The following is a 107,741-nucleotide window of genomic DNA, read 5'->3' as shown; positions in this document are numbered from 1 at the left end:
ATCGTTGCCTGTGAGGTTGGTGAGCCCCTGGGGCAGGTTGCCCCGAGAAGCTGTGGCTGCCCCATCCCTGGAGGTGGTCAAGGCCAGGTTGGACGGGGCTTGGAGCAACCTGGGCTGGGGGGAGGTGGCCCTGCCCAGGGCAGGGGGTGGAACGAGGTGATCTTTAAGGCCCCTTCCAACCCAAACCATTCTATGATTCTGCTTACCAGGCCACATGTCAATGTGAGAAAAACACCATGTAACTCTCTGGGCCCTGTATTTGCTGCCAGCAGGCTCCAGGTGGAATTCAAGATGTTTGGTTTCCATCCATAAAGCACTGAGTTCGTTAGCAGCAGTGAGTGCCCTTTCCCTGTGCCAAAATGCTGCAGCTGAGACCAGAGAGAGAAATGAGTTTGTGGTATTGTTCCTGTGAGGAGGAGTGAACTGATGGCAGAGAATTTTTTATGGCGCTGCCGCAGCCCTCAAATTCTTAGCAAAGTTGGCTAAAGCCAAAAGTTAATAGTCTCTTTGTGTGCTGAAATACTCATCAATATTTCATCGGCTGTAGGAAAATAGGGCCTAAGGAGAAAAAAGGGAAGTATTTCAACATCAACAGCTCTGTTGCATGTTTTAGTGTATGGCATTGGCCTTTCAACACTTTCAGAACTTATGCTGTCACCAGTTAAATTACAGCTACATTTGCATTGTTGTTGAAGTTGGGCCAGAACCCCACCTCCGAGTCTTAAATTGTCTCCCATCCAAACTCTTCTGGGTGTAAACATGGTCTAGAGCGCTTCCAGCCTCAAGATTTCGCGCACGGAACAGGCCCTGTGGTGGCTGGCACATTGGGAAGCTGCCTGGATGCAGAGCGAACAGGTATGTAACGATGTTCCTCAGCTCCAAACGTCTATTTAAAGACTCCATCCTCCTGTCCCTGTTCTAGAGTTTTTTGGCTCTCTTTTCACTTTCTCCCCTTCCACCCATTTCTCCCTGTATAACCATCCCCTGTCTCTAAAGGCAAGAAATTTTCTCTGCTGTCGAAGTCCCTTTGTCCTTGTGCTAAGCCTTCATTACTGCATTCTCCTCTGCCAACGCACTTGTGTCCAGACCCACAGCTCTGCCCATGTGCACATCACCCCGGTGCTGATCCACACCGGTCCTGATTCGCCCTCCTGCTCGTTATTGCGCTCTGGGCGCCCACTGCAAGCCGCACGGTGCCATTCAAACCCCCAAGACTCCTCACCTCGGGCTCCCGCTGGCCCATCAGCTCTCACTATGCGGTGTTCCAGTTGGGTGGGATGTCCCCTGTGTCACAGGTCAAGCGTGATGCGGAGCCTTGGCATTTTGACGTGGGGCCGGTGCAGGTATCCGTGTGGTCTCAGAGGAGTGGGAGGTGTTGGGGAACTGCAGAGCACACCCGGGTGTAGCGGCTCCCACAGCATTACTCTCCCAGCTGGCAGGAGGGGAAGCAGGAGGCATCTAGAGGGACTTTGGGAGGATGGAAAGGAGGGAAGAACAAGGCAATGAGACGGCAGGAACTGAACCCAGTGAAAGGCAGAACCTTCCCTGTTGTCTAAGACTCGGCTATTTAAAAAAAAAAAAAGGAGGGGGGAGGGTGGACAGGGAGTCATGACATCACCTAATGCCCAAACTCCTTCCCAAACAGCACGACACCCACTTTGGAGGGACACCACCCCGGGATGCATCCAGTGAGACAACTCCTGCCTACACTAGCTATGATCAAAAGTATATTTTTAAACAAATTGCAGGAAACTGTTGTTCACTCACAGTTGTCTTTTTTTTGTTGTTGTTGTTGTCATTAACAGGCAGGAGAAAATAAGCAGTCGTCTGTCTAAGGGGGAAGAAAAGCTGGTAATAAACTGTCCTGTTAAAACAAATTACGTGTATCTCCTCTCTAAAGCCAGCAGCCCAGCAGTGTTAAGTCTCGTATCTGCCCATGCTTGGCTTATTATTTAATCATGACAGAGATAGGGATGACAATTTAATTACATTGAAATGTGAATGTGGGCTTGGAACAGCACATCCCATATATGACCCAGGAGATACTGAGGAAAGAAAGAGTTTCTAGGCTGGAAAGAGACACTACTTTCATTTATTAGTTTTTCAAACAAGGGCTGTGTCGGGACCTGATGAAGAGAGGCCCCAGCAGAGATCCACCCTAACCATCAGGACTGTGCCTCGGGCAGTTTGATGGGGTGTGTGTAAACCACTCGACTGACCATGGGCCAAGGATGGAACTAAAGGTTTGACCTTCAGTCCGGCCGCCTGCCCAGACCATGAGCAGATGGAGAGGAAGACACAATGACTCCTACCTACCTTGTGACTGGGAAAAGGTGCTTTTTTTTTTTCCTCTCACTCTCATTATCCATCAATGCCTCAAAACCAGTAAAGCCTGAAAGAAAATGTGTAGCTAAAGTACCATCCCGTTGTTATTGCAGCAGGGGCAGACACAGCACTGACCAGTCAGTGGGTACAGCAGCAGTGCTCTATCCACCCTTCTCTCCCCCCGCCCTCCTTTCCACATTTAGGGCGCAGTTAATTCTGTTAGCAGGATAAGAACAATGAAAGTCTACAGGGAGCCTCCTGCATAGTCCAATTAAATGCTACTGCTCCAAAATATCAGTCCATCTTACGGCTATGGTGTTACCTCCCCCACCTCGCAGCATCCCTGCTGCTTGCGGAGAACAGGGCGCAGAAGATCTCCTCTCTCCCGGCTCACACTGCCCGAGCGCCACCTCCCCCTCGGAAGCCTGCTGCTTACCTCCTGTCCTCTCCTTGTTATCCCTCTCCTCTATTGGAGTACTGCACAAGTTTTCTTCTGCGCTTGACTGCAGGTTAGTTAAGGGGAGACAGCAGCTACTTCAGACGAGCGCTGGCGCTGCCGAGAGCTGAAAAGAATAAACACGATCTGTGCACTCCTGGACTGAAGTGAGACACAGGCAGCGAAGGCTCAGGATACTGGAAGTTACATTTAAAAATAAGAAATAAAAGCAAAGCCTTTCCCGTCAGCTCTTACAGTGCTTCCGGAGAACAAAATGTTTCCTTGGGCAATAGGAGATAAACAGGTATTTCTTACAGCAGTACTCGCACGTCGGCATGAGGCAGCGCCGTAACTGGCTCTGGGTGTTATCTTGGGGTATGTCAAGGACTGAGGGACTTGAACAGCTTAAAAGTCACTTTCTGATTCTTCGCACTGTCAGATTTCTCTCCAGCTCGGGGCTGAGGTGCACTGAGAAGAGGTCACAGAAAAAAGTTTGATTTCCTGAAGCTATTGGTGGAGCTGCCCTGTTGATTAACGGAGCTGCAATATCCCAAACTGCAAAGTTGGTTCATTTTCCAGCATTAAATTCCACCCCCCTCCTTTTTTTAAAAAGAGGAAAAAACTAAGCTGAACGCTACTCCAGCACCATTTCAAGTCTGTCCATCGCAGACTGACAATCCTCTTAGCATTTACTGTCACCCCAGGAAAAGGACTTGACACATTCTATATAGGAAATGTATTTTTATGGCCAGGTAATGAGCTGATAGCTGTTTGTCCCCTCCAACAGCCAGGTGAGTGTTTGTGGCTCTGAGAAACCTTCTTCTCCATTCCAGTCACAGGCACGCCAGACTGGAGCCCGCGGATGAAATGGAAACACTATTTTCATCTGCGTCGAAACATGTTTTCAGTTTGTGATGGAGACAGAAAGGGTTGTATTCAGCTGGATGGATGACTGAGGAGCCGCGATGGAAAGGCATTAGGAGGGAGGACTGGAACCAAATTAATCTTTCCAAGAAATTAGCTTACCATCTTGTAATCGCAACTGGATTCAAGCCTTCGGGTTCGGAAAGGATCACACTAACATGTTTCTCACCACTCTACTTTGGAATGATTTCTAACTTACGGATGAGGTGAAGGGTTTCAGCCCGTACGGAACCAGCGATCTGCCAGAACAGGAGCGCGGTGTCACACAAGTGACCTGCACGCGGTGATCGGACCTTCTCCCATTGCAGCAGATCCAGCCTATTTGCAGGCAGTGGAGCAGAAAGAGGAAAAATAAGTAGGTGAAAAGCTACGTGAGAACCATCGCAGGTCAGGTACAGATTCAAAAAGCAGGTGGGATTCAAGTCAGATATATCGCTGTTTGGGGCAGGACTCAGACTGGCTTTAGCAAAGCCCTGAGTATGCTGCTACTTTGAACAGGAGACTTAAGACATCATTTTTTTTTAATGTTCAGATACAAAAATCTGCATGAAAGACGCATGCGCTATCACCGCAAATGCACAGCCAATTAGCCAAATGGTATATATTAACCCACCTATCCCATGCAGCACCGAGTACATGTTATCCTGTAAAAGTCTCATCCTTCAGTCCTCTATACTCTTCTCCCATGTGGAAAAAAAGATTGTGCAGAGGGTGTCACCATCTCAGAGGTGTGCTTTGAGCTGTCACTGCTGCTTAAATACTCTGGAAGCAGGGGATAGAGGGTGCCGCCCAAGCCCAGGGAGGATGAGCTGGCCTGGCTCCGCTCCGCGATGGGAGTACCTGGATGGAGAGAGGGAAGCCTCATTATTTTCCTTCATCATCCTGAGATCCTCTGCTGATCCAGCTCTGAGGCTTGCATGGCCTCTGCTTTTTTTTTTTTTTTTTTTTTTTTCAGGGGTGGAAAGGGAGGGCTGGGTTTCAACGAAATGCATGATGCAAAAGGAGTTCTGTTATTCCAGGACTGTACTGGAATAATTTCCAATGATCTTTAACCTTTTTGGACCGATGGATTTACACCGGCTTACACTAACAATAAATTGTGCTGTTGGTCTCCAGTTTGGCCAATTAGGGATCTGAAATCAGAATCAATCTAATGAAAACCAAAATGTTTGTGGATCCAGTTTGCTGTTACAGCCTCGCCATTTCAGCAAGTGGAGCCTCACTGCTCCGTGTAAAGGACCTTCCACGGTAGAGTAGAAGTGAAATAAGGGGAGGCAGTTTCCATCTCGGCTAAGGAGAGCAAATGACCAAAATGCCTGTTCTGAGTACATAAAAGCTGCAATTACAAGCTCATTATTTAAGCAGTGTATTTCCGATGCTTAATCTTCCTGGATTCGTTCAGACACTTGGAAATCTTTCTGAAAGGATCCTCAAAAACTCAGCGGGTCTGACTAATTTTAAGTATTTTAGTCTACATTCCTCAGAACAGATTTAAATAAATTACATTATAACCTCTCTATTTTAATAATTGTAAAACCTGCAGGGGAAGAAGTAAAACCACTTTCTGCTTAATAAGAGTTTACCAACATCATCCATAACGTTTAAAAAAACCCACCACCAAGAAAACCACACCAACGCTCTCCCACTGGATTTGAAGAACAATTTACATTTTTTAACATAATGTGGTGGGTTTTTTTTTCTGATTTAGCAAAGCGATGATACAGAGATGAAATTAGCAGAAATACTACAATAACAACATTATTTTCTGTGTTCTTTATGAGCTAATGGCTTGAGGCTCTGAAACAATTTTTATGTCGGGGAAGGTGGAGCCTGAGTTCCAAGCGGACAAAAGCAGACGAAGGAGCTCGTACCTGCTAGCGATAGATTAAGCTCCTTATTTATTGCTCTTATAGGAACTTTGTTTCATTGTATATTAGTTAGTAGTCTTGTGGTCAATGAAATGCGCCATACTGAACCCTCCTGCTCGGTTTTCACTTCTCTCCGTTATCCTGCCAAGCAATTTAGTTCTTTCTTAGTCAATAAATTAGAATCGCTGTAGAAATTAGTCATAGAGTACAGACAATATTACATGGGGCCCGATTAAAATATTCTCCTGAACAGAGCACGACAGCTGTATTCAACTCAATAAAAGTGATACAGCAGTTCTTTTCGGTCTCTTTGGGCCAAATTCTATTACCTGAGTGTAAAACTAGAATGAGTCTTCTGGGCCCGGAGATGCTGGGAGGGCTGGAGCCCCTCTGCTGGGAGGACAGGCTGGGAGAGGTGGGGGGGTTCAGCCTGGAGAAGAGAAGGCGAAAAAGGGGAGAGCTCAGAGCCCCTTCCAGTGCCTAAAGGGGCTCCAGGAGAGCTGGGGAGGGACTCTGGATCAGGGAGGGGAGCCGTGGGACGAGGGGGACCAGTTTGACACTGACAGAGGGGAGACTGAGATGAGACCTGAGGAATAAATTGTTCCCTGTGTGGGTGGTGATCCCCTGGGGCAGGTTGCCCCGAGAAGCTGTGGCTGCCCCATCCCTGGAGGTGTTCAAGGCCAGGTTGGACGGGGCTTGGAGCAACCTGGGCTGGGGGAAGGTGTCCCTGCCCAGGGCAGGGGGTGGCACTGGATGGTCTTCAAGGTCCTTTCCAACCTAAACCATTCTATGAGTCTATGATTACACTGCAATCCCTCCGTGTTTCACTCTAATGAAGCACGGAGCAGAATCTGGCCATTTGCCTTCATTGAAGAATTTGCATTGACATTATTCTCTTACTGTTAATTCTGAGATTCAGGAGGGATTGTCCAGCCCTTGCTAGCTGGGTCGCAAAAGGTCTCAAGAACATCACAAAATAAACCGGCCATGGCGTTTCTAGGAACTGCACGTCTTTTTCTTCTTCACTAGTAGAATAGCACTGACCTGATGGCCGGTACTTCAGAGTTTTATCGTTAACACCCTGGAGCCTGAAAGCCGGCTAACAATCACTGAAGGCGTCTTATTAAACAACCAGCAGTAACAAAACGAATGCGTCTGTCTCCCTTTAGCCTGTTCCGGGAAGATGCTGGGTTTGAAACGAAGGCGGTGGGAGAGGAAGGGGCACAAAAAGCAAAAACTCTTTTATCAACAGGGGTGAATTCTGCAGGTTTACGATTACTAGCGGGACTCAGAGGCACGGCCAAAAGGAATTACTGCACTTTTGCCGTTTTCATGGCGCTGTAACAAGGGGAACACAGAGTTAAGATTTAACCGGGTGAAAACAGACCTCTCATATCTCAGTGGTTTACTCACCAAAGAGTGACCACGCTGTAACCTGCCCCCACGGCCACCTCGCACCAGGATCTCCAATCTAGCAGTTCTTGGGCGGTCCCAAAATGGAGATTCACTTGTTTAACATGTGCAAACTGTGATAAATTTATACAGTCTGTCAGCTTTGTTCTCCGGGAAAGCAAAACCTCTAATTGTTTCACAGGGTGATGAAAATCAGCACCGAACAAGACACAAATGAGGAATTGAGGAATGTAATAGAACTGCAGATTTAATTGTCCGGGGAACTGCTTGAAGCGTAATGGGAAGCAGTTTCCCAGGTAAGCGTTCTGAGCACGCTGGGATACTCGCTCGCTTCTGTTAAACAATGATGCCCTGTATATCTCACACCTTACCCTCACACAACTGCCATCGCATATGGCCACAGTGAGTAACTTAGAAAAAAAAGGGTTTGGAGCATATTTTTTTTCTCTCTTTTTGCTTGTTTTCATTCTGTTTCTCAACAATGGCCAGATAATAATGGTAAAATGTTTGCGACTGTGTCTGAAAGGAAAGAAAAAAAGAGGAGTCTGTGATGTATTTCCCCATTTTTCCTAAAAGGGGATGTCTGTGTCTGTTCTTAACCCTTGTGAGCGACCCTAAAATATTTTTAGACAGAAGCAAGTAAAAGCGAAGCCTATAAATAGTTTCAGTTTCAAACATATGAAATGATAAACTGGAAAAAAAATAACGATTTGCCAAAAGATAATTAAGATATATAACCCTCTGTCAGAAGAAAAAAAAAAAAGATGAGTAGGATGTAGTAAAAATATCATGAGACGGTTCCAGTACTGTATTCTTTCTGTTCCCTCCTAATATGGGGACAAAGACTCCCTGAGAGAAATCAGCACTGTATTCAAATTAAAAACAACAGCTGCCGCCTTCTATAAGGTAACCATTAAATTAATAACTATGCAGGGGGCGGGGGTGCAAAAAAAAACCCCCTAAGCACACGCCGGGACTTGACTTGCTAACAGTGTTCCAGTGGAAAATAGTAAAGCTGAGTCAGACGTTAAATGGATCCGCACAACCAACAAAGGACAGCAAAGAGCCCAGAGACAAACCCCGCGGTGCTTCTTGCTGCTGGTTCTGCTCGGCCGGCAAAGGGCTTGGCCAAGGTCCGCAAAGGAACAGCCGTCTTTGGGGGTCCTCGGCAAGGAAAGAGCGCCATTGTTATGGTTTGAGAAACCCACAATAATTTATTGGCATTTCGACAATTATTCTCTCACCCGATGACCCCTCCCCACCCGGGAGAGGGAATTGGGGAAAAACAAGGAAACCTGAGGGTTGAAATGTAAAGAGATTTAATAGAATAAGACTAAATAATTAATATTAATAACACTAAAGAACGAGTATTGATCCCGATACCAATGTAAAACCCAGAGGGATTCCCCTCAGCCCACTCCGTCGGTAGGAGCCGTGCGCTCCCCGCAGTGACAGCCCATGTGGGACCCTGCGAGCGCTGCGGCTTCGGGAGGAAGGGACGGGCTGAGGGCTGCGGCACCGGGGCGAGGAGTTCTCGGGATGGCAGCCGTCACGGGGGAGAGAGCTCCTCAGCAAACTTCCGAATTGATATGGGATGTGCCGCTCATGGCATGAACGAACCCTGTTGGGCAGCGTGGGCCAAGTGCCCGGGTCTCGCTCCTCCTCACCCCCGCACCCGGCGAGCTCGAAAACACCGAGACCTCGAAACCCACACCCCATCGCTGGCTGTAAAGTCAATATTTTCACCAATTCAGACACCAGAGCCTTCTAAAAGTGCAGTTTTCCTAAGCGTTAGAAGAGAAATTAGTCCTGTGTCACTCAAACCAGGACAGTCATGTTTCACCGGTGGCTTTAATAATAGTACATACCTAGAATGTGCTGAGGAATATCTCTGCTTCTTCACTTTTTTTGTCGCTAAACAGTAAAACAGGAGTCCAGATCGACTTAAGCTGTCCCACATAAAACCTACAGGGGGAGAAAAATGAAATCAGTTACCTGATTCTTCTGCCCATCACTAATAGTGGTTAATCTGCATTTTATGGTCATTCATCATCTTGAAGTACAGGCACAGAGCTGAAAATGAACACATTGCCGCACATTGCCACCCGTCTGCTAACTTGTGTAACGAAGCGCATATTCACTCTTAGCCCGTCGCATGTGTGAATCGGATGTTATCTCACCACGGGTGTGGACTGAAAACCCGCAGATGGACTGTTACTGCAGCCTGGCTGACAGGGAACAATTCGCTAAGCCTCTTTTTTCTTTTGATCGCATCCTAATATATTGGGTTACTTTCCCTTCATATTTATAGTTTGCCTCACTTCTTGGCTTTTCCGGTACTGGTCCAGTGCAACCTTGTTCGGTTCATGTTTTCCACGTAAATAAGGGAGTATTTTAACCTTTCCATTCCCTTTCAACCCATTTTTGTCTATCAAAAGTTTATCAAAATGGACTTCAGCCTGGCCCACTTCCAGTATGATCTTTAATCACGGAATTGAACTGTCTCCCGCAGAAAAAAAACCCCAAGCTATACACGATAGGTACGTTAAGTACAACCTTCAGGACAAAACTTACAATTTAAGGTTATTTCATGGCACATTTTCTCAGCTTCAGAAGAGCTAGATCTACCTGGACCACTTTAACCTTCCACCTAAGTGAAGAATGAACTGAAGTGTTTTCCTCTGGTTTGATTTATCGGGTGGTTTTCAGTCTAGTATATTGTAAGATACGGGATTTTCTGAGTGCAAAGTAGCTTCCGGACAGGAGATCACGCGTCCCGACACCAGCAGAATTCTCAGTGGTAAACAGACATTTAAATAAGGTGTTCGAGACCAATTTGTTTGCAGTTCTGCTGAGCAAGAGCACCAAGAGAGCTGCAAATGGTTTACGTTTCCAGAGGACTTTATACCCCTAGAAACAATCTTCTCCGGTATCCTTTAGTCACTCTTTCACTGTGCAGACAGACCAGCTTGAACTCTTCTGGTTTAATTCTTGCCATCAGTGATACATATAATGATGTACAGTTTAAAATAAAGATACTGGAATATTTAGGTCTTTGGAAAATAAGCTTAAATCTAAAGAAGCTTTTCAGAATGTGCCACGGACAGTGGTTTCGGAAACCTTTTAAAAACATGAGTGCTGCCCAGAGTGAAGGGAATCCCAGAAGGCTGAATTAGAAAAACCAACCCCAGAGACGGAAGCGGCTAAAAGCAGCGAGGAAAATAAACAACTAGCATTTCACCTTCCAATCCAAGAGATGGCGATAAAATAGGATACACACAAATATGACCTTTAAACCGCGATGTAGTTGCTTCGGTTCGGCTCAGCGAGTTCGCCAAAGAAGAAAACCTGCACAGAAGGGAAAGTTTTGGCCGTCTCTACTTTTAGGCTGAAGGGTTTATCAATGCCAGTTACTCCTGATCCTAAATGTGATGGAAACAGACCAAAATCTGTTGGTTTGAACTGGCAGTCTTGTCCTCTGGTATACATATTCAACAAATTAACATTTCTGAGAAATGGTAATTCTACTGTCTCCTAATTTCTGAGTTCTTGGCCTCAAAATACTGGCATTTCTTTTAAATTCCTTGCACAGACCTTGCTAGTGACCTGGAAATAACTTTAACCTGATAGGTCATTTTGCTGGATGGTAATCAGCTAAACTCATTCTTAGGTTTATTCACTTCAAGCAAATAAAATCTGGTCTGTACCTGGTTTTATTTGTTTCCAGAAACAAAAGCAAACCAGTGGTGCCTTATGCTTTTGTGACTTTTGCTCCCATCCAACGCGTTCCCCGGCCACCGAATGACAAAAAATAACACTAATCCGGGCAACATTTGCTGCAATGATAAAACTGTCCCATCCTCCCAGCACTGCTAAGGCAGGCAATACTTCTTCCACCACAACAACTATACAGAGCGCTTTGGCTCTCTAAAACACTGACACGCTCTCCAATATGCTAAATGTGTTCTAAATAACACCGGTGTGTTATAGTATGTCATCCTTAATTGTTGCCAGTTTTGATTCCCTTAAGAAATGGTACTTAATCCCTCTGCCATTTGTACCGTTTCTTGGTGCTAACTTTCACAGCTCCTGAATAATTTTACTGATGTTTAGCTTACATTTTTGCTGCCTTAGCTTCAGGTCATCATTCTCTGTCCTATCGCCACATGAAATGGATTATACTGTCCCACAGGAAAGGAACTAACGAAGGAAGGGATATATGCTAGGTTACCTTGAAGACAGTTACAGCCTCTGGTTATGTCTCCTCAGAGAAATCTCGTTCCTAAATTATATAAATGTAGTTGTCTCTGTCATTTTGTTGCCAAAGTCTTTATTCCAATGCCCTCAAAGACAGAAGCAGTCCACCAAACAGCAAGGTTTATCATTGATCACCAGTGATTAAGTTACTTCGAATAGTACAAGAGAGCGCTAATTTTCTCTCAAGAGTTTCGCATTCTCTAACCTAAACAGTCACATCCTTGGGCTTCAAAAGAAAGTTCGGGCTGCTTACGCTGTTCAAGAGAAAATTCTCCTAAGGATTGAAGCTGAGACTCTCCTACCCATCCCCACAAACACCAGCTTCTAAGTAGCACGCTCAGAGCAGCACGACAGAGAAGAGGATGTCTTTTACAAGACAGATGATCCCATCAAGAAAAGCTAATCTGGGCCTGATGCTACAAGTCCTTGTATAAAGGACAGAGAGCAACTAATCCGAGCAGAGACGCTGCAGAGAAGGCAACTGATTTATTTGTCTCAGAGCTCATATTGTGCAGATACGTACTTCAGAGCTGTATCTTCCAGTAGAGAAAGGGAAGTATGAAAGCCAGAGCTAATCAAATTGGCAACAAAAATAAATGCAGAGTAAACAACCTCACAGAATGTATAAGGCTTCTGAAAAGAGTTACAAATTAAGTGGCCTCATTGCTGTTCTCCAGAAAATCAACTGGTTTTAGCAGAAGGATGGCAAGAAGAAGAAGCCCTAATCCTGAGAAAATGAATCGACAGATAAACTGGCTGCAAATCAATGAGAGAGAAGTTACAGACTCTTCACTTGTATCAGATGATAAGGGAATTTCATGCATTTTTTTACCCTAAGGAAAAATCAGTCACCTCATTTGAACATAGCAACAAACTCATCTGTTACAGATAGGGGGAGATCTACCTTATCGGGGTTTCAAGAAATCGAAAAACTCCTCCTAATTGTTTTAGGATGAGATCAAGAGTATATAAATACCCCTCAGTTTGTATTTGATGCAATAGTGGCAGTTAAGTCCCACAGAGGATTCAGAAAACGGATGCTCTGCGCAGCTCTTCCTGTATTGGGAAGGACTTGACAGTCGGTCAGTCATCCCTGGATCTTGTGCGGATGCGGATTCCTGGCGTGCAGCCCGTATCCGGCACAGAAGGTCCAGAGAGAGACACCGCAGACACTGCTGATGGGCTGCACAGCCCATCTCACGTTGGTGAACAAGACTAAAGCAAGAACTCCCAAATTACCTTCTGAGGCCACTTAGAGCCCCTCTGCAGCCAGTGGGGAGAGGACGGTGCCTCCCTTCGATGCTCCCTTGGTGGTGGGCACTGATTCTGCTCACAGACTGGAGAGGAAATTCCTTCTTCAAGCGGTTCTGATGCCTAAATCAAGTGCCTCAATCAAGTTGTCTGAATCTTGGCATATGAGGACAGGAGATGAGATTCCTGTACTTTCACGGACTGAAAACTGAACAAGAGCGAGCAAGGAGAGTGGGTTTCAGAAACCGGCTGTTGCAGAGAGAGCAGAGCAGGCTCTCCGAGGGAATCATTGTCACAGCCACTGCAGCGATGACAACTGACTGACAATTTGCCTCAGAGAGAACATCTATAGTCATATGAAAGGGATAAAAGAGATGTGTAAATGTGGCCTGTGTCAGACACTCGCCCACAACTGGAAGCGTTCTCTTCAGACAGGTACCTCCGTGATTGTTCTCTACAAGAGTCCTCAAAGAGCAGGTGGCCACTCTTCGAGACGGGAGAAAGGATGAGATGAGGCTCTTGCTATAACCCCCTGCAGCAATTCCGATCTTCCTACAGCCGAAACTATCTGAAGAAAGCAGAACGGTAGGATTTCACACTCCGTACGTAGCTTCTGGTGCTGCCTGCCAGTCCCACTGTTCGCAGGAATGTGCAAAACTGGCCAGCAGATTCCTCTTCTGGCCAGCAGACAGGCTACGCTTTTGCCACTGCTATCCCTCTTTTAATTCTGTGAGTGGAATAGGAAAATATGAAATTCCTTTCTAAAACCGTGAAATCAAAAGAAAACCACTCCCATCAATTCCAGCAGAACCAAGATTTACCCTCAGAAGGGCTTAAAAAGCACGCAAGGTCTTTGTCCTTACGCTGGATTTGATTTTCAGTTACCTAATGTAAAGTCTCTTATTAAGAAGGCAGGACATCCTTCGATAGCATGTTTATGAAAGATTCCATTTATGACACAAAACTAACAAAGATCGGTAATGGTTCATGTGAGAACCATGACAGACAGTGATTACTATTAAAATCAGTACTATCATTACTAAGACTAATAAACGAATACTGATTAGAATCAAAAGAAACCAATGAATTTTCTTAAGATGCTGTTTAAGGGAATATAGGGAATTTCTACATGTGCCTTCTACGCATGATGGCAGGTCCTCTTGTCCCATATGCCTGTGGATTGGTAACATTTATATTATTATTTTGTGTATCTGTAGCTATCCTGCCACGTCCAAAATGGATCCATTCCTGTTTTGGTTTGGTTTTTTTTAACCCTGATGTGAGCTTACAATCTCCTTCTTCCCAGTTAAAATGAAACGTAACTCTCTTATGTTCTTTGACGTGAGGCCCCAAACCGAGCTACAACACAGACAGGTTTGCGTGATAAAACAAAAAACCATGGAACAATAAGAAACAGGAGAGACAGTTACCAACACTGGTGTCTTTGGTCACGAAGGCGCCAAAGCTACCGATTTCCCCGACTGCAGCTCAGCTGATCCCGAAGGTCTTTTCAGCCAAGAACTCTTCTACGTGGTACAACCTGTATTGCTCAAAGGTATATATTAATTAGAGAAACGCCTTTCTTTTGCAAAACCTACCTCCAGCAGTGGCACAGGACGGCGTCCAGGCGGGTTTGGGATGGCTCCAGAGGGGGAGACTCCCCCACCTCTCTGGGCAGCCTCTGCCACTGCTCTGCCGCCCTCACAGCAGAGAAGGCCCTCCTCAGGTGGAGATGGAACTGCCGATGGTCACCTTTGTGCCCGTTCCCTCTTGTCCTGTCACTGGGCACCACTGGAAACAGACTGTTCCCATCCCCCGGGCACCTCCCTTTAACTATTTATAAGCGTTGATAAGATCCCCCAATAAGAGGGGGATTGTTTGTCAGGGCTTTACTAACGCTACCAACAGCTCCTATCCCCAAGCTCCTCTCACTCCCGCAGACACCAGTTCACAACAGTGCCCAGATGAAATAACCATTTTTTTACAGTATTTTTTTTGTACCTCTTTGCCTTGATATTGCATCTAAGGAAAAGCTCCACGCAATTGTCTTATGTGTATTACTCTCTGCGCTTCAGCCCTTTTGTGGCAGCTCTGAAGGAGGTATCACCAAGGCGGTATTTCTCAGCTCCTGAGGAAAGAACAAATAGTCACAGAGATGCTCGTAGAAATAGGTCTCCCAAAACCAACAAGCATAAAGAACAAACTGAAATTTGGCTCTAGACAGACATATACTGAAACAAGGACTGGTGAGATGACAGGATAAAGTGATGAGTGAAACGGAATCTCCAGGGCCTTGTCCTCCTTTTATTGATGCCATCCCAAGACATTCCAGACAACAAAGTTACACTGATACACAAAAGCCAAGTTTTTGTTTTTCTTTGTGATTACACGTGTCGAGCAAAGGGGTGAGTTCTATACAAGAAATGTACGATTCTGTCTGAAATACCCCATTTTCTTCCCTTTGAACCAGACTGCAAGGTATTAATTTAAGGCAAAAAAAAATCACCAACTTCTCTTTATTAAAACAAAAAACGTTCAGCATCTTGGGACTGTAATGAGAACAAGAGGTTTATTAGCAAGTCTATTTTCTACTCAACAGTCTAACTAGTTTCCTGCTGTGCTGTTTCCCTAATAGGCCTGTGGATTAAATGCAAAGTTTCCTCTACTAAATGAGGCTTCAGACTAATGCTGGGAAAGACCGTGTATTTCGATGAACATAAAGTGCTTTTTTTAAAAAAAAAAAGTTGTTGTTTAAGCCCTTTGCTGCCCTCTGGTCCCCCTGGAGAATTCAGAGCCAGAAGCAAAGACACAGAGAAACAGACTGAATCACTGGAGGCTGAGCTGGAACTTTCTCTGTGTATTTTGAAGACTGACATGGCCAAAGCGGTGGTACGAGCGGCATACGAGAGGCCAACAGCAGAGTAAGTGCTGTAGCAAGTGCTATTAACTCCTTCTTGCTCCTCTTACCCATCTAGCTCTGCCAGCCTTTTCCGGCTTTTAGCAGACCCAATATTTCATTTGCTTCCGCAGATGCTTGGCTGCTGCTTTTCCTCTTCCTCTCTTCTGTTGCCTCTACAAATCCACGGTTCCCTCTCAGGTTTTCTTCCTGCTGTTCTGCAGTTTTTCCCCCCTCCGTGCTCTGCCACCTTCCTTCTGTTCTCCCTTCGCGCAGCGCCACGCTGTGCCCGAACCTGTCTAGAGAAGTTTTGCACTCTCGATTTTTGTCTTGTGCACCCAGATTGGATTGTGCCTTAGTTTGGCAATGCCAAACCTCAGACCCACAAATAGTCCCTGGTATGATAATACCTATTGATAAAAAAAATGTATGCCACAAAACTATTAAGTGATTTTCAGGACATCTGAATCCATAACTGCTGACTGTTACCTGCAGGATCTACGTGGATAAGGTGGGTGAAATATTAAGGTAAGTTTTAAAGAAAAGCTGTTGTGAACTATGCAGACTGTGGACTTTTCTATGCGGTGTCACAGTTAAGGGAGTTCCTCTCCGATTTTTCCCATTTTGCTTTCTTACTGGTCCACGGCACTGCTTGGCCGGGGTCGGGGGGCACCAACATCCGATTCGGCTTTCTCCAAAGGGGCAGAACATGAACCGTTGACTCTGCAGTTCCAGAAGACCGTTCCACACACTCCTCCCCTCTGAACAGCCACTGCAGGGAAAACAGTTTACATCAATATACTCTGGAAAATACTTGGTGCGATTACTGCTGGTGTTAGCAACAAATTAACTGGGGCTCACCTCCCGGAATCGAGACGCAGCTCCCCCTTTCTCTCTGTGCTTACACTCCTTTTTACGCCCTTATCCTAAAAACTTTTCTTGTCACCATGCACCAAAAGCGGGTCTTAAAGTTGCTTTCCATGATGGTCTTTAAATCCACCTGTGAAGCACTGCTGCCCGCAGCAGCCGCTCCCACCCTGCCAACAAAACCTCCCTTTCTCCGACGGAGCTAGACGCTCGGCTGCAGCTGCAGTATGAACCCCCTCCGATGCCACATCAGCACCAAACGCAGTGACAAATTGGGGAATAAAGGGCGTTCTTCCCCTCTCCTACCTCTACCGCAGCGATCTCTGTACGGCCACTGCAATGTCACACCCAACAGTTCTGTCATCACAAAGACGAAGGGCTTTTGCTTCCAGCCAGTAGGAAAGATCTGCTTTTTTTTCTCTCCCGCTTCCGAGACGCGTTTTCAGTCTGCGTAATGTGTCTTCTTAATTCAATACAATGCAAACCACGGGATGAAAATGATATTACGACAAACGCTATGGGGAAACGAAGATGATGAGGGGATTGGAACATCTCTCCTATGGAGAAAGGCTGAGGGACGTGGGTCTCTTTAGTCTAGAGAAAAGAAGATTGAGGGGGGATCTTATTAATACATACAAATACTTAATGGGAGGATGCCAGGGGGATGGGAGCAGTCTTTTTTCAGTGGTGCCCAGTGATAGGACGAGGGGTGATGGGCATAAACTTGAACATAGGAAGTTCCATCTTAACATGAGGAGGAACTTTACTTTGAGGGTAGTGGAGCAGTGGCACAGGCTGCCCAGAGAGGTGGGGGAGTCTCCCCCTCTGGAGCCATCCCAACCCCGCCTGGACGCCGTCCTGTGCCACTGCTGGAGGTGCCCCTGCTCTGGCAGGAGGGGTGGACTAGATGATCTCCAGAGGTCCCTTCCAACCCTCACCAGTCTGTGATTCTGTGAAATCCCAAACCAGCCTATGCACTAGTGCCGGCCTGCGCTGCACGTGTAGCAAAAGGACCATTATAAACTTCTGTATTACTATTTCTGACATATTTGGGGAAAATGTTCATTGCATCTGAAGTTCCTGGAAGGTTTCACTGCTTTCAGTGATCCCAGTTTCAGCCCAGCAAGAGCCGACCTAAATCTAGAGTAAGGTGTACAGAAGGAAACAGATCAAGATTCTAATCTCAACTCCATCACGGATTTTCTTCATGAGTTCTGAGTAATCACTTTCACTTTTATTACTTCTACTTCCCATTCTCAACCTGTGAGATAAGCATCAGCTTTTTTTCACAGGGCACCGCAAGGCTTTTTTTTTTTTAATGTAAAATACAGTGACACCTTCTGAGGGAAGATGGATAGACAATTGAATATATTTTCTTCGAGGAAAACAGCTTTAAAAAGCCTAAAAATCTCTCTTTATGCCCCCATGAAAAGTGTCCTTTAGCCAAAAACCTAAGTAGACTTTAGCATAGGCTGCAACATGTGCTTAGATCTGCCAATAAAGTCCTGGACAAATGAGAGTTTCTGTTTCTAGCGCTAATTTTCAAAGATTTTGCTTTTAAAGATGAAGTCCATATTAATGTTTTGGTGCTGCCGTTATCTGGTCTTGAAAGACGGTTGGGACCTCAGACGTCCTGCCAGCTCAGCCGACTCATTACAGGGCCCTCACTCGCATCACGGATAACACAAAGAAAGGCTGAAAGACTAATTATCTGCAGAGTTGTTTTTTCTAAAAACTTATTCAAAACTTCTAGAGGAAGAATAATTCAGTGTATGCTGAGAGTCTGAATCCAGTGGCAAGGAAAGCAAGAGTTCCTTTGAATCTGTTCTTTTCCCAGGGCCAGCAGTAGAGATTTCACATGTTTTGGAGAAAGGGGAGGAACTCAAGGTCACCGTCCATAGTCAGGAATTTGGATGTGGGAATAAGAGCTGGTTTCCCTGCAGTTATTTCACCTGGTCTCTGTCAAACTATTAATCAACTTAGAAAAGTTGATTAATCAATGTAGAGACTGTTGAGAGAAGGATACATAAGAACTTATAAATTATTTTGAGGCTCGAAGCTGGTGCGAATAATCAGGCGATTCCAGGAATGGTGAAGATGAACCAAATCTGTCTTCACAGCCCTTGAAAAAAGAGAGAAGTACGAGACGTACTTACAGCCACCATCACAAAACACTAAGAGCTCGCTGTAAATTTAATTTCTCTTGGGAAGTGTCACAACTTCATGAAGCTCAAGTTCAAGATGATTGTCAGAAGGCTGAGCGGGGTAGAAAATAAGGCTTTACCTCATCCTTTACCTAGGTCTTGATATATCCAGGCTTGGACGACAAGTTGCATCGGTGCTGTGTAAGTGTAGTGGTACCTTTCCCACATCCTTTCTTTTCCCACCAAGAGAGCACAGTAAAGTCACCCGTTGTCCTTTATTCTCCCTCAGACATGTCCACACACACTGCAGTCAACACGCACTCCTTCACGGCACCAACTCCAACCTTTAATTCCTTTCTCTCGCCTGCACGTAGACAGAACCCTTCAGCAAAGGGAAGGAAAGGATTTCTTAAGCCCTGCGCTCTCTTCGCCTCCTCTCTGCTAACAGCTGCTCTCTGAGAACAGTCACACTGGACACACGCACCAGATTCCCTCCGGCAGCCGGGCCCCTGTTTTGGGGAGTACTGGCTACAGCCACCACACTCCCCAATCTAACCACTACTCTCCTGGGAACCGAGCTATATTTGGGTGACATATTTAGATTCTTCTCAGTTTCGGAAGAGACTTGGAGGGGTTGAGAATCTTTTCTTAAGTCCTGATTGAGGAATACAGCAGCACAGTAATGAGGGCTCAGTTTTCCACTGGAGTAGGCTTCTTATAAATTTACCAACAAAGTTATTAAGTGGCTAAATCTAGTGTGCATGGAAAAGCTGACATATTTTCATTACACAGGTTTGTCAGTAGTTCGCCATTTCAGAATCATTTCCTTCCAACTTCTATGATTCTATGATTCCAACTCTCCTTTATGATCTTGGATATGGAGAGCTCCTTACAAAACACAGCTCTGCCAACACATTTTGTCCAACTTTACATTAGCTATGCTGTAATCCCTTGTCCAAACACTCACTTCCATCCACACCCACTCCTGTCTTCGCGTGTGCGCCACTTGAGCCATCCCAGAGCTCAGCAGTTTCATTTTAGTTTCATTTTCATAGAATCACAGAATGGTTTGGGTTGGAAAGGACCTTAAAGACCACCCAGTCCCACCCCCTGCCCTGGGCAGGGACACCTCCCCCCAGCCCAGGTTGCTCCAAGCCCCGTCCAACCTGGCCTTGAACACCTCCAGGGATGGGGCAGCCACAGCTTCTCGGGGCAACCTGCCCCAGGGGATCACCACCCGCACAGGGAAAAAATTATTCCCAATATCTCATCTAAATCTACATTCTTCCAGTTTGAAGCCATTCCCCCTCATCCTGTCATTCCATGCCCTTGTAAAAAGTCCCTCCCCAGCTCTCCTGGAGCCCCTTTAGGCACTGGAAGGTGGCAATAATATCTCCCTGGAGCCTTCTCTTCTCCAGGCTGCACTCCCTGAACTCTCCCAGCCTGTCCTCCCAGCAGAGGGGTTCCATCCTTCTGATCATTTTTGTGGCCCTCCTCTGGCCCCACTCCAACAGGTCCTTCTGATGTTGGGGGCTCCAGAGCTGGAGGCAGTACTCCAGGTGGGGTCTCCCCAGAGCAGAGCAGAGGGGCAGAATCCCCCCCCTCACCCTGTGGCCACACTTGTGATGCAGCCCAGGGTACGGTTGCACTTCTGGGCTGCAATTGTGCATTTTGCACTGTGCAATTTATTCCAGCACCACAGGCCTTGCACGCAGAAAGCCATGTGAGATTCAGGAATTGATGTGGATTGAAGCTAGAATGGGATTTCCCAAACAAGCCAGACCTTGAACTCACACCCCCAACACTGAAAAGTTGGTGTTGTCCCTAAAAAACAGGGGTTTTCACCCCGTGTGCGAAAGCCAGCGAGTCAAGATATTTGTCTTTATGTCACCTCTGCAGAATCAGGTGCTGGCCTCTAACAGAGCCATCACACCTGTCAAGAAACCCCTCGGGTCTCTTATACAAAAAGGTAACGAAGGCAAATCACATCAAAATAGCCAATCACTCACTTGTAATTTTATAGCAAAAAAAAAAATAATAATCATTTGCACATGCCCCAATTTCTGGCAGGCTCATTATACTAAGGTGGTCTTACATTTACATATAAAATCTCCTCCTCGAGGTGTGATTTTTAGTATTAAAATTATCTAAGGTAACTAGAGCTTATACCTTCATCCTACCACTAGGGTACTGTTTAACTTCCTATTCTGTTGGGGCTCCGCTTGGAACAACGGCTAACTTCAGGCCTGGATTATTTATGTTTATGGGCTTTTTGTTTTAGGGACTTTCTATTCCTGTTGCTATGGTTTCAGAGTAGGCCATCACGGTCACTCCGTTTTGTGGATTTTTAACCCTTTTCCACATCACTAGGGCTCTAGCACGCTGCCCATGAGCTGCTCTGCGTCTGCTCACGCTGTCACACGCGGTAGAGACGCTGACTATCAACCCCTGCTTCACGAGGACGTGTCCTCCTGGATCCAGCCTTCAAAGAAGCCCCAGCACTCAAGGAGGTTGTTGCTTCCATCCTACAGTGGAATAAGCGTTTCTCCCTGCACAAGCTATTGCAGCGGAAATCCCTCTGCACCCCAGTGCCGAGGCTGGCACCCAGCGCGGTTGGCCCTGCGGGATTACATCTAACCTGTCAGAGCTCATCTTCAATCTCGTTATTCCGGGGGCCTGTGCCCCGCCAACCCATCTCCCACGGCTGGGCAGCACCAGCTCCCCCGGGGTGCGCTTTGTTTTCAAATGTCTCTCTCCAGCCTTACACAACACAAAGCTCTGTCATAAAGCCTGCGCGGGGAGCAAGATTTCTGTGCCTACTAGACGCAAACGAGTGGCGTGCATGTCTGGGTCTGAAAGGCGACGCCAGCGTTGTCTGCCGGCCCTCCTAAGCATCTCAGCTTGGTCTGACAGTCCCCCTACCTTGGCACGCAGAACGAATCACAAAATAGCCTTCCTATAGAGGGAAAATCCTTTGTGGAAACACACGCTTCTATTTTCACTCTCCCCGTGTTGAACAGCAAGTAAATATGCAGCAGGTCAAATCAGCTGGAGCTGTTTTTAAATGTGTTTTCCCTCTCCTTTCCACCCCCTACCTCCTTCTCACCGGATCTTTTTCTTGTAGCCTATATTAATAGTACTGTAAGAAATACTGTACGTTTGTTACCGGTCCTGCCTGCCCCACTCTCTGCATAACGGGCAGACGTGCCACGCTGTACGGATCGGCACGCACCAAGCAGAAAGGATTTCAGCTTCAGGGACCTTAAAGAGGAAAGAAGACGGAATTTAGGGAAGTCAAGTCTGGAAGCACACCGAGTCCCCTTAAAACAGTCCAAAAAATATAATGATTCATCAAATGTGTAGACAGGGAATAAGGCTTGAAGTTGGAAAGTGAAGTAACAAGTTTCCAATCTTCCAAAAAGAAAGGAAAAAAAAAAAAGAAGTCACAAAAAATTTAAAATACATACAGTGTTTCCTTGTCTTGCTAGAAGCTTATGGCAGATTCCTGTAAAGGACATGTTATCATTCCACCCGTGATAAGAAACGTGCTCTTTTCTTGACATGCAGTAGGAAGACCTACTTTCCCCGAGTTAAGATGTGAAAGTTCTGAGAAACTAAAGGAGCAGTTACACATCCCACTGGCAGGGTATGCTCCGGGCTTCCTTACATACCGAGTACAAATGCAAACTATGCAATATAGAATTTAAAAGGATATCTCTTTAATATAATGGGATCCCTCCTTTATCAGATCCTCTGCTGTGTTTCAGGCCTTGAATGGTCACAGCGTGGTGCCTCTCGGCGTTGGTTTGATGTCGTTTGACAACAGATGGATTTAAATGCCAAATCTGGGACTAGACATAAAGTTTCCTAGATTTTTAAGATCTGAAACACTTGACCTGGATTTTCTGAAGAGCACCTCAGATGGGCTCTTTATCTTGAAAAATCAAGATAAGAGAGACCAAAAGAATGACCAGCAGGCTGAGACTCCTGATTACAACCCTGTAATCAATTGTATCCATAGCCCTAGGCAAGCTGCTTCAGTGCTTTGCAGGGTCTGACAGTTAAGGAGGAGGAAGGAACAACGAGCAGCGGTACCGAAGCTTTTTAATGTGCATTATAACTTGCCATTTCATGTGGATAAAATACTTACCAAACCCTGACGGACTGGTTGAGTTTAAAGTGCTACAGAAATCTCAATATCCACTCTAAATCCCCTGCAGTCCCTTGCCTGCCTGATCCCTATCCTTAAGCAGCATGATCAAGAGCCGAACTTCTTCTGCGGTTCCGTTTTCCTCCTCCTATATATTAAACAAGAAAATGCATGCCAAAGGAACAGGGGTGGAAAAAAAAAAACCAAACCCCAAACCCATACAAGAGGACGCTATCAGCATCACTAAGCCCAGCCAAATTGCTAAAGACCTTCCAGAAGCAGTCAAAACTAAACCTGTGCTTTGAGACAAGAATAAAATCGTTTGCTTAACCAGTTATCGATCCAGTCTCTTTAAACTAATGAATTAAACTATTCACCCTGATCCTGGCAGCAATAAACAAAACCGAAATCGTATGTCATCATAAATGGTAACAGACATCCTTAAACGTACTCATCCCCATTCCTGTCCTCAGGAAAGGTTGGAGATGAGTCCCGAGTCCCGTTTTCCTCCCTCTCCCTTTGCTCTCCCCTCCTTTCTGCTTCCCTGGGCGAGCCCCATCCCGTTCCCTTAGCTCTGGCTCCAGTGCCGCTGAGCAGCACATCACCCTCCGTCTGCGCCTTTACTCCCTTTGTAGCAAACTACATTTCTTGCATAATTTATGGCTTAAACATCTTTAAAAGCAGACAACTAGCGCTGAGCAGCCTAGCTTCACTTGGTTGTATTTTGTAACGTTTTTAGCGGAACAAGACACGCAAATAATTTTGACAAGCTTTCTTCTACTGTGGGTTATAGCCTACAAAAAGGCATTGCACTGTCAGATTTGGATATTCTTGACAACACATTTGGCTCCGGTACAGTAACGCCAGCAGTCCTGGGATTTATCTTAGCACCACCCCACGGTGCTGAAAGCCTCCGGGCTCAGCCCTGCTCACGATCCCGCAGAGACTATAGGGTAAGCTTCAAATACGGGAAAGACCTCAGAGCTTCTGAACACAAATCCCTCTCAAGTATCTCAGTACTTGACTCACCGCTTGCGCAGACGGCACTGCAGTGTCTGGAGTATACAGAACAACCTTACCGCTGCAGAAAAAGTAAGCCCTACTGAAAACTTCACGTGCTCACCTACTTTTCAGTGGCGGGAATACACTTCTGTCCTGAAATTGGCAAGTCTCCTTCTCTCCCCGAAATCAGTTTGTATTGAGATTGCTGTGAACAGGATTAACGCGGTCATTTGAAGAACCAGGAACGAAGAAAATCCTGCAGCTCAAAGACAGGCTTTGGTTTTCAGATGGCAGCATGGATAGTCTCACCCACATGGGCTCTGCTCAGACACACACATCTGTCAGACTGTTGGAGAACACTTAACTGCTTGACGTGGTGAGGCTGCAAATGCTAACTTTTTAACGAAACCCTCGGGGGAACACACAGTTCAGATAAGAGTCCGGCTGTTCACACAAAACATTAATCACAAGGTACTGACTTTTCGAGCTGGGACCTTGGAGATCATTCTTGGAGTGCGCAAACCATCTCAGAAACAACTGAAAGATTCAGTCTGGTATTTTCAGATTCCTCGATTGCCTCTGCTTATACCTAAGCATGAGCTCATCCTCCCGTTACGAGACTCAGATGCGATGAATTACTATCACAAACCTGCCCCTGGATGTCTGACACGGTGGTACCCGTGGTGCAAAACACACCGACGCATCAGACCCTGGGGCAGAAGTCATCTGGCTCTGTAGTGCCGGCATTTGAGTTACAGGATAGTATTACTTTGGATTGGTTTTGTGAACTACAGTTTTGAACCCTATCCAAATATGAAATCATTAGATATTTAGTATTTTGACATATCTGTGACCACCTTTGACTACTCTACAGTGACCAGAAAGATTGTGAATCTGCCTACTGCCAAAAATACCACTTACTTTGCTTGGCCTTGCGCAGAATCTCTCCTAGCACATTGCTGGCCCCATTTAAGACACCTTAAACAACACGTCAATCCTACAGAGACCTGCTGCAAACACGACCTTCGCCACTTCTGTACCAGCCTGCCCACCTTAGAAAATCCAGCTTCAAGAGAGAACGGTGCCCGTTTGACAGTCAGACAGACAGGTGACATGCAACTGCTGATTTTAGCCCATAAAAATCATTCTCTCCCGGAAAGTCCGTAGCAACATTTTCAAGCAGTCAGTTAACCTTACCAGGGCTCTGGGATATTCTTTGAGGCTTTTTTTTGAATGCTCATTGATAACTAGAATGGCTTGTACAACGCACGTACTCCGGCTTTCCTTCTCTGTCTTGGTCTCTAAACGCTTATTTCTCGAAAGCAGGGGGATGCCAGCGAGGCAGAGTTCAACAGTGGTGTACATTGTGCGCTGAAACACAAGTCTGAGAGGAAGGGGAAACAAATGTCCTGCCCTTCTCCAAGCTTTACCAAGAGTCTTGGCAAGTGAACAGGAAAGGATTCTTATTTCATTGCATATCACAAGATTATTCTCTTCCGTGGTAACATCAGGCGCACTAACCATTGCTTTCCAGGATCAGCAGCTCATCAGGGAGATGATCCCCGTGAAATGGATCTCACGCATCTGCATTTTCACCTTGTATTTAACTTTCAACCTTTATTGACCTACTACTCCTTGCTATGACCCCAGCTATGTAATAGCAACAAGAGCTGTACTCTGATATTTAGCAGCATACATCTAGACACACAGTGTGCTACGATACCTTGTGTTTGCCATGTATGACACAATCTCAGACTGTAACTTTAAATATTCCAGTCATTTTAAAACAGGATGCTAGCATGCACAAATACTTTTTTATCCACAGAACTCAAAGCATCCCACAGATGTATTATCACCATAACTATTTTTTCAGTAGAGAAGGTAATATTTAATGTACAGAGAAAAGACTCTTAATGAAATTCTTATATCAGAATTGAAGGAGATGACGCAGCAGCAACCATCCGTCTGTATGTTCTTGGCGAACACTGTGGCTTCAGGACTCCACCGAAAAATTGTTCAGCAGCAACAAGAAATCAAGTTTCCAGCACTGTGCAAGGGAAGTGACGGCCAAATAAAATAAGTAACTTGTTCAGGATCATTCCAGAAATCAGTTTCAGTGCTGGGAACAGAACATACTTTGTCTGCTTTCCTGCTGTTTACTTCATTCGCTGACCCTAGCGGCTCCTCCACGGCTCCCACCAACAGCCTCTCCCTCCTTTGCCTTCATATCCTCCCAGTTCTTTATTTCCTTGCCATACCCTCCCAGCTTGCCCTTAAGGCAAATGATGCATGTTGAGCAATTTTAACCACCTCCCCAAGTCAGTCCTTCCAATTCCTTAACCATTTTTTGCTGATCCCTTTGACATGGAGGCAACAGAATTGGATGTAAATACTGTGACTCCAAGTTTTCTGCAATTTAGAGGGACAGAGCCCTGCCGCCAGCCTGTCTTCCCCCCCCGGCTCTGGTGCAGACAGCCCCCAGGGCAGGGACAGGCTGCCTTCCCCCGGTGATGGCTCCTCCACCCCGTGCTCCCTGCGGGGCTGGCAGCCTGTTCCCTCTGTCCCTCACCGCCTGACACAGCTCCCGTACTACCGAGATTACCAGTTCCTAGTTTCTGCGTAGTTCTGTCCTCCTGTACACTGATCCCTCTGTCGCAGGAACAAGTAACCCCAAATCAAAGCCAAAATCTCCCATATGAAGTATAAAAGACAGTCGTGGCGATCAGCACGATTCCCTGCAGCTCTGTTGATGGTATTAAAAATTCGTTCATCTCAATGTATCAGCAAAGCTTGCCACAGAAACTGAGAAATGCATTCTGCGCCCTCCCATACCGGTTTTATTTTAGACTTCTACTTGAGAACAGAGCTGACCGACAGCAGACAATTCCAATTCCCTTTCTATACGGACAGATTTTTTTTGGTTGTCATCTACAAGCCAGTCCAGCTGCGGATCCCCGAAACGACCTATTCACAGATGCTTCATTACGACACTTGGGAAGAAATCAGCAAGAAGTTTACAAAATAGCTCAGCTAGAAGCTGCCCTTGCCTGTCAGGCTCATGATAAGAGCAGACCTAGGAAGTTCAAATGCCAAAAAAAATCGGCTTCGGAGACTCAGCAGCTTGCTGTGTCCTGCAATATATCCAGAGGCAACAAACCACGTCAGGATGAGTTCAAAGCGTGCAAGAGCTGAAGTGATCTGCAGAAGAAAATCAATACAGGCAAACCTGTGTTAAGTAGCCCCATGAGAGATTAGCGAAGAGCAGTACCTCAATAAAGAGAATTTTTTGAGAAACAGGAGAATGAATTGTATTTATTATGCTTCATGCGGCCTTTGGAGGCAGGGCTTGCCTAGCAGGGGTGCTCTATTTCCATAGATTTCCCCATAACGTCCGTGATTTGTGAAACATCGAGTATCTGCATTGATAAATTCTTTGACAGAGCGAGACTGGAAAGTCAGTTTGCAAAAGTAAACGCACGTATCTTGCGTAACGCAGAAGAAAAAAATGTAACAGTCCACGATAGGGCAAGAAAACCAGCTCAGAGTAAGATGCAAAGCCTAGGAGAGCAGGTTGTGTTAACAACCACCATGCTGAAGAGGTTATGATAATGTCTGCAAAGAATTTTTGCTGCCTGCGCAACCCGTCAAGCTCACCGTATGTCTGCGCAGAGCAGAGAGAGGGCCACTTCATGGACGCTTGTGTGGTCACGGCAAAAGGGGAAGAGAGGAAGGAAACATCTTCCAGCTTCAGGAAGTTACGTTGGAAAGGGACTCCTGTATTCCTGTAATCAAAACCAAAAAAAAAAAGCTGGGTTTACTCAGCTGCTCAAATCCTGTCTTAAATTTCAATGCCAGAGCACGATGTTATTTGTGGAGACAGAAGCCCATTATCCCGTGTGCACACCTGCCAGCACCCACCATCTCTGGAGTGAAGCGTTCCAGTTGGGTCCCCAAAGGATCATCAGTCACCACTGCTGAAGTTTAGACTGCGCAACAGATATTACAGCCTGGCCTACTGCCGCTTACAAGCCTCCTTCTTTGGGATAGTCTTTCTTTCTCCCCGATGCAAACCACATTTCCATTAGAGCCGGGATTTTAACTGTGATTTCAGACATACTAAGAGTGACAAAGTTTTCCCCAAAACACATATGCACATGATCCGTTTTCAGTGGTTTCCAACTGGCAGACGTTTGGCTAATTTTATTCAGTCAAAATGGTTTTTCTCCTAAGTGCCTTGATGGCCACTTTCAGTGGAAGAAATAACCCGGACTGAAGTCACTGATGCAAAACTACTGGAAGCCCTGTCTGAGCCTTCCTTTCTTTTACCACCAGTACAGAAACTTTCTGTATAACAGCACCTGGGTTTCCAGCTCTGCTGCATCCAGCCGGTGCCCGGCACCCCTGTGGCGAATCGCCTAGCTTGAGTTAAAAACAAAACAGAACAAAACTATCCCACCTTTTGCTTAGCTTCTAATCCCCTTCCACTCTGTAAAATGGTTAGGGTGTGCCAGTTATAAAAAAAGTATACAAAAATCCTAATAACCAGCAGCTTTTCTTCTCCAGAAGGGAATTCATTGTACTCTCCCAGCTTACTCTGTACCATTAGCCTTGTGACAGCATCCATCGAGCAGCTGGGCAAGCTCTAAGCTACGTGATAAAAACCAGACAACGCTGTTCACTACCCCGTTCACCACCCAGGACCTGAGCGTGACAAGGTTCATTTTTTCTTCTCGGCTCCTTTGGTCCTCTGCACACTCAGGTGTGTCCTGGCTTCACAGCTACTCCTTCAGCTGATGGATGAGGCGGCCGCACTGCAGCACCGGTACCCAGCCGGTCTCTGCAGCACCGGTACCCAGCCGGTCTCTGCAGCACTGGTACCCAGCCGGTCTCTGCAGCACCGGCACGGAGTCCCCTGTGATCCGCTGCAGCACCGGTCCCCAGCCGGTCTCTGCAAGATGCAGAAGGAGTGCCTGGAGTGGCGGCAGGAGGTGCTGGGGGTACTTCACTGACACATGTGCTCCAAGAAAGCATTCCTACAGCCTTTTTTTCTTTGCAAGGCTCTCCCCGTGAAGTGCCTTTTATTTACTTCATTCAGAGCAGTTCAAGACAGGGTGTTAGAAAGCACCATTTCCCTTCTTTCACCTGGGCGCCTTGCAGAAGCTGCTTGCAGTGTACCAAACCCACAGAGCATTTCTAATGTGGCCATATTCTCCCTTAATGTACAGCAAAGACTACACGAGTCCATACTCCCAATGTAGAAAGCACAAGAAATTCTGCATCACCTTGTTTTGAACTGGACAGCAAGAAGCGCGATGCTTTCCTTTCCTCAGCTGTTTGCAAGACGAAATACCGACACTTTCCCATAGGACATAATCCCTCCTGAAATCCTGCTAAGGATTCTGGACTGACAGACATTAAGCCTTGGAGGAATTTCCACAGAGGCTACATCTAAATGTTACACCACTAAAAAAGCCTATTAACGCTGTAATAATGTGGCATACTAGTACCAGGGCAGTCACATGCAAGAGCCCTGCACAGCGGCAAGCGTGAGACACCGCGCTGATGCATGCGACTGGAGAAGAGTGAAGAAGGACAAACGTTTACACCACTTTTGTGACCGTGAAGACCAAACCTGTAACCGAATTCCTGCGAGATGGCTGTTCAAAGGAGACCGATTTCAACAAGCAACTGAGACGAAAGGATTTTCCAGCAGCAGCTTTCTCCCGCTGTATCTACTGCCCTTCCTAAGTGAGCTGTGCTACGCTCAGCCCTGTGCGGCTGCGGCCGCCCCACCGTCAGTTCCCGTGCTAGCGAGTTTAAAGCAAATTCAGGTTTAGCTCCATCTTTGCCTCCCCAGTAGATATACCTTGCTGCCTGAGGCAAAAACATCTCAGCCCACATCTCTCTCGGCAGCAACAGCCCAAGATGAACTATCACCTCTCGGTTGGCGTCCTTTGTCACCTTCACGCGTACTCGCAGCGGAGAGCCACCCTGGGCTCGTGGGGGGCTGTTCGGGAGCGCAGCCTCCCTGCCGTAGCTCACACTGAGCTGGAATGAGCCATTGCTTACCCAGCCCCCTCATACATTTCTTTTCCTGCCAGCATTAAAATTGTCGGATTGGCATTTTCAGCATGAGCCTGCCAAGATGAACTTGAACTACACACGCATCTGTCTTCTTCACATCAGCGTGAATCTTCTTTCGTTGCTTCCAGGGTTGTTAATCCTTCTCCTCTGGGACTGCACCAGGACAGTCCTTTCTTCTTGAGGATAATCGGACTGTCAAACAGGATTCTAGAAAGGACAGAACAGTTCCTTTAATTTTTCCTTACTTCTTTGTAATTAGGTATTCAGTCCCATCAGAGCAGAAAAAGGACAGACGAGAGTTCAAGGACGATTCTGGCATTTTTTTAATGGCATTCATAGGTGATGGTTAATCAGAAGCCCATTTCAGAACTTACAGTTAAGAGGAATCCTAAAGATAAAGCTAGCAAACATGAAAAGAAGGATCCAGAAGGGGTAGGAGAGAGAAAGAAGTATCCCTTCGCAGTAAGCAGCTAACACAGAACTGTTCAGACACCCGAAAATGGGGCACCCATAATGCATAAGGCAGAGCCACAGGACAAACTTCAGAGGGCCAAAGGCTTAGGGAAGGAACCCTTCAGCGTCCCTTCAGCCGTAAGACCTGTGTAAATCGTAAATCACAGAAGAACAAGACTGGAGTATAAAACCCAGGCGTGTACGTAAATCACTGCAATGCCTCGCAATGTCTCGACACGAGTGTAGCACAATGCCCGGCACACCAGTGGCACGCATGTTCCGCTTGCCTTTGGAACAAGAAGAGAAGGAGGAAGGTATTTCCTGCTATGCCCGTCTTTTTTCCCCCGTCTACACTGCGCATACAAATTCTAATGAAATGCACGCACTTCTGTGAAACACAGAACACAAAGCAACTGGTTTTTTTGACATGAGGGAGGGAAAACATGGGGGACTTCCAGTTTGACTACATGAGACACAAAAGCTACATCTATCAAACAGCTATGTCTGCAGAAAGTGAAAGACTGTAATTTGCCATCCCACCTAACAAAAACACTTTCAGCAGTATAAGGCTGCTAGCAGCAAAGTGTCTCGCTGGTTTATTGGTAAATCACAAGAGAGAGCATCTTCAGCTGAAGCATCAATGCCAGGCAATGATTTCTACATAATCCTGTGCTCACAGCCTTGGAAAATTGCCTGGGTGTCCCAGCAGAATCAAACAAGATAAAGAGAGAGTGATTCAAGTAATGAGTAATAACAAGGCCTGGAAAAGACTGCCTGCTTAGAGACAAACGTGATATTTGCAGTAATTAATAAATGTGACAAGACAGAAAGGAGCTAATAGTAAAGTAAGCACGAACAGGTTACAGTTTGGACTCGATACAGTTTAAAGTTTCCACTCCCAATTTGGAAAGTCTGAATTTTATTGTTTTAATATTTTTTAAAGGTGAACTCAGATCTGCAGCAAATCGGAGTAGTCTAAAACTAGTTTTCTATTTTCATTGTCAGGGCAGTTTCGCAAGACCTGTGTTCATTAGCAGTCCCTAATAATCCCTGCAGGACCTGTAACCAGACATATGTGGGAGAGTGAAATGTAGTACTGGCCCCCAGGAGCATTCCTGAACTTCATTTTTTATTATTACAATTCACGTAGAAACTTTAACCATGACAAAGCCATCCCTGGGACAGACAGCATAGAAGCTATCCTCAGAAAGGAATTCCCTGCTCCAAAGGTGTTATAACCTGAAGTAAAGCATAAGAGAGGAATGAGAAACGATCTTTCAAGATCGCACAGCAGCTCAGCAACGCGACTGGGATCCAAACCTGAGTTTTTCTGGCTCCCAGGCTACAATTCCATCAGCCAGCTCAAAGGAAAGCAGTACGGATATTTTCACTCGTGTAATCTAAACGTACATCGCCCAGCGGATGCTCGTCAGCATCAGTCAGTGAAACTACACATACCCCGAGATAAATGCCATCCCTACCGCATCCGGGCACTACGGCAGGGATGGAAGATGCACCCAACGTGCTGGTTTCTCGATAGGTAGCTGCAGCGAAGAACAGCCCATGGTTGGAACTCGCTCATCCATCCCCGTGGGGATGCCGAGGCTGCACAAAGCCGGCAGCGCCAGCGCTGGGTGACATCGCCGTGGTTCTGGGTGACACAGAGAAGGGGAGGGCGCCGGGGGCCCTCCCGTCCTCTTTGTGTACCTACACAATCAGGCGGCGATTCCCCCCTCTGTTTTTATCCTGGTGACAGAAGGTGAAAGCTTGCTATTCCCAGCCACATTTATTTATCACTTTACGCCGGTCTCCATGGAAACAAGCCATGATATTACCGGCTGCAACTGGGAGGTCGGGAGGTCTGCAGAAGCTGCTGGGAGCCAGTGGCACAGAGCAGAACAAATGCTAAAACTAGAAAAGTGTAATTTCTCTGCAAAGAGCAATGAAATAAGTGGCAGGAGGGTTGAAAAGCACTAAATGTGAGAGGCTTGAACTTAATACCACTTCAATTATTTAACAAGATTGTCTCGTCTATGTATTTGGATGAGTATGATCAAACCTCAGGACTGTCGAGGTCGTCTCATCACCGCTTACAGACAGCACCGGCGTATTGTATCTCTGCGCCCACTGGGCACCTTGGAATTGCTTTTTATCAGCCTTCTCTAGAAAAGATGAACAAGATAAAAAAAAAAACAAACCAAAGCCAGACGCTCAGAGCCGAGCTTGATCCTGCAGAAAGCAACGACATCGGGTCAGTCCAGACTTGGCTCTAAACAAACAAAGGCAGATGACAGCAGTAACAGAGGAATATAGGTAGCAGGGGCACGCCGTGCAAGCCTGCACCTGGAGGCGGGGGTAGTTTTGCGAAGGACCACAGACAGATCATGCGATTCGTTCAGTACCGTCAAACTCTCCTGAGCTACTTAAATGTCTACATTGTGAAGAATGTGAAATGCCTTCCCTTATCCATTTTGTAAGCTAGAGAAGTATTAAGTTAAAACATATCTTTCTGACAAGGACCATCCGAGCCGGCAGGAGACACTGATCTGTCCCACCTCCAGTATTTTATGTTTCACTTACAGAATGTCCATCATCCGCTCCCCAGGATAAACGCATACAACAGTTACCCTCTTCAGAAGGAGACGATGGGAATACCCCAACAGCTCTTCTGCCTCTACACCCACCTGATATGCCTCACTTGTACCTCATGGTAACCACAAATGCAGCAATCTCCTAACCAAATTTCATGACACAGCCTGCGTACATCACAGACCGTAACCCAACTTCCCGCGGAAGCCCGGGAGAACCCTCCAGGCAGGACGGCACGATGCAGCCTGTTACAATTTATAAGAATCACAGGCTCTGTTTTCATGGCCAGAAAGAACCATTTGAATCTTTTCATCCGATCTATAACAAAGAGCATCAACTCTCTCTTGTCTGAGCTACAGAATCAAGTCTGGAAGGTACGCCCAACCAAAAACTCTGGTTATAAGAAGTAACTGCAATGCCTGGACAAGGTTTCCTGCAATTCACCACTGGCGTAATTAAAAATGAGAACGCTATCTCCAATCTTGCTTCAACCCAGGTTATGTTACGCATCTGCCACACTGAAGAGCAAAACAAGTTTTGTTCCCTGTGCATAGACTGTCGTGAAGTCACTCGGAATCTCTGCTTGCTGAATTCCGGACATTCGGTTTCTGCAGTCTTTTGGTAGAAGACCAAAAACTAATTGATGGAAAAATTTGCTGTTGTAATTCACAGAATAAATATATGATAATAGTGGGTATCTTAAATATGCGTTTGTTCATTTTGCCTTTGCTTCGGACAGGCCATTCCCACTGCACTAAATTGCAAAGGTTTTTCCACAAGTACCCAGCAAACATCGGAATTCTCTGAGACGGAAAATTGTTAGTGATCTCACAGTAGACTGAAAAGACTCTGATTCTTTAATAACCAGGTCTTTAAGAAAGAACAGATTATTTCCGAGTACCGAAGTGCCAAGTTGTTCAAAGTTTTCAGCTGCTACAAAGTCAGCATTGGTCCCAGAAGCTCACAGAAGCTGCCAGAGCACCTTCCTAGAGGCTGCCTATGAGCCATGAATTGTATTTTATTTTTTTTATTTAATTTGGAATAACACGTAAGACTTGCAGGATGCATGTGTAGCATCAGTGCAAAGTGGCTTGTTTATTTGTTTTCCGGCCAAAAAGCAACAGGTGCCATTACCGAGTATGTCATGAATACAAAGAATTGAAAACGAAGTCTACTTCACTAAGAGTTTGGGGACAGATTTCCAAAAAGCAGCTCTGATATATTTGCAAATTACGTGTAGGCATGCCGGTGAGCATCACCAGCGCTTCCAACACGTCCACGTGCAAACTGCCATAACTCTCGACATAAGGGGCTCTGCAGGTCTGGGTATCATCCTGCCAGCAGCAGTTCTACTGCGGCACTGCCAGCAGCAGAAGTATATTTAGAGTTGTTTAAGCAGAAGTCACACACTTGCTTTTGAAATTTTGGTCCAAAATGTAAATTGAAAAAATCAATATCCATCAGCTTATCTTTAAGAATCTAAAATCTAGAATGCTCGTAAGAACAACTGATTTGTTCTTCAGTTTACACAGAAGATGCTGTAGTGAGTATATATATGGAAGAGCAGAATCATAGAATCATAGAATGGTTTAGGTTGGAAGGGACCTTGAAGAACATCTCATTCCACCCCCCCTGCCCTGGGCAGGGCCACCTCCCCCCAGCCCAGGTTGCTCCAAGCCCCGTCCAACCTGGCCTTGAACACCTCCAGGGACGGGGCAGCCACAGCTTCTCGGGGCAACCTGCCCCAGGGGCTCACCACCCGCACAGGGATACCTTTCTTCCTCATCTCTCATCTAAATCTCCCCTCTTCCAGTTTGAAGCCATTCCCCCTCGTCCTATCACTACATGCCCTTGTAAAAAGTCCCTCCCCAGCTCTCCTGGAGCCCCTTTAGGCACTGGAAGGGGCTCTGAGGTCTCCCCTTTTTTGCCTTCTCTTCTCCAGGCTGAACCCCCCCAACTCTCCCAGCCTGTCCTCCCAGCAGAGGGGCTCCAGCCCTCCCAGCATCTTTGTGGCCCTCCTCTGGCCCCGCTCCAACAGGTCCATGTCCTTCTGCTGTTGGGGGCCGCAGAGCTGGAGGCAGCACTGCAGGGGGGGTCTCAGAGTACATTATATTATGCGTATGTGATCAAATGTACATTCAAAGGACATCATCCCTATGGGAAAATCCTGCAGAGTTTAGCAAGAAATACAAACCTACTGACCGTTTCAAATTACGCTCACGAGTCCTGTGCCAGATGAGATTTACATCAGCTTTGTACCTCGTCTGTCTCACACCAAACTGTACGCTCGCGGTGGAGGCAAGCCAATGAGGCTGCAACATAAAGATGCCCAGAGGCAGCACATCCATATTGCCCTACTGAACAGAAAGAACAAAGAAAGAAATGGGAACTAATTAGTACTGTAATGTGTCTGAGGCTAGATTTAGCGTCATCCAACAACCACAGGCAGCAGAAGAATGAAGAAAAATGGAGCCAATTTGTGGCTCGGTATTTATTAGCATTTAGATAATATGCCCCATCCATCATATTCGAGGCATGTTGCAAAAGTACCAGTGCTCCTGCGTCCTGAGCGCCCAGAACCCTTGTAAATCGCCTTCCTCGGATCTCGTCGAGAATAAAACACATTCATCTGGACGCAACCGCCGGGGGAAGACATTTTTTTCCTTGTGATGGAAATAAAGACTGATGATACAAAGGACTCATAAAAGTAAGAGGCTGCAGATTAAGACAGAAGGAATCCACTCCTTCCCACTGACGTGCATCTGTGATTTACAAGCCGCCAAGCACAGCCCTGGGATTACGGGAATAAAATCCTGGTTGACAGTGACAGAGAATATTTGAAAACATCTGAAAATCTTTAGTCAAGTCGGTTGCTCCGTTGCCCAGCTGTTGTTTAGCAGGGCAGAGACAGGGAACCCCGAGACTACAGTAGAGGGCCTGCAGGGGGTTCCAGAAAGGACAACATTAAACACGACAGTAAAAAAGTTTGACTCCTCTCTTTATCCAGAAGATAACTAACTGCGGACAGCACCAGATTTAGACAGGTCTGAACAACAGATCCGTTTCCAGATGTTGCAACCACCCACCCCTGCAAGCACGGCAGACAAGCAGTCTGGAATGAACCTCCTATGTGCCATTTAAAACACAGTTTAATTTCTACAGGGCCATCGCTTTGCAATGAATGGATTCTTACCATCATTTACTGCTTAGTGTAGAGAAGGAGACAGCGGCAGAGGCTCATGGCTTCACTGCAACCGTGGAAAGCATGTTGTTTTTCTCTGTTTTTCAAGTTTATTCCCCAGGCACTCCAAGACCAGACTCCCAGAAATCGCATCAATTTTTGACTCAATAAAACCCTAAGTAAGTGCCTGAAATTAAAGATACAGAAAATTAAACATACACTTAGGCACTTTGACAAATCAAGGCCTATAAAAATTAAACACCAAATGAATCTTTTCATGTAGATTTCTGCTTTGCTAAAGTTTTAATGAGTTTTGACCTTTCATCCCATTTCAGCATGGGAGACACATTAAAAAATCTTACATAATTTCCAGGAAAAATAATTTCTTGCCTATCTTTATTTAAGATAATAAATTGTTCTGGGTCCTAAGCAGTTATCAGCTTGAAAACCGTCAGGCTGTTCAGTATTTGAGCAGCTGTTAACTAAACAAAACCAAAAGAAAACAAAGCGACCCATTTCGTAATGAACATCTATCTATAACAATTATAAATCATTAACGTTGGTTAATTTATTAACAGTGACATCAGAGTTGGTATTCCTAGCACAAACACATAATGTCTCAAGTTATTTGTTTATTTATTTGCATAATTTTTGACAGCACAGTCAGGTTAGATGATCCGTTTCTGACTAAAATGGCAATTCCTGAGCTGTTACCAGTGGATACGAAGACCCAGTAACGGTGACAGAAGAATTAACTCACAAACCATCTTTGACAAACAGATGAGCTTCAAACTCTCCAGCGTATCAGGACTATAATGAGGAAGGAGGTTAGTAAATTGGAACATTTTAATTCAGGAACACTGACACACAATTAATATCAGTGCAATACAGCCTCGTATCCTGAAAACAATTAGGATATGCTGAACGAGCAGTTATGGTTACTGAGACTTCTGTGCCAGCAAACACTGGGGAGAAAGTATGCTTAAAACAGCAGGGAACTGCAGTTCCGTAGAACTGTTCCTTTCAAGTTCAGCATCTCCCTTTTTTCTCCCCACCGCGCACACGCGCACTCATACCAATATCATTTAAAGGCGGTAGTACAGCCGTGGTGCACCGCACCTTCAGGGGTTTCATTCTTTTGCACATCTACCCCACAAATCACCTCACCACCACATCCTGAGCTCTTTAAAGGGGTTTTAAATTCAAAAATGTATCTAGGATAAACACTTCTGCATTCCTAGGCCCAGCGGGTCATTCAGGAAAGTGTTCATTCCCTTCCAGTTCCCGCATCCCTAGAGGGAAGAGGCAGCATTCCCAGACCCCAGCCCTACCAGGCACCGGCGCGCAGCTCCCGTTGGAGGCTCAGGCTGTCCTTCCAGCTTGGCTCTGGCTTTGACTCCCGTCAGCTCCTCCTGCCTGTCCCCAAGCCCACATCACGCTCTGCTGGTTCTTAGCAGCACAGCGGCACGTAGCCGGCCAGATGCCAGCCTGCCTCCTCTGCCTCCTGCCCGCACCGCGACACCTCAGCCCTCCCTGGCACGGGGCTGCTTCAAGGGGAGAGGCTCCTTCAAGGAGAGATGGTGGTACCCACACCATCTAACTGCTCCAGCCCAAACTGCCTTCAGAGAGGCTGCACTTCCCCGTCTCGCCGCTGACCCGAGAAATGAAGGCTGCAGAAGCCTTACAGTTGACAAAGGTCTCGCCTCTGGGGTGGAAAGTGCCCGTTGTTTAGCATATAACAGCGTCAAAGAGGAAATAAAGGAGAATCCCATTCCCCAAAGGAATCTGAGTCTTGGGATTTTGCAATGTAGTAACTCACCCTGGAATACGGCCAAGACCCCGGACTTAAAATACCCTTCCAAAACGTGCCACCTCATCTTTTAAAAAGTGCACGTGATCGCTACCTTGATTGCCAGCATTATCTGAGCAACACCAGTTCCTCCCAGTACAGACAGCTATTGCGTGGAATAAAGGTTGCTACCAAGTCAATCGCCAACGTTCATACCAGAAGCCCACACTCATTGGTCTGGTATGAACTGGTTCCAGTCTGTTTTTCTAAACCTGTCATAAATAATGTACAACCGGTAACGGTGTGGCAGGGATCCTCTCTTTCTCTGGCCAACGTCCTGTACAGTTCTGTTCTTGCCTGTTGGATTATCCAAAACACCCAGCCAAACTCATGGCTGAGCTTTTCTATCTCAAATTCGCCTCCTGGATAAAATGCTGTTTGACACTTGACAGCCTTGGATCTTGCAACTTCCCAAGTATGAGAGCGTGAGTCTCCTGCGAGAACAAAACCAGAGCCTGACAGTAAAGGGCTTTCTCAGGGATAAACAGCTCTCCCATTGCTCAGCTGCTGCACCTCGCGTCAGCCGACTGTAACGAAACCACAACAAAGACGGAATAGGGAGGAGAAGGCTGGCAGATTTCTTCGGCTCACAACCAGATACAGATGCAGTCACACCAAAAATAGGAAGTATACTCGAAGAAATATGAGAAATTAAACACACGCAGGTATATACGGTGTCCAGGAATAATGAGGGGTATGCAGGTAAGGATATAGCCATACATAAAGCTAACGTATGACCCTCTTCCCCAACCTTAGCCACCCCACATTATGGCACACCACAGGGTTAAAATAAAATGGGCAGATGGCACTTCATGCGCTGGACTGGAACCCCACCTCTGCCCTGTCATCAAACCAACAGCTGGACTTTTTTAAAGCCAGAAAGCCTCTATGGAACCCAAGCAGCAGGTAAAACAGCGGAACCAAACAAACGGCTAATGGCATGCCCTCCGATATTGGAGGGGGTATGTGGGAATGAGAGATGAGGGCTCTTTTCCATTCTAAATACCCCCAAAAGCTCAATAAATTAGTAATGTTACCCGTGGCAGCAGCGAGGTGTCACACGTTCGTGGTGACTGGTATAGGCAGGTAAAAGCGTGTCCAGTGCCAGCTCTGACAGCACGCAGGGAGGAGAGATGACTGCTGCCGCCTTCACTGTTTCAGCTGATGCCTCTTCTTCCTGCCTTCCCCTTTGCTTTTGCTCTTTCTGAATAGATTTCTGCATTGTTGCTGCTTCTGGCTCAGCGTCTGCCTTCTGCTAACGTTTCCACTTTGGCGATTACACAGCCTTCATGTCTGCACCTGCGGCTCCACAGTCTCTCCACCGGCCCCTGGCTCCACACTGGCAGCCACCCACACCGCTGTGAGCGAAGAATATGCGACGAGTCCTACAAGACGGGTGAAGCGCAAGAAGCAGGCGAAACTTTCAGGGTATCTGTTCCCGGGGAGTTTGATTTCTGCAAGCCAGAACATGAAAAAGGGCACGTAAATCTAAAGGGGTCGGCATTTTGTTTGAAAATGCTAACACCCATCGTGGTCCCCACACTTGCTCACCCACAAGCTGCTTAGCTCGTAGGTGCAGGCAAGGGGAGGCAGGGTGAGCTGAAGGATCCCATTTGCTCTTTGATCCAATGCGGTGCCCTTCCTGAAAGACCCAACGCCTCGGGCCCAGCCTGGGCTATGTGAAAATGCCGTCAGGGCAGGCGGAATCCATCGCGCTCAGCCTGGTCCATCCGCGCTGAGAGCAGGTCCCAGCTTTAAACATGCCAATCAGCAGCACGCGCCCAAAGGCTCTCCCTTGGCACACCCCAAAGTGTACCAAAACCCATGCTTGAGTGCAAACAGTGTGATACAAAGGCACTTTGGACTCAGGCACTGATGCAAGCTCACACGCAAAATATCGTATAGATTTACCTGTTGTCTCTGATGGGAACCCAAGCCTAAATACATGAAAATCTTCTTTTTCCTTTATGACGAATATGCATAAATTTGTGTCTTCCCATGTAAAAAGTCACGTCATGGACACGTAAGTACGAAAAACACCATATATCTTTACTGTAGACCTGCGGAAATCTCACATGATGAATCAGTTTTTTCTAAAATTTAAGTAGTGCACATTGAAGAAATGTCTTGTCTAAATTACCAGCCGGCACTGTCCTGTAAACCTCCTGCACTGCTGAGCCAACATCAGGTTCATAATATGCATCTTACTTCTCTCTTTCTCTTTCTCTTTCTCTTTCTCTTTCTCTTTCTCCTTCTCCTTCTCCTTCTCCTTCTCCTTCTCCTTCTCCTTCTCCTTCTCCTTCTCCTTCTCCTTCTCTTCAACAGCAGTTACAGGTTATTATTTCACAAAGGTTCATGGTTCTTCCTGAATTATTGTATCTTTACTGGCGCACAAGCAAAAGCACGCTCATAGGAACAAGGCTGTGAAAAGAGCACGAAAGGCTCCATTAGGGAAGGCAGGAGTCATTCAAGGTCTTCTCAAGATTAACGGCATTTTTATGGAGATTAAGTTGCCCGCCTTTCTGCTGACACTTTCAATAGGAAGCTGCAGTCACTTGACTTAAAATGAAATGAAGCTACTTATATGCATAAAGTTAACCAACCACTTAATTAGTTTCCTAGTCAGTCTTTTTTTTTTTGTAAAGTGAAAGAGGAGGAGGCATTCATGTTCATTTGTCTCACAATTAAAACCTGTTTTTTCAAAGGAAAGATTGATATTTTGCTGTCTACTCACAGGGAAGAGATCTGGTGTCTCTGTATGGAAGCATGCTGTCCTCTAAAAGAAATTTAACGTTCATCAAAATCACACCGTATTTTAAAATGCCTCTCCGAGCATCTCGTTTCTTCCTAACAGCTGCTCGCACTGTGGGTAGACACAGCACACTCTTGCACCTCAGCACATTCCTTCCAGTGATGCAGTGACGAAAAAGCGAGGAGAGAGACATCAAGGGGAAAATGGAGGAAGACAACCCCTGTGCAGGGTCTTGCTTAAGTGGAAATCAGTTGTCTCATATGCTTTGTTAAGAGATGGCATCCCTACCGTTTTACACCTCTTCCTTTCCTGAGTTAACTTGTCCCTTGTGATACGTTTCACAGCTAAACCCGGTACCTCCCCTGTCCCAGGCACAACACCCCGAGGCTGCTCACCCAGGGCATCGATATCTGCTTACGTTCCTCAGACCTGTCAAATCTCCCAGGCTGGCTTCACTCTTTGCTGTTTTTCTGGACTGAATCATCCTGAGAAATAACGATACCCAGGAGATGTTGTCTGGGCACGGGTTTAGCTTTTGATGGAAGGGGGAAAAAAAGCCCTGGAAAGCAGGGTCTGCCAAGGAGCCATCGGAGTGTCGTGGTTTAAGCCGAATTGACCACTGGGGACGTGGGGCACCCCAGATGGGGCCAAAAGATGCTCCCCCCAACCTCTCTTCAAAGAAAGAGGCAGAGGAGGGAAAAAGAGACTTATGAGTTTAGAAGGAACTAAACTACTTTAATGAAAGATTAATAATAAAATAAAAAGAAAATAATGAAATATATACAAAACCGTATCAAGCTCCCAGGATGATAATCACATCACCGGCTGGCACTGGGGCAGTCCCAGGCTGGACTCGGTGACGGATGGGAACTGCATTCAGGATCTGCACTCAGAATCAGGATCAAAGGCAGATGACCAGAGTCCTCCTCAGACATCGGCCATTGAAGAAAGAGAGAGCCGACCCTTTGATCCCTCAGCTTTTATACTGAGCATGAGGCAGATGGGATGGAATACCCCATTGGTCAGTTTGGGGTCCCCTGTCCTGTCCGCTCCTCCCTGCACGTGGGACCCCTCTAGGCTTTTCCTCTTCCGACCCTCCAACAGAGCAAATAACAAAGTTATCTGGCTCTTGGGTGCTACAGCAATAGGTATAAGCAGAGCCTCTCTGCATACCATGCCTGGGCATCAGCTATAAACATCGGTCTTACCGCTCTGAGAGTGAACAGTGTCTGCACAATCTGCTGCTGACTGCAGTAGTTAGAAGAGGCCCAGCTAAGAAGCAAAGTTACTGAACAAAATTGGTCCTGTGTCCCCTCAAACCAGGACACAGAGCACAACTAGATTTGGGCTGCTTACCAGGTTGGGTTTAGACTTGTTAGAGCTCAGTGCAATGTTACCCCTTCTGTATCAGGGTACGAGCATTCTGCTCATCATGCCACAATCTTGTCTCATGAAATCAAATGACGTTACTGTATCACGTCATCAGCCAGTCTTGACCGGGCAGATGAGTGACCACCAGCCTGATGACGGGTTGAGGATGAACTGCCTCATTGTAAGGACCTGTCCTAACGCTTTGTCAGGGCTCACTGGCTGTTGAGAAACAAATACCTCAAGAGGCTGAAAGGCTGCAGTCGTGATTCTCATCAAGGAGAAGGAGACAAACGTGAGGCGATGCTTTGAACTCATTTCCCTCCTGAGGTCTCAGCTGTAGCTCCGGCAGGATGACAGCGGAGAGACACTCACAATGTGTGCAGACATTTCAATAGCTGTGGCTGCTGCCTTGCATCAGGACAACATGTCCAGGCACAGTTAGGTTATTTCTATTCTCAGAGGCAAAAGAAAGGGGGTTTTCAGAACCTCTATGACTATTTATCTTCAATGCTTTCGTGACGTGTTTCAGCACAGAGTGAAAAAACACTGATTTTCTCCATTTCCCCCCTCCCACCGCAAATATCCATAGTCATAGCAGGGAATTGCATGAAAATCAGTGTTTTTTCCATGGACTGTGGTAAGGACAGTATGACCCAGGCTGGTTGCGTCCTGAGAAAGTACCAGCAATTCATTACGTGCTTATGAAGCTCCAAGCCGCACAAATTCTGTCTTTACTATTTTTAACTGCCTTCTGATAAAACTTTATCTTTAAGATATTCATGACTATCATTAATTTCCAGATTCCCCCACAGATATCTGGGAATGTATCTCAGTTCTGAGATTGCCCTAACACAGTCAGAGGGAAACATTCTTTTAAGATTTTTAAAGAGGAGCCTGGGGCAGCCCGGGAGCGTGGAAGTCTCCCATAACATTACATGAAGCAGGCAGAGGAATAAGCAACCTAAGAGGTCCTTGCCCACAGATTCCCAACATTTGTTCTTAATCTTTATCTTCCTTCATCATCCTGCTACATTCTTGTATCTCCACTGGATCGTGAAAACTTCCAAACACATGGATGGGAGGTGAGAAGCAAGGGATATCTCATCTTGCAGGCAAAGTGATGGGTAAGCAGACTCTTAAGCCCAGATCCTAACGCTGAAAGCTCTTACACGCTTCAAAATTAAGACCAGTGGTCTTGGATTTCTTTGAAAAAAGCAGATTTTTTTTAAAAAAGCAACCAAGCAGAGGCTTCGGCTGGGATCCCATTACTTGCCTCAACTAGACAGCCTAATCCTTCTGCTGAGCTTAACGGAAGTACTTCCTATGGTGCAGCCAGAAGAGAATAATCAGACACTAGTTGGGCTGAAATCTGGGTTACAGGTATGGAGAAATGCAGATAAGATGAGGTAGTAACACTTACCCTGTAATTAAGGTTAAATGCTAACGGTGTTCTCACGTACATCGTGACTGCAGCAAGCAGTGCTCCGTCCACGCCGGGCTACGACAGACCGCGATGGAGCAGCAGGTGGATTTTACATCAGCAGCTGCCTGAAAGAAGAAACCTTTAATTGCAAGTCAAATCCAAAATCCTTTCCTCTTTCTACTATTTTAGAGCATTGCCTAAGTTCTGCAAGAAGTACGTATGGAAAAAGTTTAACACACCTTTTGTGGCATGACTTGAGCTAGCTAAAGATAATAGACAGAGATGCCACATCCTTCTGTTCCCATGTTTCCGTGTGGTGGCAGACGCGGTCAGGCAGAGGGCTGATGCAGACGTCCGCGTCGCTCTTCTGATAAGATCTGACAATATTAACGAGATTCAGGAACCGCTCCTCATGGTGAAAGATCAGAAATTGCTTTGTCTCACTCTTGAATCCTGACAGGAAAAATTGTGTAAGTAGCAAGAGTGGCATAACAGAACGGGAGGAGGAAAGAGGGGGAAAAAAAAAAGGCAGGGGAAAAAGCTAATTACGATCTGCAGCCAAGCTGAAACGCTGCTCTTGGATGGACTCGTTATCAGCACTGCAATCAGGCATTTCACCTATCACATCGTGCGTGATAAACGCTGATATTGTGTTATTAACATATCGCCACCTGGTATCTATTAATGCTTGTTAACGCTCCCTCACAGGTTAGGAGAACCCTCCCCGCGGTAGTATTTCCCCCTCTATCTGCATCTTCCTTTCTGCCTTTTATTTGCTTCTGTGGTCAGACGGGAATCAAATGGTGAGAGCTTCTTGCTAACTCCTTTCGACATCCCTGATAAGGTTATCTGGGACCTTAATGGCACATCCTAAACTTAGATTCAAAAGCAGAAAAATCACTAATGGGCTCCTGTGAGCAGTGGAGATTCTGCTCTTTTTAAGGCTTTAAAGCTCCCTGCCGTGGATTGAGCCAGTTTGGTCTTCTGACACGGAAAAGCTGTCAATCATCTCAGCCAGTGCCCTCACTAAGCAAGGCATTTCATAAGCCACATGACCCAACCAGTCAAGACATGGCAACAAGTGGCTTAGATCTGTACGGCGTTATTAGGGATAGAGATGGGAGCCTACACGCTCTCAGACATCGGCTGGTTTTTTTCCCTTACTCTTCACCTTTACCTGAAAGGGAATGTATCAACAAAGGGAACTTCAGCAAGAGTTTAATCAAAGCTTCAGACAGAAAGGCTGGAAGTCTGTCCGTGTTTGTTAAAAGGCTGAGAAAACTTTAAGGTCTGTTGTCTGGCAGTGGTAGCACTCATTATACTATATTCTGGACCCATTATTAGGCTAAAATGAAGGGCCCATTTCTACACAGTGCAGAGCTGGGAAGAGAAGAGAATCAGTCCCAACAACTCTTCCATAAATCAGACGTCCTTGCTTGCCGCTTGCTTTGTTACTCCACACACACGGCCTTGCCTTACATGTACACACATTGCTCTCGTTGCATTTGGCTCTTTGCACAGCAAGGACACCGTCCATTTCCCTTGTTTGTCAGGAGCGATGATCATCAAAGGAAAGGCCAAGTTGCTTCTGAAGGAGTACCTGTAAGGATCAAAGGGCGATGGTTGGTTTTCTCAAGTTGGTATTGAAGTAGAGAAAAAGAAGACAATCCTCGGAAGCAAAGCTGCTTTGACTTCTATTCCTGCCCTTCAGCGGGGAGCGGTACTGGCCAACACCACTGAAGAAGGAAGAGGTCAGGCTTCCATTGCCGTGAAGGCTACTGTCCTGAACAGTGGGGATTTACCACTTCAACTCGGGACTAGTATATATGACACAAGAAGTAGAACAGAACTGCAGCTATTCTGAAGGACGTACTGGACCTTCTTAGTGGCAAAATGAAGTATGTGACCAGTCTCAGACCAGCGTGTGGTGACCAAAGTTCTGAATCGCATCTCACACTGTGTGGGTCAATCTTCAGCACGGTCCCGTTCACCTGCCCATCGAGTAGCACGTACAGTGGATAAGGAGGATTTTTACAGAGGGTATTTTTAAAAGCCTGTTCTTGTTTGTCCTGATGGGGAGGAGAGCAAGAGAGGAAAGTAGAAGATGAAGAGGCACCTAACTTGAGAAATACTAAAATTGCAAGCAAATAACTGTGAGGAAATAAAAGCAGTAACAAAAAAAATAAAATTGTATCTTTCAGGGTTTGATGAATTCCTGCCTGTGAATCTGACTGAATCGATTTAAAGGATCAAATTTCATCCGGGCTTTCCAAAGTTTGTTGGAGCTACTTCAGCTTACCCCATTTGTAAACATGGCTATTGTGTCTGAAAGACTGGAAACACCCAACACCACAGAAGTAATCATAGAATCATAGAATGGGTTGGGTTGGAACGGACCTTGAAGATCATCCAGTTCCAACCCCCTGCCCTGGGCAGGGACACCTCCCCCCAGCCCAGGTTGCTCCAAGCCCCGTCCAACCTGGCCTTGAACACCTCCAGGGACGCACAGCAAATTTCCTTATTGTGAGCAAAGCTGGTTAATTGAGGAGACCGATATCTCTGAGCTCACTTACACAATGCAACCTTGCTAGTAAATAAAAGAAAGTCATACCTCTTCTGGTGCAAATCTGTAGGACAGGTTGCACCCTATATGTCATGCGCTCTGGTATTCCGTGCAGCCTTCTTCTGTAAGAGCAGCTCCCTGTAATGGAAAAACGAGTGGAAAGCAATTGCCACATTCAGTTTGTGTGCTCTATTAAAAAAGTAAATTAACGACACGTAAAGCTGGCAACAATATCTAACCTCAAGACAGAAGTCCTCTGGAAAAAGATCTGATCATGTAATTAAGAGGTATACGATAATGTAAATGGGCAAAGGGGCTAATTAAATTCATAAAATCAACCTCCTTTCTGCTATTTTCTGACTGCGGAGTTCTTCAATTTGCAGCCTTTATAATATTAATTTAATGTAACTTTTTGTGTGCGATAAGGAGCTTTCTTATTAGCTGTGACTCGTCTATTCTCTCACTTGCACGCCTGCCTGGATTGAGTCACAGCACAATGAGTCTCTTGCCTCCTGAAGTCATGTAATTATCTCAGGATCTTAAATTAAAAAATAGGACTCTTGTAAACCACTCTGTTCTGAAGAAAAGTGTGAGTAGGCGAATCCAGTGTAGCCAGTGTGTTTGTGTCTGTGGAGAGCCTGAAACAATAGTTTTGAGAGATACCAAATGTCATGTGTATCCTAATAGAAAACTAATTATTCCAGCAACTCTTTCAACACCATCCCATTAGGGAACTCTGTCACCCCAGTGGATATTTATGGGAGTAAGTACTTGGAGAAATCTTGCTGATGACCCTCGCTGTTATTACTTCTGTTTCTTCTAAAGATAAATCTCCTTGATCTTTCTGGGAGAATAAACGAGCCCAATGCTCCGAAGCGCACAGGTCCCTGCCGTAATCCCCAGGCCCGCTCTTCTCAGTCTGAATTTCCAGATGTCGTCTGCTGATCTACGCCGGGGCTCTTTTGTCTTTGCCTCACGCTCTGGGGATATGAAAGGGCTGAGAAACTCCTCCAACTCCAACATGTGAAGCGTGCCTATTAGCAAACGAGGACGCAACTAATGGCAGTGTGCTTTGGTAGCTCCTACCTCCTGGATGGTCCTCGGGAGCGTCAGAGTACACAGCAGCACCCAGAGCAAAGAACTCATAGAGAGACAGGCTGCAGATCGGAGACGTGCGGTTATTTTTAAGCCATCTCTCACATATAGGCAGTTCATGTTTATGGAATATGGCGCAGGAGGTATCTTAAAACCAAAGCGATGCATATCCAGGAGAAACCTGAGGTGACTGATACCCTCTAACTTCCTTCCAGAGCCATTTTAGTGGCAATCAGAGGAAACATTTCCTAGACAAACAGTTCATATCAAATTTATAAGCCTTTTCTTGGGGAGGAAACATCCATTTCCCCTTCTACCTGTCATTCTTCTTCGTTTATTGAATCAATAAGGCATGAAATTTGGCAGGCTTTAAGTGAAAAATAAGCTGTTCATATCAAAGAGAGCCTGGATGGATGAAAAAATCCAACTGTTAGAATCAAGATTCAGTTAATAGGGAGTAAAAATAAATAGAGTCTAAATGTAAATGAACATTACATCACCACTGGCATTTAAGCTCATTTTCAAATCCAGAATTAGAGACGGATTTAATTTGCTGGGACTTGCTGTGTTCATAGAGATATAGCTGCTTTGGGGGACGCAGGTCTGAACGTTTTGTCTGCAGCTTCTGCTCCCCAAACAAGGCACAGCTGGAGACTCTTGCTCGAGAAGAAAGGAGGAAGAGGGATTATGCAGAGGGGGTAAATCCCTACTTTTTGGTCAAAAGGACAGCTAAGAGGTTAGGAGGAATATGACTAAGTTCCCACTTCCCTGTCCTTTGTAAACTGCTGCAGTACACCAGCCGGTATGGCTGAGTTACCTCGTCCCTTCTGGCTGGCATCTGAATTTACCTACAGAGTTGCAGCTTCTGCGCTTCCAGTCTTTAATACAGGTCCTCCACCAGCTCAGGCGAGAGAGACCCAGTACTGCCATGCATTTACATCCTGAAGCCCCATCTGTCCGTGGATCTGTGGAGTGTCACTTCCCTGAAACTGTTACCGGGAGGGCTCTACTCTCTCCATGGGACAACCCTTGGTTAATCAAAGGCAGCCAGGAGGTCTGCTGCTGAGCGAAAAAGTCCCAAATAGGTGGTGCGATACGCTTCTGTCTGACGAGGCAGTTGAGTACCACACCACCATGCCCTCCCTTCAGGGCTCAGAGCTGATTTCTTGTTTGGCTTGCCTCTCTACAGCCTGAAAGTTCTTCCTCTCTTACCTCTGGAGATCATTGTTCACATATCTGTGTCTTCCTCTTACATAAGGAAAGAAATTGCTGGTGGTTACTCTAAGCTAACATTATCAGTAGGTCACAGCAGCTTTTCTGGGTGTCTTCAACCTTCAAGGGTATTTTTCAAAGCTACCGGTCTCTATTCTGTGCTCTGACTTCCAACCTGATGAGTATAATTTTCCTCTACGCGAAGATGAGCGACTGTTCACCTACAAGCATGGAGTCCATCATTTAGATGAAGATGCAGTGATTATATTTGAGTCTGGTTCTTTCGAGTGTGACTGTGTCCCACACTGCCTATTAAAGAGCAAAGTTTAACGCTACTCTCACTCCCACTTATCCTTTTGTGTAATGTCACATTATGCATTCGCTTCTAAACTATTTTTGTAGCTCAAGGTCTTAACTTGCATCTTCCAGCTTCAACTGCCTTTGAAACCGCATTACATTCAACAGTGAAGATTTGTTCTTATTTCCTCACACACACACGCACAGAATTAATTTTCTATCCCACTGGAATTACAATACTTACCCATTTTTTCTCTTGAGGACACACCTTTGCTGAAGGATTTTTCAAGTTTAGGGGGACATGGCATGAGGAGGGGGAGAATTTCTCCCTCCAGTCACCGCTACCATCATAAGCCTGCAGACCAACCCCACACAGATCCTACAAGTCGGTCAAATCCTTTTACCAGCCTTTATCCTGCCTGGATGGTTTTATTAGCGTATTAGGAAGGTTTTTTTTATTGCTAGCTTGTTTGAAGACAAGCAGAGCATACAGTCCCAATGAGGTGGGATCTAATTATTAAGGTTTTAATGAAAAAACACGACGATGAGTTGTTGTATGGAAACCACACGTGAGAAATTGAGGCCTTGCTGGCTCCACTGTTATTCATGTAGAATCCACACACTTTGTTGAAATACAAGACTAATTTTAATCAATCTCATATTCTGACCAATAATCTTTGAAATTGTGCAGCTCACTGTGATGACTGGGGAATACCTGTGTGTAAGTTGCTCATCTCTACTGATACAGAGACTTGTTCCCAGCACCCCACAGCCGGTAACAGCAGTCTTCAAGCTCATTCTTCAGGACCAGGAGGCGTATTCCATTGTCGGGTTCACCTCAAATGGCAGATGCACATCAAGAGGTTTCCCACATTTACTGTTCTAAATGGATGTGTTTCCTCTGGAGCAGTGATCTGGTTTGTGTTCGCCAGCTTCAGCTGAATTCACTCAACGTCAAGCAGATTAAAGGTGAAAGCATATAATTTAATTCTAGCCCAGAAAAAGGTTAGGCTCTTAATTATTAAGTGAGAAAGAAGATTACAAAAAGAAGCAAAATAAACCAAAATGTAATTTTAGCATCAGATTTCCTTCACAGCTGTCATCTCAAATCCTGGAGGTACACGTTCTCCATACAAACTCACGGCACAATTTACAAACTGAAAACACACCTTGAGTACCATCTCTTAGAGTAAAACCTTAAAGCTGGTGCCCCTGGATACCTCCATCCACCACGCCTACACCCAGTAGCAACCTGCTCAATTTCTTCTCTCTTCTTTTGTTGAAAATTGCATTACCACCCATTTATATTGTTCATCTCACTCACCTGTCCACCCGTTGGGGCAGAATGGCCCTTCCTGTTCAGCACAGTTGGGGTGAGACTTCTCTGAGCTTACAACTCAGTGGCACTCTTCCCACAAGCGGTTTTCCTCTGGCTCAAATGGCTTTTTGGCAGACCACAACGTTTTGAGGACTGTCAGGATATAAATCATAAAAAGCACAACTCTGATAACATTATTCAACAGTTCCACTAATCTCCTATGACAATTCTGTCAATGCTGTAGACCAGCAGGACCTAGGTTTTTCAAGGAGACCGGAGGTTAAAACATTATTAAGGCAGATGACAAAGCAGGCTTTTTGAGAAGCTTTGTCCAAGCCTTTTCTTCCCTTCTTTGGTCACTTTTACGAGCTCATGCCATCACATTAATCTTTCATAGACTTGGGTCCCATGGGTCAAACTCCTTTGCTTATGAAAGGCTTCTACCTGGAAAACATCACCTGCATCTTGGGGAAAGCAAGCGCTGAACAGAAGAAAGAGTTATAGGAAATGGGTCACTAGATGAGCTCACAGCTCGTCTCCAGCATCTTCTCCAGATGCTTGCCTCAAGCACCCGGTCTCCAGCAACAGAGTAGTGACAAATGCTTCAGAAGTCAAAAAAATAATTTACCAATCTGCTTATTAAGACCAATAACATCCAAGGCCTAACCAGCGATAATCACTATGCGTTATCCTCAGGATGAGGCTGTTCCGCTGGGGTGCTGGATGCCTCCTTCTGTGATCATCATCACCGTCCTTCACCTCGTCTTTTGATTCTGCTGCCTGATTTAACAGTTATGTCTCTGTACCTCTCCACAGAATAATGCTTGAGCCATTGAATTTTTTTACTTATGGATACTGTGTATCACAGAGAGGAGCAAAGTGATCACTCCATGCCCCTGAATTCAGACTGACCTCTTTGGATGTTGAGAGTTATACCACGACCGCAGATCAGCAGCAGCAATGGTCGAGAGGCTGGATTTATGGGCAGCAAACAGCTATGTCACCTAGCAGTTAGCGAGGCGAGGACTCATTGGTAATACATCATGGAAGTAATAAGTTATTTTTATAAAGGCGAGCAATGAAATTGATTTCCATATGGAATTTTTTCTTACTTTGATATTCCTAATATCCCTATCCTGAATCGCTCTGAGCTGGAGAGGCAAATTTTACAGATTTGGAAATATCCACAGAACCATTTGTGATGACATGAAGGGAATCGCTATCTGTTTGAAGTTCCTTCGGCATGCTTGGGTATACTTTAGTTTGCAACACAGTGATATTAATAGAGAATTATTGAATCCCTAAAGATCTTAAAGAAAAACTACTTATTCCCAAATCCTTACTGTGGACAGAGGAATAAACCATCTCATCTCAAGAGAGATTCCTGACAGATGAAGAAAGGCAAATTCATGCAAAGCAGACTGCAGAAAAATTTGAAAAAGTCAATAATGCTTCTTCCCTTTTGATGAAGAAAATGTGGAGCGACTATATTTAGATTCGTAACCACAAAACAACATTCCATTTTCTGAAAAAGAACTGTGTCTATGAAAACTTACTTACTTGAGGTCTAATGTAGCACAAAGTCAATGCTGTTATCGGTTGTCTCTAATCACCACCTCTCCGCATAGATCTTTTCTGACCAAGGATTCTATTAAAAGATCAGTTGAATGCTGCTTTCAGCCTGAAATCATTACCTTGTCGCAAAGGATCTGGGATCTCGAAACTGAAGATTTTTCCTTTCTTATACATCCCCACCCACGCCCATGCACACGCAAATGCCGAAGTTCTGGTCTCGTGGGAAGCTTTTATCACTGGTGGGCTTCTCCCTTCATTTGAGATCGTTCAGTCTTTCCTTCTGTTTGTTTCCCTGAGAATTGTCATTTCACTGTGGAAGTGTGTCAGCTTTGCAAAGGAAAGCCGGAGGAGGTAGGAGATGGAAGGCAGCGAGCAGGGGAAAAGGTAAACCTCATTACGGCAAACAGCAACATCTGCGTTCAGATTTAAGCGCAAAGTGACACGAAGCAATTTAAACCTCAACTGTTGAGCCTGCAGGATGCATATTTAGCAACACAATAGGCACAGACCACCCCGGATGCTGCCGCAAACAGAGCCCAGATCACTGCAAGCGGGACTGCGCGGATGAGAGCCCACATTTCTGCAGGCGCTTTGGCGGACAGAATAAAGGCAGGCCCAGCGACGTGGAAAGCAGAAGGAGGCAAAAGCGCTGGGGACCTCTGCAAACACAAGCCGCGATTTCACACAGACGCTTAAGAAAGGCTTTGCCAGCTCCTTCGGAGACTGAATCTTGGTGTTTGTCTCCTTTACTTCTATATTAAGGCACAAAGAAATGTTTTTCCACCCCCATCACTGTAAATTCAGTAAATTACTAAGTGGCTTCTCTGGCAGTTGCGGTGTTAGGCTCCGGCCGATTGCCGCGGAGGGGTCTGTGCCGCAGCCCCACAGCCCCACAGGGAGCCCCGCAGGCAAATTTATAACCACGCGTCTGGCGATGAGAGGCCGCGGGTCTCCCGAGTGCTACGTGCCTGTTTGCTGTTAATGATGAATAATTTGTTCAGGGAAGAAAGTTGAGGAGCCTCGTTTGGTAGGAGCTCTCTGCAGTGCTCGATAACCTGTGAACTGCCTCGGGTTTCGGAAACCAGGCTTCTACAAGCACAGAAGATGATCTGTCAGACACAGTTACCCCTTGGCCAGAGGCTCGACGTGCTCAGATCCTGGGGACTTCTAGGGAAGACAGGGAGAATTATGTAGCCTTAAACATGGTGTCTCTTAGACTCTAGGTATTTTGTGTCACTTTAAAGTGCAGCATGAGCCAGCAATGTGCGATCGCCACCCAGAAGGCCAACCGCATCCTGGGCTGCATCACAAGTGTGGCCACAGGGCGAGGGAGGGGATTCTGCCCCTCTGCTCTGCTCTGGGGAGACCCCACCTGGAGTACTGCCTCCAGCTCTGGAGTCCCCAACATCAGAAGGAGATGGACCTGTTGGAGCGGGGCCAGAGGAGGGCCACAAAGATGCTGGGAGGGCTGGAGCACCTCTCTGATGAGGACAGGCTGGGAGAGTTGGGGGAGTTCAACCTGGAGAAGAGAAGGCAAAAAAGGGGAGACATTATTGCCACGTTCCAGTACCTAAAGGGGCTTCAGGAGAGCTGGGGAGGGACTTTTTACAAGGGCATGGAGTGATAGGATGAGGGGGAATGGCTTCAAACTGGAAGAGGGGAGATTTAGACTAGATATTGGGAAGAAATGTTTCCCTGTGGGGGTGGTGATCCCCTGGGGCAGGTTGCCCCGAGAAGCTGTGGCTGCCCCATCCCTGGAGGTGTTCAAGGCCAGGTTGGACGGGGCTTGGAGCAACCTGGGCTGGTGGGAGGTGTCCCTGCCCAGGGCAGGGGGATGGGACTGGATGATCTTCAAGGTCCCTTCCAACCCAAACCATGCTGTGGTTGTATGACTCAGTAAACACAAAGCCTTCATGGGCAGCTAAAGAAGATTTCAGATGACTGTCCCTTATTCTTACACACCTTAGACATTCAAATTATTTTGTCGGGACTAGGGCTGGTGTCAAAGCCGCTAAGGTTTGAAACACAACTCTTAAATGTGGGAAGAAGAGGGGAGAGGGGTCCTTGCCTCTCATTTGCAAGAAGCAAGAATGGCAGACGAAAAGGATTTTAATTTAGGATCTTACCGAAGGAAGGATGGCACACAAATTTAACTGTGCCTGATATGGCAGATAGAATTATTTATTTTTTTTAACAGGAAAAGCTTAAACATTTCACATAATATGCATTCTCTATGATTATTTGTAAAGCATCATAGATGTGCTTGGCACTTCACTGACGGAAACATTGGCAGGTCTCTGCCTCAAGGAATCTATAATTAGAGTATAGCAAGGGAAGATGATGGATAAGAGTGTATGGGAGGACAGGGATACAACAGTGAAAGATCATGAAGAGCTTTAGATATTCTTTTATAGATTGTTTTTGTTCTTTTCATTTAAATGTGATATATTTTAAATCTAGGACTAAGGACTTATTGAACTTCAGATTTTTTGCTCCACAAACTTTCTTCTGTCCCAAACTGGAACAGAAAACTGACGTTTTGAAATTCCTGATGAAATAAATACATGCAAGAAGGGTGATCTGGGAACAGCCTCACTGAACTGCCTTACTTTCCTAGGTGGAAGCATTTCTTTCCAGTTTTATCATTCTGAAAAAAAAATTTACACTGACACAAAGAAGTCAAAAAACAGTTGAACATTGCCAGTGTGAAACCTGCCCACAGCACAAGGAGGTCTTGAATGGCTGAATGTTTGTTTCTTGAAAGTTTTGTATAAGTAGATGTTCCTGTGAAGTGGTTTGGTGTGGCTAAATAAACAGTTTCTAATGGAAAACAGCTTTAGCAGAGTTCTTTCAACCAAATCCAACACTAAGACCATGGAAGAATAAGGGGGTAAAATCAAAGAGAACATACTGGACACAGGAAAGTGGGTTTCATTACAGTAAAAAATGAAGGAAAAAAGATTACTCCAGAGCAAGTACTCCATGAGAGAGGCCAAGGGAGCTGGGAGAGCTCTGCTTTTTTCCAGTATTTGAAGAAAAGTCACAACCAAAGCAGCTTCCTTGGCAGATGAGAAAGCGAGGACCCAGCGTGTGGGATATGTGGGAGATGGGAACAGTCTGTTTCCAGTGGTGCCCAGTGACAGGACAAGAGGGAACGGGCACAAACGTGACCATGGGCAGTTCCATCTCCACCTGAGGAGGGCCTTCTCTGCTGTGAGGGCGGCAGAGCAGTGGCAGAGGCTGCCCAGAGAGGTGGGGGAGTCTCCCCCTCTGGAGCCATCCCAAACCCGCCTGGACGCCGTCCTGTGCCACTGCTGGAGGTGCCCCTGCTCTGGTGGGGGTGGCACTGGGGAGATCCAGGGGGCCCTTCCAGCCCTCACCAGTCTGGGATTCTGGGATATGGGATTGCGAAGGCAGTTCTGTGAGAGCAGTACTGTGGTGCTCAGGCCCCCAAAACCCCTCGGTGTGCAAGAGCTGCAAGGGCCGGCCACTGTGCCCAGGGCACTGCCGTGGCACCGCAGGGTGGCCAGATGCAAAGCAGGGGGGTTGGCATTTCTTTGGTCCCTTTAAAATATCAGAGGAGCAGAAATTCACTGGTTCTGCCATCAGAGGAGGGCTCAAAGAGAAACAGAAACAGACGCCGTGGTGCAGTGCCGTATTTGGGGACGAGTGGGTCCCTCAGCTCAGCCCCTGCTAAGAAGAGTCTGACCCAAAATTCAGGGAGTCCCAGAATGAGTAAATCCAAGAGTTGCACAGAGGATATTTGGATCTCGTCTTTCATTAAACTCTGATTATTAAACCTATCTCGGGGATTTCAGTGAATGCTGCTACCTCCTCAGCCTGTATGTACGGTACATTTCCCCCCCAACCACTTTTCAAATGAGCTGGCTGGTCCTTCGGAGTCCAAAGTGATGGGCAGGTGTCATTTTCTCTGAACTGATGATACGAAGTGACATCTAAAACCTTAGGCAGTCAGTCCTGAAAGGGAATTGAAAAATGAGCAGGGAGACACATTTCTTTCAGATTCTGTCCCTTTCTTGGACATAAAGAGAACAGTTGTGATGAATCCATACATCCTCCAGGAGCCGAACAGACATCAGCGACTGACTTCCCAGAGGATACCACTGGCCTGGAGACATTAACAGCTTCTGATTTCCAGCAGCATGTAGGAAAACTAAGCAGGCAACAAATTTCCAGATCATTTCAAGTCTATTAATACAGTTCTGAAGCACACAGCTTTCCCTCAAACCCGTAATTGTGATTTGGAAGTCTCTGGCTGTGTCTTGCACATCAGTGAGTCACTCTGTATTTTCCTTCTGCCTAAGAAACAATCTGACTATGCAGGAATGAGAAAGGCAAAACAATTTCTAATCGTGCACCTAGATGCTGAGTAGAAAATAACCTAGGTTAAGCACTTATTTGATTTGCACTCACAGGAATAAGCCCTTGAGTGGTCCAGTGTCACTAGTGGGGAAAGGGAAAGGTGCGCAGTTCCAGGCAGTGAAGACAAATGCAGTCACACAAGCACATCAGGTCGATCAGTAAACGTACCCTGCTACAGATAAATGAAACCCTTCCTAAAGGAGATGAAAAGAGCCTCTCCTTGGAGAATAAATACAGAATGGCTGCGAGGTACTAATGGGAGAGAACTGCAGTTGTACAGCAAATGCAAGAAATCATTTGAGAAAACACATGGAGAAAGCTGAAGGAAGGGTGTGGAGAAAGGGGAGGAGTGTTTGGGCAATCGTAACGAGCCCAGTCTTTTTATAGAACTGTGCTCATTCTCTTTGCTCAGCGTGCTAAACCTCTTAAATCTCCACATTTTCCCTCCTATTCCCCTGCCCTGCAGTCATCACTGTGGAAGTTCTGGCTGCAAGGGGAAGGGACTGCTAACGAGAAGACAGGAGAAGGAACTGGGGAAATATTTAGCTTCGTGGCTCTGGGTAAAGCTAATGAAGACATTCTAAAGTGCAGGAAAAAAAATAGCTCTGAATAAAGAATATGTTTTGCTACCTTTCATCCAGTGATCTCAAACCGCTTTTTATGTACACATCAATACATTCAGCCTCGTGACACCTCTGTGAAGGGAGGCAGGTCAAGTTAGGAACAAAGCAGCAGAGAGCAGTCCCGAGCCCTGACATTCAGCCCGTGCTGTAATCAGTAAGAGTGCCCCTTTCTCCACCTCAGGAACACTAATGGAGTATCCGGAAACCTGGAAAGTGGCGATGAATTACTCGCAGCAGGGTAAACCGCATGTCTGCGGAGAAAGAACTGTGTTCCATGCCATTCATAACACAAACAGCATCAAGTCAAAGGTTGGCAGGCGGCTGTTTCCCTTGGAGCTGTAATGAATATTATCTGAGCAATGCAAAGAGACCCAGAGAGTGCCAGGTGTCTCCTCTCGGCAACCATCTGTGAACAAGCAGGATATCAGGGCTGGTGTTAGGAGCCTTTCCCACGAACCAGGAAACGGTGAAGTCAAGAGGAAGAGGAAACCAGACAACCTTGAAGAGCATCGGTTAATAGTCTGATCCTATAGCGTGTCTCTGAGTGCGGAAGGTGACAGTAACGGTGACCAACAGTCAAATGTGACCTTGCAGCATCTGCTACCATTTAACATTCCGTCTCTAGAGGGCAGATAGCTGCCGTTTGTAAGGCTGTGGTGAATGGTCCTCATGCCACCAAAGAAATATAATCAGCAGAAGATCTCCCACTGGGAGGTTGGGGTGTACCACCAGCGGCAAAGTTTCCAGTAGGATTTCTCATCAGGCCAAGGGCTCTTCCTCTGCCGTTCTAACAGCTGCGTGGGAAACCACCTGTTGCCTTGGACACTTCCATCATTTTCCCTCTTTTCAGCCCTGAACACAGCAAAGCACTCTTCCATATCTGATCCAGTGAGGATCATATCTCCTGGAAATGGCTCAGTCTCTGCTAGAAGTTTTACTGTCATTAAGCTGAATTCAGCCCACCTCTCTGCAGACTTGTGGCGCCTATGTTAAAGAAAGCAAACCTGCTTCAGATTATCTAAAAAATGAGAGAAGTAGATCTTTTCAGGTTGCTTATCATCTCTGCCTTCCTCAGGCGTGCTTTCTGCCTTGTGTCTGTAAAGAGACAAGGTCTGGTACCACAGGAGTAGAGATCTGCACCCATCGGTGCAGCAATGGGAATGTCGCAGGCTTCAGTTCAACAAGGGCAAGTGTACGGTCCTACATCTGGGTCGGGGCAATCCCAAGCACACATACAGGCTCAGCGGGGAATGGATCGAGAGCAGCCCTGAGGAGAAGGACCTGGGGGTACAGATTGACGAGAAGCTCAACATGAGCCAGCAATGCACAGCTGCAGCCCAGAAGTCCAACCGTACCCTGGGCTGCATCACAAGTGTGGCCACAGGGTGAGGGGGGGGATTCTGCCCCTCTGCTCTGCTCTGGGGAGACCCCACCTGGAGTACTGCCTCCAGCTCTGGAGTCCCCAACATCAGAAGGACATGGACCTGTTGGAACAGGGCCAAAGGAGGGCCACAAAAATGATCAGGAGGATGGAACCCCTCTGCTGGGAGGACAGGCTGGGAGAGTTCAGGGAGTTCAGCTTGGAGAAGAGAAGGCTCCAGGGAGACCTTATTGCCACCTTCCAGTCCCTAAAGGGGCTCCAGGAGAGCTGGGGAGGGACATTTTACAAGGGCATGGAATGATAGGATGAGGGGGAATGGCTTCAAACTGGAAGAAGGGAGATTTAGATGAGATATCAGGAAGAAATTCTTTCCTGTGAGGGCGGTGATCCCCTGGGGCAGGTTGCCCCGAGAAGCTGTGGCTGCCCCATCCCTGGAGGTGTTCAAGGCCAGGTTGGACGGGGCTTGGAGCAACCTGGGCTGGGGGGAGGTGTCCCTGCCCAGGGCAGGGGGTGGAATGAGATGTTCTTCAAGGTCCCTTCCAACCTAAACCATTCTGTGATTCTATGATTTGCTGCAGCAGCAGAAAGCCCTCTTTAATGCAGTGACTGCAAAATTGCTTTGCAGAGATTGGAAGAACCAGAGAATACGACCTTACTGTCTCAGATAAAAGCAAACAGATCAAAAGTGACGTTCTGCACATCTCATACTACCAAGCTGGGTTCCTGCTTTGTGCTGCTTGAGTAAACAAGCTGTGTATAAAAGGCCCGTTTTGATACCACGCTGGTTTCCCCTACAACAAAGTGCTTGAAGACGAACAAAAAGGCTTTTTAGTTACCTCTCAATGTGTCTGCATTGTTTGTGTCTCGCTGTTGCTAACGTCTAAAGCAGCTCAGGGAGCGATTCTCCTTCCTCTGAAACTGTTGCTTTCAGTTCCACTTACTTGCTCTGTGGATATAAAGATGTGATCCTGCTAATGGCCAGTTTGCAATGAGACTCACTGGAATTATTTACTTTTCTTAGGACCTTTGGAACACCTTTCACAAGCTTAAACTTCTACCTCCTCCTCCCACCGAGCAATAACTTGCTAATGCATGACTAAAGAAAAATGCTTTTTCATATGGGATCAGACCTAAAAGCCCTGGAGAGCGAAAGTATCGATCTTGTGAACTATCAGCGTGCAGAATTTCTACCAACTACAGCAAGCAGTTCTCAGCACCTCTGGAGAGCAGACTCCCAGGTTAATCGGCAACAGCAACAACAAAACTCTTTACAGAAATAAGAATATTGTGCTCAGCTGCCTTGGGGGTGGAAAACACAAGTTCTGCAAATTCCATGACCGGACCGTGAATGTACGTAACTTATTCTTCTCCATTCAGTGGTTCTTCCCCTTCCCTCAGGTCTTCTGAGTCACGACTCATTGAGCTTTGGCCTAAACTCCAAATCAATAAAGCCTCTTCTACTATTTCTCTGTGGTCTAGTAAAGTTCAGATGCACAAAATAAAGTCAAATTCCAGGGATTGTTATTTTCTTCTGTTTAAAGAAGAAAAAGAACTATTTCAATCACGTCTGATTTCCCTTTCTCTGCAAAGAGCTGCTATTTGGCAGGACCTACGATATCAGGAAGCACCAACTGAACAAAAAATTTAACCTCATATAGCTTCCCATCTTCTTTCTTCTGTGTCATTTCCATTAATGAGAAGTGAGTGGAAAATGTCAATATTGGTTTAGCTACTGTTTCTATACTTCCCTGCAACCTTCTGTAGGTTTTCCCGTGTGCAAGCTGTGCATCAGTAGACCCGACCCGCTTAATCTGGATGTGATTCTAAACTTTCCCAGAGCTCTAGAATATTCATGAGACCCACCTGGAATAGTGTCCAGCTCTGGAGCCCTCAACATCAGGACATGGACCTGTTGGAGTGGGGCCAGAGGAGGGTCACAAAAATGATCAGAAGGATGGAACCCCTCTGCTGGGGGGACAGGCTGGGAGAGTTGGGGGGGTTCAGCCTGGAGAAGAGAACACTCCGGGGAGACCTCATAGCAGCCTTCCAGTGCCTAAAGGGGCTCCAGGAGAGCTGGGGAGGGACTTTTTACAAGGGCGTGGAGTGATAGGACGAGGGAGAATGGCTTCAAACTGGAAGAGGAGAGATTTAGATGAGATATGAGGAAGAAATGTTTCCCTGTGCGGGCGGTGAGCCCCTGGGGCAGGTTGCCCCGAGAAGCTGTGGCTGCCCCATCCCTGGAGGGGTTCAAGGCCAGGCTGGACGGGGCTTGGAGCAACCTGGGCTGGGGGGAGGTGGCCCTGTCCAGGGCAGGGGGGCGGAACTGGATGATCTTCAAGGTCTCTTCCAACCTAAACCATTCTATGATTCATCTCAGTGAGCAGTGAAAATATTTTTCACGGAATCAGTGAATAAAGGGACACAGTAAGTGTTGTCTTTTCTGGATGGGACTGATTGGTTCATGTATGCCATCATACTGATTCACTCACAGCTTCCAGTTAAGAATTCCAGTTACACTGGTTCAAGCTTATTCTTTCCACGTGTTCCCAGCATCCTTCAGGTGCAATAATGGAGCCAGGATACACCTTTCCTCATGGACGGCCTCGCCAAGACAGCAGGTACCATTCTGCCCAACTACGGATGCTTCACAACGCTATCTTCAACTCCTTGCCCAACACCATCCTCTTCTGAGATGGACGAACACACCCTGCCATAGCGAGTGCCGTGCCCAAGCCGCCAAGCCCTCAGCCAGTTGTTACAGCAGGTTTGATGCCATTAAGATCTTCTTTATGCAAGTGGTCAAGCCGCCCGTTGGTTAGCACTCGTGCTACACTGTATATGGTTTATAACAGATGGGTCTTATTAGAGCCAGAAGCTCTGTAGTGCGCATTTCTAATATCCCTGCCTCGATACTTGTAAAAATCATTAATTCTAACTTTATGCAACAACAAATTACGTAGGACAGCTGTGCTGGCAGCATAGCAATTTGTGTCAACCCCCTATGGTCACATTGAAAAAAGCAATCTAGGAACGCATATGCCAAAAAAAGACAGTGATTTTCTATTGGCACGTTTTAATGAAGGTATCATTAACATGGCCAGTGATTGACATCATTTGGGTGGAACAAAAGGAGCGGCACTTCTGTTGCCTTTCATTCCCATCGTCAGGATTCTGCAATCATATCTCAATAATGCCAATTTGCTGGCAGCATTAACGTTATCGAAAATGACCCCCCTGAACTGTTAAAGCACCTTGTATTTAGCCGTGTTCTTCCAGGGTAGAGCGATGAGAGGAAAATACGTATTACTGCTCATCAGATAATGAGACATTCCTGGATTATGACTGCCATTCCACGCTTCGGGCTTCAGCAGGTGCCATTTCACCATGTGCTTCTTTCTGTAAGCCAGCTGTTGGGAAGCAGAGAGGTCACTGACTATTATTGGCAAAATGCGAGTTGTTTCACTTCGAGTGCAAACCTGCGCATGCTGCACAATCAGGCCTGCAACAGACATTGTCCTCAGCGCAATCTGGGCTGTCTGCTTTTCCGGAACAGGCTCCCAAATGCCCAAAATATCACACATCCACTCTACTGGTGAAAGAGTCTCATTGAAAAGGCAAATGGTGTCTTCAGCAATGTCATGCAATTTCCACATGCTGCAGAACCTCAGTGCAATTCATGATCTCAAATGTGCTGGGGTAGTTCTGCACCAACCTAAGTAGTCACGTCATTTCACCAAACAGATAGGAAAGGTTTGGTTTTCCTCTCATTTCCTCTCATCAACCTGGAGAAGAGAAGGCTCCGGGGAGACCTTAGAGCCCCTTCCAGTCCCTAAAGGGGCTCCAGGAGAGCTGGGGAGGGACATTGGATCAGGGAGGGGAGTGATGGGATGAGGGGGAATGGCTTCAAACTGGAAGAGGGGAGATTTAGATGAGATATGAGGAAGAAATGTTTCCCTGTGCGGGCGGTGAGCCCCTGGGGCAGGTTGCCCCGAGAAGCTGTGGCTGCCCCATCCCTGGAGGTGTTCAAGGCCAGGTTGGACGGGGCTTGGAGCAACCTGGGCTGGGGGGAGGTGGCCCTGCCCAGGGCAGGGGGGGGCACTGGATGGTCTTTAAGGTCCCTTCCAACCTAAACCAGTCTATGATTCTATGATTTTAGCTGTGTAAATTAGGAGGGACTCCGTTGGATATGTACTGTTGTAAAAACCTTGTGAAAGGAGAATGAAGCCCTGTTTTTTTTCTCTACACATTTGCTGACATTGAAGAAATCCACAGCAGCTTGCACCCAGCTACCCTCCTCTTTCCTGAGCTCCCCAGGCCTGGACGTAGAAAGGGCTGTGGACCAGTGGTGGGGTTTTAGTATGCTGTGCTGGGAGAAGGTTTCTAGCAGCTTCTGGCCTGTAACAATGTGTTCAGTCTTCAGCTTACCCTAGAGACACCCCAAAAAAACAGGGTCACCAGGAGTGGGCTGCATTATCTGACATGGGTAATCAGGACTCAAGTCTCCCTACGGCTCACCATATCCAGTCCTTTTACTCACGGCGTACTCATGCAATACAGTCTCGAAGGAGTTAACAGAGTATCTGCTTTCTTCTTCACAGACAACAGGGCATAAAACACTTTCCTTGCCCTGCAGCAACTCCATTTCTACACTAAAAATCCCAAAGCAACACCTTCAACATACCACAGGAAGACAGACATAAGCGGATGTTGCAAGTTTACTCATATCTTGGGTGCCATATGCTATACGGAAATATTTTGGGCTTTTCAAAAAAGCGTTGGTTTTTCTACGTTTTTAATGTGTGTGAGGAAGTATCTACCACCAAGTAACGTTACTCCATTGAGCGGGAAGCAACAGGTCCAAGTATTCCTGGAAAGTAAACAATGTGGTCTAGATGGGGTATTATATCACTTGTTTTACTCCCTTGTGATGCAAGAGGCACCCAACACCCAGACTGACGATACACCGTGAAAGATGGGCTGGAAGAGAAACCCGATGAGTTAAATTGCACTATAACCATGTCATTTTCCATTACGTTGGGTCCGATTCCAGACAGCACGATCACATGTAAGACAAAGTGACAAGCTGCGCTGCGTTGTAGCCTAACGCAGAGTGACAAAAATACAAAAGTCCCCGAAACAGATTTCAGGAAGTCGTTCATTGGAAGGGTGAGTGGAGGAAGGTGGTAATGAGCAGATCCGCGGCTCACCACGGACTCAGTGTTCAGCTGTCACTCACCCACTCACCCACTCCTGGGAACTTGCAGAAGACTTTCCCGTCTCTTGCAGACAGCACCCCTCCGCGTAATGTGCAAATGGGCATCTGTGAAGGAAACTCTTCCGCTTCACCGTTCCTGCAAAAGCAGCGGACTCCCTGTCCCTAGCCAACAACTCCAGATCTGCCCTGCATCGGGGAGGCATTTCTCCTCAGTTATAAATCTGAATCCCAACCAAAGATCACGTCAGATTCCAACATCAGGGTGCTGAGTGGTTACAGAGAGTTAAGATGACGTCATCTGATGATTTTCTGCTGGACTGATTTTCAAATTGTTATAGTTTGATTATATCCTTTAATTTTTTTATTAAATTTAGTACTGGTGAGAGAACTGCGTATTTCATCTAACTCACCTCTCTCTGTTGTACCGGTTATTCACAGAACACACGCAAGTCACAGTAATTCAGGCTCTCTTCTTTGCCTTGCTCATCTTATATAGTTTAGATAAGGAACGGATCATTCCTCAAACTAAAGCGGGAGACCCAGGTTTTGCTCTTATTTAGCTGTACTCTTCTTTCCTAACATAAGAAATGTCAGTTCCCCTTCAGCGATGATGGAAGACTACGCGTGGATTTGAAGAGGGCTGTTTGAAACCTTCCAAACTTACTCGTTATATACCAACAAGTGATCCCAAAACTCGAAAGAGTAGTCTGTACAGTCTAGATCTGGATTCCTAGTTAAAAGGGGAGGCCTCAAAGTATTTTCTCCTCTTTGAAATACCTATGCACACATACAAGTACGCAGCTACTTGCACGCAAATGCAATATATATGAAAGTAACGTGCGGTTTTAGAGCACATTAAACTGTTAACTTGCAGTAAAAACTCTGTAAAAAATCTTTTCGTGTGGTGCAAAGAGGAGTCCCCATTTCTAATTACTCATTCTCTCTGCAGCAGTGATCCAGTCATACACACAGGTCTTCAGTCCCCCTTCATACTTTCTGATTCGCAACTAATAAGCAGGAGAGTCCGTCTCATGGCTGAGAAAGCTTTTGTAGCTAGAAGAAATCAAAGACTGCTACAGTACACCCAAGTGAACCAGCACAATGCCATGGATGTTGTCACAGCGTTACCAAAAATTGTGGCTCTAATCCCAAGTGTCATACTCTACATTATTCCTAAATTCCCGGCACCCTGAATTAGAAAGAGATTTTAATGATTGTAAAATAAATCCCCAAACCATGAACCGAGAATGAATTAAAGGCTTGGAAATCATCCAAAAGATACAGGTGTATTTTTGAAAATCGAATGAATTGTAAGTTGGCCTCATGGTCTGTGAAAGGCTGGCGCCAGCGCGCTGCTGCGGTGGTATAAGGAGATGGAGGAAGGTTGCAGAGACTCAGCAGAGACCCTTTGAAGCGTACGACAGGTCATTCCCAAGCTATGCAAAACGCAGGGAAAGTAAATCAAATAGTTTAATACTCAATCTCCCTGCCTACAGCGGGAGAGCAAGCCAGCACTAGAACACTAGAGGGAGCAAAGACAAGAAAGCAGATGGAGAGGAATGAAGGCAGGGAAAAGCCACACCAGTTTCTGAAATAGCTTTGAAGAGGAGAGGGAGGGAAGGGAAGGTTTTTTCTTGCGCCTTGAGCATTGTATCAGATTTCCTGAGCATAGAAACAAAAAGACGGTCCTTTCTAAACGTGTACGACAGGAAGGGACCAGCTGGATTCTCATTTTGCATGTACCATTAAGGATTCAGGTTCTTCAAGTCAAACTGAGCGCTCGCTCACGGATTGGGGATGGCTTTGCCCAGTTCGGCTGCTCTTCTGGAAGGGCTGGATTCCAGCCTGCTCCCCTGGTGCTGCCTCTTGAGGGCAAGCGGGAGTGGAAGAAAGCAGTACCACATTTTGCTGTCTCTCGGTGAGCTATGCAGACACGACTCAGAAGACAGATCTGTCCTATCTGGTTCTTCTCTTTCATTTTTGGACTGGAAATTCCTTAAACCACCCAAGCTAGTTCCAGGCTTTCTCACTAGTTTCCTCCAGTCGAAATACAAACAGCTACACATCCCAACAATGCTTCTCTCAAAATAATCAGAATATGACAGAGCTGCTTTTTCCACAGTTTATTTCTCTCCCTTTAAAAGTTATAAGTTATTGGCACTTCAGGAGTCATTTTACAGCGTTGTGCTTTGATCCTCTGCTTCCCCAAGTCAACGCCCGCTGAGCTGCTTCATAACTTGTTTAATAGTTAATTTGTTTGGACATCATTAAAAGTATTAAGGCTCCAGGCAACGAGGACACACCAATTACCGTGTCAAATGATTTAATTTTGAGGGGGGCAGTAGGAAGCAGTAGTTTAAACAGCTTAAAGGCTTGTACCTCTTGCCGCTGAGAAATACGAAGAGAAACAGATCTGCTCAGAAACCCTGCCGATTTAGGTTCAAAGAGGTGTGCTTCTAGATCATTTATTCCGGGTGCTCAGCAGATGCTGAGACATGAAGTGCGCGTGTGAAATCCCAGCTTAAGCGGCTCTGTCATGACGAAGCCTTAGCTTCTAATAAAACTTGAAACCACTACGACAGAAGGTTGGAAAAACAGCCTTCTGAGAAGTGGCATTTTGACGGGATTTTTTTAAACCATTAGCTTTTGTTTGCTGGAGCTTTCCTTGCAAAGCACTGGATCTGCATCCCAACGCACTGTGGTTTTATATATAGAATTTCTCAGTGTCACTTACTAAGTCAAAAATAGTCGGAAAAAGTAGGTATCCAGACTTGTCTGCTCTAGGTACGTTCTCCTGGCATTTAACAGATAAAGCCTTTGGGAAGGCTTTACCCCAGTCTTAGCTTATTATATTAATGTATTTTTGAATTATTATTAGCAGTAGAGGTAATAATTATTAATAATAATGTAATACACTACATATTAACAGCTATCTATTAGTTATACCGCACACCCTTTCAGGGAGATGACACTTACATCAGCCAATTGTGTCCTTTCGTGCTAATTTTAACCCAATTTCCCAACTGTCCACAGACTCCTTTTGCTGGTACGAATTCCACCTTTAGTAGAACTGTGCCGCTCGGCGATATTAAAGTCAGCAAAACTCTCAAGTATAGATTCATTTTTTAGGTTTAAAAATGTATACAGCAGGGAATCCTCATAAGGTCAGCCCCGTGCTAGCACCACTTTGCCGAGATAGGATTACAGTCCCCCTTGCTGGCAAAGAGCTCCAAGGCGAATGAAACTGCACCGGTAAAGCTGTACTTTGTACAAATCTAATAAAACTATCATCTGCTTGAGGAAAACACGAACCACAAAAAGATGAAATTTGCTGACACACGAGCTTTGGCATCGCACATCTTTTCCTGCTCTCGAATGACACAGTTATCAGGAATCTTCTGTGCAGACCTGACTTGAGCTACACCAGTAAAACCACTGTTTCTCCAGCACAAATGCAATTGCGTAAGAGCTTCTACTGGCAAAAATTAAAAGAATAAAAAAATCACCCCACGTAGTGACACGGTACACAAATACCACTTTCAAGTTAGCTACACGGAACAGCTATACAAAAGACACTGACAGGTTTTGAGTGGAGAGTTCAGGCATCCAGAAAATAGAGGAGCATCTGGTGAGTGGCTCAGCAGAAACAAAGCTTTTCAGAATAAAACTGCAGAGGGGAGAAACGCTAAGGTCTGTGAAATGTAACAAGTGATAAGATGCACGAATGAGCCAACAAAACTTTTCACGAGTTTACACCACTACCACAGGTGTGACATTACTTCCCCCCCCCCCCCCCCCAAGGATGAGGAAACAGAATTGTGAATACACAAACTGAGACACATTTAAACACATAAGCTCAAGGGTTGATGCAGACATAAAGTACGTATATCTAGCACATGGGAATAAAAATCCATTAAAGCTCCATATCTAAACAGCAACAGAGAAGTTTTAGACCAACTGTTGGGGGGGACGACGACACAACAACAACAAACACACCAGAAATGGATCAAAAACTTGTCACACTTGTGCTATGTTTCCCAGGGTGATAGGTACTGCTGTGGAAGGAAAACTGGAAATTTACTGCTGCAACACCCTACACACCATGTAGCAGACCTGAGCAACTGCCCAGAAATTCTACTTTTACTGTGCTCATTTATCACACAGCAGAAAGAGCACGTAGATTCGGAGTGGAGAGCAAACTGGAACGAAGGATTCGGATGTCCTCCCATCACTCTCTTATGAATACCCAGGCTTAGTCCAAACATTTTGTATTTGTAGCTCCGTTCCCTTAGGTGGTCATCTGTATACGTCCATCTCGAACTGTCCCACTGATAATAACTTCTGAAGCCATCGGCCAATGCAAATCCAATTTCAGAAAGGCGCAGAGAAAATCGTGTTTCATGGAAAAAAGAGGCTGGAAACCAAGAAACAGTAAGTCTCCTTACAGCAACCTCTTACAGCCAAGAGTGTTTCGACTGAGAGAATGAAATCAGTGTTAGCAATACAATTTGCAATACATCTGATGACTCACGTGAGAGTGGGGTGAAAATGCACCCCTTGGCTTAAAAACCATCCACAGAAACGTGCTGTGAGATTATATTGTGGCTTAAATGACCTTGAGTACAAATATAGCACTGCTAACAGAACCTGATAAAACCGCAGGATGATCTACTGGAACACTGCGTCCAGCTCTGGAGCCCCCAACATCAGAAGGACATGGACCTGTTGGAATGGGGCCAGAGGAGGGCCACAAAGATGCTGGGAGGGCTGGAGCACCTCTCTGATGAGGACAGGCTGGGAGAGTTGGGGGGATTCAGCCTGGAGAAGAGAAGGCAGAAAAGGGGAGACATTATTGCCACCTTCCAGTGCCTAAAGGGGCTCCAGGAGAGCTGGGGGGGGACTTTGTACAAGGGCATGGAGTTACAGGACGAGGGGGAATGGCTTCAAACTGGAAGAGGGGAGATTTAGACTAGATATAGGGAAGAAATGTTTCCCTTTGAGGGCGGTGAGCCCCTGGGGCAGGTTGCCCCGAGAAGATGTGGCTGCCCCATCCCTGGAGGTGTTCAAGGCCAGGCTGGATGTGGCCTTGGGCAACCTGGGCTGGGGGGAGGTGGCCCTGCCCAGGGCAGGGGGGTGGGAACAAGATGATCTTCAAGGTCCCTTCCAACCTAAACCAGTCTATGACTCTATGATTCTATGATTCTGAGATTAAAAGAAACTAATCAGTTTTCCTTTACACTCTATGGAACTATGAATAAATGAAACAGAATTACGATTACGATTTCCTTAACCAAATGTCTTAAAATTTCATTTGTTTCAAAGTAAATAAGTAAATCCCACAGGTTCCTATTTACTAGACCTGTTCCCTGTAGTCAACCATGCACCTGCTCGCTTTAATAATTATCACCCATTTTCGGTATTTTGTCTGTATTTAGCATGGCAGAGCCTACACAGCTATCAGAGTGGGAGCTGGATTCTGTTCCGGCCCAAACACGATGAACAGAGCAGTTAACCAAATTCTGCTCACAGCGTCTCTCCTGCTGGTAACGTTTGAGCCTGCAGAGCTCAGTTGACTCTCAGATCCCACGCTGAGCTCGCAGCTGGCAATTACGAAGAACCCCAACTTTCTATTTATGAAGTGAGAATACCGGATAGAGAAGCCACTGAGAAACCAGAATCATGGAACCCCATCAAGATACTGCTAGGCTCACTCGCAGACTAGAGCCGCAAAACACCTCAAACGAATGTTTACACTTTGCTCCAGAAAATACTGTGGGGAAAACAGGGGGAGGAATATAGCAGGCCACAAAAGATGACATTTGTGTAAATATCTGCCTCCAACCACTCAGTTCCTAACCTTGCAGGATTTCAAAGTCCATAACTTCTTTTAGCACACCAGCTGCTTCTCCTTCAGAAACGGCGACAGCAGGCAGTGTGAATATGACATGACTTGGAGACAAACCAGTTTTATTTAAAAACAACATTTATATATATTACACACAATATTCCAAGTTAAAAGAACATTATCGAAAATGCTAAGTCAAATATATAAAAGTTAAGAAATTCCAGAATTAAGATCGCCTCTGCAACCTGAATTTGAATCTCTTGTGTTACGCAGTATGCTGCCGCCTTCAATTACACAACCGCCTATTATTTTTGCTGCAGGACCCTTGCCTCACTTAGTGTAGAGGGTGGATGATTCTCAATTAATGAGCAGCTATTCAATATTTGTTTTCTTCTTGTTGTTTAGCGTGCAGCCCATTTCTGATGACTTGCCTCCACAGGGGGTTACTCAGAAACAGTTGAACAACTCCCTGATTGAATGCTTTATTACAGAACAAGATCATTTCATCTCTGCTTAGTTTAACCCACTTTACTTCACCAAACTCAAACCATACTCTGAGCACATTTGATTAATTTATTCATAGCTTTTCTAAGGTTCACATTGCTAATACATTTTTGATGAACTTACTGTCCCAACGCTTCCATTTTATCAGGACTGGCTGGTGAAAAAAATTATTAGAAAGTTTCTGTGTTGTAAAAGTATTCATTAATTTTGGATATCCAATTTAGAAAACGAGAGTATGCTTTTTGTAGAGTGCTTAGCATTATATGGTGCTTTAAATGCTAAAAACTCCAGTCCAGCTGCAGCTCTAAGTATGTAGCGCTGGTGCAGATCAGATATTGCCTCCAATTGAGTATCCAGAAAATGAGGAACATTCAGTTAATGAACACTTCAAAACCAGGTTTCATTTGCACCAACTTGGCATTAGAATCTCAGTCGTAAAGGCAGAAATTAAATCAAGCTTTCCAAGGCTGCGTTTAGCTGTGTTAACAATGAGACCCAGTGATGTGGTTATCAACAGAATAAGCAGTGCAAATGCCCCCAGATCCACGGACCCGAGAGACTCAAGTGCCACAGCAGACAGATAGAGGGAAGAGAGGGAGAAGCACCTACAGCTACCAGGACGAGGGAACTCCTTACTCTCCTTCTATCAAAACCAATGTCAGACATACTTTTGCACGTCAATTACCCTGTTGAGACCACCCCTTTTTTTCCTGCACTTTAAATCATCTTTTGGTATATATTTCCAAACTTCTGCAACCAGTGAAGCTGTGTAGGAGTCAAAGACTTTTTCGCAACACAGCCTGCCAGGCTTCCAGTTTATCACTAAACTGGTAAGCTTTACGTGGACCAGCGCAGGAAAGGCTGAGAGGCTCTGTCAGTGGGTTTCCCTTGTTTTAGCTGGGAGGAAAGGAATGGCAACGGGGCTCTGGTTCCACACCAGGTTGTAGAGGGGAATGTCTTCAGAGCCTGTTGCCCGTTTCCTTCAGGTCCCCTTCCTTTCCATCTCTGCCAAACTCTCTCTGCTCCAGTCCTGTCTTTGCATCTGACTCTTCACTCTGTTTTCCCATTTTCCTCACCAGAGACTTTCATTCCTGTTCTAGTCTCTGAAGTCACTTCCATATCAGCTCCTGGACCCAGCTGCTTCCCTCCCAGATCCTCCCCAACCCGTTCCTCCCCCAGCTTGCAGAAGCACATTCCTTAAATGACGTGCTCCCCTGGTAAAGCACATCTTTTCTACTTTCCCTGTATCTACTGGGTTCCCAACCTAATCACCCTTTACAAAGCCCTTAACCGAGTGCAGTGTTTCTTCCCTCCCACTCTGAGTCAGTCCTGGGCTACCCTCACCTCACTTCCAAGTACAACTTAGCCTGCCAAAATCCAGAGTTACAAGTCCTAAAAGACCTCTTCTGGTCCAGGTCACCGCATGGTCTGTGCGGATAAAATCTGCAGGTGCTTGGGCTTAAGGGTCGGCTGTCCACATCGCTCTAGAAAACCTCGTTTCCTGACCTTCCCGATATTGCCCAGAGGTAAGATTCCTCGGTTCCCAAATTCGGGTTCTCCCTTCATCTACTCTCTGAAGGAGACTGCCTGCCATGATTTGTAGAAAACCAGCACGTTTATCCTCACAGGCTAACGTTAACTCTTCTGAGCAACTCACAGGCTGTACTGCACTTACAACTTGGCCAAACTCAAGTGGATTTTAATAAAGAGAGGAAAAAAAGTACTAATGGTGACAAATTTCACCACTCCATCAGCTTTTAGTTTTACCCTTCAGGACTTTAAAACCCCTATTCCTTAGGAGGAAAAGAGTGAAAACCCCCGAGACATACACAGCTGACACAGCGTTACAGGTTTGGCAAATTGTCGCCAAACAACTGCAACTGAAAAACAGAGCTTAAGCAAAAAGCTTGAGGAAACCTCAGGAAGAGAAGAGCTAACTGGTGATAATTAGTCAAGTGATATGAGGTCTTGCGCTCAAACGGATGACGCTTTTCTGTTTGCACATCTGGCTCCAGGCATCAACGAACAGAAGCAGATCGCCTCTGGCAGACATCAGGAAAGCAGCAGGGTAGAGTGCAGGGCACACAGGAGCCCATGGCGCGGCACAGAAGAATAAGGGACACTGACTTAGCGGGAATGAGAATTAAGGGGGAAGAGGAGGTATACAGATCTTTTGGCATGGGAGGAGAGAGCAGAGACGGATGCACAGGAAAGCGGAAAACACGGGGCTTCTGGTTGCAGACTGTCCCTGAAGTATGAGGAGAGAGAACGGGCCGGGAAGGTGGCGCCCAGATTACTGTGGGCAGAAGCATCTAGCAGGAACAGCCAGTTCAGGCTTCAAAAGAAATGATGCAAGTGGCTAGAAAACAAACATGCAGCTGCTCTCCAAAAAACTAAGAGAATTAAGGTGTTTTCAGCCTTCTCTGCACCTTCATAAACCTGGACTCCCCTCAGGCTCGTGCAATCAGCACGACCACGAAAGCACTGTGTGCCCATCATCACACAGCACCTTCCAGCTGGAGACTGGCCGCGATCTTACAAGCTTCTCCTGTCTAAAACAAACCAAAACGTTCTATGTCCTAATATATTGAGGTGATGGTGGAAGTGAGATAAAGAGATGGAAAAGCGGAGTTCGTAGTGATCAGTTTACTCCCTTTTCCAGTAGTCCCATCCCAGAAAGCAGCCCCCTGCAGAAAAGCCCAGCTCCAACGCCTCCAGGCTGGGCTTCCAGGCGATCTCCGCAGGAAGGGGGGACAGCTGCTGCCGCTTCCCTATTGAAAAAAAATGAGAGAGACTGTTAACCGTAGGTCTGCCAACTGTTGAACAGGGCCTTCTTATGCTCCGAGAGCTGCTGCATTCCCATTTTAAAAGAAAAGCAAGAGGTGGGAACAAAGAAGCTCAGACACAAAACACAGGAGGGTACGTATAGCACGTGGGAGTCTGCTTAGAAGAGGATGCACCTGTTTCATGAACGGGAGATATTGTCCAGGGACACGATCGGTGTTTAAATTTAACTGGAGCTCTACATGAGGCAAGAGAGGCAACAAAAGAAAATCCAAGAAATGGCTGGTGCTGGCAGAGATCTATTCTGGGACTACTCGGGGTCATTTCAAAGAACATGTCGGCTTCTTTAACAGTTCTGACCTCTGCAATACAGCGGCGTAAAACAAGATGTACCTATCCTACGTGCATCAGAATGCTCTTACTGTATTTCACATTTCCAGAACGTTTATTATTTGATTCAAGCTCTTTTGAGGAGATTTTTGATCTGGTAAAAGAAATACATTGGCTCTCCAGCCACTAGTGCTAGGTCTAGAAATTTATGTAGATACACAGAGGAGGAGTTGACCTCAGTGGAAAAGTCTGGATTTATATTGCTGTTGCTGAACCAGAATTTATTCCTCGCCTTGCAGACATGAAACCAGAACTGTTTCACGGTAAGAAATCAAAAGTCACTACACAAGATCAAACATGTTGTCTGTGTAGCCCAGTGTTCTGACACTGGTCAGTCCCAGATGCTTTTGAGAATGCTTTTACATTACAGAGCAAAATTAATACAAGCAATCTGCCCAGAAGGGAATTTCCTCCTTACATGTGCTAAGTAGCGTGTGTCTTACAACCGGAGGCCACAATAAAAATGTACTGCCTATAATTATGGATGCTCTCATTCCCACATGAACATCGACACCTTTACTGAAATCCTTCAAGGCTTTCAACCTCAGCGCACACTTGCAGCAACGAATTCTGCAAGAGAATAACGTGTTACGTACCGAAGCATTTCCTTCCATTAATATTATCTGTAATTCCTTTCAATTTCACTGAATTTCTCCTCGCTCTCAAAAAACGGCAGAGATTAATTAGGAATTTCTGACTTAGTTCCTCAGTTTTATTGATTTTATATGCTCCTACCACACCCCCTCTTGCCTGCCTTCTTTCTGGAATAAAGAATTCAGGGACTGTCGGTCGTCTTCAGGAGCCATTTCAGAGATACCCGTGTACAGTGCCAGTGGAACAGTCTGATCATTCCCACCACCGATGCCTCTGAAATCTCAAAACTCATTCCATGTTTTATGACCAGGCTGCATTCAATTAAAATTAGTGATACTGAGAGATGTAGCAGCAGTACCAGGGTAAGCCATTTTTACATTATGTACTCATCCAGGAATAGACTGTTGACTGATTTTTTGATTAAGTAAATTTTATCTCTGCTAATAAAATCAAACCTTCTGGTTAGGATTGAAGAGAAGAAGAAGAACACCACACAAGCACTGAAACTTTTTGCATAATGTGATTTCTTTTCATTATGTTTGGCTATAAATTTTGCTCTTCCCCTGCAGTCAATATTTATAACTTCATCAAATGAAGAGGAATTTGATGGCCTGGCTTTGATGAGAAACTTTGCTTTTCATAATTCTTTTTTTTTTTTAATGCATGCCTGCTCAGTTCTAAATAAGGAAAGCCATATTCCTTTCTCACCGCGCCAAGGTGAAATGGTGACCCATTACACGTAATGGACTTGTTTCAATCTCTACATAATGAGAATAGCACCTTGACAACGATACAGGCGTTGAAGGGAGAAGAGGTGAAAACATTACTTCGGGAGCAATCTCCTTGTATCGCGTACCTACATTACAGTGCTATCTGATGTGCTTTAATTTGTCGCTGTTTGTAGTTTAAAATTCTAAGAGAAAGGGCAATCTGGAAGCGTGAAAAATTACTAATTACAACATTTAAAATAGAAGCAGCAATGGAAATGTCAATAAGCTGATTGGGACATCAGAGATGTTTGCAATGATGGATAAGGAACATTTTGCTGCAGACTGGGAGAGAAGCTTTGGGCCATTTTTCAAAGCTTGAAGAACTTCTCAAGGAGTTACAAATGTTCATTTTTCTCCTATGCCTTCAATTACTGTCAGAACATACCGCGGTCTTTCTAATGGCTCCCACGAACTTCGAACAGCATTCGTTGTCAAGAGATCATAAGCACAAAGATACTTTGGTCTGAGTCCTGTTGAAATCAATGGGCATTTGTACGCCACTGCCGATGTGGATCTGTGGCCTTAACCATGGTATCAAGTATTTACTGACCCACGGATTTTCTGGGAAGTATAAGTTTTCCTGGAGGAGACAGGGCTATACCATGTAAATACTGTTCCTGTAGTGGGTCAACAGTCCTCTGACACAACCATAATCTTCAAACTGACTGATACAGTTTCTGACCAGTTCTGAGCCTTGAAATAGAGAAGATTCAGGAAGTGGCAAATTTGAGACCTTGAGAAATTTTAGTGTATTAGTCATAGTGGGTTAAGAGCAAGTATTTGGAAAAAAACATTCAATGCAGCATAAAAATACACTAGAACATTTTCAGACATTCCTTATTGGCTTACTTATGAGTTCACAGGCAAAATGTTCCCTGTGAACCCTTGCACTAATACAAACTGGTAGAAATTTATATTCCCAGGTCTTTGCATATGTATATGTATGCACATATATAAATATGTATGTATACACACATTATATATAGCTTTTCAGTTGACATGAGACACTTCAGTAAGAAGCTGTGTATAACAAGAAATATAAAAGGAAGTTTTATGAAATGCATACGACAGAAAACTTCTGTCGGTAAGAAAAAAAGAACTTAGGGATGAAAATATAAATAAGGGCTAACCGGACCTGTAAAAGCCTTTGTTAGGCTCCTTATCTTATCTTCCATTGCTAGCTGGCAATACAGAGACATTATTAATAAATAAAACCAAAGAAAATATCTCAAACTATACATACAGAGGAATGAATGGCATCTCTGTCAAAAATCAGGCCTCTGCACACTTGACATGGAAGTTATATATAAGGTCAGTCTCCAGGTAATAAACTCCAGGTTCTCTTCAAGACTATCTCAGAAATACGCAGTTTACAAGTTTAAAGCACAGGGACAGGTTCTAGCTGTGTTTGCAGCACATCTCTATTGTGGTGAAGATCTAAAGTGCTTTTTCTCCACTCCACTGATCTGCCCTGTAAAAGAAGGAGTTGCAATTGCCATCCTTCTCCCCTCCAGCGTAAGCGGCTGCACTGCCCCGACTCCTCCAGGAGACCGGCAGGAAGGAGGGAGCCTGGAACAGGCACAGGTTACCCCTTCGCACCCCAGGCTGGGGACACGAAAGCAAGGAGCCTAAAGTTATACTCCCCAGGTAACACAGCAGCAAACTGCACTGCACACCAAAGGATTCACAGTTACCTCTTTTGATCTACACTAACGTGAAGGCTGTTTCTCTTGACGTGCTATCCTGATTGAGAGCATCTCTAATCCAGAGGCACTTCATTAAGAAGCTGCCAAGAATCAACATTTTGACTATTTCAGCCTTTAACTGCCAAAGCTGGTTAATTTTTCTGCAAACTGAAGGAAGGAGAGTCACTCTGTAGGCAGGTGCAACTTGTTCGATGACTGTTTGAGTCATTTTTTGGGTGCGCAGCAGACAAGCTCTCCTGCAGTTTTATACTAACGGGACACATCAGGCCTCTTGGCTTTGTTGTGGCAATCCACCTGGTTACCAGTTTCCCCTTCATCTGGTATCATGTTTTAGGACAGAGCTTCTTTCGGGCAGGATGCTTCTGTAAGCAAAGGAACAAGCCAGCCTACTTTTCAAAGCTAATTTCTTTTTAAAAGTGTGGACATGAGGAAGGTGGCAGAGGGTGGGATGTGACTTAAAAGCAGATGGAAATGCAGAAGAACAGTTGCTTAGCACCTATAAAAGTCAGGCCCACTTCTTCACAAGATATGTATGTATTTAGGTACCCATATTTAGGCATCTGCATTTGTCTTTTGGCCTCTAAATAACCTAAATCCATCATAGGTTTTTTGGAATGTGCAGTTGATTAAATAAACAAAGATATTAAAAGTCATAAGAATCACGCTGCGGTCCTGGCAGCAATCAGCTCTTCGGCACTCGGGGACAGCTTTCGTATTACCTATGCTCCTGTTAGGAGCATTGCCATCTATTAATGAATGAAAGACAGAGAACAGAAAACGGCCCCGTAGAAACTTAATCCCACACTGATTTCTCAGCCAGGGGGACAATAAGGGCTCACCAGCAGCCGCCTTGCCTTTGTCTGAGCAAGAGATGCAAATTAAAGATCGAAGATAGAGGCAATCATTCAACGTAGACTATTTTATGTGGGCATGTGCATGTTTTGGAATGGGTCTGTAGCATCTATTTCTCTGGAACCGAATCGATACAACACAGCAGGACAGAGACAGACAGCATTCAGAAATGTAAAGAAAAAAAAAAAAGCCTGTAGAAATGCTAGATTGACAGCCAAAAAGAATGTGCTCAAAAGTACTTGGAAGCTGAAAACATTTCTTTTACATTCTACTTTATTTCTTACTCAATTATGAAAGCTCACCTGATAAAAGGAGCAAGAAATTACCCTGCTTAATGACACAGATAAGGGAAGAAAACAGAAGCTTCTAATTCCCATAAGCATCTCTTGTCTTTGTCTCAGCCAGCTTTTTATGCCTGGATTATGCTAACACTATTAATCTTTGTGTCTGTGACTAACTCCTGGGTTTTTATGTTAGTGACCTGATTCTGCACTAACATGCTCCTCCCAGTTTGGTGAAGCTCCCCATGTGATCCATTCTTCCCCCTAAATAAAGTTGAAAAATTTGGCTGGGATCAGTGAGTGCTGCTGAGGTAGCGGGCGTGTGGAGCTATTCCACCCTCCCCGCAGCTGCAGCACAAATAACGCGCCTGTTCAGCACTATCTGCCTCTCGGTTTTAAAGACCAAGGAGGGACGAGACCGGCCAGTTAGCAAGGTCTCGGGCTACCTCCATGGTCAGGCTTCAGCACGGGCTCCCAGCCTTGGCACCCCCCGATCGCTCTCCCCCTTTGAAAGTAGCCCAGCGAGCCGAGGAAGATGTGGCCGGAGAAGGTGAGTACTGCATGGCTATGATGAATCCTTTGTGCGGAACGGGAGGCTCATTAGAAAGTGGAGGAGGGAGGGGGCAGCGGTCGCAATTTTTTAAATGGACACAGTCAAAAGCCTCCTTTCCTTCCCCGTTATGCGAAGGGCGCGTGTGCCCCCTTTCAAAGGGAATCTACCTAATGAGCTGATTTCCCGACAAAGCTCATTTTCCTGGTGCGGGGCGCAGAGCGCAGCAGCAAAAAAGCCCAAGCGTGGGAAACCGCATGCTGCAGACCTGCCGTTCGTCCGGCTGGGCCGGCGGGCTGGGGCCAGCTCAGAGGGCTCCTCCCGCTGCATCCCTGCTCCAGCCCTCCGCAGCCTCCCAACCGGGGTACGGCACAGTGTGGTACCCCCGCGGGGCTGGCATGGTGCGGATGGCACCCGGCGCGCGGGGTCGGCATGGCACAGCACCGCGATACCCGGCGTGCGGAGCTGGCAGAGCATAGCACTGCACAGCGCGGTACCAGCATGCAGGCTGGCATGGCACAGCACAGCACCGCACCGGGCAGCGCGGTACCAGCGTGCGGGACTGGCACGGCACAGCACGGAGCAGAGCAGCATCCAGGGCTGCACTGCTCACCCCGCTGCCCACCGGCCCAGCCCAGAGCCACTTGTGACCCCCACTGGGGCTGTCCAGCTCTAGTCAGAGGCGTGACCGTCCTCCCCCTGGGTACCAGCAGCTTTCCACGCATACACCCACCACACACCCACCCTTCACAAAGACGTATCTAACACCCTCCCTCATAGCACAAAGGTGCGCTAACACCCCTATAAACACACCCTCCTCTTCTCACGCAATGTGCATCTTCCTCTCCATCCCCATCGGGACCCCGGGAACCGCTCACCCTTTCCCCTTCATCATGCACCCGCTTTTCCATATGCATATAAGCCTCCCCCGCGCTACCCATGTTACTTGTCCCCTTTGTTCACCCAGAGAAGGAGCACACCCCTTCCTCCCCCTCCATACACACACCTGGTCAGTATGTCTTCATGCCTATGGCGGGAGGCTGAGCCCCCCCAGCCCCCAAAGGGGACAAGGTGACATGCCCCTCATCCCCTTCCACCCGCAGCTAAAGCGGTGCACAGGCACCTGCCGTGGAACCCAGTGATCTCTAACACGTTAACTGCTCTCAGATGCGTTTCACCTAACTTTTCCCATTTGGAAAGCGATTTGGAGCTAAAAGGAAAGTCAGCGCTGAGCAGTAAGCACTGAACACTTAAAGAAAGTCTTTATTCCCTTCTCCCCCCTTGCCTACTCCTTCAGCTTCAGTGCTGGGACCAGCTTACCGCACACCAGTTCTATCCACCCCAGTGACAAGCTACCTGGGCTTTCAGACTGGGAGAGGAAGGAAGGGTGCTTCCTGCTTCCCTAAAACTCTCAAATTCGACAGACACTGTCCCCATTCCACGCTGTGGGAAAAGAAATGTGATCTTATTCCAGAAATGTACAGACACAAAGTAGCTGCATCTAAAATGACATTCATCACTCCCCCTCTCAGCCCCCTGCTCCCTCCCACCCTTCAACTCATTATTTTTCTTGCGCAATTTTAAAGGTGAAATTCCCTGAGTACTGAATATATTGTAGTCCCAGACTAACTGTTCATCAAGAACAGGCACACCGGCTGGAAGGAGTAGAGTTTTCTTTTTAAATGAGTTGGATGAATACTTGAATGTTCAAACAATCTTTTGCTCTTTGGCACATTTTAAAAAAATGTTATCCCTGCGGGAGTTTCAATCTTGGCAGATTTTAGATCCAAAATAAAGGCTGCAAAGTGTCCCATCCGTAATTACTTTCCTTGCTAGCAGCAGGGAAGGAGAAAAAAGGAGAGGAGAGATTAAAAAAGGGAGGGGGGATACGAAAGCAGATCTCATTTGTCCATTTCCCTTTCACAACCAATTAGCCCAGAATCAGAGCCCTCCTTCACTTGCAAAGAAAATGATAAATTAATGAAAAGGCCACTGGTTGTCTTAAGATCTTATTTTATGAAGGTTCTTAGGTTTTGGTTTTGTTCATTTGAATCCAGCTCTAAACAGCTTTCAGTTTCATTTATCCTATAACTCAAGAGAACAATTAAACATCCACTTGTACCTGGACTGGTAAGTACTTGTTCTGACTCCAAAAAACATGTAACGCAGAGTGTTAGGACAAACTGATCCTAGAAACAGGCAAATGGAAAAAAATCGCTGAGCAAGTTTAAGCAACAGTGTAGGCTAGGGAATCGTTTGCACTCCAGCATTTGTTTTCACAGTGTAACATTTAAAACAGAGACTAATGAAAAAAATTCACAAGCTGCCTCTGTAATTGCAGGATGTAATTGCCCCTGATTTTGAAAGGTACGTGGGAAGACCAGCATAAAATGTGCAAAGGAAATGAATCTGAACTAAATTAGCAAAAAGTTAACCATCAAAGACAATTTCAAAGGGAAAAAAGAATCCACATTTTATGGGGTACGTTTTTTTAGCTCATGATATAAGACTGTTCCTTTAGCAGGAACAACAAAGAATGGCTTATCAGGAAAATCCACCCTCCAAAAAGAGGAATAGTGTGCGCTGGTTTGAGAAAAACAATCTCAACGTAATTTTTATGAATAGTGAAGCCTATTTCCAAGTGAACATCATGAAGGAACACATCTGTTCAACTGTTTAGTTAACAACACTTTGATAGAGCACTGTTTTCCAAGTTTAAAATGTTAAAAAAAAAGCCAAACCCTTCCCCAAATATGAGCACATGAAAGGAACAAGTCTCAATGTCTCTTCCTAACATGTTTTATTACAGTATGCCTAAGCCTCAGTCAGCACACCTATGGGAGCATTTAATATACAGCTTCAAAGCTACCCTAAAAATGTCATACTAGGATTTCATTGATCAGGATGATAAACTTGCCTCCCACCACTATATAGACAAGAAGGCAAAAATATGTATCACAGGTACACTTTAGTACCATTGGTTTAAGGAGGGAACTCGTCAGGCATTCAGTCTACAACATGACTTACGTATAGTTTGACCCTGGCAACAGGCATCAGCAACTTCCGTAAGGATTTGGTCTTTGTACAGACAAAAGACAGTATTTGCCAAAACATGCAGTTACAAGAAGCTACAATCACACCTAAAAAGTTGCTGGTTTTTATCAAATTACACTTATACTGTATTAACATGTTATACTATCATGAGAAGTCACCAATAAAATCAGTGGGATGAATATCAATTTCAGAGAGAATCTAAACCTACAACCCGACAGGTCTGTTCCTTCAATTGTTCTATGCTTCAGGGATTACTTAATCAAAATTAAAGCTTTAAAAACTAGAATTAGCTCCATATGGGTTCTCTATAAACTAAATGCCCAGGAAAACAGTATGTTACATTTATGGTCCATGCTAAGCACAGACACCTGCCCACACGAGTTCTTCTGGAACATAAAAGCAGATGTCCTGAGCAGTCGCACAGCCCGCAACTTCCATCTGAATCAACGGAAGCTGTTTTTTTGCTCAGCATCTCTCATGCAGAGGTAAGATGGTATCAGGTTCTGCTCTAAAATGACTTGCTTTTGTCAGACAGAGGCTGTCCCTCTAAATTACCCAAGCCCAAGGTTATCCACGCCCATTGCAGCTTTAAGGAGAATCAGGATCCCCCTAGATATTGTTCCTCTTATAGGAACAAGATTGAACTTTCTCCTGGCTTACAGATCTGACCAAGGCTGGAGTGAGCTATTACAAGTGCTTCCAAAACTTGCAGTCTTCTCCTCTTCTTGCATAAAGGAGGAGAAAACCTCGGGTATAACGAAGACAGAACAGGCTGAACAACTGCTAAAAGCAGAGTTTTCTTGCTCACTAGGATAAAAATAGTGTAAAGCATTCTGAGAGACTAGGGCTAGAATTTTATGCACTTAATTAAAAGATTAATTGACTTGCTTAAATCTTTATCTAAGTTGTCAGTTATATCACTGGACATCATCACAAGGATTTTACGCAAATTAAATTTCTAGGGATGACTACATGTAAAAATCTAATATAGTTAATTTTTTCTATTTTGTCTTGATATTAACAATATGGAAGACAAAGGCGTAAAGAGGTTATTTGGTTTTAGAACTCCTCAGATAAATCTATGCTGTTTAACACCTACAAAACCAGTGACACTACAAATATACCTACAGTGTCCTTCCGTAACAAGCCGATGCTTATCATTTAAGCCCACACCCCCAAAGTACACAGAACCTACCAGAAAGTATAAAGCCTAACTGGCTCTCAGCTGAAAGCTGATCAGCACTTTGAAGATCTGAAACCTTAAGATTTCCAAAAGTATTTTAAGCATTCAAAGCTGAAGACAGATGTGGACTAGTATGTACACGGGTTTTGAAAATGGCCAGGGTGGTCTCACGTACATATTCAAAATACTAAAATCTGGCCCTTTGTTCTCACATGGTACAGAAGATGCTGTGAAAAATAAGTAGCAAGGCTAAAACATCTCACTACATGCTTTCTGAAGCCTTTCCTGCCTCCTCTCCTCCTCCCATCCCTTCCTCCTTGCCCTCTCTCCTCCTTGTCCCCACTTTCATTTGCTCTCATTCCCACTCGGGCTTTCATCTGCAATTTTGTGCACAAGTGTATTAGTAGATGTCTCGCTACACTAGCTCTGGAGGAGGAGAAAAGAATCGTTTACATATCAGGTTTACAACATGATGGATACATTTCATACAAATGGTTTTACATCAAAAAGATGCAAATTTAGAGAAAGGAAGCACATTCTCCTGTAATGCAATAGAACTGGAAGAGAGAGTTTGAAAGGCAGCATGGCAATTTACAAGCAAGCTGAAGGCAGAAAGGAAGCAAGCAAGCCTGAAACTATATTAAAAAGCCAATACATATTTAAGATGATATAAATGCTAGAAGGAACGCAACATTTGAAAATGCACAGTGTACGCACGCATGAGTACATGAAAGAGGCACACACACAGAGAGAAACAAAAGATTCTCCCACTACTGAAATCAAAGAGATTTTTTTATATTAATTCACAAGGAGCAGGTTTATAGTTTCAGGTCAGTCATCTTTACTTTAGAAAGATGGTTTTGTGTTCATTTGAGGACAGTATTATACCTTTTTCTCACTTGCTGCTGCTTTACGTGTCCTTATCAACCATTCTTAATCAATATAATCAGGAAGTCAAAGAAAGGAAGTGTGAGTTAACCTAAAGGTCAGGTACGCACAATCAGCTTCCTATTAAAACAACAAAACTGCAGTAACTCACGTATCATTTCTGGCCTTCATCCTTCCAATGAAGCTGAAGATTTCAGACTTTCACTAAACTCGGTCCTTCCCTTAACTGAAATACAGAATCCGAAAACAGAGTTATCCTAACAATAAAATAAAAAAAAAACCAACCACCAAAACCACAGCCAATTACAGCTTCATACAAGTCTGGTCTCCCACCCGGCATTTTGATTTTATTTTTTTTTCTTTTTTAAGGATGCAATGCAAATCATCATTGCTCTTTTTAATATAACACGGATAACGTCATTATTACCAAGTCACTAGCAAATAGAGGCAAGTTTCGCCCTTACAAAGAAGGAGGAGTCTCAGTGAAATCAAAAAGGTGTTGATCAACATTCTTATCTCTTTTCAGTGATTCAGTATTTGACAGATGCCAATAACCTGAATTAATATCTGAGATGCTGGTTTTTGTTACTGTAATTTTCTTCGCTCCTCTCATATAAATTGCATCCAAGCTGCTCTTCCCTTCCACCCTCAAAAACTACACAAAACCTCAAAAATGTCACTGTCTCTACTTTGTTGGAGTACTCAGAGGCACAGAGGTCAAGCTTGAAGAACAAAAGCAAAGACAACACCTGTCCTAAGGATATTACAAAACAAAGAGCAGATTTTGTCCTTCCCATCTTATACCGAGTTGTACTTTACCTTAAGCATTAGCTTGCTAAAACAGGAAGATACGAAAACATGAGCCCCAGTAGCAAAGTCCATCCCTAAGCAAGGACACGGACTACACCAACAGCCAATCTTATGTAAGTATCACAGTAAAACACTATTATTTCATTAAAAGGTTTAGAAATGTATTCAGCTTACAGATATTCTAATATGTTTTCATGAAAAGTTTTTTCCAACAAATCAGTATTCCCAGCCCCAAAAAATCACTCCAATTATTTTTATAAATACCTGAACCTTTCTAATATACTTTATTAAATGCTAATGGGAATTCAATGTGCATAGTCCTGAAATCCTAGTTTGCATGTTCATAATGCTCAGACAAAATGTACTGAAGACTTATGACTATCACAAAAACAATGAAACAACATATGAATAATTTATTCTCTACTATTTGAATTAAACTACAGACTGGACAATGAAAAAATTTGTTTGTTTTTTTTTTTTAATAGAAAGTTTCCTGATGAGAAAGCATTGGTATTGAAACTTCAGGAGACAGAACCTGACTCAACTTGATATCATAGAATCACAGACTGGTTTAGGTTGGAAGGGACCTTGAAGATCATCCAGTCCCCCCCCCTGCCCGGGGCAGGGCCACCTCCCCCCAGCCCAGGTTGCTCCAAGCCCCGTCCAACCTGGCCTTGAGCCCCTCCAGGGATGGGGCAGCCACAGCTTCTCGGGGCAACCTGCCCCAGGGGCTCACCACCCGCACAGGGAAAAAATTACTCCCAGTGTCTAATCTAAACCTCCCCTCTTCCAGTTTGAAGCCATTCCCCCTCATCCTATCACCCATGCCCTTGTAAAAGTCCCTCCCCAGCCTTTTTGCAGGCCCCCTTGAGACACTGGAAAGCTGCTATAAGGTCTGTGCAGAGCCTTCTCTTCTCCAGGCTGAACCCCCCCACCTCTCCCAGCCTGTCCTCCCAGCAGAGGGGCTCCAGCCCTCCCAGCATCTTTGTGGCCCTCCTCTGGCCCCGCTCCAACAGGTCCACAACCTTCTTATGTTGAGGGTTCCAGAGCTGGACACAATATTCCAGGTGGGGTCTCACGAGAGCAGAGTAGAGGGGCAGAATCCCCCCCCTCACCCTGCTGGCCACGCTGTTTTTCATGCAGCCCAGGATACGGTTGGCTTTCTGGGCTACGAGCTCATATTTAGTTTCTCATCAACCAAATGTGTGCTTTGTGTATGTGTGTGTGTGTCTCTATCTATGAGTGTGTACTTAATACAATGATTACAGATATAAACAGTCATCTTCAAAGTTAAGCAGAATACTAGAGGACCAACTCTTTCTCAGAAACTGAAATCTCAGTTGGACGTTGCAATCCGAGCTGATGCCAAGACATTTACCTCCTCTTACTACTGTGGTCTCACCAGTGCTGAGTAGAGGCGAGTAACCGTTACCCCAACTTGCTGACAACACTCTAACGCAGGTGAGGATGCCACTGGACTTTTCAACAAGAGCACAACGCTGACTCATGTTCAGCTTGGTGTCCACCAGGACCCCCAGGTCCTTTTCTGTAAAGATGCTTTCCAGGCAGTTGGCCCCCAACAGGTACTTGTGCATAAGGTTGTTCCTCTCCAGAGGCGGCCCTTTGCATTTCCCCATGCTGAACTTCGTGAGGTTCCTCTCTGTCCACTTCTCCAGCCTGTTGAGGCCCCTCTGGATGGCAGAACATCTATCTGGTTCATCAGGTGCTCCTCCTAGTTTTATATCATTTGCAAACCTGCTGAGTGTGTACTCCATCTCATCATCTAAGTCATCCATGATGGTATTGAATAGCACTGACCCCAATATCAAGCCCTAGGGTACTCCACTACTGACTTGCCTCCCAAGTGGACTTTGTGCTGTTGATCTCAGCCCTTGAGACCAGCAGCTCAGCCAGTTTTAAATTCATCTCACTGTCCATTTATCCGGTCCATACTTCATCAGTTTGTCTATGAAATTGTCTGGGAAACAGTGTAAAAAGCCCCTTCAAAGATAAGCAACATCCACTGCTCTCCTACATCCACCGGGCTACTCATTTCATCATAGAAGGCTACCAGTTTGGTCAAGGTTATTCTCCCTCTCATATATCTATGCTGACTACACCCAATTACCTTCTTGTCCTTAATACGGTTGGAAATGGTTTCCAAGATTTGCTGTGACCTTCCCAAGAGACTGAAGTGAGGCTGACCAGCTTGTACTTCCCCAGGTCCTCCTCCTTGCCCTCCCTGAAGACAGAAGTGGAATTTGCTTGCTTCCAGTCCTCTGAAACCTCCCACAGATCACCATGACCTTTAAAAACTTGTTGAGAATGGCCTTCCAATGACACCATCGAGCTTCCTCCGCACTTCATGAGTGTATCCCACCAGCTCCCATGGTTTCCTTCATGGGTGTATCCCACCAGCTCAGTAGTTTCTTTAAGTATTCCCTAACTTGGTAACTCTCATATCAAGGGTAAGTCCTCACTGTGCCACACTTTCCCACCGGTCTTAGGCGCCTGGGATTGCTGAGGGCAAATCTGACCACTAAAAACTAAAGCAAAAAAGGTATTGAGCGCTTTGGCCTCTTCCATGTCCATGGTCATCCGGTCCCCTGTCCCATTCAGGGCCACACCTTCCTTAGCCTTTCTTTTGCTGCAGATATACCTATAGAAGCCCTTCCTGTTGCATTCCAAGATGCACCTCCCAATGGGCTTTGGCTTTCCTAACCCCATCCCTGCATGCTTAGACGGTGTCACTCTGATCCTCCTGGGTCACCTGTCCATGCTTCTACCTCCTGCATGCTTCCTTTTCATGTCTGAGTTTTGGCAGGAGCTCCTCGTTCATCCATGCAGACCTCCTGCCACTTTCACTTGATTTCCTGCACGTTGGGATAGACCAGTCCTGAGTTTGGAGGAGGTGATCCTTGGAAATCAACCACATCTCCTGGACCCCTCTTCTCTCCAAGAATGTCCTACATGAGAGTCTTCCAAGCAGGTCCCTGAAAAGGCCAAGGTCTGTTCTCCTGAGCCTCCATGGCAGCGCTCTGGTTGTGTAAGCCATGTCTGAGATCCCAGTGAGATCATTACCTTGCAACTTCATGAAGACCTCTAATTCCTCCTCTTGTTTCTTCTCCATACTCTGTGCATTAGTGTACAGACACTTCAAACTGACACCCAGTCATGCTGATTCCCAGGAAAAAGCAAGAGCTTCTTCCATAAAGCTTGTTTCTTCACACTTGCTTATTTCTGTGCAGACACTTCAGGTGGGCCCCCTTCCCCCATGTTTTGCAATTTCTGAGGTTTCTCTCATCCACATCACCCTGCACCCTTTGCTTGCCAATATGGTTCACCAATTCACCCACGAGCAACAGGAAGAAGCATTCTTGGCCCTCAAGAAGCTTAAAAGCAAGGCAGACTAGAAAGCAGTGGTGGCACTGCCACATCACCCACAGACACTGAGTCGTTCGGTCAAAGTCACTCAAGAGTCTGCAGCAGAGCCACAAACAGAACATTGTTTTGAAGGGCAGGGATGTGTCCACAAAAAGCAGTCTCCTTCTCCCAAAATGCAGCTGAAGCAGGAGCAGCAGCACTTTGCAGACTTAAGATTGTAAAAGCATTCCTGTTTTGGTTTTGAAAATACACATACCTGAACTGATGGTGAAATGGAGTTACAAACAACATCCACTCACCTTCTTGGAACAGTACCGTGCGGTACCAGATGCCTAATGATTTTATATCTTCCCCATAGGAATCTGATAGCTGTGGATACAGATGAGATGAGATACAGGTTCAGGCAAGTATGACAAGATCTGTTTTTCATTAGTGCCGAGACATTCCACCCTCGTGGACCTTCATGTGGGTCGTGGACACTTTGCTATGCCATAAATCACAAGGGCAGTTCTCAGTTTCTTCGGTTCTTTTATTGTAGTTTCTTTCTTTACGCTACTCGAGGAAGACATTGACTACATAGCTAAGTAGCACTAAAATACTCCATTGTCATAACCTCCTGATGTACAACTCACCAGTAGTGCAACGTGTAGACATTCATCAAAGATACAGCACATCACACTTGTTCCCTTGTGTAAAATGAACTTTCAATCAGCCTTACAAACACAGGTTTTTTTGTCCTAAACTACAGTAAAATCTGGCTTTTAAACTTTCTTTAAAATCAACATTTATTTTTGACTATGCGAACATATTGTTCCAAACTGGCACGAACTGCTCATTTACATCTTCTAACATCAACAGAATGCTAATCTATAGTAAACAGTCTTTATTACAAGCGAGCACGTGCTGTTAATTAGTAAGAGAGACCCTCAGTGCTCCGCCAGCCTAAGTGGGATGAACTGCAGATTTCTATAAAGAGGATGAATTACAATTGCATCCTATCAAACAGAGCATCTCCAAACAAACAGTTATGCTGCAAGATCTCTGAAACCTAATTTTGGCCTCAAAGCATTTGGGAGTAGGGTGGAGGTGGTTTAGAGCAATCTGTTATTTGAAATAAATAGCTCTGAAGTCCTTACAGCTCCTCAAATTAAAGTGTCGATATCCTAGGGCCAAATTCTACTGTCCTGAGTGAAAGCAGGAATCGGTAAGAACAGGCCAGCCCTGTTCCTCGTCAGATTTAACTCAAAGATGAGATTTGGAACAGGGAAGGGAAAGGGGAGGGCAGACCAGTTCTTTACCTTCTCCAGACCAGCTCTTTTAACTTCAGAACTGCTCAGATGAGTAAATATATTTTAGCATTTGTCACACATAGCATGTATCAAAGCCAAATGACTTAAATGTATTTGAAATTCTATCAGAATTATGCAAGAATAAGGTTTTTAAATTCTAGATTACAGCTCACTGCCCCTAGGGGAGCTCACCTCTTAAATAATCCTGTGTCATTTCTCACCCAGGTCATTTTTCCAGATTCCAGCTTTGCAATCAGTGAGGACGTCTCCTAAACTCCAGTATAACGAGGACAAAAACCCCAAATCAAAATCCTCTCCAGACAAGCCAAGTCTGAGAGCAAATATCAAAGAAGAGGGGAAAATAAAAACCCTTCGTTAACATGAGAGCTTCTGTTCTGTAGCTGATTTTGTTAATGCCTATGATGTTAGCAAAACCAAGCCTGCCCCTCAGCAAAAAAATATGCCTTTGATTTCACTCTCTTTTGGGAATATTTGGGGGAAGAAAAAAAATCTCTCACTGAACAAACTCATAAGATATAAACTACACTTGTTGCAGTGCTTGTTTTTCTTTTAAGCCTGAGGATAAGCCCTGCCACCACAACGTTACTGGAAAATTGATTTGATTTTCTTCAATTATCTCTCCAAGAAAACAAAGAATCACAAACTGGCAGTCAGCTAAGCAGCTCCCCCCACCCCTTGATATAGAAGGCAACAGAGCACACGTGTTTCTGACTTACACAACTTCGGATATAGATGACCTGTGCTGTAACCTTTGCCACACACGCTGTTATTCCTACGTTCCCTGGCTTCATAAACAAAGAAAGCTTCCGAGCCTCATCTATGCCCAGAAAACCCAAGGAGAAACCTGTCTTGCGAATGACACAGGCGACAAGGGAATCCTAGTCCTTCCTTCTTCAGAAATTTTGACTGAGTGAGAACAACTACTGCATCCCAATGAGGCCCAAGTTCAAAGAAGTTCCCGTACCCGCACTTTTGGCCTCAACAGACTATGAAAACTTTGCTAAACTAAACGCAACAAGAGACGCTGAAACTAAGCAGCTGGAGGGGTCCCTCTCATCCACTATTGCACTGATAATAGTGCTGATTACTATTTTCTCTTTGATAATGACATCCATAGTAACCTACTGTTTTCACAAGTGGAAATTGAGAGGTAAAAAACTGCAGAAAGCACAAGAGGAGTATCAGAAAGACCACGAAAAGAGCATTTTTCAAAGCACGCCTGGACTCGTTTCGTAAAAAAAGGATCCACCATGAAATACTCTTGCATTATCTGAAAATGAAAATAACAAAAGGACAGCAACTATGACATTTCCAAGCAAATATATCCTTGTTTGTTCTCATTTATAAGAGTTGTTAGCCGTTTGGAGATTTCCTACAGCTTTATTATACATATATATATATATTTATATATTTAGTCTCATTTGTGCCAAGTAAAACCAACACAATCATGTATTTTTAATCTCTACTGTATTACTAAACCAGTAAATTTAAATCTGTTGCTCGCATTCTTTCAATAATCCACTGGCCCGTGGAAGGCAAAGGGTCAGATTTTGGTTAAGGCAAGCCAAGGAGGCAGTTGCCTTGCACTGATCTAATCATCTGGCTGAAGATTTTGAAATCTAACTGGAGCCTGAAGTAAATCAGATTGGCAGATACTCAGCAGTAGCAGCCTGGTCCTGAAAGCCTAAAGCTGGAGAACTCTTCATGTCTTCAGCACCAGTTCCATGCAGAAAGCATGCAGGACCGAGCCCTACGTTCGTTAGCGGGCGGTAAGTCGGTATTTCTTTCACGTGGGGTTCAGTGCCGAGAGGTGCTAGAGGCATTACAACCACAAGTGGATTAAGGACATCCAGCGTTAGTGGAACCTAACTTACCAAGGAAAGAGCAAGCCTAATGCACTTTTTTAACTAGGCTTGTAATTATTTTTAAACCAACCATACAAGGGTGTGTTTCTATTTTCATAGCCTGTAATATTATGTCACAGAAAAATGACAGATCTATTGTGAGTAGCATATATAAGTAATATTTTCTAACAAAGTGATGGATGTAATATTCATATACGTAATTGTTTTAAAAAGTAGAAAACGTAAAATTACAAACAAAACCCCTGCTCAAGAATATAGCTTGCTTGCAATTACCGTTTATGTTGTATGTATTTTTAAACAAGCTATAATACTGTGATGATGTTGTAAACTTACTTCTGTAGGCAAAAAATGTTCTATTTAAAAATGTCAAGATGAAGGATGTAAATGTTCTTAAAGTGCTATCAACTAAAAATATGAATTTTCACAGAATATTCTAAAGGATTCTGTTACATGCTACAGATATATTTTACAAACGTATTTATGGATCATACACACAAGTCTATGTGAGAACAAACAGTACTATTTTACTACAAAATAAATAAATGAATAAATAAGCAGTGAATATCCACGCCCAGAAGCTGGAAAATGTTTTTTTAAGGTATCCTGATCAATTCTATAGGTAATTTGAAAGACAGAGGACCTAGCACCTTACTGACAGAAGGTATGCCCTCCCCCTCACTTCCCAGCCTCCCCCCATACGGACCATGCTGCTGTCGGGGCAGGCAAAGATCTTCAGAATCACTTGTGAAGGAAAAGGAAACAGCTACCTAGTTCTATAAAAACAACGTAAATGTAGTATTCATAAGATTAACATATGTATTCACAAAATTTAAAAAACCATTTTTTTAAGCACAGCGGCATTTAGAACACTAACTCTGTTGCAGGTAGTAACAATTTGCACGTAGTGGCTAGGTTAGCTCTTACTGAGTGGGGAAAATAAAGAGTCATTCTCTGAAAAGTATACTGAATGGTAATAAAATTACAATTTGAAGAATGCAAGTATATTTCAAAATGCTTTAAAAATACATAGCTGGAAGTGCTCCAGCTCTTGCTGGAGTATGTATGTGTGATTCGGAATAACTGCACTGAAAGCTACAATTCAGGTTTTTACTGAAGGAGAGTCTGGGTGCTGCGTCAGCTAACAATTTTGCAGAGGAACGTGATCCCTTCCAGCAGCAAAACCTTGTACCCAGTGCCACCAGTTTAAAATTTTTGTCAAGCTCCCAGTATGAATAAATGGGTTCAGCTCCTCTTCTTGGAAGGTGATCAAACTGGCTACGGCAAAAAAAAACAACAAAAACCTGACTTTTGCCACACAACAGAAGCATGACTGGGAGACGGATTTATGAAAAGGCAGTGGCCCCAAGGGGGCCTGATGCATTTCAGTTTTTAGAATCTTTTCTCTGAAGACATACAAGATTAACATAAGGACTACTGGACCAGTGGGACCAGGTCCCACCTGGCTCTAGGTGACCTTGCTCGAGCAGAGGGTTGGACAAGCTGACCTCCGGAGGTCCCTTCCAACCTCCCCCATTCTGCGACTGCGTGTTTCACAAGCAGCTGGAAATCAGTATCCAAACGTGTTTATCTTTGTTCCCCGTTCACATCCAGGCAAGTTAATTGCCTTAAAACTTCACTGCCATTCAAACACGGGCTAGTAGCCTATTGTGAACAAGATGGAAGTTTATCCTAGAAAAGAAACAAATACCAAGTCCCATGGCCAACAGATGGTTAGGAACAAGGCGAAGGAATGACTGAGCCTGGAAGCCAGGTTAATATTTTTTTCTAGAGAAAGCTAGGGCAAATGAAAGTGGAAATTTCTTTGCTGCAATCCACAGAAAACCGATTTTAATGATAATTTGAGGAATATAAGTTTATCCAGAGGGTGAGTTATAAAGCGTAACATCACAAAACTGGTTGGTTATATCAGCATACACATTATATAAAACAATGTATATAAGAAAAACCTTTCTGTATTTGTACAAAGTTCAGAGCAATAAACTCTACTACGTCATAAATCATTGAGAAGATTAAACAATGCAACTATGTGTAGCACGAAAGCTAGAAAGCAAAAGCTCCAAAGTACTTTTAATGGGCAGGTTGATTTGTTTGAGTACTATAGCTGCTTGCCCTATGAATCGCCCTTGATCCGCCTCACTCCTTTTACGCCCCAGCAAGCACAAACAAGGGAGCAGATGAATAAATATTTCTTGATCATAGTTTTAGAGTGTTTCTTTGGATCAAAAGAAAAATCTGGTGCTGAGGAAGGGGGGGAAGCTCCTGTGAGGGGGGAAAAGGAAGAGAGACGTGATCCACTTTTTTTTTTCTACGTCATCCATGTCAGCGTTTTTGGATCTCTGGTCTCAAACACTGCAGGATCGTGAAATAAATTATTTAGAGACTCAGATCATTCATTCTGTTGTACATCCCTAATAGCTGCTACAAGAAAACAGAAGACAAACACTCAGATCTCAGTCATTCTTGATAAAAAATGAAAGAACTGTAGTGAGCAGTGGGAAAACACGTGCAACAGACAAGCAAAATACGCTTTGATTCTTCAGAGGAGCTATGTGAACTGTCTTTGTAACGTTTATGCAAACAAACAAGAACTGTGCAGCCACTGTGCTGTGCGAGTATGAATACTGTTTCACAGACAAATATTGTCTGACGCCTAACCCAAATAGCTCATAGTTCAATGTATTTCCATAAAGGCTTGACAAGAGTTGCAAAGAAGTATTTCAGTATTTCTAGAAAGCATCTGTGTACTGAAAGCAAAATATCAAAATGTCTTCCTTTACTCATAAAAATAACCAATCTATATTTACAGCCCTGGAACTCACTTGCTGTGGTTTTTGTAAGGGCTGAAAGCTGTGTTCATTGGCAGCAACAACAAAATAATATTTTCAAAGGACTCGATTCCTGATCACCACTTCTGTATCTGACAGCCTTTACGAGACTTCCCATAGAGTAATGGGCGTCCTTTGCCTAGTGCTCGGCAGATTGCTAGAGCCTTCGAAAGACTCGAGAGAAACCGGGAACGTAGTCCAAAGCAAATAAGGAGCAGAGATGAAGTATCTAAAAAGAAAAGGTTTACAAGATTGGAAGGTAGGAGATTTCAGGGATTTAAACATTTCAAAGGATTATAGAGTAATGGGAAGAAACAAGCAGCAGTTTATTCATTACAGATGGAGCTATGTAATCTGCAGCGACAATGCAAAAGTTAAAGCCAAGCTTTGGGGAATATGTTCGATGGACTATTCAACCTGCTGTTTACAAGAAACCAGAATAAACTGCCGATGAAGCAGTGAGGACAACTACCTTTGAACAACTTAGGGCCGCATTACATTTTCACTTGGGGCTTGACCTACTCAGGATCAATTCCCAGTGAAATCATTCAGGGTAGGTTTTTAAGCACCAAAAGGCAGATAGTCGCTAACACAGGCAGGCCTGTCTACCTCTATACCCCAGCATTGCTTTTCAGGTTTTCTATTGATTTGTGGGAAGTGAAAACAAAAGGCTAAACAGCCCTCAAGCACTCTTATAAACAATATACAGTATACAAAAGAAAATATCTACATGGATATAAAAAACAAAACCAACTTCAACAATACACATTCTGGTCCCAAAATGGGAAAGTAAAATGCAACAGTAAGATTTAATCCTATTTTCTTAGCAACAAAAAATCGGTAAGAGTTCATAGATAGGCATATTCCTTCAAGATTTCCAGAGGCTTCTGAGATCTAAACGCACAGAAGTCAGGAAAGTGGAGACTAATGAGAGTCAGTAACTTTATGACTCACACAAGTCCAACGGCCACAAGGTCACCGCAAGAGCGACGCGATGAGCTCCTGCTGTCAGCAATAATCAGAAAGGTGGGTTGCATTTGTGCCCACAGATCAGCATACATCTTTTGAGGCTACAATGAAGATGATTTCATTGTCTAACCCACTGAGATCCCCGGCATAAAGCCATTTTATTTGGATGTGTACTGAATACCAATCTTTCACCAATCTTTGAAAGACACTGGCTTTGCCATCTTGAAAAAAAAAAAAATCACAGAAAACTACATCAAATTCCAAAGTATATACAAAAAACAGTCAAAAATATTATTTGGCATCTTATTCCAATTTTAATCTATGTTGTTTTTTCTCTTCCTAGACACCTACCCCATATAGGTTCGATGATTAATTTATTATCATTTCTTGTCCTGTTGGCATCCTCAGTCTTGCTGATTAATTTCTGTTATAGTCTCATTATTTCAGTTCTATAAATATCGCATTTCGTTTTACTCCTTTCTACAGTTACTTTGCAACCTTCTTTTTCTCCTCCACCTGGGGCTCTCACTTTCAATTTAACATGAGACAGTGGGGAAAGACTGAGCTGAAATCCAGTAATTACACCTCCCTGCCCCGAAAAACGGCATCATTTATTTTTCTTATGGATGGAAGCAGCTGTGAACTGCTCTGAAATCCCACAAGCAATCCCACAAAAAACAATACTTATTACTTGTCAGATTAATAATAGAAAGTGTTGGCTTCCGTAATGTGAAAAATATATATAGTTGGATTACAATATATTGCAACATTTGCATTTAGGAAGAATTAAGAGTTGAATCACGCGTGCTGGGCATATCTGGTTCCACCTGCAAGAATATTAAACCACTGCCCAATTCATCACTGACAAAACCGGTTATATCCACAGTCGTTGGCATTCAGTACGTGACTGCCCACAGAAGACTCTCCCAGTTCTTTATGTCCTGGAGTTATCTTTACTACTTTCAGACCTTAAACTTTCTGACCTTTCAGCCTTTGCCATAAGTCCCTGGGATCCTCTGAAGGTTTAGGAAAGCTTCCGAGTGCTTCTCCTATATGCGTAAGCACATCCTGAAATAAAAAGAAAACATGAAAATTACTTGGGTTTGTGTTCCTGCCATTCCTCGTGTCCTGTATCACAGGCCTACCATTGGCAGCTACATCCAGTCCCTCAACAGCAACGCGGTAGGCAGCACTCAGCAGCACAATTCTGCTGGATTTTTAAAGCAACCCGTTTAAAAACTTTTTTGAACAGTGTGGCCAGTGATCTGCCTCATAAAGCAGGTTTCTTCGGGAAGGAAAAAGCAGCTGGCCTTTCAGGGAAGCTGGGAGAAAAACAAGAGGAAAAAGAAGTGAAGCCTCACTTGAGACTGAAGTTCTCAACATGGAGTGAAGGGGAGCCAAAAATCACGAGACTGGCCTTATTAGTAAAAAAGGAACATGTGTACATGCACAAATTCCCACCCTGCTCACAAATACCTAAAGAGAGATCTCAAGGCTTCAGAGAGCACTACTTATTTATCACTCAGAAACAACGTGCCCTCAGTTTTACTCCTTTTCAAAAAGTGACAGAAGACATCTTCTTCAGGAAGAGGATCATCCTGAGGAAGAGCCACAGAAGACCCAAGGAATTCCATAAGTTTTACTTTCCATTGCCTACCATCTGTTCCAGAGGGGTTTCCTAACAATAAAGCTTGAATCTTTGTGACAACCGTCACAGACAGAAGACAGTTCATCCAAGAAGAAACCTTCCGAGAGGCCTTAGCCTCCAGAACACCTTGCAGTGTCCTATTCTGAGACTGCTTTGCCAAAGGACGAGTAAGGAAGACCAGTGTGGGCACAGTTCCCTACTACCACATCATTTTGCTATTTACCATTTTGTCTCGGACAGCCCTTCAGAAAACAAATTGTGGAGAAATAATCGAGATGCACCCAAAACAATTCTAGGACATCCCGGGAAAGACCTTCAGCTTATATAAATCCGACAAGCTCAAATGACTTGATCAGTATGTTAGTCCCAAGCATTTTATTAATGATAAGGAGCCACATTCTATTTTGACTTGCACTACGCTCAGGTCAATCTGATCTCACTGCTGTAAATCAGAGGGAAATCTGCCTTACGGATTCTTTTGTTACAGTACGTATAAAATGTACCACAACTTTTTTTTTCTTTAACAACATTTGCTTACATTAGAGTAAATGTGTTCTTCCAATTTCTCTTGGATTAAAGCGCTTTCCATTAGAATCTTCATTCGTCTGAGAAAGGTAATCTTGGCTAGCTCGCCCTTCTTCTTCTGACAGTCAGGGCACACTGAAGATTCGTGGATTTGAGTTTCTGTCACCTGAAAAATGAGACTTTGATGCAATGAGCAATGTCTGTCCTAGCAAGATGGCCACCCCATTAAGAAAGCCAATAAAAATACAGATGTAAATACTGTCGTAGGACAAATATTTGCTTCTGCAGGCAATTGTAAATTATTTCATTATCTTTCTCACAATATCATCTTCATGAGCCCGTCTGAATGTTTTCACACTATTTGCTTTTCCCCAGGTATTGGTATCACCCCTTCCAGCACTGATAACTTAAGTTTCATTTCAAATTATCTACTTATATCTCAGAACCACAGCACTGATCTGTAATATGCTATTTCTTTTTGCAACAGGCAAAGTTTCCCTGACACTTAAGGCTGCATGGACATTACTGAATTCTTCCTTAGAAACTGTAACAGTCAAAACAAAGGAAGTCACGCGACTGCCAAGCAACACGTCAGTGACCAGCCAAAACCAACTGTGAGGATACAGTTATACTGGCAAAAAATTGGTTTCAATTAGTATAACTCATTTGACCCTAGGTGGATGCTCAGTACAAAGTACAATTTTGCCAATGTAAATATACATACACATATTTTGCTAGTGTTAAATATGTTTAGAGCACCACCAGCTGTTAGTTACTCCTGCTTAATGAGCACCTGATGTTCCCGGAAGCCAGTCTGTGCATGCTAACCAGTCTTCCACAACAGCAAATACACTAATTCCGGAAGGCTCGATTAAGTTAAATTAACACATTTTACTCCACATTTCAAACACTTGATCATCACAGCTCAGTAACAGCAACTATTAATCAGCAATAATTCCACCATACCTAACTGCCTGTCTGTAATGAGGCTACAGCAGCATTCCTATGCTGGCAGTACACATATGGCCTTAAGTACAAACCATAAAGGTTATGATTATCTTTATAAATTCTAAGAGATAAATAAACTCTGAAGTTCAGATATCTATATGCAGCTCCAAGTCAGAATGCAAACAAAATTATACAGTTTTCTTTGTAAGATAAACAATACTACTTATTAATTCCTATGTTAGTTTATCCACCATGAAATCTTAAGTGTATTTAATAGCATTATACAAATCCCAGTATTTATGCATTTATGCAATATCAATAATTTTATCTGATTTAATTTACACAGACTCCATCTGGTTACATAAATGCAGTAAGTTACTACAAAAGCAGTGGAATCAATCCTAGAAAGTCATGTCTCAAGTCCCTCCCCTTCTTCCTTGATTTCTTCTCTGCATAAAAATGTTACTCTGAGGAGGTAAAGACAGAAGCAAATAGACATAGCAGACACTTTTCTTAGAAGATGTATTACCATACCGTAAAACAAATAAAGAGGCAGTAAAAATTCTACAAAATTTGGATGGTGGGTTGTTTAACATTAGTACCATAAAAGAAATCAGACTGCTGAAATTTCAAAACAATTTAAACAAACAGGAAGCCTGAAATAATCATCATGCCAGAACTGACTTTAAAAGTAGCACTCCCTGCTCACCTGGCACAGGCTTTGCAGAGGAATACGTTATCACTTTTCCTATGCTATATGGCAATAAATTAAAGCCAGCAAATGTGATAGAGATAAAACAAAATAAATGACTGTAATTCCTATTCAAAGCTCCCTTTTTGTTTTATCAGAAATACTTTCCCAGATGCAGGCATTCTGTTCCAATTTCAAAGTATAGACATGTGCTAAGGCCCAGATTTATGGATAAAGGCATCTGTAGGCAATGGTCACCTCTCAAACCCACATAACCCCATATTCAAATCTATCTGCAAGAGCAAAGCAAGAATGCGAGTATCACTGGCCAAATAGAAAAAAAAAATACCAGTCTTGAGCCTCTTAGATGCTGAGCTGAAGGGAGGAGCTCTGTCAGAACGCTTACGTTATAGTGGGGAAAAAAAACACTGGGCTGGTGGAAAAGAAAAGCACTTTGAATCGTGTAAAGATGATACAGGTGCTTCTTGATAAAGGAACTGATGTAACCAAGATTCTCTCTGGCATGCTTTAATTCTTAGTATTACCCAATGTCTAAGAAATCTGGGAGCAGGGGGAAGGTTTTGCCTTTGGAATCTTTTAATACTGGAGTCACAAAGACTCCACAATCAAATAATATGCAGAATACTTCTACAAATAACAGGTGCAAACGTAACCAGAAAACCAGGCTTTTCCTTTCAGTTGATCCAGGGCTTATTGTGGACTGCAATAACTGACCATTCCAGCATCGCTCAATCACACAAATCATTATTTTATCACCAGACAATATTTTACAACAATTTGATTATTCACTAGCAACAGTTTTGTAGTAGCACCTAACAAAAAGATGGGAAACGTAAATCTTGAGATATCAAACCAGAACCTCTTTCAGAGGCTTGAGCGCGGCATTAATAAGGTCTGCCTAACCTGACCCTCATGCCACAGCTTTTTTTTTTCCAGTGGTTTTCCCAAAAGCGTAGGCAAAATCTGTTTGTTTTTTTTTTTCATTGCAGTACCTGTTTAACAGTCTCTCTGATATTTTTCAGGCGAATTCTGTTAATTAGCTGATTAGGAACAATGCAGTTCAAATCACTCGTCTCCGTTTTCTTTGCTGTGAATCCACGCTGCAGCTTTCTTGACTTGCCACCGTTTGCCTGCTTAGAGATCTGCTGCTGACGCATCTTACTTATCTTAATGGTGCAAAAAGACTGGAGAGCATCCACTTCTCCATCTAATAATTCAGTAATTTCTGTCAGGCATAAATCAACAAAACAAAAGTGTCAATTACTGTATCAGAGAAAGAGAAGAATTACTGGTCTTATATCTGTGTGACCTCATATTATCTATTTAATAAAAAAACAAGCCCAATGTCAAGCCCAGAGGCAATGACTGTAATAACAGCAGTGCAGAATTTAAATAAAAATCTGGATGATAACTGTAGGAACTTGCACAGTAAATGTCTCTATAAACAGTCTCCTGAGAGGGGAAGGGATAAGAACCCTAAAGAATTAGACTACTTAATGATATGGCATGAATACATTAGTACAGCAAGTACTTAAATACTATGACATTAAATAAACCGAGTTATGACGACTGCTTAATACAGATTTAGCTTCTTCCTACCTGAAACTGCAACTTGCTAAAACAAAATGAATCTACATTTAAAGAGAGCTACTTATCTAGTAAGTCTAAGGAGCAATTCATAAGACACTGAAAAATTAGAGGCAATGTCTATTGAAGTAACTCTGGAAAACATTTCAAATATATTCTACAACCTATAGCTAAGCGTTTGTGGTTTTTTTTGAGCAAATGTAATTACATTAGAAAACACTTTCCTCTAAAGCTTCAATGATCATTTCCTAAATTCTTATATGACCTTGTTTAAATAATATCTTTCACCCTTTCATCTTCTCTTATCCTTCCCAGTGGCATGTAATAAATAAAATCTGAGAGATGATACTTGAGATGGGCAGGTAAGGATTGATTTACAGCTTCATTCAATGCTTAGTGGGAGATTTTCCACAGGCTTAAACACAGCCAATCAATACAGGCGAGCTGACGAGTAATTGTGTTACAATTTCAGTATTTCATGAGTACCAGCATATAATGATGGCCTTAAGAGATCCCACTGTTTTCAACTATTTAAACGGGGGAGAGTACCTCTCTACCTTTATTACACAGATTTTGCTTTTATGCAACTACTGAAGCCCAACTAAACACTTTAATGTGTGTAATTAAAGGAGGAATGAGGAGGAGACAAAGCGTTACAGTGAGCATTACTAGAAGTCTCATGGATACCTTTGCATATAGCTAATGCTAACACAGTGTTCCCTTTTCAGGACTCCACTCTGAACGCCAAAAAATGTTATATATATACATTAGAAGAAACACTAGCAAAGAGAACAGTATTTTTTTAACTTGACTGCACAATCAATTTCATAAAGTTACTTGTTTAAAATTAATTCACATTTATCAGTAAATAAGCTCAGAAAGAATAAACATTATCAAGGACCAAGGACTATAATTTTACTGAAACAAGAACAAAAATGATGAGAAAAGTCAGCACACCGCTAAATTCTGAAAAGTTAGTCTTTTAACTGCACAACGACTATTTACACTTTCAGATTTTCTTCTATGTATACAAGGTTCACCTGTCCTTCAGCTGAAAGAAGAGAGATGCATACAAGAGGATCTATGCACTCACTTTGGTGGTTGGTTTTATTTCTTGTGTCTTTCACATATTCCTTCTTTTCCATCTTTGAACTCAACATGCTCTAACGCTCAATCTCCATTTGTGGTGGCAGATTTAAATGTCACTGCATGTGCGTCTACAGAGAAACCCCACCAGTGCCAATTATTGTTCCAGAAGGACATTTTGCTGATGCTTGGTTGCCCCGAATCCTGCGTTCACACATCCTCTTCGTCAGAGAGGAATGAGGCAGGAACAGGTGACAAGAGCAAAACCAGACACCAGAAGAGACATCAAGTCAGAGCCATGTATCACACAGCTGTAAGGTCACAAAGCACAGAATATTTAGAAAGTAAAGTGCACCAAACTGGACCAAGAAGCTGCTCTGATTGCAGAAGCACTCAGTGTGTACTAAGGGAGATAAGCTAATCTCCATGTTTACATTCTAAACCATGCTGTGTGGTTTATAATTAAGTGACCTACATAGATTTTGCTTTCTGTATGCAACTACATCTTTAAGTATGACATTTTAAATCTATGGGAGTGGAGGGAGAAAAAGAAAGAAAATCTTTCTTGAGTTTCCATTTCCTTTGATGTCTAACTTTGATTTAATAGGAAAACAGGCAGGCATTTTGTTATTATTATGCTCTACCAATATGCTATTTTAACAAGAAAAAATATACAATGGTTAAAGGAGAGATAATTGTGAAAGGCAGTAACTGACAACTACTCTTCAGAAAGATTTTAACTCTGTATCTCAAGATAACATTTTCATCATTATCTGCATTTGTACACTTGAGAGCAGCCGTTCAGATTAACATGCTGAGAGCCCGATCAGCAAACATAGTGTTTGAGAGATTTGTGCAGATAATGCAGAACTGATAGAAACAGTCTGAAATATTAGTATATTTATTACAAACATGAATTTAAAGCAAATAAAGTTCCTCCAGCATGGTGAAAGATACGTGCAGTTTGCACCAACTGGAGATGAGATGAGACAACAGTAAGACCCTTTCAGAATCCACATCTTTTGGAAGAAATTCATTCTTTCCCAGTTCCATAAAGGCACTAATGGAGTATCATAGAATCACAGAATGGTTTAGGTTGGAAGGGACCTTGAAGATCCTCCAGTTCCACTCCCCTGCCCTGGGCAGGGCCACCTCCCACCAGCCCAGGTTGCTCCAAGCCCCGTCCAACCTGGCCTTGAACACCTCCAGGGATGGGGCAGCCACAGCTTCTCGGGGCAACCTGCCCCAGGGGATCACCGCCCGCACAGGGAAACATTTCTTCCTTATATCTCATCTAAATCTCCCCTCTTCCAGTTTGAAGCCATTCCCCCTTGTCCTATCACTACATACCCTTGTAAAAAGTCCCTCCCCAGCCTTCTTGCAGGCCCCCTTCAGACACTGGAAAGCTGCTATAAGGTCTCCGCAGAGCCTTCTCTTCTCCAGGCTGAACACCCACAACTCTCTCAGTCTGTCCTCACAGCAGAGGGGCTCCAGCCCTCCCAGCATCTGGAGGTGTTCAAGGCCAGGCTGGACAGGGCTTGGAGCAACCTGGGTTGGTGGGAGGTGTCCCTGCCCAGGGCAGGGGTTGGAACGAGATGGTCTTTAAGGTCCCTTCCAACATAAACCATTCTACGATTCTATGAAGACAATGCATCACTTCATACATCAGCACAAACTAATGAAACAGAACTTGCTGCTCAAGACTAACTGACTCTCCTTGCACATCAAAGTCCATAAACAAAGGCAGAAATTTAATGATTAAGAGGATAAAATCTTCCCAAGCGTAACTTTCAAAGGAAAGCTCTGTAGACATGGAAAACTTCCTCAATGTTATACTGTTGTTTATCATTTCATTCAGCGAATCTGAACTTTCAATTTCTCTATGAATCAAATGGTCACAAGATTCTGATGTATTTTAGGAAGACTATCTCAGAGGAGCTCGCCAGGAGAAGCCTCTCTACTATACATGAGATGATCTACATTAGCTGTCTTCTCACTTGACTACATGGCAGTCTCGGAAAGCCAGTAATAGAAAGATAAATGCTGAAGATGAGTCAGGAACTCACAACATTGACTCACCACTGTTGTGAATGAGCTATACGATTAAGAATAGCCTAGAAATGGTCTTAGGTCATGTTTTCCTATGATATATGGATGGTTTGAGGATGCTTGTATGCAAATGCAATGCCACGAAGTACCTAGGCAGGAGGATCTCCCTGGTTAATCCGTCTTACAGGTGACCTACAAAACTTTTGAGTTTCTTCACTTTTCACGTACATACAGACTGAGGAAGATTCACCTTCCGCTTCAATTATTTTTTGCTCAACTACAGCTTTCTTGCTCTTTTTTTAATTAAAAATAGTATCTCTGACCCACTTTTTAGACAGACTTAAGCAGGACTTGCATCCCACCATCTGCTCTCACAGTTGCTTGCATAACCGGTACATGCAAACATCATCCTTCTTCCCTCCCGTCCCCTCTCCTCCTCCATACACTACATCATTGTGTTGGTTAAAGCTGCTCCATTGTTCTTGCCAAAACTGGTGCCCTGCTGCCTCCCTCAGCTTGGGAAAGGAACTAAAACATGGCAAACAAGTAATTAATAATTAACGCAACTGATTAACATCAGGAAAAACATTTCACACAATCAATTCTGAAGTCATGGTAATTTGGGAGGGGAAAAAACCACACTCCTAGTACCTGTACAGCTGGAGAGAAAAACACTAAACAGTTGAGTAACATTTTGAGGATTACAGTTAAATTTAAAATGTGGATACATTTTTTTTTTTTAATGTATTTATGCAGATCTTGTGATAATACATCACTAGGATCCTGTCACTCTGTCAGGAGCATCAAAGCCATATGTGTTATGGAAGACAAACTGCTTTCTGAGAAAGCATAAAAGAGAAACTTTGTACTTAATTACCCAGCTAATTAAGCCAGGCTAATTACCTGGCTTAACTTTAATAGCTGGCATACAAAATTTAAGTCTAGTTGAAAGTTTATATCCCCTTTCAAAAGCAACAAGAGTTATACCCTCTACTACAGATACTGAACTCACCAGCATGAGTTCTGATGACAGATTTGTCTTGCTTAATGACATCTTCTTTATTTTTTAGATCAATCAATTTTCCCATGACATCTCTTTCTATAGCTGCAGAATCTGCTACTTCAGCCCGCTCATCTACAAGGAAAAAAGGTAGCTTTGAACATACACTGTAAAGAAAGCAGGACTGCAGAAAAACAAAGTGGGAGGCAAATAAACCTCTACTTGAATGTGAAAGTTTTCCCTGTTGAGGGAAAAGAAACTCCGAGTTATAGGACCATACACATGGTATCAGTGATTTCAGGGTAAAATGCTGAGCAAGCTTCTGCCCCACAAAATACCTCTATTGTCACTTCTTATCACTCCACTGAATATAGGATACACTGAGAAAAACAGAGACTACCGCTTAGAGCTCGCTGACTTGACCTCGATCTATCTCCTCCCTCATTCAGCCCCATCCCTTATTTTCAGCCCTGCACAGGCTCTTCATCTGTGGCAGTAAAGTAGTCTTGGGAGCTTAGGTGAACTGTCTCAAGGCATTACTCCAAGTGAAAAACAATATGGGACGGGGAATGAAAATATCTGTATCAGCTCCCTGTTCTCCAGCTTCTCCCAGTACAAGCCCAGTTCTGCAGAAACTGAGGAAACAGCAGAGATCTGAAAGTTGAATAGGTGGGAAAAGACAAAAGACTTGAGAGGTCTGAAAAGTCACTGCCACCAACAGCAAGATGAATATGGATGGTCCCAGTTCAAAATACTGAGCGCACTCAAGAAGCATCTGATTTCTCAACTCTGTTTTCAGGGGACTAATAGCAAATTCAGTGGGCTTATGCAAGGAAATAGTGTGTCCCTACGGGGATACCAGCAAGACAGGTTTCCTATAGTTTTTATTATTTATATATGCTGTTCTGAGTAAGATATATACCACAGAAAGAGATCGATTTCCCAACATATTTTTCTATGAATTATTCCCATTTCTCACTTGACTCGTAGTATTCAGAAGACTCCGTAATTTTATGAAACATTAACCTTGTAAAGAAAAAAAGCAGTAAATTAAAAACATGTCTATGCACACAGCAAGGATTCCTCCCAGCATGCACTCCATGATGTCAGAAATAAGGATTTCAATGGTTAGACATAGAATAATTAAAAAAAAAAATTGTTAGATTTCTAGGAAAAAAAAAAGTTTATTAAAACCTATCATCTGTAAAAAACCTAAAATTTTTAAGCAAAACTGTTAAACCTATTAGACATGTAGCATGAATAAGACATCAAGGCAATGATCATCTCTTTATTCAGGTTTTTGAAGCGCTGATATCTAATGCTATATTCTGTGCTACAATAAACAGGGTTTGCATTCATGTATATATATCTGACAACAAATTTTGTCCTGCATTGTTGGAATTTCATGCCTAAACAATATTTAAAAAGGATTCCTAATGATAATGGTGAAGGTTATTTCTGCAGAGTGGAAAAAAAAAATCCAATAACCCACAGTAAAATGTTGGCTGGATGAGGGACAGGAGGAACATCTCTACTGGACTTCTCTATAGTAGGAAAAAAAGCAGCTTGCCAATTTTAAGGTATAGACAAGATTAATTATATGTTGGTATATGCCAGCTGATCAAGGTGAACTGAGTACAATCAGATTACAAGAGTAACAGCAAATAGACATTAGAATGTATTTTAAGTCTACGCTACTTTTAAAAATATATTAAAAGTGTTATAGTTAATCTTTAAAGCTATAATGTTTCTACACGCTGACAAGCTCCCAAACTAAAAAGAGATTTAAGGAAATATTCATCTCAAGTACTCCATACTCACCAGACCAAACCTGGAGAAAAGGAGAATGTAGAATGACAGAGAACCCCACAGAGAAAGAAGAAAACCTAACGAGACATTAGGGCAGTTAGCTTATGTCCTACTGCCTGCTTCTTTATCGCTCATCTGATGCAGCTTTAAGGTGCTATCTAGCCCTCTTAAGTAGTTCAAGTCCTGGAATTTTCCCTGTGCCCTTGGAAAAATTATTTTACGGCCCAGCTACTTTTCATATGTGGTAACTCAGTCAAGATATCTTGCAGCTATATACTTTTTTTTAACATGCCAACAGAATTTCAACATCACAAGATTACTAAGGAAGTGCTTCCATGGCCAAATCACACCTTTCTGCATGCAGCTGCCAGCAAATCCTGAGAGCGCAAAACACAGATCTAGTCAGCATAATGAGGTTCTGTTGCTTTGCACAGCAAGAACGCTGTACACAATTTCTACATTTTTATTTTTGCTGATTCAAGTCTCCACTGTGCTGATTTAAAGCTGTGAAAGACAGGTCTCAAGCATGGTAAGCTCTGCATACCTGCACGATTTTGGCCTGCCAACCATGACATGCTTTCCAACGCATCTGACACAGCAGACAACTCTAAATCCTCTGTGGAACAATACGATTCAGATGGTTCGCTCTCTCACTGCCAGCAGGCTTCTTCCTCCTGGCTGAAGGGCTCAAAGGTATCTTCTGAAGAGTCCAAACCAGAGCTACTGTAACTCTGGCTCAGTTCCGCCTGCCGCTTTCCATAGTCACCAGGGCTATCTGCTGAGGTAGTTGTCATAGTGCAGCACTGGAAATAAAAACATACAACACGTTCAATTTTACAGGAAGAATGACTGGATTACGTATAGCAACGGGGGACATATGAAGGACTATTACAGGTCAGCTCACACACAATTCAGCTACCACAACAGGTGAATGGAATAACTACTTAATCAGGGCACTGGATCAAGGCAACACCCTTCAAAGCACTACTGCTGATCAGAGTAGTGCATCATTAAGATCCCCTGGGTAAGCACGCAGTAATAATTATCACTGAACATTAGCAACAAATACTGAGCAGTGTTTCTTTCAAATCTGTAGTGAATTACAGTAACACTTGGATAAAATAAGTCATTAAAAAAAAAAAATATTGAAAAATAGTATCTTTTTGCCTTCAGATTGTTAAACCTTTCACCACTCAGAAATGCAAAATCTCCTTGTTCTGCTCAGACTTTATCTATAAAACTGAAAAGTAAACATAACAAGCGTCAGCCAGCTGATGCTCTCAAATGAGGAGTCATGCTCCCAGTGTGAAAAAAAGAAATAAAGTTCTCCAGATTCAAGCTCCAAGAACACAACAGACCTCAGATCACGCAATGGATATATTTTAAAGCTTTGTTCTTACTTATTGTACCCTCTTTTTTTTATTAGAATAATGCAATACCCCTTATTCCTTTGAACTTAAGGACCTAAATAACTTTGTCCTGAGTAATTTTGCTCCAGTTTCTTCCCTATTCTCATAAAGTAAGGAGAATAAACGCATGGGCAGCATCCCCCTGGACAGATACCTGCGGCAGTCACGGTCAGGGCTCCTTCCTCAGAGAGACAGGAACCCCAAAGCGACAACAGCAGGTAGACAAAGGCGTTTTCTGTCATGCCTGAAATTCAGGTATGCCACTGTACTCGGTGTTTGTTACCAGGGTTTAGCCACTTTCATTTTAAAGGTGCTGACTTTGGCCATTTCCCTACTGAATATGCTACGCTGCCTGTTTTACATGTCGCGTTACTACCAAAGTCTTTTTGTGCACTGTGTAAAGACCCTGTGCCCCTAAAACAAATTCAGGGTTTCTTTCCCAAGGCTAGACTTCCAAAACTAATCTGCAGCACCTAATTTCTAGGTCCAGAGGTTTTCTTTTTGAATTCTCTAAAGATTTGTTCTGATCTAAAATCCAAATATTAATAAGCACTGAGTAATTATTTTGTTCATTACACCACCACTGATTCAGGCTGGAGATTGGTTATTAGTATCAGGGGCAGTGGAGAAAAACAATAGGAAATGCAAACAGAGTCAATTAGTTCTCCAGCCCACAGCTGACCTAAGAAGTTGCAGCTGCACAAGCAGCACGTGGATGGTTAAGGAGACGACGAATTTCAGCAAATAACACGACTGGCTGAACTAGAAAGGCTTCACAATATCAGGTATGACTGATATTAGTTAATTTTCACAGTGAAAAATAGGTATTTGTTACAACATCAGCAGATAAATAACTTTCAAGCTGTAAGTATACTTATAAATAGCAAACAAAACACGGTAACAGATGACTTTGACGTTGCATCTGCTATCATACAGCTTTTATTCCTCACAAGACTGAGGTAACGCCTTCACAGAAAGCAAGCTTAGTGCTTCAGTAAGGGTTCTGAAAAAGAGAAGGCACAGAACTGTTTGAATTGTTTTTCTCAGAATCACTTTGTGTTACAGAGACGGTGGCAAAACCTTCCCACACCGCCACAGAGGCTGTGATGCCACTGAAAACGTGACACACCTTAAAGAACACCTGAGGGAACGAAGCTCTGTCCTCTCCACCGGCAAAAATGGGACTGCAACGCACCACACATTAAAACCCCTCCATTTCCACCAAGTAGCAGCTGATTAAACAACTCTTCTCTGTGCGCTTCCTAGTTAAAACCCAAAGGCAACAGAGGCGGGGTGTTGCTTTGTTTGTGGTTTGGGTTTTGGCGTCGGTTTTGGTTGTGGTGTGTTTTTTTTTAAAAAATTTCACAATCCTGCATTTCCAGGCTGAAAACACGGAAAAAACATTTAGCATATGCTTCAACTGACAAATTCCCTCTCAGAAAACCCTCAGAAAACACCATCAGCCAGGTGCTCAAGGCGACCTTTC

The 107,741-nt window shown here is 44.4% G+C and overlaps 1 protein-coding gene across 1 annotated transcript; it reads right to left on the bottom strand.

The window, feature by feature from the left end:
• Window positions 1-38,976: 38,976 nt before the first annotated feature.
• LOC104282960 (chromosome unknown open reading frame, human C8orf48) lies at window positions 38,977-105,640 on the bottom strand. Its single transcript, XM_009881093.1, is given in 6 exon segments — window positions 38,977-39,143; window positions 94,466-94,550; window positions 95,669-95,821; window positions 98,308-98,603; window positions 103,050-103,172; window positions 105,391-105,640. Coding segments are annotated over 6 exon segments (1,074 nt in total).
• Window positions 105,641-107,741: the final 2,101 nt, after the last annotated feature.

Source organism: Charadrius vociferus, unplaced genomic scaffold, assembly GCF_000708025.1.
Source record: "Charadrius vociferus isolate BGI_N301 unplaced genomic scaffold, ASM70802v2 scaffold1823, whole genome shotgun sequence".
Taxonomy (NCBI): Eukaryota; Metazoa; Chordata; class Aves; order Charadriiformes; family Charadriidae; genus Charadrius; species Charadrius vociferus.
The sequence above is the reverse complement of the archived record's forward strand: the minus strand, read 5'-3'. Positions and strand labels throughout refer to the sequence as shown.